General features: G+C 40.1%; 1 protein-coding gene across 3 annotated transcripts; it reads left to right on the top strand.

Moving 5' to 3' along the window:
- Nucleotides 1-28,199: 28,199 nt before the first annotated feature.
- SEPTIN7 (septin 7) lies at nt 28,200-110,223 on the top strand. 3 transcript variants are annotated; one of them, XM_075056907.1, is made up of 14 exons: nt 28,200-28,271; nt 46,462-46,564; nt 82,230-82,336; nt 88,660-88,760; nt 89,404-89,538; nt 92,544-92,661; nt 94,498-94,590; nt 95,813-95,909; nt 98,004-98,055; nt 98,973-99,098; nt 103,578-103,598; nt 106,366-106,501; nt 108,518-108,657; nt 109,196-110,223. In XM_075056907.1, the coding sequence occupies exons 2-14, from the start codon at nt 46,555-46,557 to the stop codon at nt 109,233-109,235; spliced, it is 1,176 nt and encodes a 391-aa protein (XP_074913008.1). In that variant the 5' UTR covers nt 28,200-28,271; nt 46,462-46,554; the 3' UTR covers nt 109,236-110,223. The 3 variants fall into 3 exon arrangements, with proteins under 3 accessions (XP_074913008.1, XP_074913000.1, XP_074913016.1); XM_075056899.1 differs by lacking the exon at nt 28,200-28,271; XM_075056915.1 differs by lacking the exons at nt 28,200-28,271; nt 103,578-103,598.
- Nucleotides 110,224-128,928: the final 18,705 nt, after the last annotated feature.

Raw genomic sequence — 128,928 nt, 5'->3', positions numbered from 1 at the left:
ATTGCATGTCAGGCTCCATTTTCAAACACCTGCATCATCACACAACCTATGAACAGCTCTTAAACACAATTAAATATCTTGAATAATTCCTGAGTCAAAGACTCACGTCCCCTTCTTTTGGCAGGTTGCTTTGTCAATATTGTGTTGGTGTCCAGAGTGTTTCTCTGACTTCTACAAAGTGATCAGTGTTCAGCAAACACCAGCCTGAGGTGTCAAAAGGGGAACAGGACAATCACAGACATCAGGGAGTCTTGTCACGTTCTGCAGTGGAAATGTATTGTGATTATGATTTTCTCTTGGCCTTAGACAGCAATGGAGATGTGGGAATGGAACCCTTGCATGTCAACTGCAAGATGTGATGTTATTTTACACTTCAGAAAATACATGGCATATGCTTAGGAGTGCTTATACACAGAGCTACCTAGCCAGATGTCAAAGCAATGAGTAATAAGGAGAGTCAGCAAGTTACTAATCAGCTATTAATTGTGTGCTTCAGTAATCAGCTTCTGCTGAAAACCAGTTTTCCAGGGACCACGATTTGAGGGTGGAAATAGCAAGTTAAATGACAAGCACATAAACATGCTGTGCTTAACCTTGTCAGTCAGTAGATGGCTGTATTGCTTCTAGCCATCTTCAGGGAAGAAAATTGCATTTCCATGGCCAAGAAAGAGTGCGCCCTTCCCCAGGGATATAAGGAGCCACTGACACTGCATGCTGACCTTTGCACTTTGTTGTTTTAAAATGGTTCAATTCGCACACAATATTGTTCCTCTATTTATTTTTATGTAATTATTTGTTAGTTGCACAAAATCTTTTTAATGCTTTCGTTGAGCAGTCCATCTGTTGCTGTTTTATACAACTTAGCTGAAGTAATTATCATATGCTCTTGGCATCACCTTAATTTCACAGCAACAGGTTGCAAAATCAGAAATAAGCCACTATGAAGGAATTGGGTATTTCAACTGTTTAAAAGTGGGCTGTGAGCTTCTTCAGCTGTGTTGTGGGCTCAGATCTGGTCTATATTCATTGTCACTCTCCTGGTTTCTTCTCATTCTCACCTGGTGGCCTAGCAATCATATGTGTGAATGGTTTCCTGTCAGTTTAAAACACACTGATGCTCACATCACCAAAAAGTACAATTGCTTCATTGATCAGCCCCAGCAATGAGAAAGAATAAGCATAGCATTTGCACTGCTCTTTCCTTCCAAAAAACCAGTCACACCAAATTGGAATTGTAGGAGACTGCCAGGGCATCAGGAGGAAGCTTGCAGTGTTAGGCTCTCTCTATTCTGTAGATAAAAAACAAGTTTCAGTTACCCAGAAAATCTATTAATGAGTTTTGTCATGCATTAAATGACCACACAAAACCCTCTTCCCCAAAACCACAAGCCAGCGTGGTGCCAGAAGAGCTCAGAAGTGGAGGAATTTGCAATGGGCACAAGGATTGGCTGCAACAGAAAGAAATGAAAAAAGAGACAAGTTTATTCTTTGGCAGTTGTGGGCAAGTACATGAAAATAAGGAGCAGATGTAAAAAGCTCAGGGAAAAAAAAAAATAGTAAACAATTTCAGACGCAGGTGGATTTATGCTCAGAAGGTGGTGGTGATATTGTCTGAGTTCTTGGAGTGCTGTCACAGCACAAGGAAAGGTGCCTGTAGGCAGGATCCTCAGTCCTCTGAAAGCACTGGGAATGTTGTTATGGGTTTCAATAGCCCATAGAGCAATGGAGCTGCCAAATGTCATGCATTTCACTCAGGCTAACAGGGACCTTCTCACACTGGCCTGGCTTTCAGCTGGGTTCTCAGGCGCTCAGGCTGGCAGTGGGAAAATGGGGCAGGCTTTTGGCTTGTAGTTCTATCTTGGGACTGCTAGGGGCCCCGGTGGCTCTATTCCTGAGGCACATAGTCATGTCCTGTTTGTAACTGGATTATGCCCCTAAGTAGTGGACCTGATCCAGGCCATGGGAACGAGAATACAGGTTCCCAAGCTGACACATCTCTAGCCAGTTGAGGCAGGATCCCCTCCAACATTTTGCTCCACAGGTAAAGTAGCGTCTACCTGTAGAAAGTCCGAGAGTCAGAGCATCCACTGCTTTCCTCAGCCAGCAATGTCTTACCCATCCAGCAACCTTCTGCCACTGAAATCATCTGGGTCCAATGTCTCTCTGCTTCCCTACCAATGGTACTGTCAGCCTTGGTGACCATCTCTCCCCATCAATCCCCTTGCTGCTTCCCAGCAGCACCCATCCAGTAGTCCTCTCCAGCACTGCACTACCCTGCACGTCTGCTCTGCCACAGCTTAGAGTAATGTGTGTTGCTCACCAGTCTGAAAACTGTTTGCAAGCATGTGTAAAATTCCACACAGGGAATGGGGCACCTTTTGGACGTGCTGTTTCAGTCCCAGTCTGGGCCAATATAATAAGGAGAATAATAATAACAAAATCAAAGAAACAGTAGTAGTTGTTTCAGCTCATGGAAAATGCTTACAGTCAAGGAATGACTGCACGGCATGTGGAAATGTACAACAAAGGTCTGGAACAAGATAGGATTTACATTGCTGTAGGTTTCATACTGGATAGCAAAAACCAGCAAACATTGAAATAGCAGGAGAATTTACCTAGAAAATGCTGCCTTAGAGAGCTATGAGAACATGGAACGTTAAAAATTCACACTCAGTGAGGGGTCAAGAGACATATTTAACCTTTCTTGGACTGTACACATATGAAAAACTTGTGTTAGATGGTTACAAGCTTTAAAGAAAGCTGACCCGTTTTGCTCTTTAAAATATTCTGAGACTTCCACGGAGACTTATCTGATGCCACCTATATATAACGACCTAGATTTTAAAAACAGTTAGGAAGCAGACGTCTGGAAACCTGCTGTGAATTTTAACATTTTCCCTACAAAGATTGAGTGTAAACTTGCAGTTTAATTTCACTTATGAAAGACTAAAATACTTTTAGGACTTCTCAGTTATATAATTAGGATCGTCTTGTTTGGGAGATGACCATGAAGTGACAACAGAGCCATCCTTTCCCAGCTAGATTCCTGTCTTAAAGGATGCTCAGGTAAGTACAGGTCTGAAGTCATTACTATGTAATAACCGTGTAGTTGTCTGTATGCCATATCTTAATATGCTTATTAGTAAATGGGTGTCAGTATCACAAAATTCACTGGCACCATTAGTACCTGCCAGCTGAGTTATCAGAGTGACTGACAAATGAAGCAGCAAAGAGAATGAATTGCTTTGCCAAGATGAAACACTCAGAATAAAACAGACATGATGATCAGGATGAAGCAATTTAGGGGATGGCTTCCCCTCTCCTCAGATTAACAGGCTTCAGTCCGCAGGTTTGTCTTCCCAGTGATATTCCCTGGAACTCACTCAACCATCCAAAGCATGGACTATGTGAAGTGGCATTTTTAGAGTTCAGCAGGCAGGCTGCCAAAAGAATCTCCTCTACTCCTATTTTAACATTAATTTCTATGAGTTGGGGAAAAAAAATTAAGCAGTTGTATAAAAGGGAATTGCTGGCAGAAAATATTTGGGGGGTGGGGGGGAACCAAAATGTCTCCTTTGGGATTTTAAATAGGAAAAATATTCCAGAGCCTCATAGGCTGAGGAATCCAAAGGTCAGTAGAAACAATAAGTAGTGAGCCTTAAAAAAAACCCAAATAATCTAGGGGGGGCGGGGGGCGGGGGAATTGTAAAAATAAGCAAAAGCAAGTTAAAGGGTAATTAGTGAGATAAATAATGCTGAATTCCAAAAAAATATTTCAGCTGACAGCAAAGGGATAGAAATATGTTTTTAGTGGAAGCCAACCAAAGATAAATAAAAATTGGTCCATGGGAGCATAATTGGCTTGATTGTCAAAGCTATTTAAGTAAGAGTTTTGAGATTATGAAAACAGTTGTGTGATACTGCTGAAAGACCTCATTAAAATAAAACAGGCGTTTCTGCAGGCTGTTAACAAGAGTTTCCTAGGAGAAGGTTTGATTAGAGTTTGTTCTTGAAAACCTCTCTGCACAGCTTTTGGAGACCAGTGTACATGTGGAACCAGAGGAAAATAGAAATAACTATGAACTTTTCTCCCATGATTTCATCAAAACCTTAGTGAATCACAGTGTCTTTATAAAATCAATGCTCATTCTAATCCCCTGCAAGTCTCACAAGTGCAATCCCTGTTGCACAAACAAGGATGACTCCAGACACAACAATTATGTCTTGAGAAATATCAAGCTAGATCATCTTTCACCAGGACAAATAAAGATCAGAAAAGATAAAATACTATAAGAGTATGTTATCCATTTTAGCAGATGTCAAGGAATAATCTGTGTTATATTCGTAATATTGAATGAAGGCAGAGCTAATTTAAAGTGGTTATTGTTGTGCAGAATGATAACAATAGCAGACGTGCTATGAATTGGAACATACCAGATGCTTGTTCAGATGAATCTTTGCAAAAATGAAGTCTAGCACAGTAAGTTTTACAGCTTCAGCTTCTCAGAAGAACATGCTTTGAACAACAATCCGTAAATATTTGGGGGTTACTCTTGCAACTCTTCTTATTTCCTGGCTGCAGTCCCATTAGTATGAGATGATGTTCCTTTGATCTAAGTCCAGCATCAGAGAGCATTTCCACCTGTTTTATGCTGGCCTCATGGCAGAACACACTGGTTTTGGACGAGGCAAGCATCAAGGACATTTGAGTGTCAATTGGAAGGACCAGGTGGAAACCCCTGGCAAAGGAAGGCCTGCAGCGGACACAGAGCTTGAACAGAAGGCAAGCAAAAGCTAGAGATGGACGAAAGACCAATACTGCCAGACCTGATGCTTTAACATCACCTGAGTAACATCCGGTAGTTTCCACTTAATTGTTCTGTCTTACAATTGCAACAGAGAGAAGTTTTGCCAAAGCTTCGCATTCTGAGCTGCACTTTTGCAATGGAGAATTTAAACCTCACAGAAGCCAAGATGGTACTGCTAGCAGCAGAATGGGTCTTGTACCTGATTTTTTTTAACTGCAAATGGAACTAAACTTTTGTTAGTGTATATTGTAATTTCCAAAATTGACTAGTTATTGCCTATCATATATTCCAATTTTATTTAAGAATAACTCAGGTGGTAAAAACATACAGCCACTTAAGCGTCTCATAGCTTGCAAAGTTGTCTTCCCAATATTTTATAGTTCATGCCCTCCACAAACATGACAAAAGTCAATCCCCAGAAGTTAAACGAACCACATCCTCTGTGAATATACAAGCCCCCAGGCCATCTGCAGAATGCCTGAGAAAATAGAGCTAGTAGTATAACCCAGAAGGTCAATAAACAGATTCTTTCAGACCTGCACTATTTTGGAGTTGGAAATAAAAGCCACAATGTGAGCTTTCTGAGGCCATTGCTTCTCTGTGTATAGCTGCACATTCATAAACTGTCTAAAGACAATTCAGGGCTATGTAAAGTCTTCAGCCTTTCACACTTACTTGATATTTCCTAATTACAATTCCCCTCAGTGACAGGCCGATTGAAATTCCTATGATCCCTGTTGTAATTGTTTTGCAGGCTTCCTTTATCTACATAAACATTTCCTGTTCTGCTTTCTCGCTCTCCCCCAGTGTCCTATAACGGCTTCATATCATCATTTTTTTAAAATTTCTTTCACTTGAGCCCAAATTGTTTTTCACAGGTGACAGCTCTGTCTGTGATATTTCTTGCTTTAGAAATATGTCACAGCTTCTCACCAAGTGAAGAGGTTTTCTGTGTGCTACTAAATGCTTCAGATAAAATGTATAGTGTAATGTTTAAAATTCTTGACTGCCTCTTAATTTGGCCAGAGCTCGGGCACATCTGGTTCATTGTACTGTGATGGCAACACTCTCTTCTGCACACTCATGACATACAGAGGGTTCTTCTTGCACAAGAGATTCTTGCAAAACTCAAATTAACTTTCTTTTACCACTACTTTTTCCTCCAAAAACTGCTATGCTAGTATTCCAACCCTGTTGCAGGAGCCATTCTACATGTACAAGTTCTACATCCTACCCTTTTGTAATATATTTATGCAATTCATTTTTACAGCTGGGTAGGTTATTATTCATAGAACACCATAGGTGTGCTTTAGATACCATTTAGGTGCTGTAATACTCTGTGATCTATACTTTACAGCTATAATGGCTTACCATGGAGCTTGCAGTCTGAGAAAGTTACAGACCGTGCAGCCAAAAGCAAGGGAAAGGCTGAGGCCGTGCAGTGCCAGTAAGGAAGTTAGTCAAGTCAAAGTCAAGCCGAAAGAGAGGACTCTTAAGAAGGATCATAAGTCTTTGTTATGTGGAATAAGGGAGGCAGTGCATCCTGAGGAAGCTCTGGGAAACAAGCCTGAGTGACATTTGTCTATACTCACCCTCACTGTTGTGCTCTGACCCAAAAATTTGCCTCCAGTGAATGCTTCATCCATGCATCTCTGTTCCCTCTCCCTACTGGCCTTAAATCATGTTAGTCACTTTTACAGCCTTTGCTTCTTATTATCTACCACCATTGGCCCTGTCCTCCTTACTAGCTCCCCATGCCTCTTGTTTTTTCTATGCCTTCCATTTTGGGTATCATAATCATGTGCAGTTAGTCTGCAGTACATTTTGCTGCCCATCACCTAAAGCTCACCTACACTACAGCCCAAGGGATTCTCCCAGAGGCACTTAAGGGTGCTTTGGGCTCTCTTTGGTGCTTTTCATTGCAAAAATGTACAAGCCTTGTCTTTTTCCCTTCCCTGAAGGCTTTTCATGAAATACTAGTTTGCAGCATGTAACTGCATCCTTCTCTGCAATGGTGAGGAACTCCATCCTATACACCTCCAGGCACCTCTGTTGGTGGGTCTCAGTTCTCAAGTAAGAGTGCTCATCATTAGCTTGTATGCATTCCCATTGTAATTGTCATTATTGTGTATGGCCACCAAATAAAAGACACAATTTCCTGCTTCATTTGACTAAAACAAGGGCCGGTTTTACCTCAGATGGGAGAGAAAACGGGACATGGCCACTTTTTAGCATGGTGCATGTCACTTAAGAGGAAGATGTTGTAAACATGGCTTCACCTAGCTCTGAGGATGGTGTTGGTCCATCCTCAGCTGAAATGTCTCTCCTATAGCTCTTGTCTTTGGAGGAATTAGTGGATATAATATAGTTAAAGTAGGAGATGAGGGAGGTAATTTAGCAGGCAGTACATCACTGCTTCTGTTGAAGGAAGGCTTAGAATAGAATATAGAATAGACTAATTCAGTTGGAAGGGACCTACAACGATAATCTAGTCCAATGGCCTGACCAGTTCAGGGCTGACCAAAAGTTCAAGTATGGCGTTAAGGGCATTGACCAAATAAATGCCTCTTCAACACTGACCGGCTTGGGGCATCGACCCCCTCTCCAGGAAGCCTGTTCCAGGGTTTGGCCACCTTCTCAGTAAGAAATGTTTCCTCATGCCAAGTCCGAACCTCCCCTGACAGACGCAGCTTTGAGCCATTCCCACACGTCCTGGCACCGGGTACCAGGGAGAAGAGATCAGCACCTCCCTCTCCTCGTCCCCTCCTCAGGAAGCTGTCGAGAGCAGTGAGGTCGCCCCTCAGCCTCCTTCTCTCCGAACTAGACAAACCCCAAGTCCAAGTCCTCAGCTGCTCCTCAGAGGACATGCCTTCCAGCCCCTTCACCAGCTTTGTTGCCCTCCTCTGGACGTGTTCGAGTACCTTCATGTCCTTTTTAAATCGTGGGGCCCAGAACTGCACACAATAGCCAAGGGGAGGCTGCACCAGTGCTAAATACGGAGGCATAATCACCTCTCTTGACCGGTGCGTTATGCTGTGTTTGATGCACCCCAGGATGGGGTTTGCCCTCTTGGCTGCCAGGGCACACACTGTTGAATCCTGTTGAGCCTCTTGTCAACCAGCACCCCCAGACCCCTTTCTGCAGGGCTGCTCTCCAGCCACTCCTCTCCCAATTTAGAGATGTCCGGTGTTACTGTGTCCCAGGTGCAGAATCCAGCATTTGTTCCTGTTAAACATCATGCCATTGATGATTGCCCGGTGCTCCAATCTATCCAGATCCCTCTGCAAGGACTCTTGTCCCTCGAGAGAGTCAACAGCACCTCCAAGTTAAGTATCACCAGCAAACTTACTAATGGTGCATTCAACTCCTGCCTCCAGAGCATTGATAAAAGCATCGAACAGAACTGGCCCTAGACTCGAGCCCTGAGGAACACCCCAGTGACTGGTTGCCAGCCAGATGGAGCCCCATTCACTACAACCCTGCTGCCCAGCCAGTTAAAGCTTGAGTAAACAATATGCATCTTGCAATCTTTTTTTTAAAAAGCAATCAATGATCTTCTGCATTTTTTCTTTTCTTTTTCTTTGCCAGATGAATTTCTGTAGCAAATGCGTGTTCTTCACACTCTGTTTCCTCAGCTGATCTGAGCTTCATTTCAGTCATGACAATTACATCATCCCCTCTCAGCAAGTATCCTTGGAGTGGTAGGGAGGGAAATACAGTCATTAATGGGGTTGAACCCTATCCCGTGGAAAGCCGAAAAGAGAAAGATCATTGTTCTGGTTTAAAGCAGCTACTGAATGTGGAGTCACTAAGCTGCAGAGAATTATGTTCTGACACGTTCCCATTTGCCTTTGCAGCTCAAGAGATGCATAACTGCACGGTGGACTATTTAACGCTTCTGAGCAGCTTTCTGGTCAGTTTAAAAGACAAAGCATTTCCACCTTACATCTTAGAAATAGAGTCACAGGGATGAATGCCGCAGTCCTGAGAAGCAGGTTGGATTAAGATGGAAGGAGTGTAAGATGGCTTCATGGGCATTCAAACACTGGTCAGAATTAAGTATTACCTGAATGCTGATATTCTTGATACTCTCTCATATATAATCTCTCCTTAGCAACTGATGGAAGGAGGGGAAAGTCGTGATTTCCTTAAAGTGCTGTACCATCTGTCAGCTCTCCTCATCTTTTCTTCAAACTTATTTTGAGTTAGCTTCTTTTCTCCTCCTGACATTCACTATTCCCAGGCTCGGCTATAGTTGGATGATTGTAATGTTCAGTACAGATTATGAGATACATATAACTGTTCATTTTAAAAATCCGACATATCTCATCAAGTGACATCCCATTGACACAAATATTGACAACTAGCTTTCCACGAGGGGATGTGAAGCAAGGAAGATAACCAATATGACCGTCTCAGATATTATTGCAGGGAGTGCAGATAGTTTTCATCTTTAGAATGACCTCAGTGATCCCTGATAGCTTCTGTGGAAAAGCAGCCAGATCTTAAGTTCATTTGTGTCAAAAGCTACTGATATACCTTGCAGACTCTTACCAGAGATAAGAGGATCATATTGCACAATGGCTATAAACCATACTGAGAAAGGTTTGGATTCCTGTGAAAGGTGTGCATTACTGAACCTGGATTTTTCATATTTTTCTTGAACTCAAAACATACAGTGATTATACAATGCAATAAATATGATTCTTTTATATTTAAATGTGATTCTTTTATTGAGTACATCTCGATTATGTCTGTGGGAAAAAATTATGCAGCTTTTAAAATCCTGTGTCTGTTTTAATAATTTTAGTTTTGCATATACTTTTTTTTTACTTTTTAATTTTCTTTTTGCTATCAGTAGGACTTTATTTTAGGGTTGTAATTTTTGGACTACTCTTCTCTAGCCTCTCTCTTCAATAGAGCACTAACCCTCAAGAGGTTAAAATGACAAAAAAGGCACATCCTTGTACAATCAGAGTGCTAAACGCAGTTGAGCAAAGCAAAGCAGAGTGCAGATGCAGGACAGAAATAAAACATGCAGCAAATTCAGAAGGGAAACCATAAAGAAGTCAGTATGGCCAACAGTGAGAAACTAAACAAACACATTCAAAACACAGCCCACGAGGGAAGCAAACACGCATCAAATACAATGAAAAAGGAAAAGTCAGGCTCAGGCCGTCCCCACTCATTGGCAACACATGAAGAGAGTCAGCAGATGGAAACTGCACTGGTTTCTTTAAAAAGAAAGGCTTCATTTTTCAGAAGCACTTTTGAGGATGGAATTTTCTTCTTCCCATTAAGCAGCAGATTGCTTTGTAAAATCTCTCCAAAAAGTCAAGGTGAATACCAGAATGTGGTTTAGTGTTTTGTCTTCTGGGGAAATGTTTACCGCCACTAACTGGGGGTAATTGGAAAGAAAGAGTTAGAAATTATCCATGGAATATGAAAATTTATCTTTTGCATTGTGTCTTGTGCTGGCAGTAAAGCAGAACTTAATGTTGGTGGTTTGGGGGGAACACTGGAATAGGAAACATCAGGAACAGCTAACACATAATACGTAATTCCCAATATGCGGATGTTATACATGCACCTGGACCAAAACATGCATATGTATGCATCTGTGTATGTATGCGCACACCTCTGCTGCACCGACACTGAGGCAAGAGGCAGAGACTGGAGAAGCGAACAGCTTAAGTGCTCTGAGCCCATGTTCACACGTTAGACCTCTGTCCCAAGCCCACCCACACCGAGCCCTTTTTGTCCACTTTCCTAGTCTTGAAAAATCTGACGAAGAGCCCTGGCATGTGGGAAGAAAGCTAGTGGTTTGCTAAAGCTCTTAGGGATTGGTCTGCTTTTTTAATCCTTTGTTAAATGTTCTCGCACTCCGGAATACATACTTTTTTATGTTTCACAAATTGAAATAAAAATAAATAAATATAAAAGGAGCTTGCTGGCAAATTTATATCATCTATGTGTTGTTATAATTCTGCTAGGAAACACAGATTTTTTCAGAGGAGAGCAGCCAGGTCTCAGGGCTTAGAAGAACAAACAAGCAGAAATAAGGGAGGAGGGAGCTACAGCCTTTGCCACCAGCCCAGCACCTATTACTAAGGTTGTCATACAGAGGCAGCAGTGACATTTTCTGAGCTCAGGAAGATCTCTTACATATCACATAGACAGAACTAACAAAATTTTAAAAGACGTGTCAATTTAAAGGATAATGAATAAAGATATATGTGCCTTGTTCTATATTCCAGAAATGAGCAGCTATTCAGAACAGGGAACTGAATAAACCTATCCCTTCACATCACTTTCCATTCTTCTTCCATAATTTTCACAGCCAGAATAGCTTAATGGGAAAGCAACACAGGTCATCAACATAGCAAAAAGCTGAATGTCAGATGGTGAGAAAAAATCAGCAGTGGCTGTAACATTATCAAGAGAATCAGAGGCTTGAGCTTCCCTGAAGCAAATGGTATATACAACCAGCTTTCACAGTATTTGAGCTAGGGGGATGGCTGATGCAAACGAAGCAACGTGAAATGAAGTTCAAGTAAAGACCTATTGCCAAGGGGTGGAAGGGTTTAAGCACAACAGACACCTCAGCTTGACAACATAAATTCTGCAAAGACTCAAACAGAAAGGGGCAATTACTGCCTTATGTTCCAGTTCTAATCTTAAATTATAGGATAGTTTCCTAATGAGGGGGAACATTGCCAGAGACAGCTGTGGTGGATGGAAGGGAACACTGCTGTAATTACAGATCCTTGCACATCGGTGACAGAAGTTCCCAAACTCCAGGAGGAAACACCTTCATAATGTTTGTTTTTGCAGAATTGAATAGCATTCTCAATTTGCAATGGAATGGAAATGTTTGAGTATGTGAGCCCTGAAATCAGATTGCAGCTACGTGGTGCATGTTAGGAGCTAGACTAAACTGGCAGAGGTGAACTAGTGTACTGGGATCCTAACTCAGACTGGGGGCACAATAATGATGGTCAACTAGAGAAATGCAAGATACAGCAGTAGCAATCAAGGGAGAGAAAACAAATAAAGAAAACAAGGAGACAGGTCTTAGGCAGAACATCTAATATGGCAAAGTCAAAACAAACTCATTCTCTTCTTTCAAGATTACTGCTAGAAGCAAGGGCATTGAATGTTTCATACACTTTCTTATTACACAGAGCATGTTACTGGAAAGACCGAGAAAACGATTCTTGATTTAACAGGAGTTTTTTGCCTTCGTGAGCTATACAGAGACAGTGGTTTACAACATGCAGCCTACAGACTCCTAGGGTTCCACAGATGACTTCCAAGGGCTGCAGAAGACGTAACTGAGGAACACACTGTTGTCTTGTCCCTATCCAAGGATCTGCATCTCTTCTGCAAATTTTATAGGGATCTACAACTGAAGAAAGCTCAAAACCACTGCTTTTACACTATTACTATTACATGAAAAGAAATCAGTGGTATTTTTCCAATTAGTACTTTCAAGAATGACTCAGCTCCTAGTACCATGATGCATAACTATATTTTCAGAGTAGCTCTGCTTCAGCCAGTATACATACAACAAGAGCTGGTCATGTTCAATGATTTGTGTTCTCATTGTTTAATGGGGCTTCAGATTTTCTGTGAAGAATTTTGCTCTGAAGGAAGAATTGTTTGTTCCCTAAGGTACTTATTTAGTGGCATTTAACATTATAAAATCTGAGTACTTTGCAATTTTTTTTTTTTAAACAAAAGTCTGAGATGAATGGGTGAAAAATTGGGGGAAAGATAAATTAATTTTGGCATCCAATTTGAGATATTAAAACTTGATCCTTCTAAACACTTGACTTTTTTTTTTTTTTTTTTTTTTTTTGGTGTACACAAAAAACATAGCCCCCCATTGACTTTAGTTAAAGCTCAGCACTTTCTCATGTCAGGCATCACACTGATCACCGGGGAAATGAGGAGCTTCCAGATAACCATATGTGAAGTTTGCCTGGTGTGCAAGGAGTTCTGGAGCAGTGGGAGAGGGTCCAAGGCAGCATTTAAACCCCAGGGGCCATTTATCCAGACCACATCTTCTCCTTGCCCTCAGCTCTAAGTTCTGTACCTCTGATTGAGCCAGTTCTCACCTCTGCTCTGTAAACTTCCCACCTAGTCCTAATCTTCTTGCTCAGCAAGTCCTAGGCCCTAGCAAATCCAAGATAAGTGGACTGCAGACATCAGCCCCACGCACAGCTCATTGTCAGGACCAGCGCCGTTATCCTCTCCCTGTCTTGGCATAGCTGTCCCCACTGCCTTTCTCCCTTTCTCCTGTGTCACCTCAGCCAGGTTCAGCCCCAGGCTCTGCTTGGGGGTACTTTCCAGGTCCCCCAGCACTGATGCTCCCTTCCCAGCTCCCTTCCAACTTCTGCCTTGCAGTTTGCTTCAGCACCAGTGTTCTGTCCCCATCTCTGCTGCAGGTTTAAACCTCTCAGCCTTCCTTCTGCCACCTCCAGGGCCAGATTCCACCATTCTAAGGCTCCTTCTCCCCAGCAGCTTCCCCTTCACCCTGTAGTGCCAGCCAGGGGATGCTGGCTGGAAACTAGTCTGTGCCCCCAGCTCAGTTCAGATCTCAACATAAAGCGTGACCTGCCACAGAGCCTTGTAACAACTGTATGGGGGAAAAAACTATTTTAAATTTGGACTGGGGTGTGCTCAAGGCAGACAAAATCATCGGGGAGGTTAGCTGCTAAAATTGTAAAGGTTTCTGTTGAGCATGTGTGAGCTACAAACTTTCAAAGGCCTCTCTCTGCCTGACCCAACTGTGGCTGAATTTGCTGAAGGAGTGTAAAAAGAGAGAGCTCTTTCAGCAAGACCGCTTCCTCCCTCCTCCCCCCACACCTCCTGACTGCAAAGGCCAAATCCTCACTCCAAACCCCTTTGACCTGAGCAAGATCCACGTATCACTTTTATCCTGTATCTGAAAAGTACAGCCAACTTACCTAGTGTAGGTGTACCTAGTGTAGGTGTACCTGGTACAGCCAGATGGCTCTGAACGGCTCAATTCCAGGAGCTGAATTCAGAAGTTGTAACCAGCTGGAAACAGGGCTTTGTAATGAGATGTGCAGACAACTCTAATAATACCTGGAGTCACCAGCCTCACCTACAATAACTGATTTCATTTGGAGAAATCTATACAAGAACTGTTTTGGTGAAGCCTACAGTAAACAGGCTTTGGTTTTATTCTCCTACTCCCCGTGTTAATTGTGACAGATACAGCCTGACATCATTGTAATCTGAGAACCAGATAGTTAGGAGAGGAATTGCAGCCACACCAGCACCTAGCTTTCATCTGACTTCTTTATGCTCTTTGATCTCTTTAGCTGGCTCATTAAGAAGCTTGAATCAGCACACTGCCAAAATAGGTTGTGCCTTTTTCCGTATCTGTGACCCTCAGAAAGAGCATCCAGTGTACTCACATTCAGTAAGAAATGTATTACTTGTGAGTCTTTCAGCTCTGTTCATTTAGGTGACCATATAAATGTGTGCTGTGTTCTACTATGGACCCTCCTCTTTCTGCGTTTCCTATTTTAAGATGAATTGAGGGGGAAAAAATATAAGCCTTGACATCACATTTTGCAAAGGAAGCAAATGCACTCCTCCCTAAAGTCTAAATGAATGGCCTTTTAAGGTGACTGCTGAATTAAATTCCTGAATGATGAAATCAACAGGCATGAGAAGGTTCTTATTTCCGAAAAAGAAAAAAGCTGCAGGGAAAAAAAAAAAAACAACAACCCAAAAAATACCCAGTAGTGTGATTGCAGGGCTGAGAGCTGAATAGGAGCTGTTTACACTGACTCAATAAAGGTACTTTACTCAGCTTTGGTAGTAATGCAGCTTCACAGGCTGAAGGGAAACAGGGATATACATATTCTGAGCCTGCTAAGCTTCTCTAATGTAAGACATGTGCATTTAGTTGAAGTCCTGAAATACTTCACCAAGAAGAAAGATGATCAAAACCCCAAGCACATCTTTCTGTTTATCATACATGACATATTTCTGACATACTTTAAGCAGTACTGTATGCATGTCTGTAAGGTTTGCAGCTAAACCCCAGTTTCTACGAAGACCTAAAATACCCTTAAGACAGAGTAAAAATAATCTCATTAGGGGAATGGGGCACGTCTGGACATTCTCAGGACGGAAGCTCTACCCAAGCACAGCCTGTTGCTCCCACCCTTGCAGGGGGAAATCACAGTGAATCAAACCACCATGAAACACAGAAATGAAACAATCTCCCTGTAATCTTGAAAAAAAGAGCCAGAGACCTCCATGAAAGCCATAAATTCCCTAGAGCTCAGGAGGTCACTAGTGGTTGATTAACACTACCTAAGCACTTTTCTATCATTTTTCACAGGGATATCGCAGAAAGACGAGAACGCAATGGACATGAAATCTAGTTCCAGATTTTTTCCTCTCCTTATACCTGCTGCCCCAGTGTAACTCCAAAACCTGGGTCTCCACCAGACTTTCCTCCATAACGTCTTCTGTTGTTGGGACTTCCCTTGTGGCTGGATTGTCAATAGCAATATGAGCTTTAGGGCAGGAGAGATAGTTAGGCATTGGTATTTTTTTTATTACTATATCAACCAGACTTGCTTTAAGTAAGGTTAGACCACACAGTGATAAAACACTGATGTCTTATCTTAACCGTTCTCAGTGTTGCTACAGGCAATGGTGCTACACCAGAGATAACTGAATGTTAGGGGAGGGTGGCTATTTTAGACAAGCCTACATCTGCAGGAAGGAAGGGAATGTGACACCTCTGTAGGGATTTAGTTTTAAGATAAATGAAGCAGAAGGCAGTGATTTTCCTTTTTTGAATGGAATTCCTCCTACTATCACGGATCTACAGGTGGTAAATTAATTACTTGGACAGTTCAAATAGGCAATGAAGAGGGAGCTGAATGATGACTTGAAAACCTTCCACAGGTTAGTCACTTCAGTGGACTAGAAGGACGTTAGGGCCAGATTATCACAGCAGGCAGGGGAACACTGCAGTCAAAGCTACTTTCTGTGCTATAATCTGGAGCTAACCCTGAAGGATGTCTCAGCAGGGGATGTGACAACACTATACTCTTTTAACTTCTCTGGTCTTCTTTGCTCGCTCTACTAAAAGAATTCTGAGTTTTGGACCCTATGTATATTTTATCCATAGCAACCACAACACTTCCCTCAGATTTGCTAAAACACAAGTCTTTAATTTAGAACAAGGAAGATGGATCTTCTCCCTGATACTCTACTTCTGAGCTTGACTGAAGTTTAGAAGTCAGCATCTTTGTCAGCATCAGGGCTTCCTGATGGCCCTTCCCATCTTAAAGCCTCCAAACTCTGGCTTAGCAACCCATGACCTTTGCAAGCAATCACTGGGAAAGCGCTGAAATAAAATTGTTGAGTGATGACTCACTCTACCACAGTTTGGTTGCTTTATCATTTTCTAATGCTGCTGATAGGAAGATATTTTCTACTGTGAGAGGCTTGTTTTCCTGCTCCATAGGAACAATGTTCCATAAGGATTTCCTGAGAAGTGATTTCTCCTTAGAGTGTGTGAGATTTCTTGTCTCTTAGCTCCTGGAAGGCTAATTGAATTAAGCATCACCCAGTTACTTATTACCTTCCTGTTCCCTCTCACCTTTTCAACACCTACTTTAATGCAGACGGCTCCTCATAGGACACAGGCTCTGGGAAACAGGGTGTGACTAATGAAAAGCCGTCATAAATCAGCATTGTAGGAGGAAACACATAGGACCGGGCTAGAGCAATCAGGGGCCACATGTGGACAACAGTGTGGGGGATTGCACATGGAGGGGAGCAACGCTGCGGGTCCAGTCCTGGCTCTGCTGGCCTTCGGTGTGAACTCCAGCTTGGAACGGCCATAGCTGATGACGAGGGTTACAGCAGAGGACTTCTTTCTCATCTGATCAGAAACAGCATTTGGGGCTTCTTAAGAAAGCAAAGGCGCAACAGCAGTCAAGGTTTATCTGCTTGGGCAGAAGGCCCAAAGCCACTACATTCTTCTCCATTTATTTACAGCCATCAGCAAGGACTCCTCTCCTCTGATGATCGCAGATTGTAATGTTTCATTGCAAGCACAGCTGGCTGGTTTGGGCAGCTTACAGGCAGAGCCGCACCTGCTAGACTAGATGCTAAGAAAAAAGACGTTCTGACAGATACAGGAAGATTGTCTGATCAGTGATGGATTGCATGGCCAAAAGAGTTCGTTAAAACCATCCTGTGTGACCTCCTGCATTGACCATCCATTGACTCCTGGTTGGGTGACAGAAAGTCTTTTAAGATGATACCAAACTTACAGAAATGACTCTGATCTGATCTGATGGTGAGTATGGGTAAATATGTGTGCGCGCCTTGAGGTTGGCAGGGTAGAAGAGATGTCAGTCACACTGCATAGCTCACTATTGTCCCTTTCTCTGCTCCCAGGAGGCTGGGAGAAGCAGCTGTATTGCAGAGATGCCAACCATCAGCAAAATACAGCAATTGTTTGATGAGTTTAATGCTCTTTATCTCCTCATTTATTTACCAGAGACCAGTTGTGTAATGCTTGGTGAATCTCAGCTTGGTGAGGAGAAAAGTCTTAAAAACACTCTTCCATTTGCTGGCGTGTTATTTCTTAATAAATAAAAGTGTTATGTTTTAGAAAATTAAAGCTTTATTTAAAAACAACAACAACAAAAACTGAGGGTGGGGAAGGAAGGGACAGACAGGCAAACTCCGGAATAGTGAAATATCTCCTCAGCTCACGCTGAGAGAAGACAGCAGCAGGTACATGGGAAAGCAGGTCGGCCAGGTCTCATCTTTTTCTAATTACTTGCCCCAGCAAGGATGGGATGTCATTGCCCTGGGAGCGTACGGTCACTGCCCCAAAGACTCACATGCTGAAGGGTGAACCGTATCTGAAGGAGTTCAATCTGATCTCCTATGCAAATGCAAGAAAGCTGCTGGCTTGGTATTTGCTAGCTCAGGTATTGCTATCTCCTTCGTGTTTACGTACAGGTATCTGTAATGGCTGGGACCCCACAGTGAGCACTGCCAGCCTCTGTACCAAGAGGAATTAATTGCAGGATAGGGGCCTGCTGTGGAGCAGATGAGAGGGATCTAGAAAAGCGCCAGAGGCCAGACAGCATTAGATAAATGGTAGTGAGAAAGCCTGCACTAATAGCACTAATGTAGCTGTGTTTCCTGAAAAGAGAGCAAGAAATTCCCTAGTGTAGACATACTTCTTGTTGGCCAAAAAGCATTCTGAATTCCTCAACAATCAGGCAGGAAGTGGTAAAATCCGTCAGACAAAATGAGCAATATGTTATTTTTTCCAATATCAAAAATATATTTTAAGTCATAACTATTAGAGAAAAACATTTTGTGGCCAGATTTATTTTTTCAGCCATACTAAGTTTGTCGCTGATATACAGCAAATGGAATTTCTGCACACAAAAATGTATTTTAAGAACTTTGTTTCAGTCCAGATCAGTACTTTACCTTAGAGGTGCATTATGCATAAGCACTCGCAGCTCTTTCAAAAATTTACACAAATAGAAATTAAGTTTTAGTATTTTCCCAGTCAAGTAATCAGAGAGAAAAGCAGAATTATAATAACCATGGGCTTTGTGCTGCCCATAAAGAGCTGGAGTTTTTATAACAAACTGACACAAAACATACAAGGTAATTTCTGATTTTATTTTTTCACTTTGTGTGATTACTTTTGTTTAGCTTCCTTCATGACTGAAGTCAAAGTGTTGACTCTGTATCATGACGGGTCTACAGTCTTGTACTTAGCTTGCTTTGTTGGCTGTTCTGAGAACCTCTTACCAAGATTTCCTGTTGTATCCATTTTAGAGGAGCTCTGTCTTTTCCCTGATGAGTGGAAATTAGTAAGACCCACCTGGTGCTGCTGCCTGAGTTCAGTCCGTAGAGTCACACTGTGATTCCTTCCAGTTTCTTTGCTTGTAGATAAAGAGGAAGGAGGATGCTAGCTTAATAACTTCTCCCCATTGTGCCCCAGAGGTTAGGCACCTTGCCATATACAGATGTTATCAAAAATGGAATAATTTTATAAATAAACTGTGGATTAACAGCAGTCTGGATAAATGTATGCTTTGGTTCAAGACTGATGTATTCCATTCTTTGAGAACATTCTCTAAATAAACTGAATGTTTCCATTTTGTACTTTGTTATGATTTATCACATTGTGGTTTATTTAAGTCTTTCAATGCTCTCTCTTCCACTTGCTGAACTTTAGATATGGAATTAAAATATCCTTGACTGCACAGTCTTCCCTCTGTGTTCGAAGGAGAAGCCATGTAGCTATCACAATGGATTAAGATGTCCTACTTTAAAAACCTGTGTCATTTTTGCAACTGTGTGCATTTATGCAACAAGACATCAGTAACTAATGGGTCCATCTAAGACATTAAGTTGAATGGACACTTTTTTTCATAGCTGTGGTAGTTTATGAATACCCTGAGAAAGGCTTCTTTGCCAATTGTAGCCCAAGAAAATCAAATACTGTTCTCTTGCAAAAAATGCTCTACAAATATTCAGCCACCTTATTCCATTACATGCCATTACAAAAAGACAGCCACTTGTTTATTCATTGGAAGTTACATGCACATACAGTAGATCTTTTGAAGGTCCATAAATGCTGCTTTAGCCTGCTTTCTGCCAAAGTCATGGCCTCAAGCTAAGAACCTTCCCCATTTACCTGCTATGGACAGCCCATAGTACTAATAGATCCATAATCATAAAAATTCGATCATCCCCAATTCTTTCATATAGAATTACAACAGCCACCTTTGCTCTCTGGACGCAGCCACAACAGAGTTGTGGGGTGATCCACCCATCCATGGGGAGAGAGTTTCTTTTGGGGGACATCTCCCAAAACATCAGGACCAAAGTCTTAAATGTGCCCAAACCAACTTTTTCTAGAACTAGGGTTTTCCAGGAAAGAATATTGATGGTGTTGAGGTATATTCACAATAAACACCTTCTGCTGTTACCAAACATATCAACTCCCATTTGGTATTTAGTTATGCCTTAAACCATTTATTTACTGTCTAGTTATGATTCATATAACTATATGTTGCTGCCAAGTGAATTCCATTACCATGGGGATATTTGCAGACATTTTAAATAGTTGAGATAAATACAATAAACTAGAAAAACATGAAGAAATAGATTGATATAAAATGGGAGATCACTGGCTCACAAATTGGAATTAAACAAATGGAATTTTTGGACCAACTAATCACCACAACAGTAACTGCATGAGCCATGGAATAATATGCTACAGGTAGAACAAATACTATGATTCTTTTTGCAATAAAAGTAGTCAAAACTCTTTTTAAGGAAGGATAACATAGGCAAATATTTGCTTTCTACACAACTGAACCCTTTCAGTAACATTCAATTCTTCAGCTAGGTATTTCAAAGAAATAAGAACACACAGCAACTAGTCTGTAACTGAGTGTCATGTCCAACAGACTATTTCTATCACAGTTTTTTTGGTGAAGATGAGTAATATCTGAAAACAGGCATGGACATTACAAATACTCATGTATTCCTAAAACATGAAGTCATGCAACCAGGCATTCCATGTATAAAAAAGTGTGGTTTTATTTAGCTTATTATATAACAGAGGTGTTCCCATGCACTCTACAGAGCACACGATCAGCTATCAAAAAGTGCTATCAATGTATAACCAAACAGTACATGTCACGTATATTCAACCACAGGTTTTAACCACAGTTTTTACAGAACATTGGGCACTACATTAGACCATTAGGAAAACAGAGAAGAAGAAATGTGGGCAAGGAGCTTAGGAACACCCTGGGTAGGAAGAGTCCACATTGCTAGTTAGTCCAAAAAGGACATTTAATGACCCCATGATCCAGAAGTGGGAAAAAACTGTCATTTCATAAAACATATCCATGATATTATGCAAATAACCCCCAACCCCAATTTTTCTACACTAACACAGATTATGTATTTTGCTTGAAAATGTATACACTGAAAGAACTGAGCCTGCAGTTTGGCTCTGTAACAAGCACATTATTTCTTCAAAAACTCTCTAACACTCTTAACTTTCTGTTAGTACAACAATACAAGAACTTTTATCTGGAAGACTGAGGGTATGTCCTGGGTTATACTAATGGATCTACTTTGAAACAAGCTCTTGAAATATTCTTGGCTTATATAGTGGATTCATCATCAAAAAGACCATTATCTTCCATTATGAATCCCAAACGTCTACATAACAGATTCTTTCAGAACTGTGCTCTATTTCTAGTATTGCTCAGTCATCATAGCAAAATCACTAAGTACTGTTCTCCTTACGTAAAAAAGAAGTTCAGCATGATGTAATTCAGAATACAAATATGAAAAAGTAATCTGAATTAAGTTTCAGTGTTTTCCTTGATCTACGTTTCAGTTTTCAATTTTTTCCACATTAGGCACCTATAACTTAAATAACTGGATTGAAATCTAATGTGTTTTGGGTATTTCTATGCTGTTACATTCATAATTTAGCTGTTCGTGGTTTTCTTAGAAAACACAGTTTTGAGGATTTTTTTGATAATAGACAGATTTGACTGTAGGAGATTGTATAACCCTTAAAACCAATTGCAAAATTCCCACTGTCATCAGTGGCAGTAGGCTTCAGTCAATTCCATGTGTAAACAGACACCGGTCCTTACACATAGCTTAAGAAAAAATTGATTTTGCTTTTTACTCATTGGTAAGTGTTTAATATCACCTTTTGTTGCAAGGGACAAGTGAGTAGCTCTATTGGACTAACTGGAACTACATACATAGGTGTGTTCAGCTTAATGGCTGCCGCTAGATAAACTATCACCAAAGTCCAAAAGACAGGTACAAATAAGCCATCCTCTGACAAAAGCAGGAGATAAAGCCAAGCAGTGAACTGTAAAGATTGTATTCATTGATTCTAGCCCAAGGGTTCCACAACTGTTTTTAGGCTGGAACCTAAAGATCAAAAGCACATTGAATATCTGAAATTGAGAAGTGCAATTGAATAGCTGAAAAGTGACTTTCAAGAAGCGTAGGGTGGATGTTCTAGTGCTGAAGCACCAATAATTTTATTCACACAAAGCAGCTGGTCACAAAAACAGGAAGGATGGTCTGACTACCTTGGGTGAGTTACATGTGTATGCATGGTAGATTAGACAGGTGTGGAAGTTCAAGTCCTCCTCTGTGAAGTGCTGTGCTCCTGATGGTTGTGATAAGCAATCCATTTTGCTTAATTGACTCATTTAATTGCCAGGTGCAGCCTCAAAGGGTGGATCTGGGAGCTCAGTCACGTGCAGGTCAGAAGAGTAAGTGCAGCAGTGGACTCAGGCCCTGCTCACCCAGAGGGAGCAGGGTCCAGGCTGGTCCGACTTGCAGTACGAAGGGAGAGACTCGTTGCTTTGGGATGAGTTTGGAGAGGACTCCGGATTGTAGGTAGCCCAGTAACCATGTCAGAAGCTAAAGTCACATTTTCACAGGTAAAGGAAACGGAACAAAGTGACAAAGTGATTAAAAAGCCAATAAGTAGCACAATCTGCAACACTTCAGTTGTTCAACATTTGTACCTAAGGCCTTGATGTGGCATACTGCTACCTCAAGTCTAATGTCAAGTACTAGGCATACTATCGCTTTAGCGTTTGCAAGGGCAAAGCCTGATGCAATGTTCCTAGGGTGATGTAGGTGTCCTTTAATCAAAAGGGGACAACTGGAAAATACAAAGCTGGACTGCTGGGACTGCAGTGGCACAGGGTACACAGTAGTTCTTTCCTATCAGTACCCGTCATTGACTTTACTTTGGAGAAACAATGTTCCGATATGAGTGAAGAGAATAAAGAGCTGACTAGTGCACATACAGAATTAATCTGTTTTCATTCTGTAATATTTTACTATAATTTACTCTATAATATTTTATTTCTGGAATTAAAAAAAAAATCTAACATTTACATTTTAAGCTCATGAATTCACTTTAAGAGAAATTATTTTTCTTTTGGAGGGCATAACTCCTTTCCTTAAATAAAAAAAAGTAATGAAATGCCACATTGCATTACATGTCAAAGTATTTTTTTTCCTAATGTAATATGCAAAGTGTGATGGCAGTACCTTACGCTATGCTAGGAAGCGCTTGCTAATGTAAACAGGCAGTAAGCCCGACTCTCCGAAGGCCCTGCTCTTGCAGTGGCGGCAGTATGAGCAGACCCTTTATGCCCACCGGGCTCTGCTCAGACACAATGGTTCATCAGTAAATGTTTGGCTGCTGCACTGGTTATTAATGATTACACATCTGGGTATATAGAAAGCCTCTTAAGGATTTACTGAGACCTGCCCAACCCCAGCGGGGTTTACTTATTAACAAATAAACAAACGGAGAACTGGAATTACAGGACGCATGCTGCACACAATCACCTTGCTCCTGGTCATCCAAGCAGCCGCTGCTGCTGCCTGCAAGTGGAGGGGCAGAAGGTCGAGAGGGCCCTTTGCTTAAGGCTGCAACAGCCTCGCGTAGGAAATATATCTTTCAATCTGTCAGCTCACCAGCTTGCGTCTGTGAATGTTGTACAAATAACATATTAGATGGTGCGTTTTTCAAATAGTTTAACATTACTGGAAATCTGCTGTTGCCCAAGCCACAAGTCCCTCACCAGGATGAAGGAAACTAAACTACCATGAAGGTTGTCTCACCTCACTTAAGGAAGTAGTTGTTATTGGTATGAGTACATGACTAAGGGTTAGGCTGCCTTCCTGCTTCTACTGATCTATATTCCCTGCTACACAACTATAACTGCACAAAGCAACCATTTTCTACCTTAAACAATAAGTGCATGTGTGTGCCTCTCACAAGGATCACATCATTGGGTCGTAATCTATCAAAGCCTCTTTCTTTAGATAATTGAAGTAATGGATGTATACCAGGACGATACAGTAAACACACTACAAAACAAGAGATGCTGTATTTTTCCCATAGCAATTGTTCAATAGAAGCCTGTGTTCATAACTTTTACAGCATTTTATAAGCCTTTGCTGATGAATATAGCTCGCTCTTATTCTTGCAGAGCATTTTTTTAAACAGCAAATTGTGAGACTTAAAAGCGGGCCAAGAGGTATACATTTTATGTTGCTTCATTTGCATATTAGTAGAATAATGTTGTAGGTGGCAGCCAAAGACAACAGCCGTGATGGCAGCAGCAACAATAGTTAGTATAGTTGGTTACTGTGCTGCTTGTGAGTTTGCAAGGGTTTTCTGTTTCATGACAGCCCTCCTCTGCATACAGAAAAGCGCCACAAATACAGGCCTGATTCTGGAAACCTTTATTCAGACAAGTGGCCCTACTGACTCGGTATGTCTCAAAATAGGAAAGGGTTTATGGACAAGACATCAGGGCCCAATGAGATGTGACATCAGATGCCTCATACTATTGTTAGCATTTGTATTACCATGGTGTTGGGCCGTTTCTTGTACTAGCAAACAAAGCAAAATGGCAGCATTTACAAAAAGATCATCCAATGTAAAGGGCAACAGATGTCAAAGAGGCAACAAAGTACAAGGACAGGAGACGTTTCTGGTCAGCATGACAAGCAGTGGTCAAAGAGTGGTCCAGATGCTGGTTGGCATTACTGCAAAGCTAAGATTTAAGGGTAGGTTTGAAGAAGGATACTGCGCTTATTATTCAGTGTTGAGCATCCTCAGCCTCCTATCTTGCAAGAGCTAGACTGTTTACAAGAATGGGAGTTAAGGACTTCAGCCAGTTGGTATAATGAAACTGGTTGTTTTGGCAAGGGGTTGCTTGGTATGCAAAGATCTGTTACGCTTGCACAGCAGCTCAAAAGGATGCTGCATACATTGGACCAACTGAGCAAGTGCAATTCGGTCTGGAGACGTACCATGTGCCCTACAAACCCAGGAGTTATTGGAGTTGCCATCCAGAAGCAAGTCAACAGGGTACAAGCGCAGTAATTCCACCACATTCCATGCTGGAGCTAATGCTATGTGCAAATTCACCTAGTGAGTCACGTCTTCTTGCATTAAAAAAAAAATGAAAACAAAATAGTCTTCATATGTCTCACCGGCAAGAAGACACTGAAACTGGCTAGGCTGGTTGGGAACCAACCTGGTGGCAGCCCTAGTTAGCAGACTTTGTAAATAAGGTGAGTGGATTTTGTTTCTGTATCTGAAGACAAGGAGACAGATGGGTTCTGAGTTACGGCAGGTAGCCTTCTATATTTGAGTTTGCAAAGCTTTTTATTAATTTCACAAAAAGTAGTCACAAAATTGTATCTTCTTTCAAAAGAATCAAATAAATAGAATCTAAAGAGTCTTGAAATTTACTTCTTGAGTTCAGTTTTTTAAAGTTTAGTGACAGAGTTAGTGAAGTCTTTTCTCTTTGAAAGAAGAACAGCAGATTGCTACAGGAATGGAAAAGTTTGGATTTATTATATTGTACACAGAACACAGCATTCTTCAAACCTCAGGGACCCATTTGCATTTGCTTTCTTTCTTCTCAAAATGAACACAATTTTACAGAATCTTCCTAACCCTGTAAATTACTGTATGGAAAGAGAATTCCCCCCCCCGGTATTCACAACACAGAAAAATAGGACATTAACCTCACATAAAACCCACTAGCTTGCATCTTGCTTCCTCATTAAGGCTGTACCAGTTTTGCAGTTAGATTTCAAAGCTGCAAGCTCACTTGTGTTTTTCCAATGATCAATCCACAAAGTAGTGTCTTACTTAAAAGGAAATTACTTAAAAAAGCATCATTTCCTTTTCGAAGATATCCCCATCAGTCACATACTATTTTCTCAACATTGAATATCTGAAAACAAAAGTAAATGGTTTTGGGCAATTTGAAGCCCTTACTACAAGACAGAAAACAAGTATGATTCATATTGTTTGTTTTCCCACAATGTATTTTTATGGGAGAGCTGTGGGGACCATATTTTGTATTCAGTGAACAACTTCTGCGGTGTAAAATGTCTCTTTTTGGTATTCAAATAACCACGAAAGCAATGTAGCTATATTTCATTGCCATGGACATTACCACCTAAACCAACCAGAATGAAAAAAAAGGTTATTTCTTACCTCATCCATTGTGACAGACACAGATTTATGACATAACATTTGGCAGTCCTGTGACCAAAGATAATAAAAATCTCTTTCCCTTGGGCATCCAAGAACCACAGTACATTGTAACAATTCCAGTTCTTAAACAGTGCTGAACCACATTGTGCAGGGCTGCATACCTTTCTGAAAAGATGATGTGTTTTCCTTGTTGTCATAAAACATATTTGTTCATCAAATGCACCCCAAAAAAAGAAAATCAGACATTAGACAAGAAAGAATTGGATGGAAACATGTAAGAAACAAGGACAATCTTTGCGTCTTCATTGTTCCTCCTGTCTGCCTTGCCAGGACTCTACCTACAAAAATACTGCATTATTGAAAGTTGCTATTTTCATCCTTCTAGTACCAGGGCAAGCTCTTAAAATGTACTTTTAATAATGGCAGAAACAAGTTATATCATAGGCACAACAAATTTACATATTTTTCCCTGTTTGCCACGTACCTTTCCCTACTAGGGAAGTGTACTGTGCCTTGTGCGAAAGAAAAGGCAAGGAACAGACCGTACTCGGAAATCCCTAACACAAAATAAAGTATGTTAGGTTTCAAATCACACATCATAAATACAGGTCTCCAGTATTTCAGTTTGGGCATAAAATATCCCAGAGTTTAAAAGGCTCCAAAGATACCTGTCCCAAACATAAAGAGGAAATACAACGTTGAGAGCTGTACTGGAATAGGAAAGGCAAAAGTCATTTTTCCACCTCTCTTGGAGTCCATCGTTTTCCAGTGTCACTTCTTTACCTCAACAGAGGTTTGCCCTGGCTCACAGCAGCGTTTCAGAGGAACCAGTTCAGTATCTTGGGGATGGCAAAGCTTGTCAGTGTAATTCCCAGGGCGTGGAAGCACCTCTTGGGCCTCCTAGAAGGATTTTATCTGGCGCCTGCCAACAGCTGTGTTCAAATTTATTTTTTTTTTTTAATGAATTCTCATGCCTTATTGGGGGACTTGGGCACCAAACTAGCACATGCCGATGGCAAGAAAGATCAGGCTTTGGGCCCATTTGCGACTCTGACGGTGGGAAAACGACCGCCTCGGCAGCGGCTGCCCGGCAGAGCCCACACCTCGCCAGAGAAGGCCAGGCAGAAAGCCCCCGGCGTCCTGCGGGGAGAAGGGCCCGGTCCCCTCGCCCTGCCGGGGGCGGACTGGCGTCTTGGCCGCGGGGGCCGGCACCCGCGACGGGCAGCGGTTCCGTGAATGAGGCAGCGGCTATGAACGGAACCCAAAGGCCTCATTCCGGGGCGGGCACGCCGGAGCCGCGGCGGGGGGAGAGCCCGGCGTCAACCCGCCACGGCGGGGCCCGCTCAGCCGGGCGTAAGGGGGAGGCAGAGGGACGGACGCCTGACCGCCTGCCGCAGTGCTGCAGCCCGAGCGCTCCCTGGGGACAAGGGCGGCTGGCGGGCCCTCGCCGCAGCGCCCCCGGGCTAGAGGCGGCCCAGAGTCCGCCGCTGGGCCCCAGTCCCCCTGTCCTGCCGGCCTCTCGCACGCCAACTGTGTGAGAGGGCGGGCGGAGGGAGCGTAAAGCGCCGTAGCGTTCATTGGGATCCGCAAGGCGCGTAGGACTAGCGATGTTCCGAGAATAGCCCCGCGGAAAGGAAGGGGCGTTGTAGCCGCCTCGTTCAGCCCATCGAAGTCGGCGGCCATCTTTGTTTCGGGCAAAGCCCCGGCGGCTGCTGTGGGGCTTTCGCGCTCCTGAGCGTGCCCGGTTTCAAAATGGCCGCCGAGCGGTCCTTTTTTTCCTCTGATACGGAGCGGGAGAAAATAAGTCAGATCCCGGGCTGGGCTGCGCTGGGAGGGGAGTGGCGGGGGTAAAGACGTGGGAACCGCGGCGAGCCCCACGCCGAGCAGGGGGGGCCGAGCCGGAAGCCACCGCCGCTGCGTGCTCGGGGAGGCGGGCAGGGAGCGAGCGTGTGAGGAGCGGGGCGGAGGCGGCGAGGGAGAAGGAGGAGGAGCAGCAGGCAGCGGCAGCGGGGTGGAGCGGAGCCGAGCCGCGCCGAGCCGAGCCGCTAAGTCCGTCCGTCCGGCCAGCAGAGCGGGCGCGCGTAGGCGCTGTGCGGAAGAGCCGCGGCCCCTCGGCGGAATCGGCGTAGGGGGCGTTGAAGAATCGCCGCGGCGGCCGCCGGGTTGGCTGGCGGGAGGCGCGCGGGGAGGAGGGGGCGGCCCGCTCGGTGCCGCGGCGGCTGAGGGAGGGAGGGAGGGAGGGGAAGGGAGGGCAGCCAGCCGGAGCCCAGCGTCAGCAGCGGCAGAGGCACCACCGCCGCCGGCCAGCGCCATGGGTGAGTCTCCAGCCCGGGGCCGAGGCGCGGGAGGGCCGTTGACAGTCCGAGGCGGGAGCCTGCGGCCGTGGGGTCTCCATGATGGGTGGGCTGGGAGGCAGCCCGGGAGGAGCGGGTGTGGGGGGGAGAACGGGACAGCGGGCACCTCCGAGAACCCCCATCCCGCTGGCGGGGACCGGCTGCCGGGCGGAACGGCGGCCCCGCCGCGGGGCCCCCCGTCCCTCTCGCTGCCCCCCGCCTTCCTCCTCCTCAGATGCGGCTCCAGCCCCCCTCGCCGCCGCCTGTCCCCCCCCCCCCCCCCGCATTCACTTCCTGCCTCGCCGAAATTGTATAATGCCTGCGCCGAGCCGGGGAGCCAGGCGGCGAAAATGCCGGAGATATTTCTTCTCCCTCGCTTTCTCCCCTTCCCCCCCCCCCCCCCCCGTCCCTCCTCCCCTTTTCTCCTTTTGCGCCCAAATTTGGGAGGGAGGAATTCGCTGCAGGAATTAAAGCAGCTTTCAAATATGCGGGAGAGGAGCGGGTGGGACTGAAATCACGGCGGCGGGGGGAGGAGGAGGAGGAAGAAGAAGGAGAAAGAGGAGGAGGGGGGTGGGTGCGTGTGTGGCAGCGGGAGAGGGCCGAGGGCACCCTTCCCAGCCAGCCGCCTGCCCGCCTCCGTAGCTGTCTTCTTTTTTTTTTTTTTTTTTTTTTTTTTTTTTTTTTTTAATCCCTGAGGGCTTTTTCGGAGGGCTTTATGCCGTTCGGGTCTGGCTTTTATTTGGCGTGCGCGGGGCTGGTCGCCGCCTCCGCGGGGGGGCCCGGTCCGTGCCTTCCCCTCTCCTCGCGCTGCCCCGGCCGACTCTTGCCTCTGCAGCGGTGCCAGGCCCTCAGCCGGACGTTCTCAAACCAAAACGGGGGGAAAAAAAAAAAAATTAAAAATTACAATTTACGAGCGACTGCCCCGGAAATCTGTATGAAATGCTTTATGAGCAGTTTCTGTGTGCTCCCCTCGTTTAGCCAGCCAGTCCTGCAGAATAAATTGGAGGGTTGCTTAGTGTTTCAGGAGGGTGACTGGGAAAAGGCGTGATTATGTACAAAGTTTTTTAATGGGCAACTTAAGGAAAAGCAGCTAAACTTATTTTAGTGTGAAGTTGTTGACTTCACACTGAACCAGTTATGTGCAAATGTAATTCTGTGAAAGACAACGTTCAAGAATCTTCTGCGTGCCATTTGTGTGCCGCCTCCTGCAGATGAAAAATCAGTGAACAGAAGACTGTCAGAAGTACCCAATTGCTGAATGTTTTTTCTTGGCTATTGGAGCCTCCCTCTGACTGACAGTGGCTTTAGGTTATGTTCAGTAAAAGAAATGTTTCTGTATGTAGAAAGACCTATGAACTGTATTAATATCAGGACCAAAAAAAATGTCAGCTTGTGAGAATATGCAGGCTCAGCTCCCATGAAAGTTAGATGGACCACTGCTGTATATCTTGGCTAAAAGGTAGACCATACCTTCTTGTGCAAGATTTTGTTGTAGTAGTAGCTTTTCAGTGCTAAGTGATAGCTTAATTTCTGACCAGAACTTCCACTGAGATATCAAACTAATACTATTGTAAAGTATTTCTCCTTTGTAATTCTGTCTACATATATTTTAAAGTTTTTGCCTGCTGAAGTGTTAGGAAATTGGGGAAGATGTGTTTTTGTGTAGTGTTTAACATCTTTCACTTGATACCTGCTTAGTTTGTAATGTTTGTGTCTTGTTTGCTCTGTGAGATTACTAGCATCTTTGGTTGGTGACTTGTGAACATAAGAGCATTATTTCGTCCTGGATTTGGATGACTGCATTTATTTTTTTTTTTAAGCTGACAGGTGAATAACAAAAAGCAATGAACAGAAATTTTACTTAGAAGAGCAGGTTTCAAAAAGCCATTGCTTTAAAGGTCAATTACTGCCTCGTCTGTGTTGAAACCTGAATTGAAATGCAAGAACATCACCTACCTGTTCTGCATTTGCTACTATGGAAGAAGAAAGGGTTGCTACTTAGTCATTCTGAAATTGAAGCAAATGCACCCAGGACTGTGCATATCAGTCTGTGTGCTGATAGTAACAGCATTTCCTTCAGTTTACCCACAAGGACAAGCGACTAGTCTCAGTTAAAATGGTGCTTCAGATGTATACTCAGTGTCACAAACAAATGCGTGTTTGTGTATATATGGATAAAAACTTGGTTGTTTATCTTATGCAGGAATAAAGGATTAGATTTGTCTTTGTAAGCTAAAATACAATATCTTTTTTGCATAAAATGTCTAAACGCGCACAGTAGAACTATCTTCTTTTTTTCTTTAACTGGCTGTCAACTTAGTGGTCTTTCATTACTCTCTTCCATGGGTCAGGCTCATACTTCTTGTACTTTATTTTCTTCAGTTCTAGTAGCTCAATGCTGCTGTGGTGGTGTTTTTAATACTATCATAAAATACCCATTAAGGCAACAAATAGTTATAAAGTACAATGGCTACAGATTCAAAACCTTAAAACGCAAAGTCAGTGAAGGAGAATTTGCCTCGGAGAAGGTGTAGGAGAGAGGTTTCTACTCAGAACTGTAGTGTGACATACATTTTTAGCTTTAATTTATTGCCAGACTATTCACTTAACCTGTCTAGACCAGAGATGCGTATGTATGAGCGACGTTCTGTTTTCTGTAAGTTGGTGCTCTAGCTCCTGAAATAAGCTAGTTAATTGCAAATGTGTTCTCTGTAATTAGAATGGCATTTAGTCACCATTTAAGTAGTTTAGTTAAGTCTCGTTTAAATTAGTAATTCATATTTGGGGTAGTGTTAAACTGTAGGTGGTCACAAACTATTCCCTAGGAGAGTTTGAATGTCTTGAACCGATGTTTATAGATAGATGTCTTACTGAGGTGGGGATGGTGGCATAGGTGAAGACATTTCTCAACTGCAAGGGCTAGAATCTGAGTTCACAGAAACCAGTGACTTCCTGCTCACCGTGCCGGAGTGAGTTTCATTTATGTCAAGGATGAGTCAAACTGAACTTTTTTCCAGCCAGGTTTAATGGTCACATCGTGATAGCTCTGTAAAGTCATCGGGTAGCTCTTTTCTATTTGTGGTTGGTGTTTTGGGGTTTTTTTTTTTTTGGTTTGGTGGTTTGTTTTTTTTTTTTCAGAGGAAAGAATCAAATCAATATTTACTTACATAACTTACAGTTTTGCCTTCTGCTTTAGTTTAATGCAGCTGCCTTGCAAAACCAGCTATTTGCTGCACTGCATGAGCATGGCTGTGTAAGTTATGATGTTCTTCGTGTTACATTAAAAATCAAAAAGTAACCAGTAGGCTCATAACTGCTTCAGAAGACCATATGTATCCACTTGCCTTATGACAGAGTTTGAACTAGAGGTATGTAAAACACACTCCTGACTAAACCTTGTTCTTATGTACATCCTGGACTTCCTTCCCACAAAAACCACTTAATCTTACTTCTGCTTCTTGTGCATCAGTGCTGTTCCGTGCTTCTAAATGTCTTGCAGAAACCTGCCAGTCGTGAGCCAACTTCAGTGTCTGGACGGGCAGTGCTGCTGCACTGCCTGGTAGCCCTTCTTAAAGCCACTTACGAGGAATCTCTTCTTCAGTGGCTCTAGCTCTGTATCTTATTTTCAAATGGCTCTTTGTGTGGCCATTTTCATGCCAGTTTTCTATCATTTAACGCAATGATAGTTCAGAATGCATTTGCAAATAATTTTGGAAGTAGTGTTACAGAACAATAACACTATGGGTGTTACATTCAGAAGCACTTAAGCAACTAAAATAAAATAAATAGTTCTGAATTCTAAAATAGAACTGAATTATTTCTTAGTAGCACAGAAGATTTAGAAATTTTTTTTTTGTCAATATTGAAAATCACATCTCAAGATGTAGGGTTCTTAATTGCTTTTTTTCCCATTTTACACTTAATGGTTGTGTGCTTTTTGTTTGGGTTTTTTTAACCTGAATAGTAAAAATGTTAGGACTTAGAAGCAGGGGGAGGCTTGATTAAAATATTAGGGAGATTTCTCCCTCCTTTGACCCACTGTAGCTTTAGGGGAATCAATATTAAGATACAGCACCTAGTTTTGGTGTCAGCATTTTTTAAAATAGAGCTTTTTAAATGGAAAGATTGCATCATACAAAAGATGTGAGACCTGAAGAAAAAAAAAATTGACTTTAGACTTGTCTTTCATTTGACCACAGAAAAGTCCAAGGGGTGACAGTGGTCTTAGAAGCATGCTCTCAAAGGAAAGAATATCACATACTAAGCTTTTTCCAGTCCTTTGGGGTAAAGCATGACAGGAACAATGACCAGAAAAAGAGAAATGCAAACTAGATATGCAAGGCATGCTCTTCAATGTTGTTGGTGAGTTTTGAGCTACAAAGTAGCAGTTTATCAAATTCCAATCAAAATAGTCTTCTTATATATAGAAATCAGTCTATCATACAGTAATGTTATTACAAAGAGACCTTTCAGAAAGGCAGCTGAAGTCATTGATGACAGAATTTCTGGTGTGACATTTGTCTGAAAAAGCATTGTAGGTCATTGCAGTTGATGCTGAGAAAAATGTAAGATGGCATGAATGTTGGTACTGGTGCTGGTGGTTATCACTGTATTATAGGCAGGCAGATTATTAGAAGAATAATGTAAGAAATATCACCTCTTTTTATATCTCATACATTAAAAGACCATTCATGTAATGATTCAAGTTCAACTTCAAATACAATGAAACTTGACTGAGGTAGTCAAAATTGCCAAGAATGCTTAAGTTAATGTTAACATAAAGCTTAAATCAAACCTTGTCCAGTGTTGGCCAGTTGGAGTGTTTTAATCTCATGTATGTGTAATTCTTTCACAGTTTGCAGGAAATTTTAGTATGCCCAAATTTAGTATTTTTAGTATTTTCAAACAGTATCCTCTGCTTTCCTTTTTGTTCTTTGAGAACCTTATCATGTGATTTCATAGCTTATGCTGGTATAACTGGATTGCAGCTGAAGAACACTGTCTTGAATGTGTGTTTTTCTCTTGTTCTTTGTGTTACCTCTAATGTTCATATACTGGTGTGGTTAGATGAGCTTGCTGATGTAATGGAAAGTTAACCTTATGGTAGAGTAGTTTTCATCTGGATATGTGAGCTGATCTGGCTTGTTCCCTAGCTGTACACTTACCAGAACTGATAGGAGGGAAGCCTGAGCTCATCCGCAATGGTACAGTTGCTGGGTGAATCTGTCGGCCAGCTGCTTGAAAGGAGGCAATTCTGCTGCTCTCCCCACCCTTGCAGCAGTGCCTCTTTGACCCAACAGTGAGTCAGTTCATAGAGCTCAACTCACAGGAACTGCCTGTTTTTTCTTCCTCAAGATTATTTTTCTTTCTATCAATTGAGCTCCCTGAACCTTTCATATCATGGGATCACAGAAGTGTTAGCATGAAAAAATAAATGCAGGCGTGCTCTAGGCAAGACATGGAACTTCAACCTACCATTTTGGCAGTAGGCAGGTAGCTGTGATCTTGGTTTAATGCCTGTTTTAGGCTAGTGTAACATGGCACTGCTGCAGAGAAGTGAGTTTGGTTTTCTGTTCCCACCCAAACACTGAGTCTTAACGTAGGCTGAAAGTTGTGGTAGTGTGCCCAAGGCAGCAGAGATACGTGGTAGCTGATCTAGTTGTACAACTTGTTTATTTCCACTGTACCAGTGGTTAAGATAGGGAAAGAGGAAAACCGTATCCTGTTGGAGGAATCAATGCTAGTGGTTAAGAAGGTAGTACTCTCCCCTTGGTGCTGAGCTGGTGACTTAGCTGAGATTAAACATGGGTGGGCAAAGTTTAATGGCTCTTGTTTCAGCTGCTATCATTTACTCCTTGAGCACTAAATGGGTGAGGTGACTTGCCCTTTTTTATCTGCTGTTGCATCATTACCTGTGATGTTTGTGGTAATACTAATATTAGCATTTGGACTTTCTTGAGTGATGTGCAAAACTAAAGCCCTGACTAATGATGGCTGCAGAAGTCTGGCAGTGCAGAGGGTCTTGTAGTCCTGACCAGATCTGAACTGTAATGATATCTTCAGTAAGATAACAGTTTTAGCTGACTTCTTGTCAAAAACAAAGCAGTTGTGAAGCATTGAAAGCTGTTGTTGGAGAAATGTAATTTTTCTGGAAGCTTTCTGACAGCAGAAGTTTTTCTGGCTGTGCAGTCTTACGAAGACTCACTGTAGCTTTTCAAAATGAGAATGCAAAACTCAGAGTATATGACTCAAAATCTGAGTTCCAGATGCTGGCTTAGATGTAGTTGAATGCTTTCAAGTTTGGGACAGTGAAAATTTCCAACGTAGAATGAGGCAAAGAAACCCATCTTCTTATTTCCACTGTTCTTTGCACCCCCTTTTCTGGAAACAAACACTTCCTAATTGTAGCTAGTAAAGGTATACTAACAAACCGAGAGATTCAAGATTAAATGAGCTTCCTCTTGGGAGGCTTTGCCAGATGGTGGGAAATCAAGGTCTGAATAATCTCTTGATGATGGGTAGCGGGGAGCCATCCTGTTGCCTTCCTCTGTGTTCTTTATTTTTTTATCACTTAGTTGAGGGAGAACTTACAGAGGAGAGCTGCTTACAGACTGCTGCAGTATTAGTTACTGAAGCTCATGATCATCTCCTTCTGTTCCGCTGTGCCAAGTATTGACCTTCAGTGCTCTTAGTTGCAATTCTGTGGGCATCTGCAAACCTGGAAGTTTTCAGAGCAGTGCAAGGAACCTGCAGTTTGTTAAGTGACAGGCTAAAGCAATGGGGAACAAGACCTCAGAGACTGGGGCAAAAACTAGAGGATATGATTGTTCAGTCTTTTTTCAGATGTTGTAAAGTTGTGGATTGTGAATAAAAGGAATCTCCTTTTTAATCAGTTAAAGGAAAAATGTCTTAATGTTACAGGTTCAAAACACTACTGAAGGCTAGATGCCTGAAAGGAGGAGAAGGGTAGGGGTAATGAGCCCCCATCTGATAAAAATTTGGCAAGGAAAGCTGGGAATTTCAGCAGGGAGTTTTTTCCTTACTAGCAGTTTCAACTTTAATTAGCAAGTTAATTTTTGAGCTGGTTGGTGTTTGTTCCTTTTTAGGTGTTTAACGGGGCCTCTATAAAAGGTCTGTAAGATTTATTGTGTTCTGAATCCTTAAACAGTTGAACTTTTCAGCACATGAGTTCTAAATTGTATCAGTACTCAGTATTTTATGCAGACCAAGTTAAGTTATTTGAGTGTTAATACCTTAGTAATGAAGGGACACTGAAATCTTTTTTGTCCAAATGTATGCAAGAGTTGGCTTTGGAGAAGACCTTGGAAGCGCTTAAGACACAGCTTCTCCAAAGAAATGTTCAGTGAATGGCCTCTAACCTTGTCACTGAATGAATTTCACTTGGCCCTAGCTTTATGTCTCTGGCTTCTTGCCTAGCAATATGCCTGCAAGGCATCCAATATCCCCTTAGGTAAAGGCGACTCTTTTTCAGTATGTTCAGTTCTTTGTTACTGTGGGTAGCAACAACTATCCTGGCTTTCCTGTTCTTTTGAATTGTGTTTCTGGCTGTGAATCTTGGCCATCAAGTACTCTGGTGTGGCAGAAAGGTATGGAGAGGATTTAACTCCCACGCTAAAATTTAGCAGGGCTGATCATGCAGGATAGCTGCTCTGCTGGTATACATGTTGGACCATGTAATGCATGCTCTTCACCGCTAGCCTCATTACTAATACAAAAAAAAAAAAGTACTGGGGAAGCTGAGAAACCAACAGATTGGGTGCTATCGAGCTGTGGCTTCAGACCTCACAGTCTTTAGTTCTCATCCAAGGCAATTAGACCACTGGTGTCTGGATGCTCTCAAATGGGTTGCCTTCCTCTTTGAAAAATGTAGGCAGTAAATGCCAATTTAAAAATGAATTCCTTGACATGGAATAAATGAAATCAGAACTCAGGGTTTCTAACTCCCAACTTATACTACAGATGAGCGGTAATTATACCAATTGTACATTATAATGGTCTTAATATTAAACCCAGATGATGCATTTCTTTATCAGTATGGACCATTCTTTGTATCAGTTGCCATTGCAACCTGCAGGGAAATACTCTTAAGTTTTACTTACTGTCTTCCTTACACAGTAATTATAAGGCGAGTTATCTCTCTGTGGTATCTCTCTAGCTTAAAAATAAAGACAATTAAAAACAATGCAGCCAGCCAGCTGTGTTTCAAAACATCTAAGTTAAATGGAGATATTTTTATTAGTTGGCCTAATTCTTTAAAATAGCACCTGTGTCTCTTTTTTAATCTTCTTGGTCTCATTAGAGTTCTTTATATTATAAATAAAAAACTCCTCAGACAGTGTGGAAATAGTTAAAAAGTAAAAATCCTCTAAGTGATTTAATAATATTGTTAAGGACCTCTCCTGGTAGTGTTTGATGGACCTTGTAGTAGAAGTATTGAAACACAAAAATAAACATGATTTCAGGGTATCCTGAAAATTCAGTTTATAATTAAAAGTCTAACTTCTGTCTTCTAGTGTCGTTAAAATATGCTGTCATGGGGGGAAATGAATGCTGTGGAAAAATACCTAACCTGCTTCAAGTGATTAAAAATACAGTAATTTAACTTTGAACTACCACTGTGCTTTTTTTCATAAAAATGTGTTTTAAATGATTAGTTGGTAATAGCTTGTTAATGATAGTCTCAAGATATATTTTAATTTTTCCAAAGAAATTGCTTGTCTGAGACAAAAGGATCAGTGCTTTCAGAAGTACTTGGGTTTCATGTTCTGGGGTGTTAGTTCGCTACAGCACAAAAATACAATAAACCTTAAAAGGCAAGTGAGTGGGACATGTCTCTTAAAATTTTAGCTCAAAATGTCTTTCTTGGTGAAACCTACAGGGCTTCTGAAGGCTTCTGTAAGTCAGATCTTGAGGTGTTCAGCATAGAAACTGGTATAGGAGAGAGAGAAAACAGATGGCTTCCATATGGGAACGAGTTGCATCCACCATACAGAAATGTGTGGTAAAAGCCCTTCACTCAATTTAAATGAGAATTCCTCATGTTAACAGAAGCACCAGAGATGAAATACTCTAATTTCTATCATGATTTTTAAGGAGAACACACTTCACTTAGAGCGTTTTGAACATACATGAGTATTTCTGCATGAGTGATTCACCTCTCATTAGCATTTCTGCACCTACGTGTTCAAGAAATTTTACTAGATCTGACAGTAGCCCTTTAGGCTAGAAATGTAACAATACTATTTCTTGTATTGCCATCCTTACAGCTGCTTGATGAGGAGAATGGGGTACACTACTGGGGAGGTCACTTCTGTTGGTATCCAAGGCATAGAACAGAAGGGAGCGCAGAGTGGACACCTGCAAATGCCTTTTTCAGACACCCTTGGTTGAAATACTGCCAGTTGGATTGCAGGAATCTACTCTTCCTGAAAAATTAACTTCTGTGCTTGGGCAGATTAAGATGCCCTTACTGTTGCTGCTGCTTCACCCAGAGACTTGGGGTGGGAGAGGGAGGGAATAATTTGGTTTTTTGTTTGTTTGTTTGGTTGGTTTTTTTTAATGGGCCTAAACCTATAAACTGTAATTTATCACCACCTGCTAAGTCTTTGTGTTATCTGACCAATCTGTATGCAAATTTTGAAGGAAAATGCAATGTTAATGTGAACCTGAAGGAACTGAAAAATGCTCAACAGTAACTTAGATTCAAAGGAAATGGCAAAGGAACTAAATAATACATTACAGCATGATACTTTAATGCGTCTTAACACTTACTATGCTTTGTTGCTTCTTTCTACTATGTTTTCAGTGCTAAGTAAGACTCTTGAAATGGTCTCCAGGTTGAGGCACTAACCTACTTTGTAGAGAATTTGTTTCCTTAAAAATGGCTTAAAAAAAGTAGTGCGAGAGAAAACTGCCTGAAAGTTCCAACGAGGTTTTTTTTTCTTCTTCTTTTAATTCTTCTTAAATCTTTTCTTTACATCTCTTTGGGAAACTTCCACAAACTAGACAGACAAAAGACATGTTAAATATGGAGTACAGATACTTTTTTATTTTGTTTGGCTTTTCTTTTTTTTTCTTTCCCTTGGAGGTTTTGTATCCAGGAATCTTGCTTTTTTCAAAATATTTTTCCTTTGCATCTTTCATCTTCAACCCTTGGTTCAGTACTTGTATTGGAATAAACATTCAATGATAGCAAAACTGAGGAGGAGGAGTTAGGAAGGAAGGTTAAAAGTGGTGATAGACACACCAAGTGATGTGTGGTTGATGCTTGATCTGCTGCTGTTCCTGACACTAGTTCCCCAGCTGCTGTTTTGGTGACCTCTTTCTGTAAGCTTTCTTCTGTCCTGTGCCATTTCTTGCTGTAGTTATTTTGACCCCTACTCTATGGAGTGGAAGGTAATCAGTCACTTTACTGTCAAATTTGATTTTGAGTTGGTCATTTCAGTTTGGTGCAAGTTGCTATGTGATGGTGGTGTGTGCACTGCTTTCTGCAGGCAGACCAAGGCTGCTTTTAAAGCCAGAATAAAGGGGAAAATGTACAAAAAGAACAAGAAGCTTTAAAACTGTATTCTTGTACTTTGAAATTGTCTTTAAAATGCATGAATAAGGTTTACTTTCTCTTCAAGGAATTAGTTGTCTAGCTAATTCTAGTGAAGGATGAACTGTTATGTAGAAACTGTCAATATGTGTGGCTGGCCTGAATGTTTTGTGGAGTCAACATGGGTAGAACTTTTAATATTGTATATTTTAGTTATACAGGCCTGTATTTGTAGTTTGATAACTCCCTCCCTCCACCCCCTGCCCTTTCTTTCCTGCCCTCATCAATCTATAATTAGTTTTGTTTTTCTAAATAGTTAATTGAGTTCATTTTCCTAGTTCATTTTCCTGTAGTTGTCTGCTTTCTTGCACTTCCTTGGCTGCTGTAAGAACTGCAGCACTAACTGTTTGCTACAGCTGCTGCAGTCTGTGCACAGTTTGGTCAGGCATGCCCTTGTATGCTGTATGCTGCCTCTGAAGGCTGGCAAATGTCTTAACAGGCAAGTTAAGGTTTACTTGTGTGCCTGCTACCTCCCCTTTGTTTTTCTTCAGAGTTTTCTGCTTTCCTTCTGGACATGCTGCCTGTAGCTCAACGGATGGACCATGCTGTCTGCTCTTTCTGATCTTTACAGTGCAGAATCCTTCTTGTAGAACCCTTTTGCTCTTAGACCTCACATGTGTTTCAGCACTATCTTTTAATAAACCAGGTGATAGTGTCTGGCACAGAAAAAGAGATAGTCTAAAGCTCACTCTTCACTTATACTCACTGTGCCCAGTGAGATTTTGAGGAACAGTTGAATTGAAAGTGCATTCACTGGATCAGTGACTGAAGTTACTGATTATCGACTTAATCAGCTTGCTCCTAGAGACTGAGAGAAATAATTGTGCTTATGCATCGAAAGGTGTAGGCAAGACCTAGGTTCACACTTGGAAGCCAAGTTGTCTTATTATAAAAGAAGGCTTTTCATAGGTTTCTGCTGTCTGCAGTTGATGCCTGTTAGAGGGAGTAAAAGTGCTGATTTCCTTTCCATCAGTACTAGACTTCTACCATGCAGATTACAGCAGACGCTACTGACCCAACAGATGTTTTCACTTTACTTTTGATAGTGAAAGGACAAAAACGTTCATAGATGTTCAGCATAAGTTTAACTTTACAGCTAGAGTTGATGAGTTTCCCCCTTTTATATTGTTATTTCCATACTTTTTAAATTCAGGTGAGTTTTTTTTAATATGGATTGCCTATATCTTAGTGTTTTTGGAGAAAAAACCTCTAAGTTAAGGTACCATCTATTACATTAACAAGTGCTCAGGGCTTGTAGAAGCATTACTATACTAAACACTGCTACCTAAAGCTCCGATTTCAAGAAGCAGTAATAAAAACTGTCATTTGCAAGACATATGCAGTTGGTCTCTGCCTCTGGGATGTGGCAGGACAAGATAGGGATATGTATTAGCTATATATTTTATGTATTGCCTCCATATTGACAGTTGGAAAAAAATGCAGACTTTGTTAAACTTTAGAAAGCTTTTAGGGATTTTGAAGATGTTGTTAAGGTGAATCCCTAGGCCTTCTTGCAGGTTTTGGAGGCTTCTAGATACTGGTGTGGAGACTTTAAACAACTAGCACTGTTAGAAAGAAGAAAATAAAAAGTTACCACATCAGGTATGTTGGAAGAAATGTAAGTACACAGTGTTTTATAGACTAGTCTTTCTATGTAGAACTAGAAATTACTAAACTGATCTTACTCATAGCATGGTGGTTGGAAATGGAATAGAAATACTGTGGCTAAAGACTTTGCAGAAATTAGCTAAAAGTTCTGAAGATGGTTTTAGCTTTATTGAAATCAGCGTTAGAGCAGGTGCAAATTCTTATGTTTTGGTGGCTCTGACATCTTTTCAAAGTAAACTGTGTTTAAAGGAAACTTGCCCTATGTGTAGATATCTTAGAAGAACCAATTGACTCCATTGCAAATGTAAATTGTAGAAAAAATACCATGTTCAGAATGTGCTCCCTGTTCCAAATGTGTGAAATAAGTTAAAAATGATTGCCTTTTATTTTCATGGTCAATGACAAGTAACATTGCTATCGCATGCCTAATGCAATGGGTATCTGTACCCTTTCTAAGACTGTTTTATATTGCTTATAGTTGTGGTCAGATTTCAACAGTTCTTGGGTTTTCTGTGATGCTTCTGGAAGCTTTTTGAAATAATGGTTCATAGAAGGTCACTAGAGAAAAAAAGGATTGTGTTTCTTTCTCTTCGAATAACTTTGAGAAGCTCCAAAGCCATCTTTGATTGGAAAGGACAGTGACTCCCCCCATGTCAAACTGCTTTTCTGTTTTGTCTTTTTTTCCTCTCCTGCTGTCTTAGTTAATATTTGCTGCTAGTTTGGCTAGGTCATAAATCCTTGAAGAGTTTTCATACCATCATGTAACAGGCTGCTGGTTACTACTAGTGCACAGCAGCTGTATTTTGCTGTGTAGAGTGTGAGCTGAGCTCTCAAGTTCCATGTAGTAAAGGTAAAAAATGGCTTTAGCTCACCTCGGACTTGCATCCCCTCTTGATCAGAGGGATAAGGTATGCTCTTTTGTCAGGCAATGAACCTTATTATGTCAGAGACTGTCATCTTTTGGCCCACATGGTAGTACCTGAAGAATGACTTTAGATTTATCATTCCAGGACACAGTCAGCACGGAATAAAGGAGAGATATAAATTCTGGTGATTGGGCAATAACAAAGATGATAGACAGACTTGATGGAAAACAAGGAAAGGAGGATATTTTGTCAGTGTTCTTCCTTAAAACTCCTTGGAAAGCCACTGATGGTGCCTCCTTTCTCTCTTTTTGCTCATTTGCATAGTTACAGCAGCTTGCTGCTTGCTCTTAATCCATCAGTTCAGATGATGGATCTAAAACCACCAGCTCTGCAGCTGGTTTATGTGGGCTTTGACATTTTGCTTGGGGGAGACATACACTAAAGTAACATTGAGTGCACAGAGTGGATGCATCAGAAGTCAGCTAAGGCCAAACTTATAATTGTATGTATGGCTTGCCTTTGTTTGTGCTAACTTAGAGCAGAGATGATGAACAACTACAGAGACTTAAAAATGTTAGAAGACTTGATATAAAATGATAGCTGAAATGCAGTGTAGGTGAATGTAAAGTGATACACACGCAGACTGCTTTCGTGCTGTATGCTCAGTGGTAAGCTGTGAACATCTGTTAAAGCTCAGGAACAAGGTCTTGGGCCTGTGTACAGTTCACAGTATTGTCAGCTCAGTACTTGGAAGTAGTCAAAAAAGAAAATTGCGTGTTGGGAATCAGTAAGAAAGGGTCAGAGAATAAGAGATACCATATGATCAGACTGTGGATCTGTGACTGTTTTGCCTCTTGGATACTCTATGTAGCTCTCACCCTGGCCTCTCCAGAAGAGTACGGAACTAGAAGAGTGATATGGAAGAGCAGCAGACACAATCAGAGGCACGAAATGGTTGCTTCTCAATGAATTATGCTAGATTATTAAGGCTGTTTTCCAACATAGGTAGTACTGTGCAGCAGTTAAGCCAACAGGTGGGGATTTTGAAATTACTAAGTCCTCCCTTTAACAATGTACAGGTAATCAGAGGGAGTCCTTGCTACAGGGGCTTTTGTGGATGCTCTGTTTACGTGATGCTAAGAAAAGTGTACAAGTGCATGGAAGACAAATCAATCAAATGCTTTTAAAGTACACAAGCTAGACTGCTGGCCTAGAACGTGGTACTGAGATATTTTTTTTCTCTTCTTTTTTGTGTGGGTGTCTTGAAATACTCAAATATGGGAAGATGTTTAGTGAAAACCAGAAATTTAAAGGGTCTTTGTGATATGGGTTTGTAGTTAAAATATTTTAAGTGCCATGTTGGTGAACTAGCATAGGTCTCTTGTCATCCACAGTTAGGTGATGCTGAACAGACACTTGACTTGCGCCCTGTAATTTGTTCTGGTTTTTTTTTTGCTGTTAACCATGTCAGTTATGCCCAAATTTGCAGCAGTGCTCCAGTGCTCAGTATTGCAAATGAAGTGAATTGACACTGTTCCCTGAATGTATAAAGTGACATAGAAATGCAAAATCCTGAGATGCGTTTATGATGATGATAGCTGTGCTCTTAGTACCTTTCCACTCTAAAATAAAAATATTTTGCAGTAGTGTGGGGAAATGAGATTACATGTTCTGGTGAACACCTCTGAAGAAAATAAATACCCTTGAACCTATTACAGGTTCAGATAGCATCTGGTAAACAAAAAGCACACTGAATACTAGAGTAAAAACAACTGTTGAATAACTGCCTATATTGATCCTTAAATGGCGTGCAGGTCATGTAGTGTATTATCATGAAATGAAGCTGTTATATAAAACAAACTAAGATTACATAAAACACTGTATGCTAAGCATACTAGATGGAAAGTATTGTGGGGGACTTTGGTCAAATGTAAGTAACTTTTTCTTTCCTTTTCCTTCTCTCCTCACACTGCCCCTGTTTCTGGATTGTTGCTGCACTTGTTTGGACCCGTTGCTGCAATGGTTCAAATTCATCGGTTTACTGGACTGCTCCTCGATGTATCCTATTGATACCTTCAACACTGGAAATGATGGAAATGTGTTGTTTACAAAGTAGCTGTAAGTATTACTTTGATACAGACATATTACAGCTATTGTGGAAATAGAGGAAGCATTAGGGTTTTAGTAGGTAAGCTGAAACTGAGCTTGGGTAGCAGCTGGTTGAAAATGAGGAAGGGATAAAAGTTAAGGGGAAGCTATTTTAAGTATTAGAAACATGAGATCTCACCTGGCACAATGATAATACAGTGAAAGTCAATGCTTCAACAAAAAAAGTAGTAACTTCTTTTAAAAGCTGTTGCAGGAATTTAAGAAACTCAATTCCTAGTTTGTTTCAGTGTGTTTAGAAGTAGCAAGTTATGAACAAATGCAACCATTTAAAAATCAGTATGTTGAAAGCTTCAATTTTAATTGATATTGGTATACCAGAAAACTGAACCTGGCATCCGACTTCATTTTTTTAAAAGGCTCTTTCCTATGGAGTATAAATGCTCACATTAAATACAGCATTAATGCCAAGTGTAACATTTCATACATCCTTCTGGTTAGTAACACTTATATTTCATTATCTAAATGGGTGTAAATGCTATAGACCCACTTAACAGAGCAAACAACCTGGAAGTTGCCATCTGTTCCTGTTTAGCATTTCATACTCAGTGTTCTTAAAATTCTTAGTAGTAAAACTATGCTAAATGTGGAGCTATATATGAAGGGGAAGAGAAATAAAAATAATTTAAAATAAGCATTACATGCAAACCCATTCTTTTAAGCAAAAGAAGTATTACCTAGATTTAATGAGGGGGTGAGCTGTTTCTGGTAAGCATGGCATACATTAAAAGGTATCTAGGCATTAAAAGATACAGGTGGTTGAAAAGTAGAACTATAAGGAGTGTCTGACTGTGATGACATATTTTACGTCTGGTAGCATGAATAGCAGTTGCATATCCTTCATAGTTATTAAGGACCTGCACTGTTAAAGAGCTCTTTAATGTCTTAATATTAAAGATATTAATATTAAAGACACCTGCATGTCATATAATATCTCTGAAGCATTGGCTCCTGTTTGGGGTTTTAGATTGTGATAGATTGTATTCCTCACATGTAGTTGCAGTAATAGATTGGAAAAGTAAAACAGTCTTTGGATTTTTAAATTCCTGGCTGATTTTTTTCTAGTATTTTGAAAACTTTCAGATGAGACTCTTGCTGCATCAAAGGCTGAATTGAAACAAAAAGCATCTTAAAAAAAGTTCTTGATGACACAAGGCAAACATTCCTACATTTAGAGAAGTAATAACATTTGTTGCATTGTGTGTATTTGAACTTGAAACTGTAACACCTAGCTTTAGCTGGCTATCATTAGATGTTCCTCTCTTATTCTGTATGAGTTAATGAGTTCAAAGATTCTGCCTTTTTTAAACTTGAAGGAGAATTGATGCAGTGTATTCTCACTAAATGAGAGGTGATACTAATTTGCAGTAGTATTAAATCTTTTTCAAAGTAGTCCTGCTAAGTTTGGACTTTTCAGACTTACTTAAATATGGTGATAGCACCAGTATAATATGTCTTTGCAGTGGTGTAGCATTGCTTGAGAATAATCGTTTGTTTGCCACATGGAGAAATCAGTTATGTGACTTAAAGCAGAGGGTCAATTCATTGATCAGTGCTGTTGGATTGCAAAGAAGTTAGTTCTTCTGGCATTCAGTGCTTTAAAAGGGAAAAGGGATAGTGTTTTACAAGGAAGGTTTGCTTTAATTAAAAAAAAAAAATTAAACTCTAGGAGTTATTACTGTAATAAGTTTATTCTGTCAATTTTAGAAAAAATTTACAAATAAGCACAAGTCAACCACATACCAAACTTAAATTAACCGTACTCTATCCCATATACAGAAGTTCTGAGGCAATAGTGCCTGTAGTAGAACAGGTTATATTTTGTTTTAATTACTTTTTAGAATTCCTCTAGCCTCTTGAAGATAATCTTAGGGAGGGGAATGTAAACTTGTAGACAGCGCTGCAGCTCTGTGGAGGTACATAACTCTCAAGCTGTGAAATTGAGGTAGTATCAAATCACATCCTCTCAACTTTGGATGGATGTAAAACCTAAAGGCTGAAATCATGAGAATGCTCCATGAGAAATAGTACCTTGTGTTGCTTTAAATAGACAGTTGTCTCTGAAAGTATTTTCAGATTCCCTGTAAAGGAACTACACTGTCTTGTCTCACAAGACAATCCTCAGACCTGCTGTGATACCAAACACATTTCTCGGATTCTACTGGAAGAGCAGTTTAAAAGTAGCATGGCTGGTCTCTGAGGATTGCCAGGTCTAGTACAGTGAGGGAGAAGCATTTTAAGCATCTTCAACATTTTCATTAATGTGGTGAGAAGTAATGGCTAACATCCATAATTCTCCTCTCTTTTCATAGCAGGCAATATTTTGAATAAGTTCTTCACAGTATAAGGCAACTGAAGTTTTGCCTTAATGGAGGGTGTGTTGCAATGCATGCTGCGTTAGTGTAGATCTAGATTTAACATGAAGGCCTCCAGTTGTGTGACTCAGAAGTAGAGGGCGTCAAGTTAGTCCCAATCATATTGGGGGAATACCACCATGACTCTCGGTAGTATAGGAAAGCTACACTCATACTACTTGCCTGCATTTCAAATGGGCATTGGAACAAAGTTGATTTTATTTTAATCTGTTTGTGCTTGTACGCTCTGGTGCTTGCGCAGTCATAATGTGGTAATTGTACTTGCTCAAAATACCGTTAGCATAGCTAACTTTCTGTGCCAGTCTTTTGGCTATCCAGTCAAAAACAAATCAATTTTTCTTATTTATTGTTGCAGTTCATTGGACTGTCTTTGATGTAGACAGCTTAGGTTGTTGAGAAGTTGGATAGATAGCACCTTTCTCAAAATGTGAAAATGAAGTGAACGTGTAAGTGACTAAAAAAAAAAGACAAGCAAAGTAAGAAGTTACAAGCTTTTCTTTTAACTTTTTTTTTTCTTCCCTAAATATCTCTTGCCTTAGCAACAGAAGAACCTTGAAGGATATGTGGGGTTTGCAAATCTTCCAAATCAAGTTTACCGGAAGTCTGTGAAGAGAGGATTTGAATTCACACTCATGGTAGTAGGTAAGTTTCTTTCTTTGTTGTTGATGGTGAAGTATATTCATTAGAAGTATATTGACGTAGTTCTTAAAATCTATGATGATGATGATGTAAATATGTTTTGCATGACCTCATGAGAAAATACAGATCTTCCACTTCTAGACTGTTAAATCTAGAGTGTTTAAAAAGAACATGTTGTCTGATATGCAAGTAGATGAGGAGAATAAAGAATGAGAACTGTATAGTTCATACAGTCTAAGAAAAAAGTTTGGTGTGGATCTAGTTTAAAATGTGACTTGCACGTGTGACAGAAGTAATTTGAACTTGGATTTTCGTTTGAATTAAAAAATCGAACTGCTTTTACAGTTGCGTGCAACATGGCAAACTGGGATCCAAAAGTAAAGTTGAAATCTTTCCTTGCGCATAACCAGGCAGCAGGATCCTGTATATCCTGCATTTCTGTGGCCACAAAACTGTGCTATAAAATCAAAGCTTTAATTTAAACAAATCTTTCTAGTTTGTATGGTTGCAAAGGAAACCAAATGTAAACAATGTGTTCCCTATAGACTAGAGAGAATGGGAAATTCTAATTAGTATGGATGAATAATGCCATGCAGAAAGGTTCATTCAGGCTTCAGTGATGACCTAAATTGTCATCTGTTCTGCTAGGACATCAGATTTCCTTTTTTCTCCCTCTTTTGAGTACTTGTATGATGGTAGACCATTATTAAGGTTGGGTATATTTGTATGTAACTGGTACGTATATACTGGATATGTGACCCAGTTTTGACATGCTAATCATTAAAAATAATAATAACAAATGTATTTTATAATAGCCAGCTGTCTCTTTGTTGATGTCTACCTTTATCTTTTGTAATTTGGCTAGCTTGATAAAGCTTTGATGTTTTGTCATCAATACAGTGAATATCTTGTGCAGTTGTTATGTACATGTAGCATGTAACATAATAGTACTATTGACAGAGTTAGAAATCAAGGTCAAATTGGTGAAAACTCATTGTAGATCACTTATAATCTTTTGATTACAAAGTGAGTTAGAATTTTAAAATTTGAGGGTTGCTTTTTTCTTTTGGAGCTTGATTACAGGTTCCTTTGTAATGTAGCATCCAAGTACATAATGAATTATTTGGTACAAGACTGTTTAGTCTTAAGTAAAATTTGGTTTTCTGCCATCTATGGGAAAAAGGGAGGAGGAAGGGAGGAAACTGTCTTCATAAAGTATTATTCCAGAATGGGGTATAATTTGTACTTCCAAGTTTCATTCTTGCAAAAAACAAGTCACTTAAAGCATGAGTAGTAGGTGTAGTGATGTATTAGACCTGGAGAAAGTGCATAAAATTACCCTGGTGTTCTTACGTTTGCCTGTAGTACAGTCTAGTGCAATTGCAGTTACAAGAATTGTAGAAAATTGTGACTGTCAAGAAGAAAGTTGGTCCAAAATTAGATTGAAAATTAGATGTTGATCAGAAAATTTTGTTACTAGTTTTACATCTAATATTTTAGTATTTAATGCTAAGACTTAATTAATTTGCCATTGTACCATTGTCTGGAAGTTTACTGGGGGAATTGGCAGTAGTTTTCTAAATTAAAAATGCATCTAATTCTCTCCTTCCAACCCCCAAGTATAGAAATCAGATACTTGAAAGTGAGTGTTTAAATAAAATGATGGCTGATGTTTTAGTACTGCCAACATCTGGGGAGGGTCAGGGGGGAGAAATGATTGTGTTTCAAAGTGACGTGCTTGGTAATAGTATGCCTGGGAAAAATGTCTGTTTTAAATATGAAGATGAAGTAGTTTAGGTATTACTGATCACTTTCGTTGGTAAACTTTGTAATGTAATGTGCACTTAGATTCTTGGAATTGTAATTATTTATCGCTGCGTTCATCCTTTGAGATACTGTACTCTGACTTGGTTTGAGGTCTTTAGCTGACATTATGGTACAGTTCTGTAATAGTAGATGGAATTATCTATAATCTACTTACTAAAACTTAAAAGTTTTAGAATGTAGTGCTCATCTGTATATGGTCATTGCTGGCTGAACAAGAATACTGTATATATCATCTCTTGGAGATAATGTAAAATACTCTCTCGCTCTTTCTACTACCAAGAATTGTGTGTGCATGGCTGCCTTCTGCTGTAGATTGCACAATTACTAGCCTGCTGGCTATGCTTTATTTATAGGTACTTCAGTGTCAGTGAGTTACCTGTTTGTTCTGAAATGAAAAATGAGAAAAACAATGCTTGTGGTTGCTAAACAGGTACAAGGAAGAAAACAAATGGTGTTTGGGATCTGCAATCCATGTGTCCAGCAATTTTCAGGTGTCTGTGAGGCTTGATATTGCGGCTAATGCATTTGTACAGAAACTACTTTTCAGCTGTCCATTTATTATCAGTTAATATCTATAATATATAATTTAATTATTATATATAGTATATATTATAAATATATATATAAAATACATATCAGTTAATATATAACTGGAATTATCAGTTAAACTTAGTAGATGCACATGGTGTGGTATCTGGCTTCTTTGTCTTGAAATATGTAGTACAAAAAGTCACCAGATCAGTGTTTTGGGGGGGACTTGCCCATACGGTCATACAGCCGTACTGACTGTTGTAGAAACAAATCAGTTTTCAGTTTAACTGTGTAAGATATTTGTCACAGAGGAAGTAGTAAGTACAGCATCCAACAGATCTGACATTGTTTCCAGTAGGAATTTTTGCAGGGAGATAGATCAGATTTATAGAACCTTTCTTGTGCATAAGGCATGATGAATGTATTCCTCAGGCTGCTGAGTTACTATCATTGCCCTGGAGATGATGGGGCTGCCCATAGCAGTGTGTGGTGGTTTCCTGCGCCTCTGTTGTGCCAGTGGAGTTGGAGGGAGGGCTTTTGTTGAATAGCCTAGAGCATGGTTTCTGGAGCAGGTTCAGGACATAGGTGCTCCTTATCTGAGCTGATCTAAGCTGGTTGGGGGCATTGCTTTGGGTGGCTTCATTTCAGCCATGTGGGCAGTGCTCTGTCCTGTAACTTGCTCTTTGAGTCAGGACTCAGTAAAATTACTTTATTTGAGGCCTATAATGCTAGTGAAGTCTTTTCTATAAGTTTCTAATTTCCAGGTGTTCTGGTGTTTACATTAAATGTAACTAAAGGGTGAAGTGTTTATGAACTACATGCATATAAATATAAAAAGTTGATGTTAAAGTATCCTTTTATATTTAATGTTTTAAGAATAATTGAAAATTTAATCTTAATGGGAACTGGGGTTACTCTATAACATTTAGCCATAATAAACATTTCAATGTTTATATCTCACTAACTGTGTTTACATTTTCTCTAAGTTGTAATGGTTTTTTTGGTAGTGTTTCTAAACTTTTCTTCCAAAACTGAAGGCTGAGATAGCCCTTTGTTTTCCTTATTGATCAGTTGTCATTGGCAAGTGATTTGTCTTTAAAATCTTCATGAGACAATGAATTTCATATTAGTCATATTCTAAAAGGCTAATCAGTAGTTTAAATCATGCTATTTCTGAAATGACTTGTTAGTTTTTATTCTACAAAACCAAGCATTTCCTCTGAGGGTAAGACATAAAGTAGGCAGAAACATGCATTAAACTGAGCTGTATTCTTGATGCTTTCAAAAGATGACATTTAAATAGTGATTTAAACCAACTAATTCTACCTCTGAAATATTAAAGCTCACCAGTAGAAAAAATGCCAAGTTTGCCTAGGTAGGCTGCTTCCTTCATAATCTTGTGTAATCTCTTCAAGTATAAGATGTTGAAACACTTGAGAACCCAACATAAATATTTGGTCTGTTTGAAATACAAAGTGTATTCTCTGTATTTTTCTGCTGTATAGGTTTTTTTGGAGGAAAGTACATGCTTAAGTCAGATGCTTAAGAAAAGAAAACTTCCAAAAGTAATACTACTATGGTTAGTAGCTCACAAATTGTGAAATTGTAGTTATGTCTGTTTATTAATATAATTACACTTAAGTAGTGGGCCTGTGTTTTTGTTTTATTCTAATGACGTGTGGAACAAAGAGTTGCTTTTTAATGTGTCCTTTTTCTAAACACTGAATCAGGAAATCCTGCTTTTGTTGTTGTTGCATTGAAATTATGCTGGTAACGTGATTCGAACCAACACCTGAGTAGATGCAAAGTCATAATTTAAAAGAAATTCTTTTCTCTTACAGACTTTATGTACCTAAGAACAATTATTTGGGGTGGCTTTTCTTAGAGCTGTATACTTTAAGGTGTTCAGGCTTCATGAGCCGCCTTAGAGGTTAGACTCTTAAATTTTATTTTACTTTTTTTTTTTTTTTTTTTAAATCATCTGATTTGCAAAGTGCAGAACACTTAAGAGTCAAGTGACTTTGCAGAGGACAGTTCCTGTTTCTTGAACAACTGTTTGGTAGCTTTGACTCTGAAAGCTGTTTTGAAACCTCACCTATAGTAAATTGTCTGGTTTGTTTTCTGATTGTCGCTTTAGCCTTGTAGATCACCTGTAGATTACAACTTAAAGGAAAAACTCATGCAGTATTGTCACAGTGTTTCATTTGTAATTCTATGCACCTCAAATGTTTTGGTTTAAACATGGCTTTTTGGCACGGTCGCAAAGGAAAGGGCTGTATTTTGCAAGTTTCAAGTTGTGTTATAGAAAAAGCACACTCTGATTTTAAAACACTCTTATTGTTCACTGGAGAAAACTTGGTCTGCTTTAATACTGGTATCTTCTGGTGATGGATCATGTTCTGATTAGAATTACTCCTTTCATTTGTTCACTTTCTGGGGCAGTTCATTCATCAACCCAACCAGTGGTACCCAAGAGCCTCAGCTGCTCACAGCTACTTGTTCTTTGCTAGTCTGATATCCTCCTCCCCCGGTTTTAAAGCCATGAACAAAATCATTAAGCATATGGCAGGATGGGAAGAATAATTAAGTGAAAAATAACCTGTGGATGGGCAGTACAATTGAATAGAAACCATTTGGGGATGTTGCCAGTTCTTGTTGACCTGCTGTGATTTGAAATCCTTTTAATTAAGCCTTCTGTAGTGTCCCTACTACCACAGTATCTTGAGTATGTGTTTGGCCTTTGGTGTGACCTTCATCCTTGGCTTCATAGGATCAGTGAAGTACCATTGCTGAGTATTTGTTGCCTAATTTTGCCATTATTTTAGATGTCTCTAGGGTCTACTACCATACAAATATAGCTTAAATTAAAACATGCTTTCTTTTAAACCTACTTGAGGGGGAAAAATAAAAAAGTGAATTTTGACCTTTCCAGTCAGTTGTTAGCTTCCCTGGGCTGTATTGTTGCATTGTTGGTTATGGAACTTTTCCTTGTGTATACAGTCAGGGATGTATGCTGGCATACATATCTTAGAAAAAAAAAGCATATCATGGGAAAGAACTAGCAAAACCTTTTTTATTTATTGATATGTCCTGTCTCCTTTTCCCCTGTAACTTCACTTCTTCAGAATACCTCAATTCCCCTAATTCTCTCATCCTTTGAAAACTGTCCCGTGTTTCATGCTACGACCTTGGCTGCAGCCCATTTTGAGCTACTGACATGGTGGCTGTCTGTCCAGTACTGCTGTGCCAGTGGGCTAGGGCCAGATTAGATAGCAGTCCTTCAGTTCCCAGGGTACTCTTTCGTTAAAGAATAGTATTAGTCTGGGTTCAACTGGTTTGTAGCAGATGTGGCTCCCTTAGGAAACTAGATTTAAAAAAATAATAATAAAAAAATTAAATTGCAGGTATTCTGTTGACAAGATTATGAGGTTTCAGTGAAGTACAGAAATAAGAAAAGTTCCTTTCAAGACTTTTGTAACCTTAAAAAAATAATTTACTGCTTTTCATGTACTGGTTCTGTGGATGTGTGTTCCAGCGATGCTGTCTACAGAGTATTAAAATTGATAGCTTAATACTTACATGTACCTGATGGGGGAGGCCAAAGCAAAATATGTTGAATTTAGGGGAATTGGCAGAGCTAGAAATGAAAGTAGTAGAAAACTGGTGGAACTCAGAATGAAGCCGGGGTATTCCTAGAGATGACACATTCCTCTGGAGTAATCTATTGATGGAGTAATGCCTCACCAATAGTGTATCCCTCCTTTTTGTGGAAAGAAGTTGATAAAGGTTTTTTGAGAAGGCAGAACAGAAGAACTCTGAAGATCTTTCTGTGGAAAAGAAGTGAGTATCTCTTCAAGATGTGAAAGGTCAGTAAACTAACAGTGAGTTTACTGGCCTGCAATGCATAATTTTCCACTGAGTTACTTTAATGTGAGAGCTTGAAGTATAGATTCATGTGACTACTTGGCCTCAATTAGAAAATCTTCTCTCATACTTCTTCGTTGGTTGTATGGGTGTTTTTTTTCAGGTCGTCCCCCCCCCCCCCCCCCGCCTTTCTTTTGTGATGCAATGAAATACAGTTTGCAGTGTGCTTGTTCTTTTTGCCTCTTTTGTGGTGTTTTCCTGTGCCTTTTTCTAGCGTTGGGGGAAGAAACCTGCACAAAGTCTAAAACCTGATGGAGGAAGAGAAACTTTTTCAGTGTATTATTGTTGCAACTTAGTGTTGGAGAAAGTCAGTTAATCTACCTATTTGAGCTTATCTAGAAACCATAGCTCTTCAAATACTCTCACAAGTTGCTCATAGTGTAGTGTTTTTTAATCACTCAATATAAAAAAAAATATTTTAATCTTAATTTTTAAGCTTGTTTTAAACATTTTCTTCACTCTGTAATAGCTTAGACTTGTACTGAAGGATGCTTAAAGACTCTAATGGGCAGAACTGAAGCTGGTATTTAAAGTTATTGCTGTTCAAGTCTCAATTTTTCATTGTTTGCAACTGCAACGTTAATTCGGATTGTAGTGCTTACTGGACAACTTTTAAAGAGCCTTTGGGTTTTTATTTTCTTTATTAACTGTATGGATGCAAAGCTTCTTGAGTAGGTTATATGAAAGCCAACTTTAGTATGGTATCTCTTACTGGATGCTTGCTGTCATATGAGTCTCGAGTTCTGACAACTAACCTTAAGTACCAAGTATTATTATATTAAAATATTGCTTTGAAAAATTAAGGGAAGGTGTGGTGGGTTGACCCTGGCTGGACGCCAGGTGCCCACCAAAGCTGTTTTATCACTCCTCCTCCTCAGCTGGACAGGGGAGAGAAAATACAACAAAGGGTTTGTGGGTTGAGATAAGGACAGGAGAGATCACTCACCAATTACTGTCATGGGCAAAACAGACTCAGCTTGGGAAAATTAACTCAATTTATTACAAATTAACCAGAGCAGGGTAATAAGAAATAAAACCAAATCTCAGAACACCTTCCCTCCACCCCTCCCTTCTTCCCAGGTATAACTTCACTCCTGGATTCTTTACCAACCCCCTCAGGGGCGCAGGGGGATGGGGAATGGAGTTTACGGTCAGTTCATCACATGTTATTTCTGCCGCTTCATCATCCTCAGGGGCAGGACTCATCACACTCTTCCCTTGCTCCAGCGTGGGGTCCCTCCCACGGGAGACAGTCCTCCACGAACTTCTCCAATGTGGGTCCTTCCCACGGGCTGCAGTTCTTCACAAACTGTTCCAGCCTGGGTCCCTTCCACGGTGTGCAGTCCTTCAGGAGCACACTGCTCCAGCGTGGGTCCCCCACGGGGTCACAAGTCCTGCCAGAAAACCTGTTCCGTGGGCTCCTCTCTCCACAGATCTGCAGGTGCTGCCAGGAGCTTGCTCCAGTGCGGGCTTCCCATGGGGTCACAGCTTCTTTCGGGCACCCACCTGCTCCAGCGTGCGGTCCTCCACGGGCTGCAGGTGGAGATCTGCTCCACCGTGGACCTCCATGGGCTGCAGGGAGACAACCTGCCTCACCATGGTCTTCACCACAGGCTGCAGGGGAATCTCTGCTCTGGCACCTGGAGCATCTCCTCCCCCTCCTTCTTCACTGACCTTGGTGTCTGCAGGGTTGTTTCTTTTACATGTTCTCACTCTCTCTCTGGCTGCCGTTTCTGTCCATCCCAGCAACTTTTTTCCTTCTTAAAAATGTTATCACAGAGGCATTACCACTATCGCTGATTGGCTTGGCCTTGGCTGGTGGTGGGTCCATCTTAGAGCTGGCTGGTATTGGCTCTGTTGGACATAGGGGAAGCTTCCAGCAGCTTCTTACAGAAGCCACCCCTGTAACCCCCCCCTCTACCAAAACCTTGCCACGTAAAGCCCATACATAAGGTTTTGTAAAGCTTTGGTGGTTGTATTTAAACTAATCCAAACTTAACTGCTTGTGTTGGCAGCGTTTTGGTCAGAGCCTAATTTCTATTTCAAAATTCTTTGTTTCCTGGCAAAGGTTTTTGAGGAAAGAGACTTCTACCTAAGCGTGTGTATGTGAATCCATAATTTGGCAACAATCTGCCTGTAACCTAATGGGCTTTTATTTCTTTAAACAAGTGATGATTCTCTTGGAAACATTTCCTTTTTTCTATTTCATGTATCATTTCCTTGTCAGTCTCGTAACAAGTTGTATGAATTCTTTTACTTCAATCTGTATTTAAAACTGGGTCCCTAATAGGTGAATTCAGGGAATTTAATGAAAACCCATCTAATGAGATACCATTCTCTGCATTGTGTAGGTCTCATCTTCACTGTCTTTTTTTAAGCTTTGCGGAGTTTTTCGGTATTTACCTACATAATTAATCCTGTTGCGGTATTAGCTGTCTTCAGGCCAGTTGTAACTTTTGCTGTGTTTCTAACTACATAAATAGGTGGTTTTTCTTATCCTAGCTTACCAGTTTTTATTTTAATTTTAAATAAAAATGTCCTTGCTTAATTTACACATCTGAATATGTGCACACATGCACACAAAAACACAGTTACTCTGTTGGTATTTCATGTATTACAGTACGCTGGTTCATGATGGTGAGATCAGCCTTTGAACCTGGTCCTTGTTCCTGTTGGTGACAGGCTTGTAGGTCACAATTTAACTGAAATGAATGAATCTGGGGTTTTTGATGTTACGGTAAGAATAATTAATCACTGCATGATGTTCTTGTTATACTTTTGTAGATGTTCAGATGTAATGGTGTTTAATGTAATGTGTGAACTTAAACATGTCTTAGATAAGGTACCTAACTAGTGGATACATTTTACTTCTTAAATTGGTTATCAGGTAGCCAACACTTATTTCGATTCTACCCTCAAAAGTCAACAGATGTCCTGAGCTGCATTGGTAAGGTGTGAGCTAAAAGTTGCTCATCTTGTGACTTCTAACAGGTCATTGCTTACACTACTACCGCTTCCAGTTCCTTAGCCCTGGATAATCAGGTGCCAGTTTACTGCAGGCCTGGTTTTGGGGCCATCTTTGCTACAAGCCCGGGTCGAGATTCAAAGTAGAAGTCAGGTTTTTTTGTATAGATAAATATGCTGTATGAGTTGAAAACTGCTTCTTTCTTTCTGTTGCCTGAAAATGTTAGGCTTGCCTGCTGTATCAAGAAATACTGACAATTGCATGAATGAATAGGTTAATACTGTAACCAAAGTGATATTCTTGGATGGAGTATTTGTGGTCTAAATATCCAATTGTAGTTAAGCCACTGTGACCCATTAAATGTGACAATATGCTTGTTTTCCCTCTGGCTGATTTTGCAATAGTCAGTTCAGATCTTCACTCTGAAACCATTTGAAGCTGTTAAATTTTGTTCCTTTTTCCAGTGTTTTTCTGTACATAGTATGGCTATTGCATGTAACTGTTCCATTTTGGTTTTCGGATGTTTTTCTGTTGAGCTTCTGAGCACGTTTGCTGACAAATAAGAGTTTATACCATACTCTTGTCTATAATTTCTTTTATTGAAGAGAATGAACATCTTCTAAGAAGATTTTTTTTCTCACTTCTATTCTGGTGTTGTAGTCTGATGTTTTTTCCAGTCATTTACTATAAATATAATACTTAAGGCAGAATATTTAGACTTATTAGTGGTTGGAGGCGAGAAAGGCTGCTGAAGCTGACTGTTTCATCAAATTAGTTTTTCTGTTTGAGTTCTTGTCAGCCTTTACTTCCATCCCAATTTTTCACTGTAGGTAGTTTTGTTATGCATACCAAGAGCATAAATGTAAGAACTCTTACACTCTATGTTGGAATGGTGCTAAGTTTCTGTCAGTGTCAATATAAACTGTATTAAGTGTGTAATGGTGCTGTTCAATGTAGTTCCTTCCCTCTATTAAGCTTGAAGTGGAAGTTTTTTGGAGGGTCCTGACTTCCTAATTTCACAAGCAGTTCTGGCTTTGTATCACTGAAGTTTTTGACTTCCATCACTGATGAGGCTTTAAGCCAGAAATTATGCTGATATAACCAAAACTACAAGTGTGTCAAAGCTAATGCAAAGTGCATCATTCTGATACTTCTGTTCATGAAACTTCTGCTGTGAAGGGTAAAGAAGTGTTTTTCATAGGGCAGACACTTCTCCAGAAGGGTAGAAATGGTCTGCAATTTAAGAGAATCAAACTCTTGGCCTTGGGCAAAATGAGAAGCAATGCAACATAAGGACATAAATAAATGCGGGACAGATAAGGACAGCAAGTGTCAGTTCTAACAGCATCTGGCTCTGGTAGTTTACTACTTGGGATGTGTGAAGTGGTACTGCTTTCTATGTAGGGTGACAGCTTGCTTATTTGAAAAGAATCTGAAGCATTCCCAGGTGACATCTCTTAACTGCAAACAACAGTGCTTTTTAAAATAGAAATTTTGCAGTCTGAAGTCATTATATGTAAAGTTTTGAATTTATGGGCTAATCCTGAATCTTGGGTCCATTTTCTATTGCTAAGTCAGTTCAAAAGTAGTAATTCAGTGGTCTGAAAGCAGTTGTTGGATATCTGTGGAGCACTTTGCGGTACAGGCTAACAAGCATTGTGTTAAAATGAAGAACTGTGAAACAAACCACTGCTGAAAAATATAATTATCAGGTAAGCAGTTGGTGATACTTCATAAGCTTGAATGGCATGGAGCACAAAAGAGAATTTGTTGTACATATGCATCAATTATTATTACTGCCTTGATCCACATTGCATATGTCTTTTATCTTTCAAGATAGAAATGCTATGCTTTGTATTCAAAAGCATGGTAGCGAACCATGTGTTTTAGAAGCAAGGGACATTGATCTTCAGTTTGTTCCAGTGTTTTGGAACTTGCTGTCCTTGATCTAGTCTCATTTAAGACCTGTATTTTTTGACCTTAAATGTTACTTGCCAGTGATACAACAAAATGTTATGTTCCACTGTGATGGAAATGCCCGTTATCAAGGCTCTGGTTGTTGCCAGTCAGACCAACAGTTCACTAAATTAAAGGATTTTGAACTATTGCACCAAATGTAGTTGGATTTGTATTCTTTTAGAGTAATCTGATTTTTGTTACAAATGGGGTAATCTCAGGAATATTCTGAAGTTGTATCATGAAAGATCTGAATAGTTCACCTGTGATACAATATTCTGGTAAAGAGCTAGTTGAGCTTTCATCTATAAGTATCTCTTCAAACCCAATGATGTGAATCTGTAAAACATTTACTTGTATCTGTATTAAACTGTGATCCATTAATTTGCCTTCACATCTACGTGATTTTTTCTGATGAGGAGTTATTGTTAAATTTTCTATCCCATGCTGCAGAGTTGTAGGTTTTCTGAGAGTAAACTCTTTTGTTTGTCTTGAAGGTCAGCAATTCTCTTTTACCATCTGTTCTTCCTTGGTTTAAGGTATGAGAAAGTTTACTGTCAGTTTCCGGTTATTTCTGCTTCACTGTTTTCCTTATTAGCTATTTATATCTGCCATTGATGAAGAGGATTTGGTTTGCTTTCTTTTTTTCACCCCCAGAAAATGCTTTACATGACAAGTGGCACAGTCTGTCGAAGAGGCCTTTGAGCAATTGATGTAATACCCTGAAGTAAAATACCATTGTCTCCATGTAGAATAGCATAAGTAAGTAACAGAAGGAGCTCTTTAAGACAAGCTTGACTCTGAACGTCAGTTTTCTGGGGTCTTGGATAATGTGTGATGGTCTTTTGCTTAATGACCTGTGGAGAGGTTAGCAACATAAAATAGTATTCAATTTTAATTGTAATTATTTTTAGGGGGATTTCTCTTCTGAACTACTACATTCTGGTCACCAGAATTCTGATCTTCTATCTCCAGACTTCTGGCAAAAGACTCAGGGAATGTAGAAACCTTTGAGATGGTTGCACAGGTTTGTGGCTAATCATTCTTCTGCATTCCCAGCAACAGAACTGAAGTTGTGAAAAGAAATTATATCGTCTCTTTGTAGACTTTTAGTTTATGGCACTCCTTGCTCTGAAAATGCCAAAGGTAGCCTTGTTAGTGCAAGTCTTCTGATGCAGAGAGTAATGGCGTTAAATAAAATTCCAACCACCTTGTTTCCATGTACTCTGAAGCATGTGTGAGGGGACTAGTGCAGGGGTTGTCCTGCTCAGGCTAAGTGAAGCCCCTTGTCCCACATGCCAGGTATGTTCCACAGCACTACCATTTGTGGTCCATTGATTAACTTCAGTGAAACTCTAGTGAAGTCAGACCTTGAAGAGCGTGATCTTGCCTGCTACACCAAATCCCCTCCTGTATGTAGATGACTGTATCAATAAAAATAGCATTTTACATTCACTTTTCTGTAAAGCTGTGCTGGAATTTTTCCATTTTTGTTCTTTTATGGTCTAGGGTGCTTGCAGTACATAAAATTTTTATTTGAACAGTTATTTCAAGGGTATATTTTGTCTCCTACTTCTTCCTGAGTAACTGAGGCTAAAAACCTAAACCAATTACCACTGCAGGGAAATGTCTTCTATCAGTGATTTTGCAAAATCAATACCTTCTTCTCCTACAATACAGGTAGAGCTTAATTCAGTAATGCATGTTACTTATTACTTTGCTCAGTAGACTAACACAGTCTAGTGGTTGGAAAACTAAATCCATGTACTTTTTCTTACAAGGAAATAAATACTGTGTTTCTGAAATACAGTTCTTGCTCTGTACATTTTGGTCTTTTTACCTGCTGTTGTTGAACTGTTTAATAGTGAGGTCAGTCTATGATCAAACATTTTTAGTGACGAAATGCAAAGAAATGAGTTAAGACTTGCATGATTGGGCCAGATTTTAGCCTTAAGTATTCCTTGAACTGGAACAATTTGGCTTGAATTATCAAAGCTATTTCAGCCTATACAATATGTATAAGGATTGGATTTTTATATGCTTGTTAGTGGCTTGAACTGAGGGCACTGTCTAAATTTTTATTTGGCTGAATTTATCTGCTTTGGTTGATTTAAGTCAAATGGCAAGCATTCAGATAACTGAGTAAAATAAAACTGACTCAGATGAAGTGTTTTATGAGCTTTGCAGATACTTGGACTGCTTGAGGTTCTACTCAAAAAAGCTTCTGCTTTAAGTAACAAAAACATTTATTTTACAACTAATTGCAAAACATTTTTATACAACTGTCTAATTGGAAAGAAATTGAGACCTGCAAGATCAAAACGTCAACTCTACTACATCAACTCTGTAATCAACAGACAAACTTCTAGGCAGTGTATATATATACATATCTTCTTGTCCCTCAGTTTTGGCACTCTTCTGAAGTTTTCTATCTGTTTGTTTTTTTGCTAAAAATAAACTCAGTTTCTTAGAAGTAATTTGCTTCTGGGGGACAGCATAGAATACTGTAATTGTATTTTCTAATGCCTATTAAATTGTGTTGAGTGGCTGACTGAGACCAGGCAAGGATACAGACAGCGGCATAAGTAGAAAATACAGGATATCAGAAGGAGGATCAGCATCTTGATAGTAGCTGAAATCATGACATGATACTAATTTGGAGAAAGCAGGTATCTGCTTTTGTCCTCTGTCAAAATTGGGTATTGGATATTGGGTTAGATAAAATAAGCTAGGTCCCATTTTGAAGTCACAGTTGATGACAGTTTATGAGTGTTTCAGGAAGGTGCTGGTATGGAGCGTTTGGTCAGACCGAAGGTTCAGTACATAGCTTTTATTGAAAAGGCTTATTGAATTCTTATAAAGTGTTAGTGAGCAATTATCTGACTTTATGTTCATGGTGAAAGGCTAGATTTTTTTTTTTTTATTATTTTTCCTTGTACTTGGGATCACACTTTATACTGGAGTTTTCTGAAAGGTCTTTTGTGTTACCTATGGTTATGTAATATCTGGGGAAGCAATGTAGGTTTTAAGTGGAAGAAGGCAAGGAAAAGCAAAATCCTGAGTTTGTGCACAATGATGATTCATTTTTCTGTATGGATTAGATGCTAGATAGGAGTCTTTACCATGCAGCTTTCTCATTTTACTATTTAGGCAGTTTCATTTTCCTTCAAAAAAGGCTGAAATACAAAAATGCTTTTATACCATTTCAATAAGAAGTAGAGTTGAGGAAGTTGTAAGACATTGACAGTTTGAAAGGACTTGGAAATCTTTATGAATCTAATACCCTTTAGAATTTGTCTCTGGTTAAATTTGTGTCCTGACATGCTTTGCAATTGCTAATCAGGTGAAGTTAGGCCATTTTCAGTTTCTCATTAGCCAGATACTGTGAATATTTTATTAAAAAGTAGGTTTTTAACCAAAGATTAAATAGGGTTGCCTCAGATAGAAACTAGCATTTGATTAAATTGCATATAATGATAGTTTTTATTTGAAGGACACTAATTTGAATATGCAAAGTGTGAAGACCTTTGTTGATGTATGTCTCTTTTTAATAAACTGTTAAAGAAAAGATCATACAATTGAGTAAACCTGTAGTTGATTATCTTATTCCATTAGCATTTTAAAACCAATATGTTATTGCATCATTTTTTGTGCCATTGGAAAGCAGGGCAAGAAAGGCTTCCCTGTTACTAGTAAGTAAGATGAGCTGATGACAGATGCAAAGATTTTTTTGTGGTTATTCAAATAAGGTTATGTTTGTCAACATTGTGTATTTACCAGTTTCCTTAACTGACTGCTGCTGTCAACTTAAAAAAAAATAATCAATTTAATGAATGTGGAATATAATTAATATTTAAATAAATAGTTTATTGCAATAAAATAATAATTTAAAAAGCCCAACAGCCATGCTTCACTAAGGATATTGTGTCCTTTACTTGTTTGCATGTTTTTAAGTGACTTAATTTAGATATACCTTTCTAAGGTAAGGTTATCCTCGACTTGCCAAATGCAAAAATAAGCACTAAGGTCAGGGCTCTAGCCTCAGTAAAGATTCATCTTTACTGACTGCATTTTGTGGTTTTGGGGAGGCGTTTTATAACTTGTTCTATGTGCTGTTCATATTCATGCTTTATGGAATGCTCCCTCTTGAGAAGTCACCCTCTCTCCCCAGTTAAGTGGTTAAAGGTTTAATTTCCATTTTCATCCATATTCTTGGCTGTAAAACTTTCAATTCTGCAGAACCACCTTCCCTATCCAATCAATAACAAAGTGGTGGGATTTTTTTGGTTTTTCTTTTTTCTGGTTGTTTTTTTGTGGTTTTTTAATAAGGAGGAGAAAGGTGCTTGCTAATTGTCTAGCTACTGGGAAGTAGACCTTTGCAGGTATATTAGAAGAGTCAGTACTTCCTAGAAAAAGCATCACATCTTAAAAGCTGGGGTTTTTTTCTTCAGGTAGACACATTGTTCTAACACCACCCATTGTCAATGTACTTCAGAGGAAGCTTGAGGCTGACTCTTATTGGATAAGTATTTGAGAGCCTTTAGCACTTTTAAATCTGCAGAAAAGATAAAAAATTAACTTTGACACAGTTAGAAATATTGCGATTGTGGTATCTTTGAGAGGTAGATGTATATGCCAAATTTAGGTTGGCAGTAATTGCTCTGTATTTCCTCTCTTGAGAATTTCCCCATGAAGTGTCTCTCTTTTTAAAATACCTGTTTTTTCATGTAAGATATTTCTGGTGCATATACTAGTACTGACAGTATTGTCTGAGTGACATGAACACCTCAATAAATATTACCTATTTATTATGAAGAGGCATAAATACGCATCATCTTTTACTTGTAATGAAGGGCAGTCTCAATTTGCTGTGTAAGATTCCACCCTGGCCCCGCCCGCCCCTTCTGGCATTTTATATAAAGTCTCTTCAAGCTGAAGTTTTATGATAGGTTTTGTTACATATAGAACAAAAGGATTTAAAAAAAACTCAGCTGGGTTTTCTTGATAATAGTGAGAAGCTTTTAAATGAGATGTATTTTTTTAAAACAAACAAAAAACCTGGAGAAATAAGCAAGTGAGAAATTCTAATTTTCCAGCTAAGAAGACTAAGATAACTAAAAAGACTATCTTTGTTTCTGTAGATGATCACATATGACTTAGTTAAATTGTGCCTTGATTATGTTTATGCTTCTGAGAATGAAAGATCAAGGGCCATATCTTACATGACTTTCTACTTGTTTTGTTCAAGCTGCTGTGTCATAGTAGTACTGCTGAGTATGTTTAGCATCCTTTCATGTCCAGTAAATTGTAGAGATCTTGTTTCTGATGTTTCTGGCCGCAGCTTTTTTTGTTGATGTACTTTGGACCCTTTCTGGAAGGCTTTTTATTACTTGCTATTCAAAAACATCTTTAGCTCTTTCCACATATTCTAACAAAGTGACTTGCGTATGTCAAAACATACATATAGCTTCAGAGTTACCTGCTTCTAGAAGCAAGCTAAAGCTGTGGTTCTTGAAGCTATTCTAGGAGCAGGTGAGGACTTGATATGCTGGGTCTGAAGGTGGGAGAGTGAAGGTGAAAACAGAAGACAAAGGAAACTTCTTGTATTGCTGTTTAGTCTTAAGATGTAAATTTTGATTTGCAAAAATAATTAGTAATTGAATTTCCATAGATAAAAAGGTGGAAAAATATGACTGGGACATATATTCCTGCTGTGTGCTGCCCTCTCAGTTTGAATCCCACGATTCAGATTTAGCACTGGGTGCTGCTGAAGAAGTGTAAACTGCGTGGCTGGCTGGTGATAAGGTAGGCAGGGACAGCAGAGAGCTGTGGTTCATGGAGAAGTTTCCTTGGTCAGATCTGCTAACAGAGGTGAATTTCTGTTCAGCCTCCTGCAATATGCCACAAGAGGTTGTTGGACAGTACCCCACTACCCACAAGGATTTCTCTTACCTCAAACCTGCTGAATACCACAGCTTTTTGTGATCTTTCTTTGAGGTGACTGAAGTCCTTGCAAATGAGGATAAGAGGACATATTGGAATCATGCAGTTGAGTGAGGTAGAGGTGGTGTACAGTGTTTCCCTAAAAGGTTAGGATAAATGAGTTGCCACTTGACACAGTTTGTTACAAAGATCTGTTAGGGGAGGCTTCTTGTCTGGTGGAGTTGGGTGGCTTACCCTGCCATGGACATTGTGCATAGACACTCTGTTCAGAATGAGTGCAATTGCCAATATTCCACTTAAGCTTTTGGAATTGGTCTGGATATTGTATCATGGGGCCTTTTTATAAGCATAAATTCTTTTCCATATTTCTTTCATCAGAAGCTTTTCTGCTGTTTTTGTTACATGTGAGCTCATTGGGTGTTTCCTCTTGAAGCCTTAAATGTGTTTTGGTCCTGCCCTTTCTGTCGTCAAAGTATCACTAAATACATTAGGCAGTCCTCTGGGTAAGTCTTTTTTTCCCGACTTACATGATTCATGTCAAAGAAAGATAGGCATCTTAAAGGTTAAGCACTGAATTAGGTCTTGCACAGATGTGGCGGTTCATTTGTTCATGGTCTGAATCATGCTATGGATCTATTGACTATTGCCATTCTGAGGGATTGTCTCGCTTTTTGCTTTGTAGCTTGCTGAGAAGCTGGGTCAGTTTATTGGCTTCAAAGAAGGGTGTTTGGCACAACACTTCAATCTGAAGTCTCCATCTAAAACTATAGATCATAACAAATCAGCTCCTTCCAAAACAGCAGAACATACTGGTTTTCAGAGTCCAGTATGGCTGTAAAGAATGCAAAAGAATACATGGAAGCTATTCCGAAGCTCTTTGCCTTCTTCAGCTATTTTGAGACATTTCATTTCACTCTAAGCTAGTTAGAGACCTTCAGTATAGAAATATGGATTTTATATTTTTTTCATAAATAAAACCTGGATATGGAAATTACAGTTCTGTGTTCTGTCTGGTTTTTTGTAAGAGTCTTGCAAAGTAGTGAAGAAAACTTTGAATACTTTAAAAAAAAATTCCCAACAAAGTGTAAGTTTTGCTAAAATGCAGTAACATTTTATCTTTTTTTGTGTAGATAAGTTGTTGTATAATGCTGTTTTTGAAAGTTGGTGTGGGTTTTTCGGGTTTTTTTTACCATGTCTTTATTGCCTGTTGGCCATATTTGAGTTTATGCATAGTGACTATGACTTGTACTATGTTGATAATTTAACTACTCAAGCCTTTCGAAACTACTCTGGCTTGCCTTTCAGAACAAGCTTCTTAGTATCTTGGTTCTAAGCCTGCTAATTAGTAGTTAGCCTTGGTCATAAATCAAATCTAAACACTGTTTGTGTATGCTATGAACAAGATGAATTAATAGAGCTTTCCGTCTTGTTACATGGATGTTTTTCTTGGCACTTTTTGTTTGAGGGTACATGAAATGTAGTTTAATGTTGATCCTTCTCAGTTAAATGCACTGAAGTTCTAAAATACTTTTTTTATGTATGCTTTGGGTCCAATAGTGCTTTTGGAAAGGAATGAAAAAGATAAGGACAACTTTAAAGCTGCAGTGGTGTGGGGTTTTTGGTTTTGTTTTTCAGTAATACTGGTTTATTTAGTTTTACGTAAAGCTTGTATGTGAAAAGGTTCTCAAATATGTTGTTTTCTATGAAGTCTTATGAGATCCAGTGCATAGTGACACATTCCAGGTACGAGTATGTTTGCTATGTACTGTGCCATCCTTCGTTTTCAGAACTGTGAAGACAGAGATTGCATTAAGTTTCCCCCCACTATGATCCAAAGGTGCTCAATTCATTTCATGTCAGACCTTCATATGTACTTGCCAAAATACTACTCAAAATAGTCTAACCATATTCTGCAGCTTGTTGCTGCCTGGGTCACTGGACTAATGTTAGATTTGTAAGTAAAATGTATTCAGTGGGTTATGAAATCTCTGAGAGTAGGAGTGTGGTTGCAAAAATTGCATGGTTTTACATAGTCTATTTCAGGTTTGTTTTCTTGGGTAGGATTCCCAAATAGAAGGTTAAGAGAACTAATTTCTAGTCCCTGTTTGATAGTGGAGTCAACTGGTTGCTCCCAATAATTATATTCCACTTCCAAGATACCAACATTATTATAATTTTCAGCTTTGACTCTGCAAGGGGGAGCATCTCTGCTATTCTGCGCAAATCTTGCTGCCTTGGTTGGCAAACCATCACCGAGTTTTGGTAGGGTTGGTGAAAGTGGCTGTTGACGCAGTGGGGGCTGCTTTAGGTAGTCTGAGGGGATGAGGACTAGAAACTACTGTTCTGTTATAGAGGAAACAATGCTTCTGTGCTTGAAGGGAGAGGGCATAAACAGACCAACACCAAGGCTCTGGATAAGGAAGCTGGAGTCCAAAAGCATTAATACAGATGTGTATGAAATATAATATAAGGAAAAAAACTGGTTTGGGTGTGTTCTTCTCTTGGTTGAATAAAAGCTTACTTCCTTACTACCATCCCTGGGTGTGGGAAGACAGACCCTTAAGTTTTGAGGAAAAGGAAAGTTTGTTTCCTTTCTGGATTGAATGTAAATTATACCCCTATAATTGGATAGTTTATCTAGGAAAAAGCTTATAGATAACTAAGGCCAGCAGCAATCGTGTGAAAGAGCCCCTTGAGACTGGGGAAGTATTCTGCATTTAGATTTTAAAATTGGTGCTTTTATAGCCTAATTTGGGATTGCAGATGTCTGTGAAAGTATCAGTGCTGTTTTTTCCCCATACCTTTTGTCTGGCACCAGAACACTTATTCTTCCTTATGGGTGGAACACTAAGTGATCATGCTGCCTGATGTCAGTTCCCTTTTACTCCATCATCTCTCACTAGATGACACTGGGGCATCTTGAAGAATTTCAAAAGGTGCCAAAGACTAGAAATGTCATGTAACTATATAGAAGTTGGTTTTGCAAAGTTTTTATAGGATTGTTTGACTTTCTCTCCCTGGGGGTCAATATAAATAAGCTTTTTCTATTCTACAGTTGGTGTTAGTTGGCTGATTAGTTAGCACAAGTGTTACTGGCTAGCAGGTCTCACTTATGTTTCTGGTCTGGCAAAACAGCATTTTAGATGGTTGCATCCACAAGGGAGTTTTAGCTCTGATCGTAATTCCATTCTTGAAGTGAATCTCACAGTTGTTCCCATTTTCTGGGCTTTCATTCACATCGTGGGGCAGTCTGGCGGAATGCGAACTTGGTATCTTTCAGAAAAAATACTAAATCAGAAGGTTCTGTCTAGGATTACATCTAGTAGTGTCCATTTGCTAATTAGTATTCAGTCTGTCTGCCTTGAGGCTTACACCGAGGACGCTTTTCAGGAAGACAACAAGAGAGGGAAGAGGGCTGAAAGAGGAACCTGCGTTAACTGCCTGGTGGGAAGTGATGGCCACTGGTGTCTAGAAAACCAAACTTGGTTCTGCCAGTTATGGAACAACCTGTACATTAATAATGCATAAAATTTATAAACATTTTTGTAAGTATATACTTGCAATTAAGCCTGTATTAACCATTTACAAATTAAGACAATTTTTCTGAGCATAGCTGTTGTTCCAGTAAAAGTGTAAATGTGGCCTTAGGTGTAGTCAAGTCTTAATTAGTTCTCGTAGTACAACTTCTTATGCAAATTTTGCAGTGTTTGGCTTTTCTTGTATGTAGGAAGTAGTTCGTATTTTCTGTGAAGTGATGCTCATTTCTTTAAAAGGAGAAAAAGTAAGGTGTCTAGTAGCAAGTTCTAGAAGTTTTTTTTGTGTAGAATCTCTGAGAATCCGTAAAAGCACATGACACATTTAACATGCAGGCTGTAAGCTGTAACTTAAACATTGCAAGTTAAATTGAGTTAGCCAAAGTAGTTCTGACCACATTTTACAGATGGATTGCTTTGTCAATTGTTGAAAACTTGTCTGCGGTAAAAGCTTCAAGCTTGTTCATCTTAATTCTGTAAATGTCGAGGTGTTTAGCACAGACAGGTAGCACTTGAGGATCTGCAGTGGGCTTGCTGAGTTTGCTTTTTCTAATAAGGAAATTAGCATATGGTTCTGTTTCTTCTTTGGATGGTGGGTTTTTAATGATTCCCCCCCCCGCTCTGTTCCCATTTGTGACATTTGAAGATGGTCAGGCATGTAGAAGCACACAGGAATGTAGGTATAGTGTGTCTGTAGTAGACTTGAGGGGCTTCCAAATGTTTGCTGAGTAAAGGCCAATAGTTGTAATGATTTCTAAGATCAGGAAATTGATCTTAACAGCAAAAAGAAACCAGTGAAATCTCTTTAAAATCTGGTTGGTAATAAAGACGTGACCAATATTTTTGTGCTTCTGTACAAATGCTGTGAAATCAATATAGCTTTGAGCAAATCTGACCTTATTTGAAATAACAAATTTAATGCTAGAGAGTATCTTGCATCTGCTATCAGAGGAACTATAGCTGAAATTACCTTTATTTCTTAGTGTGCTGCAGACATTACTGTTGTCCAATCCCTTTAAAGATCATAACGTAGCTCTTTATGGGCTATTTATATTTAAATAAATATATAACAATAAAAACCCCCAACTATACTTTGGGACTGGAAGAAGCCATCCAGGTAAGTTTATCTGGTCTCCCTCACTCATGGTAACTAGCCCTTTTAATCATTGCAATGAAGCCTTTCAAATTAAAAAATGCCGTACCCCCCAGCCCCAAAACCAAACAACCCCAACCTCGGCATATGCATTTTGCTGAAATACACTCAGTAGGCCTGGTACAAGGACTTCAGAAGTGGCTGGTTGAAATACTTCATTTTTAAAGAAGTGTTCGACTTAAATCTTTGTTGAATACGTTTTAAATGACTCCTTTCAGAATCATAGCTAGGTATGTTTTAGGCAATATGCTAACTTTATGTCCAGTCCTTCAGGGTTGTTTTAAGTAGCAGAAAAGACACAGCTCATGGTTATGATCAAGAGAGGGGAAACCCTTAAATCTAAGAAGAGACGAGTATGCATCTCATATTCTTTTTGCAGGGAGTTAGAGGCAGGAGGATGCTCCTTTTCCAGTAATTAGGAAGTTAGCTAGTACAGAAGGAAAAAGTACAGCGTCCTGATAGAGATGGCAGTGCTGCATCTCCAATTGAGGGGGTGGAGGATATTGTGAAATGTACTCTGGTGGTAAAAGTAGCAAGTTATGTCCAATTGCAAATAAGTCTGTTGGTTATTTTAGTACCTGAATTATCTCTGGAGTAATTTAGGCCAATAATTCAAATGAAGCATTTTTAGAGATGAGTGGGGAGAGGAAAAAAAAAAACAAACCCTTCATGGAAATTTGGAAGGAAAGATGAGGTTTTGGAGGGGTGGTTCTGACAACCTCAATCTTTATTTTACAGTATAGATGAGTTTAGATTAAACTTTAAAAAGCAGTTAACCTGAAATGCATACTGTAAAGAGGAAGTTTGTTGTCATTGTTTATGGTGCGTTTATTTTTGGAAGGAACGTTCTTGGGAGAGTAGAGGCTTATTGATGTACACTGTATCACAGCTTGGTGTAGCAGAGATTTTTGCTGAAGTCTGAATCTTGCCTAAAAGCATTTTCCACAGCTTTCTGATTGATTTTTCTGTAAGGCTATTTCACTCCAGCATAATTGGATGCTGGGGTGACTAGTACTGCTCTCCTGGTATGATACTCGATTTAGGACTCTTGCCCTTGCTTTCTTTCTGATTAGTCTGTGTGGCTTAAGTGTTTCACTGTTGAGAAGTTTTGTTCAGAAGCAGCATAGGTTTGGGCTGCCTGTGTATTTTTGAAGACTGTCTTCTCCAGTTCCCCTCATCCAAACCTCAAGTTTTCTGTTGATTCTGGAGTGTGTGTGTGTTTGCTGGTTTACCTTCTGATGTGTATTGATATTTGAGACACCTTACAGTGCAACATTTACTCAATCTGCTGGCTTCGTCCTTTTAATTCCTTACCTTTTAGGCTGCTTCAGTTAGGCCTTCATTTTTGTGATCTTGATTTGGCTGTTGTCTTGCCTTTACTTTTGAGAACAGAGTTCCTGATAACGCTATGGATATTCACATACAAAAACTTGCCCTGTTTTTTTTCATCATTCTAATTTTGAACAATAACTGATGTTACTGGAACTCTAAAAGTTGTCTGTCCCCTCTCCCCCCCTTTACAAGGATGTTGTACTACACAATGACCTATTTTAGCTGTAGCATTTGGAAACAGCTAGGAAGAATCCAGACTTGCATCTTCCTTTTCAAAAATATTAGAATCAATGCAAATTCCTTGGCAGTCATTGCCTTAGCCATGACTCTGTTTTGCAGTTCTTGACCTCATTTGGCTGCTTTTTTTTCATATCGATACCAGTGGATTTCTTTGACATGGCTCTTTTTCCGCTGGCCAGTCTGATGTGGCAAACTGTCTTTTTCTAGTCCTTCTCTGATCATTTTAACATTGGTAGATCTGTAACGTGACCAGCATAAAGTTACTACTGGAAAATAACTAGAGCTTCTGTCTCCAAGATTGCTGGTTCCTTTGAGAGGTTTCCCATTGGAACATGGCAAATACGATTAGCGTCACAGATGTTAATGGATAAAACACTCTACAGAAAACCACTTTTTTAATGTGGCACTGGAGTCACTGTTAGACTTGTTTATTTCAAGATTTATGTTTTTTCTAATTTTTTCTAGCTTTTCAGTAATCATACATCTTTAAAAACTGTAAAATTTAAATGAGTATTTTCATTTCAGTATCGTGTGCTTGTCAGCTTTTTATCCCAAACCAGGTTACAGTGACTTTTAGGAAAATGAGACTTGAGTACTTTTTGTTGAGGTGAAGGAAAAAAAACCCCAAACAAACAAACAAAAAACCAAAACAAAAACCACCACCCAAAAACTTGAAGGATTTTCTTGCTTAATGAAAAACAGAACAAAGTGAAGGGGAAAAAATTAAACCGTACATTCCATATGTGGTCAGCCTCTTTTCGACTAGTTTTTCTGTAGAGCTTTTTTTTTTACTGAGTTTTTGGGTTTTTTTTTGTTTTTTGTTTGGGGTTGGGTTTGGTTTTTGTTTTTTTTTTTTCAGATTCTGGAATTCCCTTTTCACACTGTTTCTTAATATAGTGGACAACCTTTTGAAAATGCTTGGGTGGGAAAGTTTGGTTGATGTAGAGGGTGTCAGCTGTGTAAATAAGAATACAGAAATGATTCTCCATAATTTTTTAAGTACTTCAAGAGACATACTGGCCTCAGTGGCATTTATGAAGTGTCGTTCTGGTTTGATTAGGAAAAACTGTGGTCCAACAATAGCAGCTGTTCCGCTAGGCTGAAATTCAGATTTTAACCTGGCCTAAGTCTGTGCTGCTGCTGAAAGAGCTAATAGCACTAGGCCCAAATTGGATTAGTGTGCGAATCCAGCTGGAGAGTTTTCTGAGAGCTGCAAGGAAGTTTAGTCTTCAGTCTGTTTGTAGCATGGCAAAAGAAAAATCTTGTGTCAGCACAAAGAAGGGGTGGCATGGAGGCTGGGATTTAACTTTTGGGTTTTTTTTTTTTTTTTTGGTGGCAGTACTGGCTGATATGACAGGGATTAGGCATTTGTTTCAGAAACTTGTCAAAATGAGCTTCAGTTGCATTGAAATAATGCTTGCTTTTGGCTAAAAATCTTCAGTATTATAATTACTGACTATACTGTGGTGGTTGTAACGAAGGATCTGTGTTTGTCTGAGATTTTTTTTCTCGAAGAATTTTAAGACTTCCATAGTTGGAAGAGCAGCTTATCTCGTGAATACCTTCATACTAAAAATACTAAATGAAGCTATGCACAAGTCAGTCTTGTAGGATGCGATTGAAAAATATTCCTAGGTAAATGCTTAAAAATTGTATTTTGTGGATTCTGTATGTGTCTGAAATTCTTGAGAGCTCAGGGGAAGAGCACAACCTGTAGCACTGCTCAGCTGGAGTCATGCATCAGATCAGCTGATGTTAATGGATGTGTAACTACACTTTGGCAACATGCTTTTGAGATGACACTTTTTTTTTGAAGTGCTGGTTGTTGCAGCTGCCCAGTGTGATGTAGGATGAAGGCAAGTCTTTGTTCCTTGTTTTAAAAAGAATAGCTTAAAGTTTTGTAAATGACACATCATTTAGCATACATACAGTCTTGTTCAGGATGTGTGTTTCAAATACAACATTTGTGTGGTATGGAAATCTTATTTGTATGCATTTTCAAATGACTCCACAAGTTTTTATTAAATGGGGAGCTTTCACTTGTGTTGAACTGTAAATAAATAACATGTTAATCAGATGTATCTTATTTGGAATTCCGTGCATCACTGAAGCTTTTTATTTTTTTGTAACATCTCACTAGTAGAATTACTATTTTAGTATGAACAAGTATATGATATACCACTTCCAACAGCAAACTTGACTAGGAATCTGACAATTACTCAAGCAAATTCTTAAACATGGCACATGAGGAGTGGGAAGCTTTTTGCTGTAGGAGAGCAACATGAGACTTTTTAAATTCAGATTTTGAAGTTCAGATAAAATGAAAATCCGTAGTACTGCAAAGGTGGTATCCTCATATTCTAACTTACGGAATGTAGAAATTACTAGAATATTTTATGTGCTGCTAGCCCTACAAAAGCAAGTAACTTTAAAATCCACAGAGGAGCTCAGAGCCTTAGAGTAGCATAAATGTTGAAGTAGGAGGTGAGGTGAGATTTTGTGATATTTTGTACAGAAAAGGCTAATTTAAAGGAATACCATTACACTGTAGTGGAGGAGAAATTGCAAGATTTCTTATTTTTTAGGTCTTGGAGGCATACACTGCTGACAAAAATGTGAAATATATACAAAGTTGTTAATTTAGAGGAAACTGACTATTGGCAAGTATTTATTCGACATTTTTCTGCTACATCAGTGCCTTGCATAGCAGAAACCAATAGCTGACAACTCAGCAGATCTTGAGAGAGAAAAGAGAATGTTAGATTTTCACTAATTTACCCAGTCAGGTTTTTGGTGTGGGTTTTGTTTTGTGGGATTTGTTTTGTTTTGTTTTGTTTTTTTACATTGCATTTGACAGAATGATTTAAGAATTTATGTGAGAAAATATTTTAAGAATTATGCTTTGTATCTCTTTTGCCTAAATTCATTGTATATCATTCTCACCTTCTGTAAGGGACAAGCCTGTGACTGACCTGATTCTGTGTCCTTGGCTCTGGGCTGTGTCTTCCCTAGCTGGCAGGAATTCAGAAGGAGTCCTGGTCCACCTCCTGTGTCTGTCCTTCACGCTCATCTGCTGCAAAACATAGCAAGCACACTAGACAGGTCTTAGGATATCACCTTATCATAAGACCTATCCGTTTGCCTTTCAGCTTTGTAAATGTATGCTTCTATTGTCACTACAAAAGTGGCTCAGTTTTCCTTAAGTCATAGAAAACTAAATAGTGGTGGCAGCAATTTGGAATCAATGGCTTAGCGCTTAAGCAAAACAGTTCTTCTCACCATATTAAAAAGGGTGTAGTCTTGACAACACAAGCTTATTCCAACCTACCTCAGCCTTTGTTAGAGATAAAATACCCATTTTTATGACTACAGTGGGAGCTGTCATATGGAAACAAAAGCATGTAACTGCTCCCAAGTAATTGAGGTATCAAATCTGTGTATTTTGCCAAGGTTGCTTAGAATTGGCAGCAGTGTATCCAGCAAAGCACATCTCTGCAATCCTTTTGCTCCTTGTTTGACACTAGACCAAATATTGAAAAGCAGAGTTATCCTAACTTGCAAATGGCATTGCCCTAACTTTTCATTCCTTATTGCCACAAAAATAATATCACTGGGGTAAATTTTCAGAATTCTGTCATGTTATCGGTATCTTTCTCTTGCTACTTGTGCCAGTTGAGTGTCTTGTCCTAACATAGTTTCCCTTGTGCTGCCTGCAATAACAAGTGCTTCCAAAGGCATTAGGGAGAGAAGGCATCAAGAGACAAGGTATAAGGTGTTGAAACAAATTTTGACTAGCACTAGAAATCTAGTTCAGTCCTCTGACAGATTTTTGTGGATTGGCTTAATAGCAGAATGTCCCACCTGGGATATTTTGAGAGCACTCAACACTTACTTCCAGTAGTTTTTATTGTGTTTGTGCATAAATTTTCAAGGGAAGAGCTGATACAGTGTTGAGTAAGTCAATCTAGGTGCTCTTTGTAGAGTTCTGTAGAGACTCATTAGTTTCCATGTAAAAAAAAAAAAGTTTTCTTTTTTGTCCTTTTGAAATTTTCTGTGATTTTCATGCCTTAGATGTATCAGTTGGGTGACTTTTTTTGAGTAACATCCTGCCTAATGTGCTTCACCTTTCTCTCCTTTTGCTCGAGTTGATCTGTAATAGTTCTTGTTCTTAAGTAGAATGCGAGTAATGCAAGCTATACTGTCTTTAAGGTTTTGACCCTGTATCTGTACCAAGTATTTTAGTCTTAAAGATTAAGTAAACCAAATCACTCTTTTGTTATTTTCTCATCAGCATGTAGATAGCTGTGTGGGTTTTATTTCTGCCAGAGTAATGAAAGATCCTACTGTGACAAATTAATCTGTGATAAATATACCTTTCCTTCTTGAGTCAGCAAATGTTAGCAATTATGTACTGGAAATGCTGTACAATTAGTTGTAAACAGTAATGTATAGATGACAAATTTCATGTTCCTGTCATCTTTCTCGCTTTTTTTACTTCTTTTTTTTAAATTCTTGTAATTGGGGAATTTAATCAATTAGATTTGTCACTGTATATGTCTCCAGAGAGCAAGTCCAGCTCTGCAGCTTTCTCTAGACACATAATTCTTCCAGACCAAGCAGTGGTAGTCTCAGATATATGCTTAGTCTTAGAGACAATCCTTCTTTAGCATCTTTCACAACTGTTTTTGTTCCTCTTGCTTTCATTTTGAAGCCATATGGGTTTTTTTTCTTCTCTTGTGAAGGCTCTTTATTTTGGCTTTGTCAAAGCCTGTGAAATTTCAAGGTATATGCTGGTTATAACATTTAATCATAGATTTTTTGTTCTGGAGCTCTGTTGCTTCTGTCATTTCCAGTTGAATCCCTTAACCCAGTTATTTCACAGCTAGCTAGTATATTCAGTTTTCCCCCATATGTCAGTTTTGACAACTTCTTGTTTGTCATGTCTCTGAAACTGCATTGCAGTATGGCCACAACTTGATCATACATAGGAGTTTTTTTTTACCTAATACAGAAAACAAAGCAAGGTAAGCTTTGGCAAGCCTGGGCTGCGTCTGCTAATTGCATACTTCTAATTCCATGCAAGCTTGGATGCTGAAGCCCAGGTTGTCACATTTCAGCTGTTGTTAGTACTAGATATGGGTGGACCAATGCCATGGGGTGTTTTTTTCATCTGTAGTCATGTTGAAGATCTAAAAATGAAGAGAAACTTGTGATTTCAGTTCCTTGGTTTTACTAGACTAGAACTTTTTTTTAAATGCTGAAAGCTTGCTTGCTTTGCCTCATGTTTAATTAACGTATCCTATTTTAAATGGCTACTTTGCAGACATGCTATTTATCAGGAGCAAAGCCTGTATATGTAACTAGAGCAAATGTGACTTTCTTCATGAAGCGTCACAAAATCTTTAACTTGTGAATTGTTGGTGGTTGTTGCAAAGAAGGGGTCTAGTTTTAAAAGCAGACTTTTACATTTACCCTCCCCTCTCTTTGGAAACCTGTAGATTTGACTTACATCATCTGTCTGGTGTCTTCTTTCCCTCATTTTCCCATCCTCGAGCCCCTAATGACTTGGTTTGCTTCTTGCCTCACCATGCTGCATAATGAATTCTAGTGCAAGTGGTGGGTTGAGAGTGCTATCTAGAATCTGTTGCAATATTCTTCTGAAGTACTTCCCTTCCCTGCTTTTAGTGGCTTTTCTGAATTATTTAAATGACATCTCTGACAAGAATGATATGCCAAGAGTCTGTCCTCAGTTAATTGCACTTTAAATTTAAATTTTGCTCTAAGAAAGCTTATTAAATTGTCTTACTTTATACTGAATGCTGAAATATTGTTGCTGTTGATGCAGTTGCTGATAGGTAAAAATGAATTTATCGCTGGTAGAGTTCCCTGTTACTCTGTTTTGCTAGGATCAACTTTGTGGCTCTAACAGAAATTAATTCCATCATTTATGCTCCAAATTCAAGTTGTGAAATGACGGAGCTTTGGCTCCCTTTCCTTTATAGACGTCTATGAAATACAAAGTTGAACTTTTTGCAAGATTTCACATAATGCTGTCCTACATGGAACTGTAGATATGTGGGAGCAGCTGTGTAGCATGGTGCTGCTCCTACCCCTCCTCCTGATGGGTTTCATTTGGATGTTCTTGTATGTTTATCCAAATATTGGTTTGTATTTTGTAGAGTGCTGGAGACAGGAACTAGCCTTTATCAAAGCTTCTAATGTCAGACTTACAATTAAAAGCATCTTATAGTCTCTGTTTCTGTGGTCATCTATAATGACATGGCAGAGCATCATTCCCCCTTGCAAGAGGATGGTTCCATCATACCATTTGGTGTAGTTAAGGATCTTTGATTATTCATGTAGCTTCCCTTCTGTATAAAAGCAAAAAACTGTGTGTTACAGTGCCATCAAAGCCATTGCACACTTGCATAAAGCTGCAGGTGCTGTCGTGCACATAAACTGTGAATTGTACAAGGATGAAAGAAGATGAAATGCATTAATTTTTTTATGTCTTCTGACAAGCGTTTTACCCCTCTGAGTCACCAGTATCAAACTGATGGAATTATATTTTAAGCAAAAACTGTCACAATAATTAGAATTTATAAAATGGAAAAAAATCCATGAAAAAACTGGCTCACCTTCTAAAAATAGAATACGCTTTGATGTAAATGTTCTGTATATGTAAGTTGTGAAGTGCAGCAATTTTCTGTTTAATTCGATCCCTTTGTAATAACTCTTTGGGGCTATCAAATGCACTAAAAATCTCTGCCCCCTCACATCAGAGAAGAAACGTATTGTTGGATATCTTCATTCTGATAGATAGTAAAGCAACTGCAGCTTGTGTTTGTATCAAGTAACTCTAAATACAGACTTCTACTTAGAATGCAGTGGAAGCTTTGAAAAAAATTGTGCAGTTTGTAGAAAACCCGTTTACCCTGGGACATTAGATGTTGGTGGCTTGTCTCTAGTAAACTACAAGCCCCACTGGGATGTTACCTTCTCTCGCCCACTAGAGTTGTTAGCAGTTAATGCATCTTCTAAATCTGTACTTCCTACCGTTCTCGGTTAATAGATACAGCGACAGAGACTGGGTCATCTTCTTGGTGACAATACATGAAGCATACTTCTTTGAACAATTTAACTGAAGTCTTGGTTTATGATGCTGTGATCACCAAAAGCGTTTTCCTTGCACGTGGGTGGTTCCTAGGCAGTCTTGTAGTCCCACCTGGAGCTTGGGAAAGCAGCTTGAAATTCCTAAGTATGGATAGCACGTGTGGTCACATTCCCAGCATTGCAGTTGTCTGTCACAGGGCATGAGCCTGAAATACTGTTTGACTGGTAGATAGCTGAGTAATTGTCAGCAAAGAGTAGAAAAACTTATGGTGAATTCTGCAAGAGTAATTTCTTTCTCATTTAATGAAGAGGTAGGAAGTAAAACATGCAAAGAGCGCACTGAGAATGTTCAATATTGGTTAGTGATCTTGATCACTTGATATGTTTAATGAACTCTCACATGGGGTCATAAATCTAACATTGTACGTCATGCTTTTAAGTTCAGGGCTTGGATTTTAGAAAAGAAGATCCTAAAAATACAGTAGAAAACCGATCCTGGATTTTCAGAATGATGTCATAGCTAGAAGATGTAGTGAGGTGCATTATCAGGAGATGTAATATATACAGGAGAAACAGTAGTGTCCAACAGGAGTTGCATATAAAGCTGGAAACTGGGTTGGACTGGACTGCTTGTCCATTTCTGTTGTAGGTATTTGAGTTAGAATGGCAGAGGCTGAAAAGTTGAAGGAGTTTGGAAATATGCCACATTCTCAACATGCCACAATAATGAACGGTGAAAAAAGCAGCATCATTAAGATTTAAGGATAAAAATCCACTTCTATTACCATAGGGAGGAGATGCTTGCCATTTAAGTTTCTTTGTAGTAATAAAGTCATAACAAGAGCTGATGGATGGAAGTTGAACTGAAAAAACCCGATGTATTGAACACTTGCAATTTTAGCTGCAACTAGATTTTCTAACTGATTATCACAGATTAGGATTTCTGATTTGTTTACAGGGAGTAATTTGGAAATGAAAGATTTATGTAGCTCAGTTAAGAACAACCTGAATTACTTATTTTTCATCTCTGGAGCACTGCTTTCCCCCCATTCCTGTGGATTGCACTTCATTGTTGCAGTTTTTTAATTGTTAATCCTCCATACTTATCTGCTTTAATATTATTCTGGAGACTATTTACCATTATTTGCAAACCATTCTAGTGATTGCTAGTGGTCTCTTCTGATCCCCCCAAAATGTGTTTGAGATAAAAAAAGCTGAATGTGTTGGATTGGTTGTTTTGGTTTTTGTCTCCCTTCTCATCTTACAGCTAGTCTCATATGTGTAGAGAAAAAGGGAAGTACTTGGTCAGTGTTTTGTTCACAGAAGAAGAAATTTTCCTATCCAAGGTTAATTTTAAATGATGTGCCATGGGCCACCTGTATAAAGATGCTAATTGTCAGCAGGAAATTGTTGTGTATAAGTGTATAAGAAAAGCTCCAATATTTGTACAGCCATTTAGAAATTCATAGACTTGAGAAGAGTTGGAACTTCTGCTAGTCATGTAAGGGCTGACAAAAGATTCTGTCCTTTGCAAGACTGACAGGAGTACATTAGTAAAAGTACATGCTTATTTCTACCAATGAGAGTGGCCAGCTCCATATATTTGAATGTGACTATAGAGGAAAAATAGCTTGAGAAAATGCTGAAATTTTGAAACGCTAATTTGCTGATAAACATGAGACACAAAATAATGAAGAAAACCATATATTTATTAAGAAGAACTTGAAGCATATATGAAACATCTAGTGGGAGAGTGAGGGCAAGGTAAAAACAGTCGCTGGATACCGGAAATAAACTCTTGGATTCAGGATTACCCACAAAGTCAAAGTATTTTTTTCTTTTCTTTTTGAAACAAAATATTTCATGCTGAAGACAGAAGATGTTTCTAAAAATAACTCACTCCAAATTAGGAAGCTAGATCTAACTGCATCATGATGCATTGAGTGATTGGAAGTTATTACTACTGAAATGGTTCTATTATGTTGCATCCTTATACCACTTCATGTAACGGTGAAAGGGCAAAATCTCATCAGAAATGCTTGCTAAGAGTGAGAAGATGCATTTCTATTTGGGGTGCATCTCTTTTTTTGTTGGCATCTCTTTTTTTGTTGTTTTGGTTTGTTAAGGCAATGTAAATTCCACTTGTTTTCCCTGTTCTCTAGTGTTTTGTTTGTCATATTCACAGCCCATTGCATCCTTGGAAGCTGCATTCCCAGCCTTTCCAGTAGGGAATCCTTTCAGGTGTATTTGGGTTGAGCAAGGTTCTACATGGGAAGAACAGAAGGTTTTATTTGGGGTGGTTTGTTGTGGTGTTGTTTCCCCCCCCCCCCCCCCCCCCCCCCCATATTTCTAGTTAAGATCAGAGTATTTTAACGTGTCCAAATAGGCTGCTAGAATTGTTCAAATACACTTGGTTTCTATAATTCTGCTTCCCCTGTAATCAGCAGAGAAATTCCTGTTTGATTACAGTGGATGCAGCATGACTCCCCATAGTACAATATCAAATGTTCCAGTTATGTTTTTTACCTACAGTTTCAATATAATTTGTTTTATTTGATATTATAGCCTTTTACTACCATCATAGGTGTTGACTGTTACATGGTCTAAGGCAAAACTGCATCCAGGATTGGTGTATTGATGCTAACTCTTAAATGTAATACTTAAATCACTGGTAGCACTTAAGCAGTCTAAACTGTTGTAATCTGCACTGGCTGATTAAAGTTAGGTTAGCATGGGTGGGGGTATCTAGGAGGCTGGGCACCTTTGGGAACAAGGTGGTGCATAAATATCCTTAGCATACTTACCTTTTCACTAATTTTGTTTCAAAAGCGCCTTCCTATCTTTGCTACTGTAAGGTGGAGGGACCAAAACTCAAATCTATCAGGGCGTAATCAGGAACTACTTGGTACCACAGCTGCAGGAGCCATCTAGGGGGAGCTGCTGGTTTTCTATCACATCCTGTAAAAGCTGAAAATCTTATTTCCATATGTTGAATTTCAAGGGCAACTTGACAAGCACCATGATTTTTGGGAGAAGTGGTTGTTCTCAGTGTTTTCCACTTTAAATTCTGTATCATGTTAAGACCAGCAATAACCCTAATAGAAGGGAGAAGAAGGGACAACCCTTTTTGTATATTGAAGTAGAATCTGATATGCAAATGTTTCTTCAATAGTGCAGTAGAGAGCCTTTTGCGAGATTATGGTCAACTTAAAAAAAGTGATGTTCACTGAAAGGATATGAATTGTACATTGCAAAATTGGAGTCCTCCTCTTCAGGGGTTCAGTAGGGTGGATAAAAAAACTCTTCAGTTTAACTGGAATGATATGTGCACCTTGAGCAGAGTAGTGAGATGGAGAAGGTTGTGCTTCAAACTGGCTGTAGCTATGAGGTTGGGAAGCTGTGCTCTTCAGAAGCTTCTTTCTATTGCAGAGTTGGTAGGGAAGCCCCTCAGCTGTAGGTGACCCTGCCCTAAAGATCTTGCATGTGCAGAGTAGAAGACGTGTGTCCCTCAGAACCAGACACTTTTAGGCACTGTATTTACCACAGTTCTGAAATGTCTAATGCATCTGACCACAGAAAAAGGCAGATTCTGCAGTGGTAGTGATGAAATGCTTGTTGGTAAGCCTGTCCCTTCTGGCTCACATAATAGCTGTTGTGTTGGGGTTAGTGTTCCCAGCACTGCTAACTTGAGTATCTCCTTGTTCCTTGGCTGCCACAGCCCATCTTCCTGGCTGTAGCCAGACCCTGCATGCAGCATGAGTTAGCTCATCAGTCGGACAGGGTGGAGTTTGAAGAACAAGCACTATTAATAATGTAGGCAGCCTGCAGGAGCTCTGGTTGCAATGTTTCATCAGCTGCTAATCCATTTACAGTATATCTAATCAGATTGCTGTGTTAGGTACTGCAGAGACTTTGAGCTACACCATTGTAATCGAGATGGCTGATATGTATAAGCTAGTTTGTGTATGAAATGGAGCCAGCTATTAACAGCTTAGACAAGGTCTTGTCTGCCGCAGTTCATAACTACTTTCTGTTTTGTAACTCTCAGTTACTTGCATTAACCCAGGACGTTTATCTGAAGACAAGTTGTGAAGCTTTCTGAATTTTGTCTTTAAATCAACTGGTATTTGGGGATGGGAGGACTAATGGGTAGGTTTTTTCTTTTCAAAGTGTGGGTGTAGTGCAGCTCATTCTCCTCCCTCAGTGAAAGTATGTCACCAGTGGTTTGCACCCAAATTCATTAGCTTAAGAGCAAATTTCTGTGTGACTGTTTCTGTTTAGGTCAATGTACTAACAGCACTGCATATGAAAACTTAAATGGAAAGCATAATTTCCATATACTTTTTTCCTTGGTTCTCATGCTAATGTGAATTGTTGTTGAAGTAGTTTCTTTACAATAGAAAACTAAGCAGAAGACTTGTCTTTTTTAATACTGTAATAAGTAGTTGATGTGAAATTCTTGCTCCTGTCTCTGTAGAGCTGTAAATGGGAGGTAATCTTTGCTGTGGGAATTGTAACTGTATTTGCTTGGATTGTTATGGCAGTAGTGTCTCCAGATTCTTTAGCAAGGCTGACTTATTGTTGCTTATGAACAAATTACCAAAAATGCCAAACAAAATCCAATCCCCCTTCCCTTCCCCAACAACAACAAAATTCCCAGGCAAACCACATAGTTCTGAAACTTCATTTTAGCTCTTGTGGCTTTAGTAGTTAAACCAAACTAATCTCAATCTCTGTTGTCTTCCCCCCTCCTCCACCCCCAACAATAAGACTCTCAAATAATACTTGAAATAAAGGAGATAACTTAGTCTGCTTTGGCATTATGATAGGAAGTCATACCAGGAAGACAGCTTGTTTATAAAGTTTAATGTGGGGTAATATCATCTTTGTGTGTTGTAATGGGAGCAATGGAGAAGTACTAAATGCATTCAGTACTTAATGTGATCAGAAAAATGAATGTCTATAGAATCCAGCAGTGACAGATTTGCAGGGTTTTCCTTGAAATGGGAGAAGATGATAGATTCTCAAAGCCTTAGAGTGCAGTGCATGTTTGCTGGTACTATGTTTCAAGAGTATTTGAAATGTAGATCTAAATGTTTATACTTGGTATGATACTTCCAGTTTTACTGAAACTGTTCTGCTTTCTTCCAGGTGAATCTGGACTGGGAAAATCAACATTAATCAACTCATTATTCTTGACAGAATTGTATTCCCCAGAGTATCCAGGTCCTTCGCACAGAATTAAAAAGACTGTACAGGTATGTCTGGGGGGGAAAAAACCTGCAGCTTGATCAATGTAACTTGCAATTTAGTAATGTAAGGTGATACAGTTGTCACATAAGCATCTATATTTCAAGTAAGTTTAGCCAAGATGTGAACCACTAAGAAATATTCAGTCTTTCAGTATGCCTTAGCTATACAAAACTTCCAGGTTCTGAAACTTTTAGCCTGTTGAAGTGTGGGAGCCCTGCAGTGAAGCACTTGGTGTGCTGCCTGTACTTTAGAAACCTCATATGGGTACAGCCCTGTTTGGACATGGAATGTTTTATTATCAATTAAAATATTAAGTATATCCATAGAAATATGTAGATGTACACTAAAACACTTGATTGTTTAAGGCAAGCTTTTAGAAGCTGTGTATTATAAGTGTAAGGACCTAAGGTATAAAAGTATCCACCGGTTTCCTGCACCCTGTATCCTTTGTGGTACATTTTTTACCTATTACAAGTTGTTACTCTGAAACATATCAGGGACTAGGGTGAACCTGGCTGCTTTTAAGCACTAGACTTACATAGGCAAGAAGGTGGTACTGCAAGTGCATGATACAACTAAAATGTTTAGTCAAAGACTAGAAAACTGAAGTTGATCCATTTGTTTTGTGTCATAATTTGCTGCTGATCAGTTCTATTTTCTCTCAAGAAAAGGAGCATGCTTTTTGTATTATAAAAAGTTGGGGGTTATTTAAAAACCCCACAACTTAGTATTAAGAAATAATTAAATAATGTTGTGGGTAGTTTAGGAAATCATTATGTTTCAGTGGGGTATCTTCTGCCTCCACAGCTGAGCAGCTGAATAAGGATGTATGAGCTCTGTTCATCTCTCTTGATGTGTGTCAGATGCTTGTTTAAGATTTTGGTGAAGATAGCTTGTGATAATCTAACTTCATACGTATGAGGGCTGGGGGTGCTCACCGTTGCTGCTGTTGTCCAGGAGAGTTCCCTCAGCTGCAAAATTACAGTCTCAATCACTTCAGCCACAGCTGAGGTGGTCTGTGCAATTACAGAGTTGTCATAAAGTGATTAAGCCTTGTGTTGAGTTAGGAGGGTATGCAAGGTGCTAAACAGAAGCTGTAAAATTGAATGCTTTTTTTATTCAAAGGAATTGAATAACTGTGCTCCAGTGCTATGATCCACTGACCTTACTGTTTTGTGGGGCTTTTGGTTTGTTTTTGTTTGGGGTTTTGGGTAAGGCTTTTTTTAGTCCAATCTCAGAACACTGTATAATTACCGCAGGGCTAGGAAAAAGTTAGTTATGCTCGTACTAAGAAGGTTAAATTACATTGTCAGTTAGCTCAACATCAAAGCCTTGAATACTAATAAAAATGCATTCGTTGCAGAATATTAACTTTTTAATTTGGAAGAAAGCTTTTGAACAACCGAAGTTTGGTTGACAGTATATTTGTTTTTTTCTAAGCTTTGGTCATGTCTGTTAGGCTATTTTATCAGTTTAATGTAAAACCATAGTGACTCTGACAAAATGGACTTAAAAGCTTGTTAGTAGGAGTATTTGACCATTATTTGAATTAGAAGGGTTGAATTTATGTACCTGTTTCAGAGAGGTGTTAAGTGGGTTGGAAAAGGTGTGCAAATAGTTAATCTCTGGTATAATATGCTTATTAATGAAATAATTAGTGACTGTTGGAAAACTAAGTAGAAGGGGGACTTTTATTGGGAGAGAGATGTGATTTCATTACTGTTGATTACACGTTGGTTTAGCAGAAGCTAAACTAATTTAGGTTGTGTTCATTGGATTATAGTTTAAATAACGGGGGTAGTATTCCCTGTCATTGGAAGTTGTTTTGGTTTGGGTTTTTTTTTAATTGGGAAAAATCATAGGAAGAATTTACACACAAACTAATGAAAAATATAACAAGGCATCTTTCAAAGATAACTCAGTCTCACCCTGGCTAAAGGTGGATCAGGGTAAGAAAAGTTAAACTAAAACTGTGTGTGTAGCTTCTGGAATCTGAGTTAAGTGCTTTCATCTGTTAAGTGGCAAGATTAGATGAACTGTTCATCCTGAATTTTGAGTTCTTCAGAGGTGGTTTGATTTTTATTCATTTACTGGTTGAAGAAAAAAACCCCATACTTTTCAGGAAGTTTCACTTAATTTGGGGGGAGGGGGAGGTTGACATGTAAAGCTAAAAAAAAAAAAGGGGGAGGGTGGGGACAGGGATGGGGGCTTGAACAGAGCCCTGGCTGAAAAGCCATTGCATTTTTTCCTACTTCCACTGTGTGGGCTAAAGCCTGAGGGTGGCTGAGAGCTAGCCAAAACTATTTTCAGTAGTGAATTGGGGTCTGTCATGACTTAGCAAATAATAATATGATTGGAAATTAAATATATTTAAAGACAAACTTCCCCCTTAGAAACTATTGCTTACTTTATCTAATGAGTATTTTTTTTGTTTTTAGTATAATTGTAGTGCAACATTGCTTTGCTTTCAGTTACTTGTGATGAATGAAAACTCAGTAAGCATAGCATTTTAAGATGGAAACAAACTGTCTTATTTCAGTGTCAATGTCTAAGTGAGGATAAATTTGTTTCCCCCTACAACCTTGAAAATTGTGTGTGCTGGCAACTGTGTATGATGTGGAGGTGATTCCAGTCAAATATTAAAATTAAAGAATTAACAGTGCAGCTATTTGGATCCATGGAATCTGTACTCTTTGCCAGTGTAAACCTTTCTAAGTTAAGGATGTCAAGAGTTTTGCAGGGTAGAGATGAGGCAGATGACCAGATTATCCTAAAATCTTGGTGGTAATAATCACCTGCACTTATATGGTGTTAATAACTTAATGGTGAAGAATTATATGAGAGTGTCTCACATAAATACAAACTGTGGTTTGGGCTTGAAAACAATTGCAGTTGAAATTGTTTTGTGAGGCAGGTCCTTTGTATTAATTTTGTGGAAAACACAGAAAAACAGTTAAAAGTGATTTGATGTCAGATGAATTCAAAGAAAACTTCTTCAGAAATGATGGGGCATGAAATGTTTTATCTGATCATTATTTGACTGTCTTAAATGGAGTATGGTAAAGGTTTGTTTAATCCACTAAAAGTAGTCAAGCTGTAACAAGCATCATGTCATGAATGCTGTGTAGCAACTGCCAAGGAGACCCGTGTGACCCAGTTGACTGGAGTGCATGGGAAAATGGCCATTTGGAGAAGACTTTTATTAAAAAGTTTTAAATTCCAATACTTGAACTAATGTTTTCCATGAATCCCTTGGGAATACTTGTAAATCAGATGATGGGATGCAGTTGGATGCTTAACTATGAATGACACTAGTTTACAGTGGTTTTCTGGATCTTTTCCAGATGTTGCTACTTTCTGTGCCTTTGACCATGTATGGACACATCCATTTAGGTTAGAAAAATGCAGCTTTACAGAGGCTTTATGGCAGGTTCTTCACCTACTGTCTCCTACCAGTAGTCTCTACCGCTTACAATATAAGGTGGATATGGTCTGATTGTCCACAACACAAGCATAGGGCATTTAATTTGACCAACTAATGTTTCTTGTTCTGTAGGTTTTCGAAAACCCTGCTCTGATAGCAAGATACCTACATGAATTTGTGAAAAGTAAGAATAAATTTAAATCCTCACCACCCAGTAAGATATTAGCATTGTCTGCAGAGATTCAGTTACTGCAGGCCATTTGTCAGAAGGCGACTTCACTATTTCAGCCACACTTACATTTTACAAGCATAGAGAATTGGGGAAAAATGTTTGGTGTGGCATTTCTGAGGATCTCCTGACCTTCCTTTTCCTTTGTTATAAACACACATTCAAGATAATGTTTTATTAATTGCTTCTTTTGTAAAAGCATTCCACTGTGAGTGCTTAATATTTTAATGGTTCTTGCTGGGAATTTTTGTGCTGAAGAATAAAGCTGATACCTTGTAGCACTTGGCAAGAGTACAGCTCTTAACTTTATCATCTCTAGTTTTTTGAAAGTGTTAGGGGTTTCTTTTACTTGCAGAGAGCTTGGTTATAGGAGGGCTTTGTGGTTACTATACTATATGCAAGATAGCAAAAAGAATGTGAGCAATCAGAAGTTAATCTCCTGTGTGCTAAAGCTTGTGAGTAGTAAACTCTTGGCTGAGTTGACTGTGTGGCTGGGGATTACTGTCTTGAGTTCTGGCATCAATTGTGTACAATAAAATTTCTCTATAGGACTCTTGAGGGGAAAAAATACATTCACCACAATTAAAACGTAAGATTTTAAAGCACTGCATGTATTCCTAGGTTCTCATGGCTTTGGACTGGACAGTTTTGGAAGGCAAGGAGTTGTACAGTTAGTGAAAGGGTAACTTGGTGGCGTCTTAGGCTGGTGTGTGTGCCTTGGGCTGATTTTTTTTTTATTTCTTTTTGTAAAACCTCCCTAACTTTGCAGTAAGGCCAGCTTACGTAGGAGGTTGAATTGGGTGGCCTTGAAGTCTACCCCAACCTGGATTCTTCTGTGACTAGCATCCAGGTAGCCCAGTGTTGGGGACTCTTGTTTTATGAAGCTGCCTTACTTATATTTTTTTGTCTTTTTGTTACGTGGGGAACCAGCTCATGATGATTGCATGCTGTAGACAGACATACTGTAGCTGAGTTAATTTTTTGAGACCTAGCAGTGAAAGGGATTGATCTGTCTCAGATAAGGTGCCTACTGATGAGTAGATATAAATAACATCCTGCATACTCAGAGGTTAAATACAGATCTTTCTTTGCAGTTAGTTACTGTTTTCTTTGTTTCTGTATATTCTCTTCTGAATTAGAATCAGTGTTTTGCTTGTGCAAGAGGTATTTAGTTTGACTTTCTGCAGAGTGTTAATTTATCTTGTAGATTTACATTGCATCACATAACCAGTGATTGCAAAGTGTTTACAACAATGTTCAGGTGTGGCTGTGAGAGAGTCTGTTTTGCCTATATAACTAGGGGTGTGCAAGCACTTAAGCAGCATTGCTAACGATCTCTCTCAAATCTTGAGCTGGTCAAGAGACCATCCAGATCGGATTTATTATCCAAGTTTCTGCTCTCACTGAAAGTTCATTACTGAATGTTCTTGCAGGTGTTCACCTAGTTAAATACAACTTTCTTTTCTTTCCCCAGTTAAGGGTTCAGGAGGCTTAAGAAATGTTAAGCAATGAGCAACAAAGGTGCATCAGTGTCTGCCAACTCATGTGTGGCTCTGAATAAATGCCTTACACAGTTGATTTCTTGAATCCATGTCTAGAAAACAGTGTCACTAGTAATTTAATGGAAATTGTCTTAATACCAGGGGAAAAAACTATGATTAGCTGTGTGGGCAATAGGAAAGAGCCAACATGCTAACATGAGTTTGTAATTTCTTACTGTTGCGGATCAGACTGTTACAACAGTGGTGTACAGCACGTTCTCAGGCAGATACACCTGATGCTGGCATTATCAATAATTACTGAGATATTAGTAGAATGGAAGAGGTAGCAGTCCATTTGCTGTTTAGCCTAAATTTTCTGTTATGACATGCTTAATCTGTTTGATGACAGCTGACTGAGCTGCACTGCAGATGGGTGGTCACAACTCAAGGCACGCATTCCCACGCCCAGATCTTGCATCATGGCTTGTGCTGGTGCAGCTGCCTTCTGAGCCAGGTTTCCATCAGTGACCTGAGCTAACAGGATCCATCCAATCCATTATCATCATGTAAGGTCTAGTTTAGCAGATTGCAGCTAGATTGTATTACTTTCCAATACCAATCTTGTTTGTAACAGGAAACCATCACATCCTATGATTCCTTTCCCAAGCATTATACTAGCTGAAGAATAAATGTATTCTTAAAAATACATAGAACTAGAAATGTAGAATGTAAGGTGCTTGGGGGGAGGATTAGTTTCAAAAAGTGTAATTTTTCTTGAAGTGACCAAAGTTCACAATTTCATAAATGTATTGCGCCTGGTTTATCAGAATGTCTGGATATCTCAGAACATCTCTCTCTGTCTTTTTTTTTTTTTTTTTTTTAATACTGGCATTAGTATTGTTGGTTAGGGTTTTTCCTGTTTCAACAGGAGTTAAAAAGATATTCTATATACTTAAATGGGTTCTTTTATCACTGACTTCATTTAAATTATGACCCTGGTTTTTTCTTTAAAAAAATAATTAATGATTATCAAATTATTGGGATTTTATAAGCAAAACATGGACCCTGTATCCCACTGAAGCAGAAAAGCTAGCAATTCTTTATCAGACTTCTTATTCATTGAATGCTTTTCCCAGTGTTTAAGTTTGGTGACTAAATTGCTAAAAAATTAATCTTACCTTATTAATTTTACAGGTTGAGCAGTCAAAAGTGTTAATCAAAGAGGGTGGTGTTCAGTTACTACTTACAATAGTTGACACACCAGGATTTGGAGATGCTGTGGATAATAGTAATTGGTAAGACATTCTTCGCATGTTCTCCCACAATAATTCTGAATTGTATTTTGTGTGTGTGTGAGAGAGAATACCTTGTGGCTTTTTAAAAAAAAAAGCACACTTCAATCTTCAGTTAAAATATTAACTCTTTTAAACTTTTCAGTTAGCTGAAAACTTTTCACTACTGTAGTTCCCAAGTACCTCTATTAACTCGATTGAAATGCTATCAGCTTTTCCCTTTAAAGTGAATGGAGCCCTTGGCTCTTTATCCACATATGCAGAGTGCAGAACTGACTTCTGTGCTGTCACAAGATGTGACCAGTAAAGCATATTCCTTTAGCTACTGTTCTTACTGTTCTTAAGTGTCCTATTTAATGCTATTACAATGAAGGTAATTGTGTTTGAAAGGTTCTTTCAGTGAACTCACAGATTGTATCTTCAGAGCTATGTAACTCGGTTGTATGTTGAGCAGCTGGTCACTTAAAATGTGCTGTCTTGAAGTCTCTTAATTTAAAAAACAACCACCCCACCCAACCCCCAGCACCCCTCTCCCTCCCCCAAAAGCAGGCCATGGGGAAATAGTGTACATCTTTTTCTTAGCAAAGACAGACTTTTTTACATAAATGATGTAACTTACAGGTTTTTATTCATGTAACCTCTGCAGTTGGCAGCCAGTTATCGACTACATTGACAGTAAATTTGAGGACTACCTGAATGCAGAATCTCGAGTGAACAGACGTCAGATGCCAGATAATAGAGTGCAGTGTTGTTTATACTTCATTGCTCCTTCAGGACATGGGTTCGTATTAGCGTATTGTATGTTTCCTTTCTCAGTCTTTTATCTCAGATAAATATCCAAATTTGGCATTCTTAGTTATGTAAAATTCCAAATAGGATTTTCTTAATGGCCTGCAGACCATGTTTAATTTCAAGATGAGCTTACTTTGGTTTGTCAAACATCAGCAAGCCAGACAAGTAATAAGTTAGAATACCAGAAACATGATTGCATGTTAATTACATAACAAGAAAAATAGTATTAGAACAATTAAAAATACACAGGTGTTCACAAGTGCTAGGTCTATTTGTGATCTATGTCTTCTGTTCACACACTACTGTTCAGAAGGAGAAACGGTTTCACACTCTTAAGCAACAGGATTTTTGCTTTCCACTCTTCCTCCCTCCCTTTGATTTTAATGATAATTTGAAGATGGGAAGTTTCATGCATCCTTATAAGCATGCTTTAATTCACCTGGGGTATAATCCTTTGTCTAGTGACAATTCCAATATAGGCATTCTGGATTTTTTTCATTTATACAATCTTCCACTCCTGCTTAGTTTTTAACTTGATCAGACTTCTACCTAGTGGTAGAGAGGGACAACTGCATTTCCAGGGTGTATTAGATGTAGATTGACTATATTGGAAATTGGTTGCTTAGCATTTTATCATTGTATTATGACTGGTTACATTTGTCAGAGACTCTTAAGTTATACCTTCAAAACCAGAAGGAAGAGAAGATAAGTAACCTATTCTATTGTATGGGTCAAAAATAGTAATGAAGGAGTTCTGAGGAATATTCCTCAGGCAGTGAAAAATGCCAGCTATTACACTTAGCTTCTATAGCTAGCATTTGAATGGTTCTAATCACTTTGAACTAGACAGACACTTTGTGAATTTGGAAAGAAATATTGGGGGGTAGAGAAGAGTTTTTCTTATGTAGACTTATCTTAATTAAACACTTCGTTGTTCCATATCCATGTCTGTAATGTCAGTTTTGCTCAACATGCGTGTCAATTTTAGTGCAAACACTTGAATCCTTGGCATACACTGTTTTACTAGTGTGCAAAATCAAAATGTCATTTAAATAAAGGGAAGATGATCCATTCCTTGTGTTAGTCAATCTTTTTTGAGCTAACTTTCAGATTCTTCAGAAAACATTTGTCTTCCTTCCACACCCCCACACCCCCGTTTTATTCGTTAAAACTCTCTAAACCAGTGGAAGTACAAATTGTTTGTAAGGAAAAATAAAGGTAATGCTTCAGATAAATTAAGTTTTGGTCACTAACTTTGTAAGACTGAAAGCTGGAAAAGTATGTTCCTTGTGAAGATATTTCATATTCTTGGGGGGGGGTGGGGAAGTGTAAAGTTGAGCTAGGTTTGCATAGTGTTTTTCAATTACTGGAGTAAATGTTTGGAATTCATCTAATTAATGAAATGAATGGAGCACAGAGAAAATTGGTGCTGCTGTTAGCGTTCATTTCCTCTTTTAAGATACTGTCTTCTCTGAAAGGACATTGCTCACTTCCTACCTGGTTTTTGCGGTGGAAGCAGTCTTCAGTCATTTTTCCTGTGCAGACAGCTGCACCAGTTGAGTAGTGTACTCTTCATGCTTAATGCATGATTGTATTTACATTGAATTAAAGTATTTGTAGGTGAACTTATCTCTGTTTGTCCTTAGGACTTAACACATTTGTAAAAGCCAGCTTGTTACAATTTATAAAGAAAAAACAATTTGCAGATTAGGTCCTTCCATTTAATGTATCCCACCATTTTTAGCTGGTATCCCCACAGACATCTGAAATAATGGGTTAGTTTGTGTGGGGATAGGGGGAGAGTGTGAGGGGATGGGAGCCGCCTTCCAGGTAAGTGAATGGGGTGATAATGAATTGCAGCCTCTTCCTGCAGTTCTAGGATCTTTACATAAAGGCTTCCCGCTTTAGTCTCCACTGTAAACTCAAGACCTTGAGATGAGCACTGTTGTGGTTCTGAACTATTCTGCTTTGGCAACTGTCCTTCAACCTGGTGTTGGCCTAGGTAGCTTTTTGAAGCAGGGAGAGGGAAAGCATATTAAAGTGAATAGATAGCCAAACCAGTGCTGATAATCTAAACGTGCATTAATCTTAGCTCTTTTATGGAAACATGTTGAGAAGCTGAGAAATTCAGTGGCAGGTAGAAAGTGTTAAAGTGAAGTGTTAAGTATGTGTTCATTAAATGTTTTCTTTATTCTTATATATATGGTTTGGAGAAGAAGCTATATTTGAGTACCAAATGAATCTGGTTTTAATGTTCCTAATCCTAATTTCTTTTATACGAGAAATAATCTTGTTAAATCCTTCAAGTGAATCCTTTAAGCCTGACTAAACTTGCTATAATTCTGAAGCATTAATGCACCAAAACCTCTGTGGCTTTACTTTAGCAAGCAGGAAATATTGACCACTTCGATCCACATTGATGGTTTTATATACCCATATGGTGGGTGTTCTAGTTTTTGTCATTGTCATCCACTTTTATAAAGGTCTTTTTGTTATACATAGCTATTTAGAGATGTGATATTTCTACTTCATTTGTACACAAGCCACAGAGTTTACTGTCTTCAGCAATCTAATTTATAAAAAAAATCTCACAGCCCACTCTCAGGAAGAAACATGACTTTCAGAAACTGAAACTGCATATCTGAATAGAGCATGATTCACAACTGTAAACTCTTACCAGTTGGGCTTTAAATGGGACTATCTTCCAGCTAGTGGCACAGCCTCTACTACCTTCGTAGAAGAGTTCTTATCTCTTGCTTGAATGTAGCAGAAGTCTTATGACTACTGGTAATATTGACTTACGACTTACTCCTCTGGTATTACACAATTCTAGGAGATTTCCTGTAACAGTTGCAGGTAGCCTTTTGAATTTCATTCAAGCTTCTATCACTCATAAATCAGTGTCTTAAGAGTAGTTGTCAGGACAAATCTCAAATTATTTGTACATTCTTGTTTAATTAATATAAATTGCAAGGCTCTAATGCTGTCTTTCAGACTTAAGCCTTTGGATATAGAGTTTATGAAGCGCCTGCATGAAAAAGTGAATATCATTCCACTTATTGCCAAAGCAGACACACTTACACCTGAGGAATGCCAACAGTTTAAAAAACAGGTGAGTTGAAAGAGTAGTATTTACAACATGGGATAATTTAGTAAGTTGATCCCTATAGAAATGGTGAGATTTGACTTCTTGCATGCAAAGTTTAAACCCTGAAGCAATGACTTGAGACAGCAAAAGTAAGTAATTTATATCTCTAGATTTAATTATATTTCTTAGTGAAATAATCTTGTTTCTATCCTCAGGGGAAGAGGTTTCAAGTATAGTATGATTCTTGGCAAGTGAAATCATTCACTGTTGAGATAAAAATCAGTAAGGGAGGAAGGGAGCTCTCAAGATTTAGGTGCCTAACAGAAGTTGTGTATGTTTAAAAAAAAAAAAAAAAGGTATTTAACAGTATCACAGTATTATTGATTATATTGTGGTATTCACTTTCATTTTGGTGCACTATATTTATTAAAGATGCCTCGGGTATTAGATGAGAATCAGTATACATGTTGTTCAGTCTTGTGCTTGGTAATGCATTTTAAAGATGGTGAGATAACTCTAACAATGATAGAACTGATATAATTTCTTTGTATTTGTAGAATAAATTTGGTGTTAATGTCTCCAAGTGGTTTATGTTTTATTTCAACTACATGATCAGAGTAGAACATTTAGGCTTTGCCGTATTATTATACGAGGAGGATAAGGAGGACGCAGAACAGGACAAGACAAGGCATGAAGTTTGTTTTATTGAACTATGTCTAGTCCTAGTTTAGAAGAACACAGGTTCTGAAAAGAGGTTGGCCTTAAGTGATGTTGTGTGCAAAACTCTTGATTTAAGACTAAAAATTAAAGGACATTTTCTGCCTTGGAGAAACTTAAGCAAGATGCTAGACACCTGAAGTCTGTTTTGGTTGCATTTCCTGGGTTTTTTTGATGTAAAGGGGGGAAAAATGGTAGAACACAGAATATTTCTTAATGTATAAGCAGCTTTATCAATGAGTTGATGTTAAATAGAGGAGACTTTCTCAAATCAAACTTCGAAAACAAGTCCTTGCATGAATTGGAAACTTATGTTCTTATAAGATTGCAAATCCATGAACCAGAAACATTCCCCAGGGCTCTTCAGAGTAGCTGTCAGCAAAATGGTTTAATATTTTTCCATTCTACAATTCTGGAAAACTAATCAGCTTGTTTTTAAAAATACCCTACAGACAAATTGAGCACCAAAACAGTACAGTCTCGTTTTTGATGACGCTGTCAGTTATTCTTAAATTTTCATTAGTGCTTGCAAATATTTTTCAACACAACTAACTGCTGGAGTCAGTCCATCAGTTACAAGCTCTATTAAAATAGGCAGGTGATGCTGCTTCAAGCAACTGATGCTCAGGTGAGCTAGAAACAGGAAAGAATAGGAGTGTCAGCAGTAGCTATTGTGGGAACTGAAAGGGCTGAAGTATGCCTGCAGTTATCTATTCAAATCTTTTTTTTTTTTTTTTTATTTTTAAGGGACTCAATTGTGGGACTAGTCAGAGAATTTAAGCTGTATTCTGTTAGTTCTGCATGTGCAGGTAGAATTTCCATTAGTATAAATCTCTGTTTGCCACGTTGTAGGAAACCGATGTTCATTTTTGCTGCCTTGTATTGATGGATAGTATTCTGTTAGCTGTAGGGCTCTGGCCCTGATCCTGTCTTCTCCTGGCTAAGGAGACACAGTCATGCTAATAATCCCTTGGGGTCACCTGATGGTGTTAAACATGTGCAAGTTTTGTGATGTAACTTAGTCACCTTAACATGCAAAGATCTTATACACCAAACAAAAGGAGGGAGAATCAGATTGCAGCAAGAAATAGAGTTATTACAAATTATTAATTCCTCAAACAAATAACATATTTTTCGTTTTAGATAATGAAAGAAATCCAAGAACACAAAATTAAAATATATGAATTTCCAGAAACAGATGATGAGGAAGAAAATAAGATTGTTAAAAAAATAAAGGTAAATAATTTTCTTTTGGAAAAACTGCTTGGGGTGGGGGGGTAGAGAGTGAAAAGCTTTTTGTCATTAATGAAGAGCCCACCAAAATGTTTAGAAGATAAAAATTGGATGTAAAGCTCTTGTAAGAGTCACTGTTCCTCAGCAGAGGCAATGAATGGCACTCTTAGACAGATAACTTAAGTCTTTTAATGGCTAAAATTCAGAATAAGAGCACTAGATCACATGTTCATTTAATAAACTCTGAAAAGATCACTTTCTCTTTATTCCCATCCCTATTTGACTTTTATCCACCTACCACATTTTGTTTGATTCTGAGCTTCGAAGGAGGCAAGGGTTGTCTTTTCAGATAGAGGTGTGCAGCGGCACAGAGCGTGTGCGTTACAGTTAATAGTTGTCTGACTAGTTGATATACTGAAACCTTAATGGAGACGAACGACTAAGAAAATCAAAAGGACTGTTAGGCTGTTTGAAAGGCTTTTTCTTTGTTTACTTGTGGTTTTGGTTTGTTCTTTTATGTTGGAGTCCATCTTGTATACGTTTCTAGAGCCATGCTTCTGTTTGTTCAGTAGCTTTAACAGCCTGTGAGAGCTTTTACATTTTTTTGTTACTCTGGGAATCACTTAGGATAGATAAACACAAATAGTACAAATGGAAGATATTATGGGACTGAGCCTAAAGGAGAAGAGCAGAATAAAAGCAAGGACAAAAGTCCAAAATACTTAGCTTTGTACACTATTCCTTTCAGCTACTTGAAGCTGCTCTTGGCTTCTTTGTTGCTTGTTACACTGGAGGGATTTTTAGTTCAGCTGAAAACAAGAACTTGAAGTAGTTCTTTGCCAAACCTTTGAAAACTGGGTACAAGTTCTAGTCCAAGTAACAGTCCTTGTAGCCAGTAGGAATATGAATTGATAAATAATTATTGTGCAATTGAGTAAATAGGAAATGATTTGCCTGTTGCTTAGCTTACTAAGTAACAGTAATGTCTGTTTCTTAACTAGATTTACAGAATACAACAGTGTAAGGAATTTCAAAGGCGTGTGTGTATATATGTGTCATTAAACTAGGCAGAGGTCAGTAAACATGACTATTCTCGCACTTTGGGTAAGCTGCATTGCAGTGTTATAGCACCAAACTAGCTTACGTCAAGTTTATACATGGGCATGCTTTCAGTATCTTTTGGCAGTAGAAACTTTTATTTTTAAAGTAATACTTTATCTTGTAGGACCGTTTACCTCTTGCTGTGGTTGGTAGTAATACAATCATTGAAGTCAATGGCAAGAGAGTTAGAGGAAGGCAGTACCCATGGGGTGTTGCAGAAGGTAAGGCTTTCTTATGATTTTTTTATCTATTTAAAACTTATTAGACATTAGTCTGTTTTTGAAATGTTTGAAATGCTTAATTTGGTCTGGAAATTTATTGTATATCCATTTTGTTATTCTGACAGTCTTGGAACAAGGTAAAGGTTCAGCAACATGTAACTTTGCAAGCAGATTCCTGTTGAGGCCTCACTGAGGAATTGTAAAACCTGTAGTAACTTACTGTAGTTAATGATGAGGCTTAGATTACAACTATTTGCTAGATTCTTATTTTAATTTTCTTCATATAAAAACTATGTATTTCTTAAATTCTTCTTTCTAGAGTATTCACATTATAAATGTTAATTTGATCAGCTTGACTAGCATAAATTCAATTTAAAAATTTAAAGTTTCTGGAAGAATTTGTGGTTTTTTTCTAAAACATCTGAGTCCTAATTGCTGGGGTGTAGCAACTGGTAATGAATTGAATACTTCTGATGGGTTTTTTTTTAAATTCTTTTAAAATTTGCTTTCTACTGTTATAAAGGCTTGAAGATAAGTGCATGTTCTTCTGGCAACCATTGCTTGTGCTTTAATGCTGTTCACTTATTTCAGATGGCACATGGCATGGCTTGCACCATGCTGTTATAGTGAAACAATCACTAATATTAAACTCTTTTTTCCATTATCATTGGACTTTTTCCTTGTAGTATGTGTATATTGAATAGAGAAGATTTTTTTTTCCCTCACTATTTCTGCCTTCCGAGGGGAATGGACTATAAATTTGATGCAGTGTAAAATAGACAAAAAAAACCCCCAACCAACAAGCACTGTATGGACCGAAACTTTAAAGAGAAATGCTGTAGCACTTTGAAGTGTGTGTCTGGCAGGAAATGAGGTTTGGCAGAAAATAAGAACCAGCTGCACCAGAGAGGATCAAGCTTTATTTAAGGCTTTTGCATTAGCATTTGGAGATGTACAAAATGGTGTTGCTTTTCTTTATTTTAAAACAAACTCCATAAATGTTTCATGCTCATGTGATTGTACAACTTTTGGAAGGGAAGAACTAGCCTAACTAAAAGGAACCTCTTTAAGTGGCTTTGAGTCTGTCAACTAAGGACAGAACACTTGGACATGATGCTTTTTGGGGAGTATGACTTCATGTACTATCTGAGTGGAACTTACCAGTTTGTATAAAACCATGGAACAAAATAATGCAGGAGTGCAGATACAAGATGAACACACAAAGAGGCTACATGCTTCATTTTTCTGTAGGATTCACTGAAAATACTTGAGTTACTTTAATTCCTTCATCCTGTTTTTCTTCCTCCTTCCCATGAAAATGTCCATCTCTACTTCAGGGGCACATTGGAATCTGCCTTGTGCCTTTCTTTTTTGTGCACTAAGAGCTTTGTGTGTTGCCTTCTCTGTCTGCATGCCAGAGAGTTCTGGGGTGTGCATTCTTCTCCAGTGTTGTTTCATTACCTATCAGGGAAATGCCACTCACAGCATCAGCCTCTTCTACAGTAATGGGATGATAGGCACAGTGGAATAGGTGGCATCTAATGACAGCTGCCAATGCTCTGTTTTGGTCCATAGGCAGGTGCATCAAATTAAATATACAACCTTCCTTTGCTTAGTTAATGAAGAACTCAATCCACATTAAAACTAAAATGAAGACTTTTGCAACTCCTTTGGTGGGGCAGGGAGAAGTAGATTGCATTAAGTCAGTCTTCTAAAGGTTTTGGATATAGCTGGATCCAGACTCTGATGTCTTTAGTGTCTGATCCTTAATTATACAACTGTGCTGGCAGGGCCTCCAAAGGATCATAAAGTTAGTTAAATTGGCAAAACTGTGTTTCTGTTGTGGTACCTTATTCTGCTGTACTGATTTGGAGTACAGTTTGCCAGTATGGCTTAGGGGAGCACAGGAACTTTGCTGGTAAGATATATTGATAGAGTTATATTGTTAATGCTTTCCTACTGTTAACACACATACTGTTTTGAGTAAGGAAAGACTGGAAGTAATCTGTTGTTGGAATGAACATAGGAGATGGGTGACATCTAAAAGCCTTACCTCTGTGTGGTATCTCCACAAAAATTTACCTCTCTTTGCAGTTGAAAATGGTGAACACTGTGACTTCACAATTCTGAGGAACATGTTGATAAGGTAAGTAACTCACAGGTAACATTAAGTTTTCTAGTATGCCCGAGAGTTTGGAAAGTCACATATTGGAGAAAAAAAGGATTTGAGCTAGTGAGTTCATATAAATCCCCATATTTTTCATTGTAAACAGTATCTTACACTTTATGATATCTTGTTGAACCACATATTTAGCAAGCAGTGGTGGTGGTGATGATTTTTTTAAATAGTTCTCTTTACTTTCTGATTACTTGTTCTCAAAAATTATGATAAACCACAGGAACCCGAGTTGTCTGCTAGTGCTGATGTGTACTTAGTTGTAGGCATTTTTTAAAAATTTTCAGCGTTGCGGTTGTCTAAGCAAGACTGCCTGTGCTTCGTTGTGTTAGGCGCCGAGTCCTACGCTCACAGCAGTTCAGTAAGTGACGTCTGCTGTAACAACTGTTAGTTTGATTATTAAGCTTTGTTTTTCTCTAGGCTGATGGAAGATTATTAAAGGAAGCTAATGTAAAGTTCAAGACCAAGATACAAACATTTAGCTTTTGCAGACTTAAAAGATAGAAACTAGGAAGTTTGGGCTTGTTGGTTGTTTCTTGCCTGACATGCTTTGGCACACCTACTACAGTAGTAATACACAGTTCTCATAGCTGTTCTCCAAAACTTGCAAGTTTAGCCACAGAATTCGAAGTTTCTAAAGATTGGTCCTGTAACTTAATGTTTGGAATACTGCAAACTTGAGATAGTTCAGTGCAAAATAATCTGTTATTTCTGGGACTTTGCTGTCAAGACAGCTCTAATTTAAATGGAAGAATGACAACATTGTGGGGAATGGGACATTAATGGGGGGATATAATTTAAGTCAATCTGCAGTATGAACATGGACTGATTTTTCAGATAGTATTTTGTATTTGTGCACTAAGATGCTAAATTACACTTATTGACAGAACTCATATGCAGGACCTGAAGGATGTCACTAACAATGTACATTACGAGAACTACAGAAGCAGAAAACTGGCAGCTGTTACATACAATGGTGTTGACAACAACAAAAATAAAGGACAGCTAACAAAGTAAGTTCTTGTTAAGGTTGTATTGCACTTTAACCTTTTTGCTCTGGTTTTTGGTTGATGGTTGGTGGGATTTTTTGTTTGAGTTTTTTTGGGGGGTGGGGTGGCTTTGTATTTATCGTCCAATCAGTTGCCTCTTCACTGTTTTCTGGTCTGAAAACTGTATGCCTCTTGTGTATTTATGATTTGTTTTTTCCTGTTTCACTGAGGTTTATACTAGTTTAACTGAACATGTTAAATAACTGGGTTTTAGTTAGATTCAGTTCTGAAGAGAATCCTTACATTTACTATTTCTGTTTGAGTTTTATTTCACCGGTACTTATTGCAAAGTTTTTGCGCATTAGTGTTTCTATTTTGGTTTATATACTACTTTTGGGATTATTGGTTCTTTTGGCATGAATGCTCAATATTCAGTGTCAGGGATGTTTTTGAGAAGAATGGGTTAATATTTGTTTAGAAACTGAAAATCCAGACCTGCTACTGTCATCTTTGAAATGCTGCCCTGGCTACTTCTATGGTTGCTTATCATGGCAGGGAAATTATTGCACCATCTTTATCTTTTGTGAGAGGAGATTTGCAATGCAGGGCTTTTTGGTTTTTGTTGCTGGTTTGTTTATTTTGGGTTTTTTTTGGTTTTTTTTTAACCCTAATATGTAGTTTTCATTATCTCTGGCAGCAAGTTGTTTGTCAATCTGATGAAGTTATTGGAAGATTTAAAAGTAGGCTCTATTGTATTCTGCATTGTATAATGCTATTTGAGAATAGCTACGCTCTTAAATTTAAGTATTTTTCCTGCTCTGCATGTATCAATTGTATCAACAATAATTAGTGATTAAATCATTATCAGTTAGTGATAGTCTTATTTCTTTTATTTGTACTATATTTAAATACAGATATCCTCAACCAAAATATAGGGTACTATTCTGTTCAGCTAATGATATGCCAAATTACAGCTGTTCTTCCTGAAAAAGATCCCTGAAATTGGATGGAAATATCTGCTATTCCCATCCATATGACAGCTACAAAGCCATTTTTCACTAAAGGAGTGTCTATTCTACACTGTCTTAATGCTTTGAAAGTGGCTGTGAGGGAATGATTTAAGTGGACATGATTTTTTCATCAAATGTGAGCCTACACGAGACTTCCCTGCTCAGCATTGACAAAAAATGTAACAGTAATGTCAGTTATATCAACTCTTCGAAAGTGTACTTAAATTTAGGTAAAGTTTGTAGTGAGGTCAAGTCTTAAAAAGAATAGATTTCAAATACGTGTATCCATAACACAGTGGTTACTTCTTCTCACTGCCCTGTTTCCTGCCATTATATTATCCCTGACTCGCATCTCAAGGCTTCTGAATGCATATAGCAAGTGTGTTAGAAATACTTCTCAAGCTACACTTGTCCTCATACTACTACAGTGTTGATGGTAGGGAGAGGAGGAGTTTTGAGAACTAAAATTACTAAATGAGGTAGTCACAGTGAAAAAATTGCGGTGAAGGGGCATGGAAGGTAGTTTGCACATTTGAGAACAAAGTGGTGTAGGTGGGCACATGAGAGCAGAAAATGTGCTTGAGCCCAAGAACTTGAGCCATCTTTCTTTTTCTGAGGTGATGGTGTACTAACAGTAGTGCAGAACAGAAAATTCTGCATTTCCTCCAGGACTTCTAACTTGCTATTTCTATACTTTTTACTCTACTATTATTTGCTATTACTGTACTGAAAAGTGAAACTTTTTCATTGTAATTTTGGATATCGGAGGAAGTTGTATAGATTTTATTTTTTGTGTTGTTCAATGCTATTTTTTAATACCTTTCCAAATCTGAGCATGTTTTCCTTAGATTTTGAAAAATCTTAATTTTAGTGATAATACTTTCACCATTTTGTTTTGTGCCTGCTTAGATTTCTGTTACTCTGCAGCTACAAACTTAGTCTGTTACTTAATCCAAGTAAGGACTGGTTATTCTGCATTCTTCTTAAAAAGAATAATGCAGTGATTTTTTTTAAAACATTATTTTTTTATTCCCATATTGCAAACATAACAAGATGTACTTTTGTATAAATGCATCTACCAGAAGGTTTCAAACCTCTTTTTGTGTCCTTCATTCTCCCCCTCCCCCCAGCCAGTTGCTGATAGCATTGCTGAGATTTCCTTTTTAGCTAGAATTTACACTAAGAGGGTCTGGAATTACTCTGCTTTCTGAAACATGCTTACTTTTGCATCTCCTGCCATCTCAGATCACTATGCTGTCCCACCTGAATACTTCTAGGTAAACATGCCCTTTGGAACAATTTTTTCCGTAAGAAATCTGTCGCTCAGAACACTGCAGTACTGCAGCTTGGAGGTGAATAAATACAACTGGCACTGTTAGCTATCAGGTTTTCTTTTTTTCAAGAGAAAAAATAAATTATTGCAGTTTGTGTGATTCAGCCATGGCGAAAGATGAAAGATGGCAAAATGTATTGCAACCTTGTAAGAAATACTTTGAACGTTTCCTTAGAGTTTGTTCCTCCATACATAGGATGACTTAGTAAGTAAATAAATAAAATTTTTGAATGCATGTACTGGTTATGAAACAGCTGATGCTCATCTTGTTACCTTATCCATATGCTGAGTTGCAGCATTTTTTTTAAGCTTTAACATGCTTTTTTGGCTGCGATGTGTTTTCGTAGTTTTGAATCTAGCATAGTTGAAGCAGCATAGAAGGAATTTTCCTAATAACCATGTGTCTTCCTGGAAATTAATTGAAAGAGGGAAGAACAGTATTAACAGTTTATCTGTGCATCCCCTTAGGAACTTTATGCTTGCCTGCTTACCTTTTGTAAGAAGTGTCTGTGTCTCAAAATGGAGCAACATTTGACTTTGTCCTTTGGAAGTCTAATTCTTTCACAGGAGACAAATCCTCTATCTCTATATGAGAATGGAGACGTGCTCTGATGCTGTCTGCTAGAATTACAAGCGTACTGTTAAACACAAATACAATTTCTGACTCTGGAAACTCCTAAGCTGCTGTTCTTTTGTAAGCTGGGAGGGTAGACTTAAGAGGAGATGTACATGCAGTGGTTCTTACACTTTTCCAAAAGTATCTCCTACTGGCAGCTATGGAGACTGGACTGACCTTTTGTACGTTTAAACCAGCTGTATTTTTATGATCTTAGCAGGTCTTTGTTTGTCATGCAACTTGTTAACATATTTCTTTGAACAAGAATGCAAACCTGAAAACAAATAGAAGTATGTGCTACAAGTTTTAATAATGCTTTGCAGATGAATTGAAGCAGTTTCTTCTATCTAGTTGATAATTTTCTTTCTGATTTGTCTCCTTTGGTTCAGTGAAACTCTAATTGACTGTTCTACAAGTAACTTGTTGACCTAAGAGCAATCCAAAGCATGTATTTTCCATGATTATGTAGCTTTTTGGTATTTTAGTTTCAGTGTCTGATTTGTTCAAATTTTCAACATCATCCCAACCATTAAAAAAAATAAAATAAAACAAAACGTCAAGGGTAATCTGCACATGTATGGATAACTTGTCTCTTCAAACTGTGTGGTAATTGTAATTTCAGACGTGTACTACGTGACGTGAGAAAATTGGCATTTGCTCTGAAATTTAAAATATCTAATTTGAGAAATCTTTGCTGTATGAAGCTGCTATCTTCAGCGAGTTTAAAAGTAAAACCTTATTTTATTGAAAGCCATATTGTACACTGCAAAGATAAGCCTTACCCATCTACTGATCTGTTCAATAACCTGTCACACAGGGTAACAAAATACACAATGCATAGGTCCTTTTAACTGCCTAGCTTACACTACTTCAACTGCCTTCGCCTACATTCTTAGCGAATTCTGTGAAATGGTTCTAATATTAAGCCCATCTTACTGTATAGTGAGACTCCATACCAGAATCTTCTTTTCAGACTTCCCCCCCCTAGTATTAGTGAAGTGCTAACACAAGGCATGCTGGGGTTAAGCATCATGCTCTGGGGAGGTGACCCTGCAGCTCAGCCGCCCGTGAGACCTCTGCTGGCCTTTGAAGTCAAGTGCTCCTTTTGTAGCACAAGAGCATTTGGGGGTTTTTAATACAATGTGCTTTACTAGGTGACAATTCTTAAATGAACGGATAAGCCTCCATATGGCATCGGTTTCCGAAAACTTGTTTAGAGCAAGTGGTTGTTCGTGTCACTAAAAATATTTAAAATCGCTTTAAAAGAATGCGTATTCTAGGGAAGCTATTCCTGAAAGTATCTGCACATCAAACCTGCATTAATATTTACATGGTGTAGTGATTTACTAACTGAATTTGAAATAAATATAACAAGCTTTAACTAACAGTCTTTCCTTTTACTGTGAAAAATTTGCTTTTGGGGGAGCACAAAATTAGCTTAAGGAATCTATTAATAATGAATTTACTTTTTTAATTATTACATTTTGGTTTTGTGGTTTTATTTAAGCATGCTAAGCTAAGCCTCTGTATTTTTTGTTTTTTAGATTTGACACAGTTGAAGGCATGTAAGTGGTCATTTAAATTTTTCCAAAAAACTTAAAGACAAAAATTTTATAAACACAAAAAGGGTTTCACTGGTTAATGTTTCAAATTTAAAACAGTTGTTATCCTGCTCTTGGCACTGTTTTGGTGTTTTTTTTTTTTTTTTTTTTCCCCTAGCAGGTTTGTTTTTTTGTTCTAAAGCTGTGCTAATGTAAACTTTAGGAATTTATAAATACTTTCAGTGACAAATATCTCTGTAAAAACGCATCTTCTTTAGAAACTTTTTGGCTAAGCCTCAAGACAAATTTGGTTAAATTTCAACAATGAGTAGAAGTGCATAAATTATGAAATCCCCCCAGTTTCTCTCCGTAGCTCCATCATCTTTACATAGATGTTTATAAAGAATTAGTGGAATTTTCATCCTTATCTGTAAATTTACAACTCTTCATTGGATTGGGGAATTAGTTACTTTAATCTTTTCTGACCATGGTTTTATCTTATTAGTGGCTCGCAGAGGTTCCACTTTGTGCATATCTAGAATAATTTTTAATTTTTGCAGATTAATTTAGAGGACTGTTTTAACATACATCCTGTTAAATTAGTTAAATGTTTTACATCTTTGTTTAGTGGTTTGGTTTTTTCCTTCAGCTCTTTTTTTTATTCAAGTCCCTTGTATAGTTTTATCCTGAAACATAGGATAATGTGCTTTTACCCATATCACGTATTTAAGACCTAACAAAACCAGTTGTAACCTATGTTGTAAAGCTCTCAGCTGTAAATGCTCACTTGTTAATTTATCAGATTTTCTGTGCAGATTGATTTTTACCACTTTCTCAAATACAGCTCGCATGACATCCCCATTAGATTATTAGGTTGTCAGTAGATGGGATGGTTCTGCTCCCCTTTTGAGTCTGTAGAAACTACAGCAATGATTCCTCAGTATTCAGATCTACTTCCTAGGTTAATTTTTAAAGAGCAGATACATTTGAGAACTTTACACTTCTAAAAAGTAACAAGAAAATAGTCTTGTTTTCACAGCTGGTTAGCTTCCACAAGTACTGCTACTCACCTCTTCTTTCATTTTCTAATTTTTGTGTATTATTGTACTTTACCTGTGTTTAACCTTTTTTTTTTTCCTTTGACAAAAGTTGCTAGCAGTCAGCCTTTTGAAGGGCTAAAGTAGACATTAGGCTGAGGCTCAGTGGCTGAGGCTCAGTTTCAGTATATTATACAGCATTTTACTCACCACTCCAAGCTTTGCAACTGTTAGTTCGGATTAATTTTTTTTTTTTTTTTTAAAAATAGAAATGCCATTTTCTTCCTCCTTGCCCTCCACCAGTTGTCACCCTTAAAATACTGGTATTTGAGGAAAAAGTTCATATGGCCTTGACTTCATGTGACGTTGATTACTTTCACTGTATGGTTAATTGGTAAAAATGGGCAAGCAGGAAGGATAAAATGAGCCATTAATAGTCAAACCAGATCTTAACTATGATATATAACCTCCATTCCTTTAAGAATCAATGGCAAATTCTGAATCAAAACAGACGTTGCTAATTATGTTTCAGTCATCACTGAAAGTTAGTAAATTCTTTTCTCCTTTTAGAATGCTTTTCCTGCATGTTTTGAATCAGAACAGGAGGGGGTTTTTTTGTTTGGGTTTTTTTGGTTATTTTGTTTGGGGCTTTTTTGTTCGTTTTTTAAGAAATTAAAACAAAAATATTATTTTTGATAGGGCTTAGGCTTGCCACCTCTGTTTTACAATTTACTGGTCTGAGTGACTTTTGCATACATTACAGTAGATACCCGTTGCTGGTTGATTGTAACAGTTCCAAATATATGCAGTTCTTCATTTTTACCAACACAATAGTTAAAACTTTGTCGTTTAAGCCGTACATACTCGAAACTTAAAAAAGAGGCCAGTGATTTGTTTTGATTGCTCTTTATTGAACAGCAGAAAAGTCTCACAAGACTCTTATGTAGCAATCATCACTAGATCAAAATCATCCTGATTTATTGGACATTTAATATGAAACTTGCTATTTAAAACTTGTATCACCATAACATTGATAGCAGGCTTATACAGCTTTAAAGATTCAGTAGAATCCAGGAAAGTAGTTACCATAAAGTGTATAGAAAAATTAAAAATAATGTACATTATTCTTATACATCAAGTTTATTAATAGCTTTCTAAATGGAAATATTCCAACTAACACTTTCATGAAATCCTGATGTTTAGTTGCCCAAACCTTTTTTTGCAAAGTTGCTATATCTTCAAAGGTATCACCACAGCGTTCAACACAGTTGTAATGTTAACTTACTCTTGGGCTCACTTTGAACAGTGAATATTTAGAGAGGAAATGGGGCTTTTGTCTGCAGTGCTCTTAAAACTTTTATTATGTCCATTCATTTTTTTATATATTTGAACGGGAAAGAAAAAGATGCCTGAAGATCACTTGGAAGATGCTAATTTTTTTTGTTTTAACTTTGGTTTCCTCTCTTCCCATGACCAGGTTCTACTAAAGATAGAAAGTCAAGAATTTCTGTTAACCTAAATGTAATTCAATTGTGGGGGAGGAAAAGATATTGTATGATATGTCTTTTTGAAGAAAGCTTAACTAAACAGTTAATATAATAATGCAAATTGAATTTAAGCTAGCAGTGTATACAGCAACGTTATTTATTTTATAATGCTTCAGCATTTTTATCTTGTTTTTTACAGATACCCTAATGTAATAGACAGGAAAAAAAGTTCTTATTAGCTAACTTCTTCTTCTGGATTTATGGCAGGAGCCCGTTGGCACAGATGGAGGAGGAAAGGAGGGAGCACGTAGCCAAAATGAAAAAAATGGAAATGGAAATGGAACAGGTGTTTGAGATGAAAGTCAAAGAAAAAGTTCAGAAACTGAAGGACTCTGAAGCTGAGGTACTCAAAATGTCTTAAACCTTAATATGCTTGAGGCAGAACAAGTGTAGGGATGGCTCTTTTTGCCAAGACTTGGCAACATAACCTCTGTCTAGGAATTGATTCCATAGTTAGATTTTATGTTTAAAGACAGTTATTCTTTCTCAACTTGTTGTCTTTGCTGAAATGGTATAAACCCAAACTTAGTTTTAATGTTCACAAGCATTCTCTTTTTATTTTCACAGCATGTTAAAATACTCCTTAACTTTCTTTCTCACCTTCTTTTTCTCCCTGTTCTTTGGAATATTTTATGCCTGTTTTCTTCCATGTGCTTTAAAAAGTTCTTGAGATTTTCATGGTTTATATAAGCTAATGTAGTAATGGTAACTTGCGTTGCATATTAAAGAAGCAGTTCAGGAACTTGATATGATGTCTATAAGAAATCATCTAAATGAAAATTACTAGACTAAGGAAGAGGCAAGTATATGTTGTTGTCAGTGTTTTGGTGTCATTTGAACATACATAAATTTTAAGGTTGTTTAATTTCTGTCACCTCCAGGTGAAGTCCTTCCAGTGAAACTTTTTTATGGGCTTCAAGCAGCTCTTGAAGTGATCTTTTTAAGAGACTACTATAAAATTATGTTTAAGTAGAAAATTAATTTTAAGTTTTGAGAAGGCAGCTTCTCACAAGAAGCCTAATAGAGAAGTTCAAAACTGTCAAAGTTCCTAAAGAAAGTTTGGCTCCAAAATTGAGGGAAACTATGAGGAACCCTGGAAGGGTAGTTTAAATACTTGGCAGCCTAGGCATTGTCAGGAGCCAAGGCATATTGGATCAGAGGAAAAAATACATCAATCTAGATTCTGCGCACACACACACCCCCCCCCCCCCCGCTCTTTTGGAGAAGCGAATGGATAAAGAGATAAATGCTAGGATACACCAGTCAGCAATTTGAGGATTGCAAAGCTAGACGTTTCATCTGGATCACAGTGTTTAATTAGTCACTGGATTTATCCTTCCTCAATTTCTGTCTCAAATCTTTTTGAACCCATTTACACTTCTGGCCTCCACACTTTCCTTGTTATATGAAAAACAAAGAAAAGCCTGTCTTATTTCTTTTCATGTATTACCTCATGACTTCTGAGCGACTGCATCCTGTGATACCAGTTTTTAAATGTTCGTGCAATTCATTCCTTTTTTTTTTTTTTTCACAATTCATGACTTTGTAAACTTCTGTTGCATTTTTCTAAGTGCAGAAAAGTAGGCAATAGACAATGCCTGAGTATAAAGCATTTTAAAAATCTGTAAAAGGAAATACATTTTATACGGTTTGTGGAAGACAGACTTGCAAGAGAGTAAGGAAAGAGGGAGTTCTGTTTAACTCAATTAAAAAACATGTTACACCAAAGAAAAGGAATCACTCTTCCTGACAGTGTCTCCATTCTCAAAACACATTTGATTGTCAGTCTGTCCCATCAACTTGCAGGAGAGACTTCTTATACTGTTCTGGCAGTGTAGGCAATTCACTTCAATAATACTAATTCATATAATTAGTGAATAAATTAATCCACATAATGTTTTCCCAAATAGATCCTTCATAACTTAATACTATAGGATGAAATAAATGCTTGGGGTTTTTTCCCTACACACAGTCAAAGATGCTGCTAATTTATGCATTACTGATACTCAAATGCTCTGCAATTTGCTTCTTAACATTTGCATCAAATATCAAATGTTCTTGAATTTCCTTTTGTTTGCCACATATGTAGCTGCTTACAATCCCTATGTGTAACTCAGGCAGCATTTGGGGTGTTTTCTGTTAACCCTAAAATGAGGCTATGGGATTAATACCCTTTTTGTTTTCATTATTGGCAATACCTATAACCTTCTGAGGTTTTGGCCTAAAAGTTACTTTCTCTGAAGAGAAAATATACTACTATATTTTCTTGCATTGGTATAATTGCTGATGTTTGTTACTACAGCTCCAAAAGTTGCTGTGTGTTCTGTGCTTACTGACTCTGCTCAATAACGTTCTATAGCTTCAGCGACGCCACGAGCAGATGAAAAAGAATTTGGAAGCACAACACAAAGAATTAGAGGAAAAGCGCCGCCAGTTTGAAGACGAGAAAGCAAACTGGGAAGCTCAACAGCGTATTTTGGAACAACAGAATTCTTCCAGGTAAATTGGAGTCTTGTCCTGCAGTTCACAGTAAATGTTCTGTAGCTTTCTGCTAAAAGGCAATTTCTGTGGTAACAATGGTCAGTGGTGGTTGACCACTATGGAAGTATCACTTAAAAGCCAAGAAAAATCTTGAACTGCTTTTAGTTACAAATAAGCATATGTCAGAAATATCGGAAAGATTATTAGCTTCTAAAGCAGAATTTAATCTCCATATATAATTAGATCTACCTAAAAAAAATCATGTTTGTATTTGAAAGCTAGATTGCATCACACTTCTGAGGGATGAAGAGTTAAAGCTTTGAGAATGAAAGTATTTAATTCTCCTAGTCCTTGGAAGGGGAAATCTAGTGATAAATGCATTGCTTGACTTCATGTAGTATAAATACTGTGTACATAGTGAGTTTCATACAATGTATTTCAACCAGTAAAGCTTTATAAAATGCATATTTTAAAAGATGTACATTAGTAACTTTTTTTTTTAAATCAGAACATGTATGCATTATTTAACAAACTCTTTTTTAATGTATCGTTTTAGAACCTTGGAAAAGAATAAGAAGAAAGGGAAGATATTTTAAAGGCATCATTTTGACCACCAGTTATGTATTAGTTGCCAATATGCCAGCCTGGACATCAGTGTTTGTTGGATCCGTTTGACCAATTTTGCACCAGTTGTATCCATAGTAATGGATTTAACAGCATGACAAATTTTTGTTAATTTTGATGGAGAATGAGATGCCTTGAATTGTCTAGGGTGTTGTGTACTTGGAAAAATAACAGCTCTAAGTACCTTTTGTTTTCCTTTCCTGTTTTTTTAAAACATGTCATTTTAATGCAAAAGAAAACATTTTACTGTTGTACAATCATGTTCTGGTGGTTTGACGGTTTACAGGTTATTAAAAAATGCAAGGACTCTAGACGGTTTTTGGTGAGGATAAATTGCCATAATATGATGCAAACAATGCTTCTCTATTATTATAATACAAGAATTCCATTCAGTGCAGCATATACAATAATGTAATTTAGTCTAACACAGTTGACCCTATTTTTGACACTTCCATTGTTTAAAAGTACACATGGAAAAACAAAAGTTGTAGGCTTACAGTGCACCTAAGCTTTTTATAACAACCCTTTTATGTTTTGGATTCTTTGAATATATGCTATTCTCATTTAGTAACTTCTTTAGCCAGAAGGATCTCATTACTGCTTCATTTTTTGTAATAACATTTAATTTAGATATTTTTCCATATATTGGCCCTCCTAAATAGAATATAGCTTCTTTCATATGGTAGGAACCAGTGAGTAAAACTTTCCTTTAACTCCCTTTTTACATTTTATGGTAAGTAGCAGGAAAACGCATTTATAGGTCATTTCTAGACAAAATTGTGGCGTTAACTACCAACCTGTTTCTACCTGTGTGCAGTCTTTCTTTATTTTACTAGAAATGGGAATATGGCCTCAAGAAAAACATCACCATTTCGCATTTAGCTGTATTCATATACTGCATTTCTGTATTTTTGTTTGTATTGTAAAAAGTCACATAATAAACAATGTTGTGATGTAACATGCTGCTGTGTCAGAAATTTTAAAGTATTCCTCTGGTAAACGTTTGAATGTTCTCTCTTCCATCTGGACTTGATTGACCCATGTCTTTGATTTGTCCAAGGAATTAGTTTAAAGTATAGAAAGTGCCTATGCATTGTGGAATTGGTAGACAATCCGGTTTCCGTGGGAGTGCTCAGTATTGGCAGAAGGAAGGTCTGCCTTGCCCAGAAGAGGGCACCAAGTGCCCACAGAGGCTGTGCTGTGTCCCGCCGGCTCCGGTTTTGGTAGTCACTTCGGCCTTCTTGCCAAGGTTTTTTGTGTATCTGGGGAGGTGGTTGTGTAATAACACGTTTGCAGCCTCGTCAGGTGCTTCTGTTAGGCTCGTTGGCAAGGGTGAGGTTTTTTGTTTTGTCATCATTTTTAGTTAATTATGTTAGTTCTAGTAAATGTAATCACCAGGAACTTGATATTTAAAATACAGCCTGTAAGTTGTTGAAAAATTGATGGGGACTTTTTATGTATGTCTTTGCTGTGAAACAATGAAAAATGTCGCATTTTTTGTAGATGTCCCATGTATTATGCCTGCTATCACTCCTGATTCTGTTCATTTTTCTTTTATGTGAATTATGCTTATCAGAAGTATCATTTATTTAGCTAGCTTCCCAAAGAAATTAAGACATTTTCAGTAGTCTGTATAAAGGCCTCCTTATAACTCATTTCAGATATACTGCCTATCTCTTTTCAGAGAAGACACTGATTAATGGTAAGTGGACATAGCTTTCCCTTTCAGGTAAACAGAATTGCAAAATCTGATCTTTTAATACATCACAGAGGATGTACACTGCCTGCATCTGCCCCTCACCCCGTCAGGTTTCAGCTTAATTCAATAAATTGGATAATGAGAAGAACAGGCAAGAGTTACCATCTAGGACAGAAGCTGCAGATTCTGAATTGCTTTTAGGACTCATCAAAACTCAGGATATACAGTCTGTGGAAATGCTAGTGCTTTAGCGTTCCCATTTGCTCGGAAACAGAGATTTCATTTATCAGGAAACTTGTTTTAATCATGCTTGTCTTCTTTCTCCCCATTCTTATTCTCTATCCTCCCACACACTTATTCAGGATAATCAGAAACTAGTGTAAGCTCTTGTTAGATCTTGTGTATGAGGGCACACAGATATTCTGTAACATAGGATTTGTATTTGGGTGAAAATTTAGAGCACAGAGAAATCAAGTGTTCTAAGCTCTCTTCTGACATGGAGCATTGTCCTTTTGGGAAGACTTTCGTTACCTCTTGTTTCTTAAGTGCTTTGGCTTTTTATGGTAAGTTTGGGCTGCACCAGAAGAGTACGAGTTTGCCGAAAGTTAGAATTCTTTCAGACTTTCTGCACTCTCTAGTTGTGGGGGCTTTTTTAATTAAAAAAAAAATAAAAATAGGAGGCGTGAACATGTGCAGCTTGCCATATAGTAGCTGTGTAGACAATAAAAAAATTTGTAAGCTAAGGAGGTACTATGATAGAACCCAGGATTTTTTTCTTCCACTTGAAAAAATCATAATTTCAGTGTGTTATCTCTGTGAGGTCAAAACTCATTTTACTTGCTGATAGATGGGTACTTAAATTTCCCTGTATTTGTGTCACAACTCAAAGAACATGCAGCAGAGGTTTTGTGGTGTGTATGCTAGTTGATCAGAAACCTGTTGCATCCAGATGGCACTGGACAGTACTAGACTTGTCCCATTTCCCTTATGGTGTGCTGTGAAACATCACTTGCTCTACTGAGGCACAAAATAAGAGGTATTAAAGAGCAGTTCTGTCCATCTGCTGCATGTTTCTGTAACAGTAGTTGTTAGAATTAATATAGCCTAGTCTTCAGGCAGTCATGAGGCTGGAAATTTTGCTACTCTGTTTTAGAATGAAGGATCTCAATTCAGGTTAGGGTGCGTTCTGTTAAAGAGGTAGTGAGGAAGGGAAAACAATCCTGGTCCTGTCAAAGATGGCACTGCAAACAGTCCTGTGGAATGCGCAACCATACTAGCCCATACATTTATAGGGGGTGTGGGTATATTTATTTTTATAGAGAGATAGATATGAAAATGCATCTCTTTATTCATTTTTTCTTTATATAAAAAGACTGCAAACTTGGGACTTTCTTCTAATGTAAAAGACATTCCTGTATTGGGTTGTTTATCTGGCTGACCACAATTCAGGTTTCAGTGTCCTAGGTATCTGGATGCTAATATTGCTGCTTCTGGCATGAAATACGAAGTGCCAAGGTTTGATGGAGTGGTGTCGTAGTTCTTTTGGTTTCCACTGCGGTCTTCCCGTTCGGTAGTCGGTGACCAGCTGATGCCCTTTCTCACTCCTCGAAAGGCCACATGTTGGACCTCTTGAGTTCAGGTGACCTTGTCTCACCACAGTACTTGTGGTCTGGCTGCTCAAGCAATACCAAAACCATTCCTCAATTTGGCACCCCAGTGAGTGAGGCAAACTACATTTCCCTGTCATGATTCCCAGAGTAAGCGTAAAGAAGGGATTCTTAATTGTTTGAGGATTGGTTTTGTCTTCATTGATTCAAGAAACCCCTCAATCTCATCTAAATAAATGGCTTAAAATGTTAATGCTTTTAAAGGTCTCAATACAAATTAATACAGAAGTCAGGAACTGGGCTGGATTACCAGTTCATGCTTTGGAAATAAGCAGAAAGTGTAGCTGAACTTGTGGACCAAACCAGTATATTAAGGGTTCGCCTTCCTATCTATGCAGTGTTGTCAAGCTTCATTTGACTTTGGGTAGTGAGGGCAGGCTGGTTTAGGTGCCATGGGTAAGGATATGCTTTTCCCTGAGGGTTAGCTGCTGAGGTTGCTTTTGCATACAGTTCTTGGGTTTCCTGCCAGCTTAACCTTAATGTTTACAAGCCTCTCTTAATGCAGTTTACATTTCTCTACTGCCAGCATCTCTGTTTCCTGACCTTACGCTGTTCAAGGCTCAGCAAAGGCAATTATTCCTTTCTCTACAACCCATGCCCGCCTCATCTCATGTTCTGTCGAGTATCCTGTCGGGTGGCTGGTGGGTTTGGTGGCCAGCCATCGCAATAGGCTGCCCCGACACCAGGATCTGCTGTGTTGTGCTTCCTGAAATGAGCTGCCTGTACCAACGCTGTCAGGAATGGAGCGCTTCTGAAGCTTTGCACCTGTGTTGTGGTTTTGCCCACCCCGCCTTCCCGTTGCCACATGGCTATGGTTACTTCTCCCAGGAACTACTCAGCTGTTGCTCTTGGCAGCTTCCTTTGCTTCCAACTAGTCACAAGTGTTCATCTTTAGAAATGTGCACTATATCCTGGTAAAAATGGCAGAGGTCGTCTTCAGTGGGCATGAATGGGATTCCTCCCCTGCACCTGGATCTAACCACCTGCTGATGCTGGAGCAAAGCACTGTTCCCATCATCTGGGTTTGTTGATACAGGTTGTTGGCCATCTTTGGCTAGGGACAGCAGTGAGGGAACACAGTAAACAGAAGGTCTTTCCCTTCCTATGGTCAGCAGGATATACAGCTGTGAGACCGGAGAGTTTGATCCATCCATCAGGTACCCACAGCTGCCTGGGGCATCCCTGTGTGAGCAGGAGGGGGTGCAGGAGGGCACCCGTGACTATGTCCCACCTCTGCAAGTGGGCTGGGATGCCAGGCAGTGCTGCTGCAGAGGCTGCAGGTGTGATTAATCCCTGTGTGCTGCACCCTGTTTTCTTCTAATGAGCTTTTAAAAGTGGATGATGGAGGGAACAGATTTTCGAGCAATATCATGAGAAGAAAATGCTGACCTACACAGGAAAAACAAGTAGAAATCTTCATCCATTTCTCTTATGATTGGGAAGGCAGCTCTGGTTCTCTTTCTGTAATATATCACCTCTGCACTGTGATCCAGAGACGTCTCTGAGGCAGCCAAGATGTTTGCTTTGTGCAGCCAGAGCAATTTTTTAATGAAGGTGATCATCTTTCAGCTTGCCCTGGGATAGCTAGACCATATAAGTCAAGATAAAACTGTGGGTTTGCTTTATTAAGGGAATATTATTCCTCTGACTTCTCTGCCCTCCCCCCCTTAGTCTGGTAGCAATAATCTTCATGGAAGCCAATGAAAGAAAATGGAAAAAGCAGTCATGTTGCAGGGACCAAGGCAGATTTTTGTAGTTTATCAAGATTACTGACAAGCAAGAGGAATCCCTTTTCTGCTCTCAAGAGCTTCTCATTTAGATACCTTGAGAATAATTTGCTCCTCTCCTTTGGGAGCTGCTGAATCCCTTCTCCCCAGACTTGACTCATCCATATGGTTCTCACAAGGCTAGTGCGATGGTGAAGTTTTGAAATCTTTGATTTGAACTTCACTTATGCCTGAGGAGAGGTTGTTAAAATTCAGAAACAATATGATATTGCCATCTTCTTGCCAGCAAAAGCTGCCCGGGTTTGTGGGGTTTAGCAAAGATTAACTGGAGCAGTGTGAGAACACCAGCACACCACTGGTTCCTCACTAAGAGGAAAGCTTTGCTTCGTATGTGCCGAGTCTGAGAACTGTGCTGACAGCATTCAGGCTTCCACCTGGCTGGTAGAGGCCTCTGAGAACTTGGGAAACTCACCTAAATTGTAGTTTTCTTCACTTTTCCATCTGAAAAAGAAATTCTGGTCTCCCTGCAGAAGAAAAAAATATCTTTCTTCCAGGGGCTGGAGGCAGGGTCATGAGTCTTAGCAAAATGGAAGAAAGGGGTTTGGCCAGCTGCTGTGGCTAAGTGTCCTGCCACCTGGTACAGCGTGAGCTCCTCGCCTTCCCTCTCTGCTGCTGCTTTGGTGGTTTTAGACCCTGCATGGAGCTGATTCAAATCCCAGAAAACTAACCAGGAAAAGAAGTAAGTAGCAGTGTCATTTCATCCTGTCTGGAGACCTTACAGAAACTAGGTTCAGACTTTGCATCTCCATTCCTGTGCACCAAACCCTGGTGGGGTTTCTCCCCATCCATCCACGGATGGATGTAGCATAGTCACCATGTGCTTGTCCCCTCCCCGCCATCGCACTGCTCTGGCTGCTCAGCCCTGTCCCCAGCTCTGTCCTGCCATCCCCTGCCCAGTATCAGCACCACATCTGCAGCTGAGGCTCTCTTCCACATGCTTGTAATTAATAGATCCTTCCCCAGAGGCATTTCACTGGGAGGGAATAGCAATCCAGTGCTGGTGCTTCATCAGCTCTGCCTGCAGAGCAACCCGGGCTGGTTTTACTTCATTTCTCTCTGACTGCCAAGCCATGGTATCACAGAAACATGGGCCTTTTTATTTAACCCTGTACAAAGAACGTATACTCTAATCCTCAAGACTATGACCTAAATCTTTGAATTGCAAATAAGGGTAGCAGTTCAACACCTGTTCCTAGTCTGTTTAGGTTATGCACTTTTTACAGTGCTTTAAAAAGAATTTTAAAAGCCCCTTCTCTCTTGAATTTGCTTTTGGGTGCCCGGGGTTTGGCCACACATGATCCTCATCATCCCTGAAGATTTGTACCTTGTACTAAGAGGCACCAGGGAAGAAGTGGTAGCTGAATGCCTACCTGGGCTCCTCTGAAGGCTTTGCAGGTGATGTTTGCTTGCTGTGGTAGCCCACCTGATTTGCAAACCTGGTTACAGAGAAGAAACTGCAGAAAAGGGAGTGTTTTGTGGTCTATTGTGTTTGCCAGCGGTACGGTGGAAGAGAAGTTGCTGACAGATGAGTTATACAAGCGCAGAAAACCAGCTTTTAGTCCCTGGAACATGCAGTATTCTGCCCCCCTACCCCCTGACTCCAACCAGGCTTATCAGGCTGCAAAACAGTTCCAACCCCAGAAATGACCCAAACCCCGGGGAGACTAATGTCTGCCTGTATTTAAGCAGCAGGTGGCAACATCCGCTGCCTTATGAAATTCAACTTACGGGTTCACGAAGGGTTTATTTTTCCTTCTGGTCAGGCTCTGTTTGCAGCCTCTGCCTTTCTCAGGAGCACCCTGTCAGTGCCTCTAGAGGAAAGTCTTCAGAAGCATAGTGGGGAAGCATCTTGGACTTAGTGCTATGGTTCCTGTTTAGAGAAGGTGGGGTTTTTCCCTGTTGCCCAAATGGCTTTCACTAAGCATAACCTGAAGTGAGTCGGTGGTGTGTGAGGGCGTGCAGGAATGCCTCCACGTGTACTGACAAACACTTTCCCTATGTGGTGGCTTTACCAGGTGTGGAAAAGATGCAGAAAAAAGCTTTCCCTGAATACAAGGATGTGCACGGGTGTGCGTTTTAATGGCTTCTCAATTGGGCAATTTAGAAAAACATCTCTGCTTTCCCATTCCCAGCATTTCGCTGCAGGGCAGCTTGGTGACCTCCAGGACTTTCTTCCTCATCATCCTGCCCTTGTTTCCTTAGTCTCCTGCTTGCCTTCCCCATGCCCGTGCCCGGCTCCTCCAGCCCTGTCCTCTCCTCCTCTTGCTCCTACAGCGAGTGATGTGTCTGTGGGAAAAGACCCCATAGAGCCGCCTCCTCCCCACCCATCCTGCTCTTCTCCACCTCCCTGTTGTCCCCTCTGCCATTCACCTCATCTCTCCTCTTCCTACCATGCCTGCAAAAGCTCCTCGTACTGAGGTTTTTTGTTGCTTTGCTGAGCAAGGGAATAATGAAGAGAAGCCATGTGGTAATTGCCATGCTGGGCAAGCAGCGTTCAGCCCTCATGCACTCCTGTTCAAGGCTGTTCCCCATGCACTTCAGCTCTCCATGTGCTTTCTCCAGCTGTTGGATGCAGAGACTGCTCAACTCTCCCATCTGAGATTGGTGCTGGTCTATAGGGAGGTGTCCCGATGCTGAGATGGGGTGTTTGCAGAGCTGTAGTCCCATGAGTTTTGGATGCATCAGGTCACAAGCTGGGTATTCATCCTGAGTGAATTTTAAAAGCATGACTCTGTGTTGTGTTGCCTTTAATGGTGCATCGAGTTTCTAGTTTAAAGGATGTTGCTGCTGCTGTACTTTCTGGCTCCCACCACTAAATCTCAGCATCCTCCTGAAGTCTTGCATGGGCCTTAGTGGGTCACAAGCAAAACACCTTAAATATGAACTCAGGCTTTACCTTGAAATACCCTGGCACCCCACTGATGTCGCAGCCGTTAGACCTGAGATACACTGGCTCCACCAGGCATGGCTCTCCCGCTTATCTGCCATCCTTGGGACCACAAGCTCTTAGCTAGTCCACAGCCAGTAACTCGGGAGTCTTTTAACCTCAGCATCTGAAAAAACTGCTGTAAACTCATTGAGCCACTTCACTGTTTGTTTCTGTGTGCTTAATCTGCTTTTAAAGCCTAAAATTATGGCACTCCTGGCATAGGAGGAATATAGGCAAAGAGCCCAGGGTCCAGACAGAGTTGTTTAATGGCATGGTTTCTAATTAGTCTAAGAGAGTGCCAGTTAAATTCTTCTATGTGCTGCCTTCACCTTACATCTGTTGTTCTTCTGAGGTATATTCAGTCTCTACTGTCCAGCTCTTCCATGCCTCTGGCTAGCAAAAGCAAAATAGTCATGGGTATGAAGCACGAGGTGGCTGGTGATGTCCAAAAATGCAGTGATTTTTAAACAAACAAACAAAACACCCAACCCCCTCGACCAAATCTCCTTCTGACTGTAGTGCAATTCTGTCTGGCACTTCCAGATTTCAAATCTGTGAGTAGCTGCATATGGTGAAGAAGATGAGCTGCTGCATAGAATGGTGCAAAATCTGCATAGTGAGGTTGAGTTCTAAAAAAAACGGCGAAAAATGTTCTGTAAAAAAGAGATTCTGTATAGTCATTTTGTTTGGGTCGTTGATGCATAATGTTGAGGGCCAGAGGTAAGGTCACATTGTTTTAAATGCAGAGGAACTACCAAAACAAGGAAGCCTATTATGGAGAAAGAAGCAGCCAGAAATTTCAGTCAGATTACAAGATTTTGGTACAACAAAAGATAATCTTTGTAGCTGTGCAGACAGTAAATGCTAGCCCAGAAACTCCTGGAGATTGTTGAAGATGCACACATGACACTGATTTAAAAGATACTAAAATATTTCTGTCCGTAAAGACAGATGGCCAAGATGCCTGAAAGCCTGGGGGATTTCATTTGATACGGGTGAGGAGGCCAGTTTATTAAGTCACAAAGTGATTATAAGTAGTGAGGTTCATTATGGGCACTGGCAATAGGCATGCTTTCACCTTCTATTTCATCTCCTGCTCTTGTCATGGTCATTGTTCTGGCATGTGATTCATACTGCTCTTTGACCAGTTTTCCATTAGCCTCAAACTCTTCCTTTTAAAATCTGGTCTTACCATTAACATTGTTTTTCCTAAATACCAGGTTTACGTGTCTTCCTGTCTTTCCATCTACAAGGACAATCCCCACGTGAAGCTATGGAAATGCAGTTGTGTGGAGAAAGCCTTGCAAACAAACAGTCCCATTTACTTAGAAATTCAGTTTTCCATGACCAGGAGCTTAACACCTGCTCCTTCCTGCTCAATGATTTCAGCTCCTCTGCCTTGTCCTCTTCCTGCACCAGAATTTGTAATCCATAGTCCTGGCTGGATGTGGTGGTCCCATTTGGTCGGAGGCTGGAGGAGCTGGATCGAGTCTGGGCAGAGACTGTGACCCATGCACGTCTGCCTGAGCAGCCAGGCTGCACAAGCACCTGAGGGTGCAGAGAGGGCTGCCCACTGTCTTTGCACAACCACTGTCTGTCACCTTTGGAAGGTCCTAGAGATGAGGGGAGGTCCCAGTGACTCAAAGGCAAATGGCACACCTGGCTTCAAGAAATTTTGGAAGGATCCTTATGCAATTCAGCGAGGACAAGTGCCAAGTGCTGCAAGTGGGAAGGATTAACCCCTGACAGTGATACTGGGAAGGCACTGGTGGGGAGTAGCTCTGTGGGAAAGGCTGGGGGGTGGTGGGACAGGAGCTGAGCGTGAGCCCCCAGCGTGCCCTGGCAGCGATGGGGACCTGCAGCATCCCACCCCTATGGGCAGGAGCATGGCCCGTAGGTTGAGGGAAGAGGTTATCTTGCTCTCCTCGGCACTCGTCAGACCACGTGTGGATACTGCGTCCCCCCAGTACCTGATGGATGTCAGTGAACTGCAGCGAGTTCAGGGGAGGCCCCAGGGTGGCTGTGCAGGCGCCCAGGAGGCTGTGCAGGCTCCGGCCCTGGAGGTTTTGCAGCCCGGCTGGATACAGCCCTGAGCATCCTGCTTTGAGTGGGAGGTCGGACCAGAGACCCCCTACGGTTCCTTCCCACCTGAATTTTTCTACACCTCTTGGGTGGCTTCAGTAGCCATGGAAAAGACAAACCCCTGAACTAAACTGGTCTGAAATCCACAGCCACGTGGAGCACCCCAGACTGGTGAGAGCATCACAAAATGCCAAGAAGGGACCACCTGACAGCGTTGCTGCTGCCCCTGTGTGCACTTAAAAGAAATAAAAAGCCCACAGAAAATGTAATTGCCTTATAAAGGTATCTTGTGACTCAGAAATAAGGATTTTTAATGTTGCTTAAAGTGTTAATCGAGACCCATGTCTCCAAAACAGCAAGTTGTTCTGTATGTCTTTATTTACGTGAGCTTATGTAGAGATGCTGTGTGCTATACATGGGATATAAAAAGCTGGCCCTGGTTTTGCACAGTGAACGGGAATGCGCCTCAGTAGCTGGCATCCGCACCGGCCATAGCCTCGTCCTGTGACTGAGATGTGTTTCCTGAGGTCCTGGGGTAGCTCTCAGCCTTTTTGGATAATTGCCTCATTACTGGCAGTTTCTCCCCATTTCCTGGGGGAGGTTTGCTTGCATTTGCTGCTTCACTTTCTCCCACGCCACTGCAATGCCTCGCAGGTGACTGACACAGCAGCCACCCCCGGGGAGGGCAATGCCCTCTGGGCAGGCCAGGGCACGGCTGGGAGAGGAGCACAGGACGGGTGATCGCAGGGTCCCTCCCCTCCAGACCCCTGGAGCAGCCCCTGAGCCCCTTGGGTGGAAGGAGAGCACAGATGTTCAGACCCTCCAGCATCCACAAGCTGCATCTCGGGGTATTTACGTCACGGCATCTGAGCGCTGCTTGTGCTTAATTCCTGCGGAAAGACAGCTATGTTGCCAGATGTTACAACTCCAGTGACCTAATTCGGGATCTGGGGGCTGGCGCCTGCCATCCCGGCTTCACCTTCCGCCGTCCTGGAGCAGCAGCCACTGGAGGCAGGAGCTGGCTTTGGGCCTCTGCAGAGCACCTTGTCCCCAGGTACCACTGTGCCTGTTGGGTCTGTATGGGGCAGCGGTGCCCAAATTTGCAGCTGGCAGCATCCCGCCTGCCGTGTCAGCCGTGCTCCAGCCCCGGCTGAGCACTGGAGGACAGGCACACGACTTGGTTTTCGTCATGCTGAGCCGATTTGCTGCACGCCATGAAAGGATGGCATGCTGGGTTTTCATTGAGGGCTGCTTTCCCAGAGGAGGGATTTCTGTCAGGGATATTAACTCCCTGCTGGTTCAAGCTGAGTGCTTTGAGTGACTTTCACTGTTGTCTTAAAAACGGAGATATCCTTATGAATATATCCCAAAGACTAAAAATGTCCTTGTTCTCCAGCAAAATATGTCATTACTTATGCATCAAGAACCATCCTTCCTACCACAGCCTTGCTGGCATTTGGCTTCATCCAAAGGAGAGTCAGGAGGTTGCGTCCTTTTCCTCAGGACCATCGCTTTGTCAAAGAAGAGTTTGGGCTCACTGAAACCCCAGGGGATTTCACACACCTTGGATTTATTTTGATGCCTCTGAAGAAAGCCGATGAGTTACATCCCTCTGTTCCTGTGCACATCAGTCTGAATGGGCTGGTGGCCAACCTGGGCCAGGTGGCACCCACCGAGGAATAGGTGTGCAGGTGGACTTTCAGACTTGGCCTACTTATGGATGGCAAGAAGTTGATGAATAAGCTATGCATAAAGTGCTACCAATCTTCTCTGCCCAAATTGCATCCGGGATCATCAGCTCAAGCTCTGAGGTGCTGCCAGGGTGCAGTGGGCTCGGGGAGGACTGTCACTGGCACTGAAGTGAAGAAGTGCCGCTGGCTTTCAGGCTGACCTTCAGATGTCTCTTCTGACACCGAGCTGAACCAATGCATGGAATTTAAGTCTCTGTCACATGCAAAATCACCTGTTGTAGTGAAAAGCTAAAGGTTCTGCTTCCTCTTAGCTCTTGTATGACTGCAATTTATTTCATTTTCTTGGGAGGAAAGGAGTGAACTATTGCTTTGGCCCAATCCCAGTCCCAATGATGTCTCTTCTGCCTGTGTGGGGAGCCAGCTGAAGGTAGTTTTTCCTTCTGTACTAAGGCAGGGTACTGCTGCCACATGTCTCACTCTCTTTCAGTTGCCCCCTTTTCTGTGTCACCAGAGCAAGTTACTTCAGATTTTCCAGGTCCAGAACTGCTGGTGGATGAAAACAATCAGTGTGATTTTCACCAAAAGCTTGGCTAACTCAGGTCATGGATTGTCACTGGAAGGTGTAGGAGCTTCCACACATGCTCACCTGCCTTTTCCAGGCATACAAAACCCTGCTCACCCCTGAATATTGATGCCAGCATGCCAGGGATGCCCATGGAGATTTTTCTGCGTGAAAACCAATTTGGATGAGGGAAATGCCTGTGAGGGTTCTAGTGGCTGTCTGGGAGGGATCAGTCCTGCAGAACCTCCCCCCACAAGGCATGGTTTTCTCTGTCACCCAGGGGAGGGCAGCAGCATGGGGATGGGAAGGCTGGGTTCGGGTTGCTGAGTGCAGCCAGAAGTCCATCCTCCTGTGTCTCATTCACTGTTTTTTGGCCAGCTCTGCATCTGGCTGGGTCCTCGAGAGCCCAGCTCTGGGTGTGGGGGCTCAGGCATGCATGGGAAAGGGCTCTGCACAGCCAAAGAGCTGTGGCCAACCTTCACATGTTGTTTATCTGAAAAAAAAACAAACTATGATTTTGTGTTATTTTTGTCCTCAATCCACATTTGCTGTCCCTCCTAATCTTCTTTGCTGTTGTCTACAGAAGCACTGGGGCGGGGGAGGTTTTCAAGCACACAGCTGTGTCTCTGACCCTGAAGACTAAACCCGGTGGAGAAATGTCATGGTTGGTTCAGCCACGGGGTCCCTGGGTGTCAGGAGCTGGAAATCGGCAATCCTGGCAGCAGGCCCGGCAGCTGTTCCCGGCTCACGGCAGCCCCCATGACCGGCTCACACTGTGGAGGCACCAGCTATCCCGCCTGGAACACCAAGGAAGGAAGGTAAAAATACCTCCTCAGTCACATGTTTGCGAGATTCCTGGATGGAAGATGCTAAAAATGGCACAATGGTTTTGGACAGGTCGGGTTTCTTGGCAATGCTGTCAGCAATTAGTTTGTCTCCTGGTTTTGCACCGAAATGGAGGCATGGGGTTAGTGCTGGGGGAAAGCAGCACTGCCCTGAGGCTGTGTGCCAGGACCTGCACCGGGAGACATGCCTTCTTCCAGCTTTCTTCCTGCCTTAATGCATCCCGTCAGGAGATCTTTGTGACCAAAAAGAGCGCCTTGAAATCATGAGGCTGGTCAGAAGCAGAGCAGAGGCAGGGCTGGACCAGCCCCCACTGGTCTAGGACACCAATGCTTTATATGAAAAAGGGTGTTTTAATGGTCAGAAATGGTCTGAACAGACTTGTGCCACACATATAACAAAAGGAAACTTCCAAGGAAATAATATAGTGGGGGAAAAGCTGGTTTTTTTCCCCACAGGGCAGGGGAGGGGGGAAAGACTCTGCCCTCTCAGAGCTGCTGGTGCTTTGCACTTTCCTGAAGCAGCACATCAGTTTGGGACCACCCCCCCCTCACCCCCCCCCCTAGGAGATGCCTGGGGGCAAGGGAGAGCTTGGGCTGCCCGGGAGGAAAGATGCTCAGCAAATGCAGAGGTTGTGCATCTCTGGGATGTTCCCTAAAATGAGGAAAAATGAAGGATGCTACGCCCATTACAGGCAAACCCAGAGTAAAAGTTTGAGAAAACCTTTTACATGGGAAAATGAGAGAGCCGTGGGATTGCCTTCCTGTTGTATAAATAGTCTTTTGTAAACAACGAGCTTCATCCACATTTATTTTAGTTGCAAATACTTTCTAAGAACACTAAAATGAAGATGGCAGAAGGAAAGCCAGCCTCTGAAATAAACAGGAGGTAAAAGCAGGCAGAAAGACTTGCATGATCCCACTCCGATGAGTTGCAGGAGCTGTTGCAGGCAAATGGGGTGTCCCACAGCCCCCGTCCCCAACTTGTCAGCTCCCCCCACGCACATGTGTGCTGGGGTGCTTGTGGAAGCCTGGCTGTGGGCAGCGCCTTTAGGCAGCTGCCTTTAGCCAGGGGCTGGATGTGGCAGGGAGGCCAGGCACCTGCGTTGAGTAGGATAAGTCCTGTAAATAGAGCAGAAACCCCGCTGTGGCCTTGGTTTTGCTTAAACCCATCTTCCTGCAAACACTTGCTCTGGCTGCTCAGAGCCCTGCAGCAGCCGTGTTCCTCCCCAGTATAAATGCAAATAGATTTGGTAGGTGCTTGGCCAAATAAGTGCTGAAGCAGTTGGGTTGTGCTGAGACCTCAGAGGCTTGGCCATAGGCAAGAGGCATTGTCTCTCACCAGTGCTGCTCAAAACCAGTAATGGCTGTTGAACCCCCGCAGTGATGCTGGTGCATCTTCTGTGGTCACTTCCCCAGGCCCAACAGGGAGCACAGAGCAATAAGAAGCGTTGGGAGGCTGATTTGTTAGTGGTCAGCTTCTTTTTAACTTCTGGAAGAGGATCTTGGCCCCTTCCCCAGCCTGGCAGGCAGCAGAGCTGCAGCCAAAGAAACAACACAATGAACGCCCTGTCCTTGGCAGCTCTGGATTTTGAGTTAGTACCTTAGGGAGGCATCAGCCTGTGAAAAACTCCTTTGAAATCCAGTTGCCAGATAACCACTGGGTGAAGCAAGATGTAGCTTGGGCCACCTGTCTTGGAGTTGTGTTCCAGGGCTGCTCTCCACTGCTGACTCTCATCCAGCTGGTATGCAACTCCCCTTCAGTGAGCCAGTGGCGTAGCCGGTGCTGGGGCTCTCCTGTCTCCACCACCTCCTCATGAGCCAAGCTGGCTGCTCTGCATGCAGGGAAAAAGTCCTCTTCTTCCAGCTGAGGTAGCTGAGATACCCATAGCAGGGCCAGGGGAAGACCCTGACCCCACTCTGATCTTAGACTTGAAGTCTCTCAGCAGCACTTACCCATGTTATCTTAGCTAATGTGCAAGCATGGGGGAAGCCGAATAACTTTAAAAATATCTATCTACATACCATGCAATGTCAGCTTACTGCTTTCTGGGAACAGCTGCTGCAGAAAACTGTCCATCCCAGGGAGCCACTCTCACAGCACAGGCAGGAGCCCAGCGGATGGGAAATCACAGGAAGGAATAATAAATTATGAACCAGCACGCTTCCCGTTTAATTTTAGCAGCATCCAGTGGTGTTTACAGGAATTTCTTCTTCTGTCTCTGTGTTCCTCTTGACTTCCTTCTTGATGATGTTATGGCTTCGGTCAGCGTGACCTGCAGGCAGATGAAAAGCAATGAACCAGCCCTTGCCTTGCCACAAGGGAGGTGTGGGACAAGGGGCTCTGGCGTGGTTACTGATGTGGGTTGCTTCAGTCTTTGGCGTGCCTATGCTTAGCCTGAAGGGCTTGATCGTCAGTGAGGCCGATCACAGCTTTCCTCAAATCAGACCCTGCTAAGAGTTCAAATCATCCCCCTGAAACTGTAAATGCTCCCAAATCTCTGTCCCCACCTGCCCATGAGAGGCAGCGAGCCAAAGCGAGCGCTGGCTGCAGGAGCTGCTCATGCGCTGGCTCTCAGTCACTGGTGGCAGGCGGCAGCAGGGGATGGATGCTCTGTGAGGATGCTCTCTCCAGGCACAAGTGGAAAAGCAATCACAATTTTCTGATGTGTTGGGCTCTGCTGGGAGGCTATCATGCTGCTTCAGACCATGCATCTTCATTACTGTTTAATGGCACAGCCTGTTTAATTAGCCCATCTGCTCAGCAGTGGGAAAGGGATGGCATTCCTAAGCCTTGGACAACACCTTTCCTGATCTGAGTGGGGCAGGGGCTCCACAAAACCTTCAGGCACAAGAGCTGGCAGGCAGCACACCAGGCAGTGTCCCACTCTCTGTCCCATGGCAGGATGATGTTCTGGCTTTCTCTTCACCAGCAGACAATAGCAAGCCTTGCCTTCCTCCTCTGCCAGCCCCCTGCCCGCTTCCCCTTTCCCTTCTCTTTCTGAGGCAGCCTTGTCCCACTAGAAAACCCTCATACACCCAGCCCTGGCACAACAGGGCATTCGAGCCCCTCCTCAGAGCCAGAGGGCACGAACTCCTCAGCAGGGCCACCACAGAGGGGACGAGGCTGCTCTGGTTATGCACCCACGGCCACCCTGCACCTGCCCACAGGCCTGGCTGGTGCAGGCAGGGGGCTCAGGGCAATCACTGCATGCAGGCAGGGCGAGGAGGGCAGCACAGCAGCCCTGCTCCCAGCCCAGCATGCAGATCTCTCTGCACAGTGCCGGTCACGATTTACCATCACATCTATCTGATTTTACTGATCAGGTAACCTAGGGTCACCTTGCCTCCCACTGGGCTTTGCTCCAGAGGGGATGGGCAGAGTTAGAGCAAGGAGAAACCCCATCCACCCCATCCCATCCCATCCCCCTGGGGCTAGGGTATTCCCTTGCTGCTTTCTGGCTCAGGGCATCCCCTCCTGGCACAGAGATCCCAGCATCTTTCTGAGGTGGTAATTGTGAATTACTGCTGACCTCTATCAGCTGGAACTTATTTCCCAGCAGCTGCCAATTGTCAGGTTATATAGGGACCTGAAGGCTGCCTCCTAGGTAAGGGAGATTGTTTTTAGTGTTGTGGGCAAGTTTTCAGCTTGCTCAGCATGCTGTTGTACTGGGGGCCTCAGAAGAGATCTTTCAGCATCCGAGAGCAGGGATGGCAGGTAAGTCACGCTGCAGCAAGCGGGGGTGGGGGAGAAAAGGAAGGTTTCAGACTAAAAATGTTGCTTCTCATGTTTATTCCCTATGGGTTAAAACCTAAATTTTTAGATGCTTATGTTCCTGCTTTAAATGCTTCTTTGTGAAAGGTTTGGGGTCTAAGCTGTTGTGTTAAAATTCTTCATGCAGTGTGTTTTACCTCCTAAATATGTCTGGGGGGTTGGTATCCTTCAACGGAAACCAAAACACAAGCAGATTATGGTTCTTGGTGGTAGAATGAAGAAGTGAGGTTTAAGGTTTTAAATCCCACCCGGCTGCTGGGCAGCTGGTGTGCAGCTCCATGCCTGGCCCGTGGGGAGCAAAAGGGTTTGTTTGGGCACTCATTGGGATGGAGGGTGCAATGGGATGCTTTGTGGCTCGCCAGGAAACCATTTCAGACAGATGCAAAGAGTAACAATTTTCTGCCTGCAAGAGGGGCTGAAAATAATTGTTCAGAAAACAGCCTTTGGGGATGGATGGGAGGTTTCTTCATGTGCCAAACCACCCATAGGAATGCAGTGTCGCTGGAGGAGTGTTTGAAGAGGGTTTGGCAGCACTCCTGAGTGAGGGGTGTGTAAGAAGCTGCATACCTGGATGCATATTTCTGTGCAGCTGAACTTGGGAAGCCACTGGTTCATCTGCTCTGATGACCTGGCCCAGCTGGTTCATGTGGCTCTGCAAATCCTGGTGGCTTGCTGTCCTCTGGAGCCTTCTTTCTCTCTTTCTTTCTCCCCAGTAAACTAGAAAAAGAACAGGTTCCAGCACAGTGGTTGGAATGGCAAACAGTGGGTCAGGGCCCCTAGGTGGGATTTTGGGGGTGAAAGTCATCTGTACTCCTTGTCTCTTATCTCCCCATAGATTGTATGGGGAAGGCATGGCCATGTCTTCATGCCATGAATTACATGACCCTTGCATAAATCACAGGGTATGCCTGCAGTGTTCAGCACAAAAGATCCTCTTACCAGTTTGAGCCTTTGGACACAAGCAGTTGTGTTGGCGTTGATGGCTGTGTCCCTCCAGCTATTGAGGTTTTCATTCACTAGGCTTGCATACAGCTCCTAGATACTGGTTTTGGGTGACAGTTTTAAGCTGCTTGTGGAATAGCAACAACTTCCAGCTGCTTCTGATATTGCATAGGGTGAAAAAAGCCCCTCTTGCCCAGCCTTCAAGGAGAGAAAAGGGAGCAACAGTTTGTCTTTTATTCAAACATTGGAATGGCAAAGCTCACTGCTGCAGTAGGCAATGCTTGTGTGCCTGCCCTGCTCGCTGGGGAACAAGGGCACATAAGAGTTGTTTCCGTGGGACATGCTGGCCAGGTTACTCCCTTTCCTTAAAGTGGTTTTGGGATCATCATGTGGGAAGTTGCTACTGATTTGAAAGCCCCCGTACTGAGATAAGTCACCCCCTGACCGAGCAGGTAATGAAATGAGATGACCTCAAGCCTACTCAGAGAGGCTGTGACCAAAAATTGCCTCACCCATCATGCCCAGGGGACTTCTGCTGTCCCCCTCCCTACAAACAAGTGCAGGGGTCCACACGACCTCGCATCTTCTTAGGAACAATAATAGCAAAACAAGCTCCCCCCACCAACAGTCTCGTCTGGGCAAGAACCAGAGTCTTTCCCCATCTGCCCTGCTCACTGGCTCCTGGCATCTTGTCTCTTTTCTCACAAGTGAGCTGCACAGACTTGTTTTTCAGAAAAAAATGGTGTTTTGTAATTTTTTTGGCAAGTGAGGCAAGTTCTTTGCAGTTGTCTGAACTTTGCATTTGTTTAAGCAATTTACAGCCATGTCCCTCAGAGGGGTCATTTGTCCAAATAGCTGTGGGGTCAGAGAATAGTGCTCAGCCTCTCTGCTCTTGCTTCTACCTGGGTATTGGCTGGCCATGGGTGATGCAAGATGAGCTTAGCTTCACGCTGTTTACTTAATGAGTCAATGAACCCCATATCTCTCCTGACTCCTGGGGTGACCTTTAAAATGAAGGCCGGTCTCCCAGCTGCAGGCAGCAGCAAGGAGCCATGCCTCCATGCCCCCCACACCCCCCCAGCAGCGGGGCAGAGAGCTTGGTCCTGTGGTCCCAGCGAGGGACAAGGTTGTGTGGTGACCTGTGCCCAGAGGCCTTGTAATCGTTGTTTTTTATTCTAAATAAAGCTGCTTTGGAGATGGCAACAAACAGCACCATCGGGCACTTGCAGGTAGGAGAGGCTTGTGCCAGAGCCAGGATTGGAGCATCTCTCTCCTTGTTCCCAGGCCAAGGCTGATTTCCTCTGGGACTTGTGACCCTCCTTGTCTCACCCAGCAGCCTTTAAAATCTGGAGGAAATCTCTTCTATCCCAACCTCCAGGCCAGGAATAAAACCTCTGCTAAGTGCATAGGGATACTTGGGATGGGGCTTTTTCTGACACCTAGGGTGAGAGACCAGGTGAAACATCTTTATCTGTGAGATGGAAATATCAACTAGCACAGGCATGTTCACTATTTATAGATACATAAATAATTGCTGATGCTGTTGAGCACTATTACTACTTCCTAGAGGTCAAGCACCTTTTCACCCCCAAAAGAACTGCCTCAGCTCAACAGCATCTCTCAGAGCATGCAAGCAAGACTCCTGCTTGCTTGCAGCTTATAACAGCATAAGCTAAGTGTGTAGTGGAG

Source organism: Buteo buteo, chromosome 2 (genome assembly GCF_964188355.1).
Source record: "Buteo buteo chromosome 2, bButBut1.hap1.1, whole genome shotgun sequence".
NCBI lineage: Eukaryota > Metazoa > Chordata > Aves > Accipitriformes > Accipitridae > Buteo > Buteo buteo.
Note: the sequence above shows the minus strand (reverse complement) of the source record. Positions and strands in the feature narration are given on the sequence as shown.

Bases quoted from the DNA above. Each gene is read 5' to 3' on its own strand.
- SEPTIN7 (XM_075056907.1), top strand. The intron at 82,337-88,659 runs GTATGTCTGGGG...TTAATTTTACAG, and splicing joins GAATTAAAAAGACTGTACAG to GTTGAGCAGTCAAAAGTGTT. The intron at 88,761-89,403 runs GTAAGACATTCT...TAACCTCTGCAG, and splicing joins GCTGTGGATAATAGTAATTG to TTGGCAGCCAGTTATCGACT.